Source organism: Vidua macroura, chromosome 9, assembly GCF_024509145.1.
Source record: "Vidua macroura isolate BioBank_ID:100142 chromosome 9, ASM2450914v1, whole genome shotgun sequence".
In the NCBI taxonomy this organism is placed as follows: domain Eukaryota; kingdom Metazoa; phylum Chordata; class Aves; order Passeriformes; family Viduidae; genus Vidua; species Vidua macroura.
This window is the reverse complement of record NC_071579.1, coordinates 32,083,854-32,225,062: the sequence shown is the minus strand read 5'-3', so window position 1 is coordinate 32,225,062 and position 141,209 is coordinate 32,083,854. Positions and strand designations below refer to the sequence as shown.

Below are 141,209 nucleotides of genomic sequence, written 5' to 3'. Positions count from 1 at the left end.
CCCTCTGCAGGGCCGTGGCTCCCTCCCCCTTGGTGCTCCCTCCCCAGCACCTTTGCTAATGCAGAGCTGGAAGAGCAGCCAAGGATGGAAGTCCTAATTATTGCAAGTGCCAGGAATCAAATTCAGTGCATTTTCAAGGCAGTTGTAGTCTCTAATTGGAGTTTTTGGGAAAACCACTTGGAATATTCAAAACTGCCTCTGTTTGCGGCACATTCTCTTCTCTTTCTTGCTCACATTTCTGCACAAAGATGTTCAAGGGTCTTGTGTGCCCAGAGTTACTTCTGGGTTTATTTCTTTTGTGTTGGGGGTGATGGAGCTGGACTCTGCTGATCCTTGTGGATCCCTTCCCACTTGGAATACTCAGTGATTCTGTGCTGTGGGGATGAAGGGAACAGCATTTCCCTGGAAAACAGCTCATTGATCCTCGTGGATCCCTTCCCACTCGGGATACTCAGTGATTCTGTGCTGTGGGGATGAAGGGAACAGCATTTCCCTGGAAAACAGCTCATTGATCCTCGTGGATCCCTTCCCACTCGGGATACTCAGTGATTCTGTGCTGTGGGGATGGAGGGAGCAGCCTTTTCCCTGGAAAACAGCTCATTGATCCTTGTGGATCCCTTCCCACTTGGGATATTCTGTGGCTCTGTGCTGTGGGGATGGAGGGAGCAGCCTTTTCCCTGGAAAACAGCTCATTGATCCTCGTGGATCCCTTCCCACTCGGGATACTCAGTGATTCTGTGCTGTGGGGATGGAGGGAGCAGCCTTTTCCCTGGAAAACAGCTCATTGATCCTCGTGGATCCCTTCCCACTTGGGATATTCTGTGGCTCTGTGCTGTGGGGATGGAGGGAGCAGCCTTTTCCCTGGAACACAGCTCATTGATCCTTGTGGATCCCTTCCCACTTGGGATATTCTGTGGCTCTGTGCTGTGGGGATGGAGGGAGCAGCCTTTTCCCTGGAAAACAGCTCATTGATCCTCGTGGATCCCTTCCCACTTGGGATATTCTGTGGCTCTGTGCTGTGGGGATGGAGGGAGCAGCCTTTTCCCTGGAACACAGCTCATTGATCCTTGTGGATCCCTTCCCACTTGGGATATTCTGTGGCTCTGTGCTGTGGGGATGGAGGGAACAGCCTTTTCCCTGGAAAACAGCTCGCTGGGGCTGCAGGACTGAGCTCTGAGCAGCAGGTTGGATGAGAGTAAATCACTTAAGAGAGCCTTGCTAATATCCATAAATCATGTGGAGAGTCCCGGAATTTCACTGATCTCATCCATTGTGGCTTGTCACAGATGCTGTAATACATCCCTGAGTAGCAGGAAATAACTCCAGGAACCAGAGGCAGGACACATCTGGCATGTCTAGACTCAAAAATAGGTTAGGCTGGGAGATGTCAGCTCTTCCCCAGAGTCACTCACCAGCAGTTAACAGATTTGTGAAAGGATTTGATTTCATTTGCACCAGCAGCAAGGTCATGTTTAAATTGCTCTTAACTAAGCGTGGCCTATTTTTGCTCCTCCAGAAGTGGCTGCTCTGAGCTGAGCTGTCACCAGCAGGAGAGGGCACGTGGGACATGTGGAGAGGGAGGAAAAGTTAAAGGAGGATTTTTTTTTTTTTTTTTTTCTTATCCCTAGGATTTGACTGGGGTTTGTTTCAACTTCAGGTTCCTGTAACTCATTTTTCTGAAAGCTTCCAAATCCTCTGCGTGGCGTCAGCGGTGGCCAAGGACCATCCCCTGGCAGGGCAGGGATCCAGTACTGCTGGAAGCCGCGAGGAAGGGATTCTGGGTGTGTTTAACCATCCCTGGTGAGGCGTGGCTGCGGCTGCAGCAGTTTTTGGCTGGGCTGAGGAGTGAGTGAGAAGTGGCAGCACCTTCTGCAGCCCTGCAGGGAGGAGTCTCTGGGACACAGCCGGTGACAGGGACAAGCCACGGTGCTCACAGCTCCCCGCTCCCAGCTGCCAGCTGTGCTGGGGGACGCTCCAGCCCCAGCAGGTGTTGGAACCCTGCTTACTGAGGATTTCAGACTGTCTGTGCTGACAGGCTGCTGCCCTGATTTTTAAACGTGTTAAGTTTTCTTTTATAGTTCTTTTGAAAGTGTTAAAGTTCTCATAGTGAAGCGATATGAGGAATAAACAAACAGACTCCACACCCTGGGGTAGTTATGCAGTGGGTCTGTATGTCAGCGCCCGGCACAGGTGAGATATCTCTCCAAAACTTGTGCCCCGAGCCTCGGTCTGACCCACCCCTTTATTCCCAAAGCTGTTCCATATGGAACACATTGCACAACTTTCTCATGCATATTCAACCCCTGGCCCCGCCTGTCCTCGCCTCTCATGCTGAATGAGTCCACGCCCTTCTGGGCACGCCTGGTTTGCTGTGGTGGTCGTACGGGGGTCTCTTGGTGGTCCTGAGGCTGAAGATTGTGGTCTTCCTCATGATTGAACTTTTGAACTTTTCCTCTCTGCGCGTGCGCTTTTGGTCCTTTGGTGCTTATCTGAGTACGTCTGTCAGTCTTGATAGGCTTGGAGACAGAGGAGCTTCTTTATCTGGGTTCTTTGCTTCTTCTGGTATTGCTCTTTATGCAAGAAGCTTCAGAAATTTGCATTTTCCTATGCCCTTTGTACCAGGCAGAGGTTTCTTAAGTAAAAGGTTAAAATTCAATACATACTTCTACAAGCTACATTATAAATATTTAATTCATTTTGTTAATTTAACTCTAAAAATCTCTGTTTCAATAGAACTTCTTTAGCCTTCTGATAATGTTTACATGTTTGAGAGTCAGAGTTCCCACACAATTTCATGTGTAAATAGAATAGTTTGTGTATTTCCCTGTGGGTGGAGAGAAATGATTGATTGATCTTTGGACCAGTGTGGTTGGAGAGGTGGTCATTCCATCCTCCAATCCACGGTCACCTTTGGAATTCTGTAAACTCCAGATGTTCGAATAAAATGGGGTCTTTTTCTCTTTTGAACTTCCCAAACTTCTGTGTTCTCATTTCGTGTCCAATAGCGACAACAGGCACTGACCCCCAAGAGAACACTGCATTTAACCTGAGGCCATAGAGAAAACTTCCAAAATTAAATGATACAACTAAGGTTATAAGTGTGTAATTTAAACAGAAGTGTGTAGTATCACATAGTAGAAATCTTAAAGTTTTATAATAAAGTAAATAATAAATAAATAAAAATAAAATATAGTAATATATATATATATAAAACAAAATAGAAATTTTAGAACAAAAGCTAATCCTTCTTCTTCACCTTCTTCTTCATGAATTTAAGTAGCACTGTGTAATTAGATAATGAAGTCCACATTACAAACCATGAGTAGTTAGTCATTAAGTTAAAAATAAAAATAATCTAAGTATCATTTCTTAATTAGACAGTTTATCCTTAAAAAAACTTTATAGATAAATAAAACTCCTTTTTTTAGTTTGTTAGTGTGAGGTGCTGTAAAAGTCACTGTAATATAAATAAAAACTAATAAACACCTAAGTCCAAACAAAAAATACCATCTCACATATTTATTCCTAACCTTAAAAAAATTAAAAGAAAATAATATCCACAAGCAGGGATCTTCTGTCCAGCCAGGATCTGCTGGGTGTGCAGGACACAGCTGCTGGGAACACCAAGGGGAGCCTTTGCTCTGGGTTTTGTCCCAAACATCAGCAAATCCAGCTGGAATCGATGGGCTTGGAGCCCTTTTCCCACCTCAAGGGTTCCATGGGATGTGCACCTGGGGTGCTGCAGCCTCCCGGGGCAGGCAGGGCACAGCGGGGGGATGGATCCAGTGATCCCAGTGCTCCCCAGTCCTCACCTTACCTGGCACTGCTTCTCCAGGGAAAACAGCAGAAACACCTCTGCACGTCCAGACTGGCGACCTTCAAGCCTTCAGAATCCAATAACTGTGGATTCCCCCCTCCTCCCTGAAATGCCACTTTCCCAGGTCCCAGTCAGTTGATTACGTTTAACTGGATTTGATTCTTTTTGCTGTCGATTCGATTCTTTCGGGTCGATAGGCCCAGAAGGCAAATAAATATTTCTGCAACATGAATATGAACTTGTGAGGCAAAATGCCAGTGAAGTCATCGCCGGCTCCTTTTTTAGCTCCTTTATTCCCTGTTCCATGTTGTGACAGCGCCGCTCCTTCCCTGGGCTAAGAATAGCCCCAAGTCTCCCAGGAGCAGCCTCAGCCGAGCGCTTCCCGGGCTTCACGGGCAGAGCCAGCTCTGCAGGAGTGTGGGAAGGGGAAAAGCCCCTCCAGCACCTTGGGTTTGTGTCTGAACTGCCCAGGAGGGATTTTTGTCCACTGCCCTGTCTGCTGGAACAGAAGTGTGGAATTCAGCTGCAGCGAGGGGAAGAACTGAGGCTAAACCCAAAGTTTTCTGTGCCTGCTGCAGAGATGCCTTGTACCAGTCTGGATGATTTTAATGCAGGAATGGACAAGTGCTATGCCCAGGGGAGCTTTCCTGGTGTTCCCTTCTCCCTGCACGCTTCTGGGAGCAGAGGGGCAGGTGGAGGGGTCCCTGTCCCTGTTCCTGTCCCTGTTCCTGTCCCTGTCCCTGTTCCTGTCCCTGTCCCTGTCCCTGTCCCTGTTCCTGTCCCTGTCCCTGTCCCTGTTCCTGTCCCTGTCCCTGTCCCTGTTCCTGTCCCTGTCCCTGTCCCTGTCCCTGTCCCTGTTCCTGTTCCTGTCCCTGTCCCTGTCCCTGTCCCTGTCCCTGGCTCAGGGGCAGGGGCTGCCTGCAGGCTGGAGCCTGTTTTTCCAAGGCAAAGTCATGGATTCACAGCATAACCCGTAGGCCATGGCAGGGGAAGCAGTGGCACGGATGGGGACATCTGTACAACACGCCACGCACAGAATCCCACATCACTGAGGTTAGAGAAGAGCTCCAGGATCAGCAGGGCCAAGCTGTGCCTGATGCCCAGCCCAGAGCACTGAGTGCCACCTCCAGGCCTTGCTTGGACACCTCCAGGGATGGGGACGCCACCCCCTCCTCCCTTTCCAATACCTGAGCACCCTTTCCATGAAGAAATTCTCCCTGAGACGTGTCCCAGATGGAGACTGAGGCACAGCTCGCCCCAGGTGGGAGTTGAGTCCCTGGTGAGGTGTCCCACCAACCAAACCATGCCAAGTTCCCCACCTCCGTGTTGGACCCTGGAGCTCATCCCTGGATTTGGGACCCAGGGAGCTGCTCCTGTCCCCATGACCCCAGATAACCCCCAGGCCAGATCAGAAAATTCCTCTTATTCTTCTATCTGCATCCAGCCCTCCCCCGGGCAAGGATTTGCCTTTCCTCCTGAGGGCTTTGCCACCATCAGCAGCATCTGCACCCCACACATTCCAGAGAGCTTGGGAAAGCAGCCTGTTTCTTTCCAGGGAATTCAAGTCCTCCTTGACACAGCCATTCTCTTGATGAGCTGCAGTCGTTTCGCAGGAGTGCGGTGGCAGCAAATGGCATCTCACACCAGAGAGGTTAAAATAAGGGGATGGCTTTATTCCCAGTGCTTTATTTTGGATGGAATTTGCAAAGGTGCCACCCTGTGCTCGCACCAGCCCTGCATTTCACCACGGAGCTCCCCAGTTGGGAATTAATTATCCCTGAGTGCCCAGCCATGGGAAACAATGGATAGCAGCAGCTCCAAACCCACTTTTATGCCTTTGTGAGTATTTGTGAACCAAAGTGCAGAAAAGTCCCTCATACCAATTTTCTGGCAGCTTTTAGAGCTTAGAATTATCTCATTAAGCACTGAAGGAGAGATGAACTCACAGTGAGAAACCTCAGCTCTAAACTTGCAAACAATTGCTGAGAGCAAGGTGAATATTCCTGATGTTTTCCAAGGGCTTAATGTGCCCAACTTGGTTCCAAAGGCATTTTCCCCCTGAGCTGTTTTTATTGTAACTTGTCCTGGCTCAGGTTTTTGTTCCTTTTTTTTAGAATGTCAGCTTTTCTTTCAAATCTTTACATTTTAATAATTGGTTTTGTGCCTTTGAATGTCTTTTGCTCCCGGCCACTGCTGCCAGTGCTCCTCCAGCTGCCTGGCTCCACGCTGGGATGCATCCAGCTGTTCCACACATCCTGGCATTCCCGTGTCCCTGTGCTACTGGCAGGAGGAGCTGCAATCCTTCCCATTCCCCAGGTCATTCCACCAGGAGCTGGAGCTCTTCTGTCAGGAGCTCGTTCTGCCACCGCCGCTCCCCCCGCTCCACCATCCCTCGTTAAATCCGGGAACACTTGACATAATTGGATCCCAGTCCAGAGCTGGAGCTTGGAGTGCCACAGCAGCACAAATAAACATCTTCACCACAGCTGTGGGGATAAAAATGCTCTCAGCTCCCGAGAAAATCACAAAGTCACGGAATCATGAGTTTGGAAAAGCCCTCGAAGGCCATCCAGCCATTCCCACAGCACTGCCAGCTCCTCCAGGTGCTCAGCAAGGGTTGGAGTCAACCTTCCATGGGTCTATGGAAGTAAAACTGTCACCCTGCTATTTTAAAAGTTTTAAAGTTCTTTTAGAAGTTTTCTGTGCCTTCTGATGTTTACGTGTTTCTACTGGAGTTCTCACACTGTTCATGTAAACAATGATTGTTTTGCATTCTTCTTTGTGGGAGGAGAGAATTGATGGGCTGTTGGTTTGACCAGTGTGGTTGGAGAGGTGGCGACTCCATCCTCCAATCCACGGCCACTTTTGGAATTCCATATATTGTGAGGTCAGAAACAAAAGTTACTTCCTTTTGCTCTTTTGGTCGTAGTGTGAGCGCGTGAGTTATTTTGTGTCACAGTGTGACATAATACATCCACAGTGATGTGCAAAGGAGCCCTGGAAAGCTCCTGAAAGGTTTTGGACGTGCTGCTCCTCACGTTAACCCTGACACAGCTGCCTGAAGGTTGTTGGGAAGAGGGGATCTGTGATTTTCCTGAAATCGGGTTTTGTGGTTCATCGTTCCTTCAGCGTATTACTGCAATTACCATTTACCTAACGAACCCTTCCAATTTAATTAGCATAAGTGGGGCCGATTTTGTGCTGTAGCATCCATCCTGCTGCAAGGAACGTTCCTCTGGAATTCACCCATCCCTGCAGAGGCCCGGGCTGGAAAATCCTCCTGGGAATGCTCCCCAGAGCCAGGGGATGCTCTGCACTGGCTTCTCCCTTCCCATCTCCTGTGGTTTGCTGGGACAGCAATCCAGGACTGGGGGTGCTCCAGCCAAACCAGACATGGGGTCCAGCCCAGCTGAGTCCAGCCCAGCTGAGTCCAGGTCTAAGCATCGTGTTGGTGTGGTCAGTGGCACTGCAAATATGGGTGAGAACAGGTTGGGAACAGAAATATCCGTGTGGAGAGAGGCCTGGATCAGCCAAGAGCTCACATCCATCCCTGGGTGACAGATGGGAAAGGGGTGGGAGCTGATCCTGCTCGGAGCCAGTCTGGAATGCAAAACCTCTTCTTTCCATCCCTGTCCTGCCCACAGGATTCATCCTCCATTCGGCCCCTGGGAGAATTCACAGTAATTTAGGATTTAAGCCCTTCCCAAAAGCGGTGGAATGCCACGGAATCATTAAGGTTGGAAAATTTCTCCAAGATAATCAAGTGCAACCTTCAACCAAACCCCCCATACCCACTACAATATATCCCAAAGTGCCACATCCAGCTGGTTTTTGGACACTTCCAGGGATGGTGACTCCAGCGCCTCCCTGAGAAGCCCTTCCAAGGCTGAATCACTCAGGGAGGAAATTTATCCCAATATCCCACCAATACCTACTTGGAAAAACCTGGAGGTTGTGGCCAACATCCAGGGGGAGATATTTGCTGGGTGACAAACATCCTTTACATCTGGCACAGGACAGCTGGCAAGGATTTCCAGCTGGACTGGACAGAAAAAATGGAAAAGTGCAGGGTGAGAGGCTGCTCAGGAGGAGCAAGGTCGGGTTTTGGAGAATCCCAGAATTCCTGACTGTTTTGGGTTGGGAAGGGCCTTAAAGTCCATCTTGTTCCATGGGCAGGGATATCTTCCATAGGCCAGATCTTTTCCAGCAGGAACTTGGGATGCAAAGCTGCCTCCTTGGAGTCCTCCCAGGCACCAAAATGGATTAACCCACCCAGGTGTTTTTCCCAGCAGTGCCCAGAGTTGGGGCAGTTTTGCTGGAGCAGATTCCCGCCCACAGCGATCCCATTTTAATGGGAAAAGCTGTTCCACAGCCAAGTCCTCAGGACAAAGCGCCAGTATTCCTGATTATTCCTCCTAAATGAACCTGACTTTGTTAATTCCCAGATACAAGAAGCGCAGAGGAACATATGTTCTGCCAAACAAGCTCTGTCCCTCAGGGCTCCCGTCGGAGCCGTGCCGCTCCACGTTCCACCACGGCGCAGGAGCCCTTCTCCTTGGATAAATCCTGACTGGAATTTGCTCCAGCAGTCACAGTAGTGCTGAAGGAATCATTGGTTCCACGGGACTGGGGAGGGCCTGGCTGTGGAGCCTGGGGGACATGTGGGAGAGTCAGGCCACGATTTGTTCCGTGTGGGAATAGCGAGGATCTGTTGGGCCGGGTCTGTTTGTCCTCTCCCTTCCCAGCTGAAGTGATGGCTGGAGTCTGGTTTCAAAGTGGAGCTGAATTAAAAATTGGGGTTTATTTGCTGCAGCTCCACACCTTCTGTCATTCCAGTGGGCCCTCCTGAGCTGCATGGCCTCCCCTCACGTCTCTGCGCCAGGCAGCAAAGCAGGAAAATGGGGGATTGCAGCCTGGTCCCAGTCCTGTTCATGCAGCAGGAGGGCTGGCACCCTCACGCTGCTCCAGGAACACCTGGGCATTCATCAGCCTCTTCCCTTGGGAGCCACCACCTCAGAAGTGCCTTTCCTGAAGGAATGATGCCCAAGGGCTCGTTCTGGAATGGTTTCACTCGGTCCCCCCCTGCAGTGCCAGCCCTGTCTCATTCCCAGCCTGGCAGTGCCAGGCTCCTGTGGGCTCCATCCCCTCTCCTTGGTGACCACAGCAGCCTGGTTTTCCAGGGAGAAGAGCTCCTTCCTGCTGATCCATGTGGATTCCCCAAATTCTCCAGCATCCCCGGATGCTGCAGCTCCCACGTGGCTCAAGGAGAGGGTGGCAGGAGGGAAAGCAGCTGGGAATGTCCTTGGAGCTGCAGATCTTGGTCTGCCCAGTCCCAGCCCGGGAGCTGCTGCTGCTCAACGTCCTGGGATTGGGCTGTGTGGAAATTATCATGGAAGCCAGAAGAGCTGGAGTGTTAAACATGCAAGGAGCAGGCTGTTGACACAGCTGCAGCCCACAAGTAGCAGCCTTTGTTAGCCCAGAGCTGCTGGGAGCTGCAATCCCTGTGCTTAATCACACAGGAAGAGCATTCCAGACTTTTTCCAGTGTAGGTAATGCTGAATTTGCCCTCTTTGCCTCCCTGATGAGGTTTTATTTGTGTTTATGGGTATCAGAGGTGAGGGGAGGCTGCTCTGGGCACAGCAGCAGCTCCGAGGTCGTGCCTGTGCTGGGAGAATCCCACCTCCAGTGCCTCCAGTTTCTGTGGAAACAGCACGTCTCCACGGCTCCCACTTCCACATGCTCCAGAAGTTATTAATAACGCTGGAATTGCTTCCCTGGGAGCTCTCACTCCAGGGATACCAGGCTGGGGTCCGTGCCCTGTGTGGCCTGCCCTGGATCCCAGCTGGAGCTCGGGTTGGCTGAGGTTGGGAATGGGAAGCGCTCCCAGAGCAGCTCCCAGGCTCTGCAGCCAGGCCCTTCCCTTGCTGTGATTCCCGGTGTTGGGAATTGCAGCCATGGATCAGGGTCTCAGGCTGCCCAGCAGGTGTTTCATGGGAATATTGGGGAGTCTGGGGGCTCTCCTGGATTTCTGTCTCTGCCTGCAGAGCTGGGGCTGTCTGTGCCAACCTCAGATCCCGCTCTCCACCATCCCAAGCTTGAAAGAAAAACAACAAAATTATTCATCCCTCCCAGTATCCTTAATTGTGTGGCCCGGATACAGCCAGAAAAGCGTGATGTGATTTTTCCATGATTAATTTTATTTCTGCCGGTTTGAGTTGGTTAATGAGCAGCTTTGCTTTGCCCAGCACGTGTGGGTGGAGAGTTCTGGGGGGCATTTGCTGCTCCACTCGCTCCACTTGTCCCGCATTAAGGAGAAAATCCATCCCTGGAGCAGGGAATTCCCGTGGGCTGGGCCAGCTGGGACGGGAACACAGCGGTCACACTCCAGCTCCTGGTCTGGAGCATCCCCAGCCCTGCTCAGCCACCCCTTCCATGGAGATGGTTTATTGGGCTTGCAGGGAAAACCCTGAGAAGCTTCGCTGCCCAAGCAGGTGATGGTGATGGAATGTTGGGAGCAGGAGCCTGGGAAGGGGGGGGATGGAGCTGGAGCTCCCCAGGAGCTGCCACTGCTCAGGAAATGGGCTACTGCAAGGCTAGGGGGAAAGGGAAGGGGGATTTTTCCCTGGAGCAATAATTCCTTTAAGATTCCTTTCGTATTTCTCGGAGTGCCTGTGTCCCACGAGCAGCTGGCTCACGCTCCTGGCTTTTTGTGGGTTTGCTCCTTTGTTCCTGGTCTCAGGGATGCAAACACCCTGAGCTCACCCTGAACACTCCGTGTCCATCACGTGGCTTCAGGCTGGACCTGGATCCAGCTTGTCTTGTCCATGGGATGCTCAGCTTCCAACAGGAATTTCAGATTTTTGGGATTCTCCTGGTTTTTTTTTCCCATGGGAGAGCACAGGGCAGCAGGATAAGGTGCTCAGTTTAGGTCATCCTTGAATTTGGAGAGATCCCAATACAATTTTTAGGAATACAGACCTTTCTAGGATGGATCCATAAAGGGTTTTGCCGCAGCCTCATCCGTTCCAATTGATTTCAAGTGAAACTCACATAATTCGGTTTCTGCTTAATGAAGTTATGAAGCCTTATTGCAAATTAATTAAAAAACACATTTATTCTGCTTTGGAGTCTGCCAGGAAAAAGCAGCTGGAGTGGAAGGGCAGCAGGACTGAGGGACCAAATTTCCAGGGCATCCCAGGGAAAGCACAAGAATTCTTTTAAAAGTGAAAATAACTTAGAATGTCCTTTGTTGCAGCCTTGTAGCTTGGAAGATCTCCTTTGAAATGCAAGAGTTTTAGGGAATAATATTCCCTTCTTCTTCTTTTTATTTTCTTTATTTTTTTTTTTTTTAATAAGGAAAATATGGTTAGCTCAAAGTTTGTGTTTTCTGCTGCTCAAAAATGTGTTAAAAATAAGGAGTAAACCTGCCAGTGGCCTTTAGAAGGTGCTAAATTTGCTCATGAGAGAAAGCCAGGAGTGTTTCCCACCTCCAGAAGCTTTTTGGGATACTTCCATATCCCGATTATGGGAGAGAGGCCAAAGTCTGTCTCTATAAATGTCATCCAAAGGCTGCCTAATGGAATTAGCAGGAATGAGGCAGTGGAACTCCACTGGAGTCAATTGAGTTGCTCCCACTTAATTGGTGAATTTGTCATCAAATTCTTCGTTTGCTCTCGGAGGGATGGAAAGATGCCATAAATTCTGGATGCTAAAACAGTCCCCACGTTGGGCTCGGTGAATAAAACCCAAACAAGGAATTGTGTGCGGCAGGAAAGAGCCAGGAGAGTTAATGAGCATTAATTGGTGACGAAGTTTGGTTCTGAGGGAGGCTGGGGACCTGCAGGTGGCTCCAGGGAAACCAGGTGGCCCTCATTCCCTCTGCCTGGAGAGCTTCTTCCTTTATTTATTTGGATTTGTGGTTTTACTCTTGGAAACACCAGTGATGGGAACAAACTGGGACCAGTTTGATGCTGAAGTTTTTTTTTTTTCCTTTTTGCAGATTCCAAAGACTGGAGGGATCAGGAATGTTGAGGACATGGAGCTGCAGGCATCGAGGTGGTGTGGACACCTTGGAGAGACCTGATTGTTGTGTGAGGAGCTCCTTCTGTTCCCACAGCCAGGGAAAAGGCTGGAGCCTGAGGAGAGGGCAAGATCCAAAGGAGGAGCTGGAAGATCCTGGGAGCAGAGCTGACCCCTGGAGCCTGCTGAGGCCACCCAGAAACTCCCAACGAGGAGGAAATCAGGGCAAAAAAACCTGGGACATAATTAAAAATTAGGAGCTGGCCCTCAGCAAAGCAGATTAAGGAATTAGACTGAGGCCAAAGCCCCAGGGACTGCAGGCCAGGATAATTTCCCACTCTCAGGGCCGGCTGAACTCCTGCCTGGCGGCTGTTGTGGTTTGATGGTTTTGGGGAGGTTGAGTTTGCTCCAAAGCTCTGCTCCCATCCCCTGCCCAGCCTGGGACCACCCTCACATTCCCCAGCAGACACAATGAATACGTGGGGTTCTTACAAACACCGATATTTCCATGGGTTAAACTGGCAGCTCCCTTCTCCTGCAGGAAGAACGTCAATATTTCCGAGCCTGACTCGTCCCCCTTCGCCCTGGATGGGTGAGAATGGAGTTTTTGATCATTCCTGAGAAAAACTGAGTGAAGGAACTGTGTCTTTCCTTGGAAAGCTGGAATTTGAGCTGATGGGTCATGAGGAGAAGGCTTCACTTGGGTAATGAACTTAAGGCATCCAATGGAAGGGCTGAGTCTGTGGCTGAGGGACACAGAGCTTCTCCAGGCTGGATGCTGAGGGTCTCCATCCAACCATCCATCCATCATCCATCCATCCATCCATCCATCCATCCATCCATCATCCATCCATCCATCCATCATCCATCCATCCATCCATCATCCATCATCCATCCATCCATCCATCCATCCATCCATCATCCATCATCCATCATCCATCCATCCATCCATCCATCATCCATCCATCCATCCATCCATCATCCATCATCCATCCATCATCCATCCATCCATCCATCATCCATCCATCATCCATCCATCCATCCATCCATCATCCATCATCCATCCATCATCCATCCATCATCCATCATCCATCCATCATCCATCCATCATCCATCATCCATCCATCATCCATCCATCCATCCATCCATCATCCATCATCCATCCATCATCCATCCATCATCCATCCATGATCCATCCATCCATCATCCATCCATCATCCATCCATCCATCCATCCATCCATCATCCATCATCCATCATCCATCCATCCATCATCCATCCATCCATCCATCCAGGTGGGACTGGAGCAGGCTCCCAGCTCCCCGACACGCAGCTGCAGGTGGGTCACAGCTCTTTGGAGCTCCCTGCAAGTTTTGCAGAGCGTTGAGCTCTCTCTATTCGGAGCTGGCAGCAGCACCTGGCACTTCTGGTGTCCGGAGCTGTTCCCCGACGTGCCCTGAGCGCAGAGCGGGCTCCGCAGGGCAGCCCTGCAGGGCCACGTCTGCCCCACAGGACTGCAGCCCACGTTTGGTGGTTCCTCAGTGCAGAAGGCTTTTAATTCCTGCTGCCAGCCATGGAAACTCCTGTGGCAGCCTGGAAAATGCCAGCTGACTCATGCTCCGTGGCAGGCGCTGCCTCGCTCCTGCTTTCCCATCCCCTCGCCCCCAGCCTGTGCCGGGCTGTGCTGTGGGACTGCACTGGGAGCCCTTGGCGAGCTGTGACCCACCACAGGTTTGCCCAGCGCCGTGTCCTCCAGCCCCGAGCTCGGGTGATGGGGTTGGATGTTGGCTGATGGTGGGACCTGATATCTTAAAGATCTTTCCCAACCTTCCGTGACGCGCCAATCCATGAGTTCAAAGCTGTCACTTGGGCATTGCCTTTTTTGCTGGTGCTGTAAAATTCCAAAGTTACAGCCAGGAATGCTGACACCAGCAAGGGGAGCTGGATGTTCCCATCCTTGGGAGACACGAGGAGCCCTCGGAGCTCCAAAACTTGTGGAAGTGCCAGCAGCCTGTGCTGCTTCATCCTCTTCTTCCTGTCCCTGCTACAACACGAAATACTTGGAGATTTCATCTGTTAATCACCCCCTCTGTCCCATGTCCCCAAGTCCTCTGCTCAGGGGCTGTTTTAAACGTTGTTTGGAGGGTTTAGAGCCAGATCTGGTGAGCAAAGTGTGGCTTTGTAGGGGTTGGTTTATTTATGAGGTTGGGAAGAGGAAATGGTTTGTCCTGAGGAAGCTGAGGGAGCTGGGAAGGGGCTGGAGAATCCCTGAGGGAGCTGGGAAGGGGCTCAGCCTGGAGAAAAGGAGGCTCAGGGGGCCCTTGTGGCTCTGCACAGCTCCTGACAGGAGGGGACAGCCGGGGGGGTCGGGCTCTGCTCCAGGGAACAGGGACAGGAGGAGAGGGAACGGCCCCAGGCTGGGCCAGGGCAGGATCAGGGTGGATTTTGGGAAAATTCCTCCTGGAAAGGTTCTCCAGCCCTGGCACAGCTGCCTGGGGCAGGGTGGATTCCCCATCCCTGGAGGGATTTCAAAGCTGTGTGGATGTGGCACCTGGGGACACGGGCAGGGGTGGCCTTGGCAGTGCTGGGGATGGCTGGACCCTCTCTTTGAGCTGTTTCCCTCAATTCCAGCTGGTTTCTGCCAGCAGGGTTGGTGACCAAAGCTGCTAAAGGGCACTGACAATTTGGGTTTGCAGCATCTGCTGTTTCTCACTTCCTCCAGCCTCTGCTTTTCCCAAATTGGCTGCAAAGATTTCCTGACACGTTTTCAGCCTGTGTGAATTGCTGCAGCTCCCCTGAAGCCTGGTGAGGTTTCTGACCCCATGGCAGCCAATAATTGGGCCCCTGGTTGTCAAAAAATACTCAAGGCTCATGTCCATGACGGGGAAAAGTTATTAGGAGGTGAAAATCGCTTCCTTGACTTTTCCTGCTTCTTGTAGTGACAGTAAATAGCACAGGAACCCTCTGGTAAAAGCACAGAAAGAAACAGCCAGAAATCCAGCTGCAAGGGGGAGGCCCCAGGGTGGGCCAGGATTTCCTCTCCCTCTGCCAGGGCCGTGGCCCTGGGTGCCAGGGGGGCTGCAGGGGCTGCACCCAGCTGGAGGAAAGAATAAATGCAATTGCACTGCTCAGGCCCTGCCCAAGAGCTCCAGGGTGGAGCTTTTCTTTCGGCAGGTTGGCTCTCAGGATCCTCCCCTGGCCTGGGCTTATCCCGAGAGAAAGCAGAACTGTGCTGGGACACGGGGATCCCCCTCTGCTGAATCTGACCTTGCCTTTCATCCCAAGACATGGATCAGTCCCTGTGGTCGGAGGGGGAAAAGCCTCGATGGCAACCCCAGAGGGACCCCTCGGGTGCAGTGGCTGCTGCCAAGGCCCCAGCACCCCGGCACAAACTGGGCCCTGGGCTCGCCAAGGTGCTCAGATATCCTGCGGGATGCGCTGGTTCCAGGAGTGGGATAACTGGAGCTGGCACCGCCGGGAGCTTCCATCGCTGGGAATTGCACGGATGGGCTCAGGCTGCTCAGAGCAGCTGTGGCTGCCCCCGCATCCCTGGGAGCGTCCAAGGATGGGGCTGGGAGCACGCTGGGATAGGGGAAGGTGTCCCTGCCCACCCAAACCATTCCAGGATCCTCCCCCAAACCCTGTGATTCTCCTGGGAGCCAGGGAAGCCCTCTGCAGGTGGGGCTGTGCAGCCCAAAACCCAACGGGATTTCACTTCCAGGAATCCTCAGAGCTGTGTGGGCTGCCCTGACCCCATCCCACTGCCCCTGCAGGCCCTGGATCCATGTCCAGGGATGGGAAGGAGCTTTCTGCTGCCCTTGGCAGCCCCTCCAGCTGAGGGGAGCTGGGGCAGCTCCCACTGAAGCACAGCAAAGGCTGCGGCTGACGTCAACGCGATGAAATCGAACCCCTGAAAAGGAGCCGGGGGAAAGGCAGGGAATATTTCCCAACCAATAATTTATGCAGGCTATGGGGCTTCTTTCCCTACTCCAGGCTCGCCTGAGAAATGGAAAAGACGACTCGAGCTGGGTTCTTGTCTGGATTGGTTCAATTAAGCTGAGCGAGGCTTTGAAGCTCAGGTTTATTTGATGGAATTACTGTATGGAATTTATAAATGTGATACTTTAACCCCCGGAGAGCCTCTCCTGCTCGGGTGAGGGCTGAAGAAGCTGAGCTGTGCCCTGTTCCCTGGGCTCTGATGGAATGAGTGTAATTCTTGCAGGCCTTGACCCAAATCTCTTTTTCATCTCTTGCTCCTGGATTAAGCCCCTGATCGAGGAGAGGCTTGAAGAAATTCTTGTCAGAGATGCTTAAGTCGCTCAGGAAAAGGATGAGACAAAAAGAGCTGGGAGATTTTAGTAAACACTGAATGTTTTTTTGCATCATTTCAGAGGCATTTGTGAACCCCACAGAATGGAATAGAAATGGGGTCTGGGAGGATGAGGAGCTTCAGGGGGTGTCCAGCCCCTCCTGGGCTCCAGCATCCTTTAATTAAAGAGGGAAAAACCAACGAGAGCCTCCACAATCTGAGGGCAGCCTTGCACCTGTAGTAACGTCTTACTAATTTTGGGTAGGCAAATAAATAAAGGGTCTGGGTCTGTTGGGACAGCTCAGCATCCTCAAAGCAGGGCACGGGACACCCTGAGGAACGGGGAGTTAGTTAAAGCAGGCCAGGAGTAATTAGAGATGGGAGACTGGAATAATTAGAGATGGGAGGCTTGAAACCACTCTGAAGAAATCATAATTATTCCTGATACATTTTAATAAATGAGTTATTTAAAAATAAAAGAGGGAAAACTGGCTTGGAGTAAGAAAAAATTGCTGATTTAGGGAGCAGCCTCGTGCACAAGGGGAGGGAAGGAGCTGGGACTGCTCCAACCAGAGCGGGAAGCAGCAGCTGGAATCCTCCATAGGACCCTCTCCAAGGAATTTCTCCCTTTCTTTGGTGTTTCAGGAACGTGGCAGATTGAAAAACTCCCCCCTGGCAGCATCTGTGGGTCCCTGAGAAGGGATTCCTGGAAAAGGGAGGATTTCTTTGGGACATTCCCGTTTTTATGCCGAGTTATCTGTTTCAGCCCATCCAGGAAGGAATGAGGAGCTGATGTTTGGGGCAGCGCTGGTGCTGATCCACTCCCAATTCCTCCCGAGTTCGGGAGTGCCACATTCCAGCTGGGAATGAGGCTCCAGACACCCCGGGACTGGAACAGGAATAACTCCAAGGACAAAGTGGCTCCCCATTGTTATTTTTCCAATCCGTGCTTTTGTCTGTAAATTCAAGAGCACTATCCAACTAAAAAAAAAAAAAAAAAACAAAAAAAAATACAGGGAAAGATTCCTAAAGATTCCTATCAAAGAGTGTTCCCTGGTAGCTTTTTAAATGGAAATGTTTGCAGAGGGTTCAATATTTCACAGCAATTAAAGAAAATCCATCTTGTTCCCGGAATGCTCCGTAGCATCCTAAGGAGGGAAGCAGGGAAAAATACTGCCTGGGAAGTGCTAATAGATCAAGGCTTCCGTGCTCGTTATCAGCAGAAGAGACATCATATACATAAAATGTGGGTCAGAGCATCGCATTTACCGCCGGGTTTATCCCTGGCGGGAGGCACTGCGCTCCCGCAGAACAACACACGCTCCGATAAGGAATTCCGACGGCAAAGAGCCTCCTTATCTCGCAGATAAGCAAATGTGCTCGCTGTCCCCAGGGATGCTCTTACACCTTGTCAGCTCCTCCCCTGCCGCCGCCGGGGCCTGTCCCGGCCGGGGAATGTCCCGCTGGAAGGTTTGGGAGTGCAGGGGCTGAGGAACCGCGGGGCATCTCCGGGGGCACCTGGGCAGGAGGGAGGGTCGGGCCTGGGGAGGGCAGGGCTGGCCGGGAGAGCAGCCCGGAGTGTCCTTCCCGGGCAGGAATGTGGGATGGAGCAGCCACAGGGAATCCCAGAGCTGGGAGGGACCTTAGAAACCACCCAGTGCCACCCCTGCCCTGGCAGGGACACATCCCACTGTCCCAGGCTGCTCCAAACCCATCCAGCCTGGCCTTGGGCACTGCCAGGGATCCAGGGGCAGCCACAGCTGCTCTGGGAATTCCATCCCAGCCCCTCCCCACATCCCAGGGAACAATTCCCAATTCCCAATGTCCCATCCATCCCTGCCCTCTGGCACTGGGAGCCATTCCCTGTGTCCTGTCCCTCCCTGCCTTGTCCCCAGTCCCTCTGCAGCTCTCCTGGAGCCCCTTCAGGCCCTGCCAGGGGCTCTGAGCTCTCCCTGGATCCTTCTCCTCTCCAGGTGAGCCCCCCAGCTCTCCCTGGATCCTTCTCCTCTCCAGGTGAGCACCCCCAGCTCTCCCTGGATCCTTCTCCTCTCCAGGTGAGCACCCCCAGCTCTCCCTGGAGCTTCTCCTCTCCAGGTGAGCACCCCCAGCTCTCCCTGGATCCTTCTCCTCTCCAGGTGAGCACCCCCAGCTCTCCCTGGATCCTTCTCCTCTCCAGGTGAGCACCCCCAGCTCTCCCTGGATCCTTCTCCTCTCCAGGTGAGCCCCCCCAGCTCTCCCAGCCTGGCTCCAGAGGGGCTCCAGCCCTGCAGCAGCTCCGTGGGTTCCTCTGGGCTCTCTCCAGGTCCCTCCCGTGCTGGGATCCCGGGGCAGCTCTGCAGGTGGGGCCGCACCTGAGCAGGGCACAGGGACAGAATTCCCTCTCCAGCCTGCCCGGGACTCCTCCCTTCCCTCCGTTCCGTGGGAATCCTTAACGGGCCGCAGATCCAAGGAAAGACGCCCGCTTGGGAAGGCAGGCTCAGCACCAGGCAGCTCCAGCTCAGGGAGGCAAAAAGAACCCAAAATACCAATTACTGAGAGGAGAGCAGCTTGGAGCTGGATTAAAACCAGCACACGGAGTGTGTGTGCAGCAAATTCCAGACAAACACACGAAATTCCCGATCCCTGTGTGGATCCCATACAGGAAATATTCCTGCAGAAGCTCTCTGGAGTGTTCATAAAATTTGAAATGTCTGCTCAGTTTTACACCAGCAAAACCTCAGCCTCGTGTTTGCACCACTCGTGGCTGTATAAATATAGAAGCTTCACTCCTCCAAATTTTTTCCAGCTTAATTTAATTTTCCTTGGATCGAGTAAGGAACTAGGTTCATTCCCTGTCATGGGGAATGTGGTTCATGGAATGAGTTCAAGGGGGGCTTTCCAGATGGAAAGGGGGAAAAAAATACATAAGTATATGTGTATATAAAAATATGTGTATAAAAATATATTTTTATATTTATATATAATTCTATGCTTAATATAGAATTATATATAACAGATAAAATATAAAAATACTATTTTATATATATATATATTTAAATTCAGGTTATGTGGGTTCCACAGGTTTAAAAATAAAGCCTGACAAATAATTCAGTGTTTAAAAAAAAAAAAAAAAAAAAAAAAAAGGAGGAAAATGTCAGAATCTGTCAATGAAAATGATCTCCAGCAGGAGGGACTCAAGGGTGGGATGTATTTGATTTGCTGGGGAGGCCTGGTTGGTTCCTTGCTCCAGGAAAAAGCAGGAACGGCGTGGCAGAGGATGGGCTGCTGGACCCTTTGGCATCACCTCCCAGGGCTGCCTTGCCCTCCTGAGCTCCCAGGCTCTGCCCTGCCCAGCTGAATTTTGGGAATGATCCTCTGGAACGACTTCCCTGCCTCGTCAGGGGCAGCTTCATCACTCCCAGCTCAGGTGCCCCTGGAAACGCTGCGATCTTGCCCCAACGCTCAGTTTTGGGGCAAGGAAGAGCCTGCAAAGCTGTGCAGATCCAGAGCCACACCTTCCTCATGCCTGATAAACCCTGGGAAACCCGGGCTTTATCTGCTCCAGCTGACTTTTCACTGCTCAAGGGAAGTTTTGACTTTTGCTCCTTTTCCAGCAGCCTGGGCTGGGCCCGGGTCATGGCTCGCTCCTGCTCACCTGGGCATGGCTTTATTTGATGTCTTGCTCTACTATGCAGAACTTCCACACATCTAAAGTTCAGCCAAAGCACCCGAAACTTCCAGGGTCCCTCCTTCCCTGCATCCCTTTGCTCTTGGAACACCCTGGACTTGTCCCCAGGGGGGTTGGTGACACGGTGGCCTTTGCTCTCTTTTACTCTCCTTTTGCTCTCCTTTACTTGCTCCCAGTTTTTATACTTCCCATGCTCTATAAAGTTATTTTTTCCCTCTAAATTCTTTCCCTGTTCCTGTCCTTAACCTCACGTTTTGATCCGGGTCCCTGTTCCCATTTTACACCATTCACAGATTTTTTAATAACTTTTTTCCTGACCTCTGCCACCACTGCTGCTCTTCCCGAGGAAGGATTTAATTCCCCAGCTCCTCCCCAGTGCCCATGGGGAAGAAATGCAGATTTGTTGGCAAGCTTGGCTTTAAGTCCCTTTTGAGTTCCAAGCAATTTGGTGGAGCAGGGGGAAGGGCAGGCAGTGCTTTCCCGGTGTCCTGAGGGCTGTGGGGAGGGATGGAGGCACTGGAGCAGGATGCCAGGGAAGCTGGACACCCGGGAAATGTCCCTGCCTGTCCGAGTCCAGGACACCCCTCTGGCTGCCCTGGCTGGCTCCAGACCCTGGCAGGGGGCTCAGGGACCCTGGCACAAAGTCAAAAACACCTGTGGCTTCCATTTCAAAAAGCTGACAACTTTGTGTGAGGAATTACAAGCCACAAGGGTTTGAGTAGTGTGATACCTGAATTGACACAGGGTGGAAAAGTAGAATTTTGGGATTTTTAGAATATAATTCAAGGGGTCAAGATGGAGGGATTTGGGCATGTCCTGACCTCCTTCTCCTTCTCCTTGCCCTCCATGTCTTGCTGTGCTGGTGACACTTTTCTGTTGGTTTAAGGCACAGACACACTGCCCAACATCAATGACAGACATTGGCACGTTACTGTAAACAGACCATAGGTAACTTTTGATATAAAAGGTAAACACCGCCCTGAGGGCAGGCAGAATGCCACGGCCTCCTTGCTAGGCAGAGCTCAGCAGGTCAGAGAGAGAATGTTCTAGATAAGGGAAAATAAACAACCTTGAAAACTCGACCTCACGCCCTCCAGACTCCTTCTTCGGCTGCACGGGCTGGGGCACAAGGACTTCTACAGTCTTGGGGACATTCCAAAGCAAAGCAGACCCCGGCACCTGCCCGTGGGGCAGAGAGAGCTGGAAGGGCCTTTCCAACCAAAGCATTCCAGGATTCCCTGGGGCTGCGGATGGGACTCCCCAGTAACCCCCAGCTCGGACAGCTCTGGCCACCCGCCCCTGACTGCAGCTGCCCTGGCTCTGGAGCTCCCTGTGGATTGTTTTTGGGGTGGGGGGGGTGGTTCCAGGATCCAGTCCTCCTGCTGAAACAGCCAGGATTTCGGGCTATTCCCGTTTTCTGAGTTGCATCAATCTTCATCCACCCACTCCTCCCTCCTCGCGGGGTGTCTCCATCCCAGCACTTGGGTGCCTCACTCCTCGGTGCCTCAGACACATTCCAGCCTCCCCATGACCCATGGCTGCACTCCTGATCCCCCGGGGCAGGGGAGGGCAAGCAGCACCTTCCTTGCCCGATTATTTCATCCTTCCAATGGTTTTTCCCCCTCCTCTTCCTCCTCCTCCTCCTCCTCCTCCTCCTCCTCCTCCTCCTCCTCCTCGCATTCCCCAGTTTGTCATTTCTGGTGATGCTTCACCTGCAGCAATTCCCGAGGATGGATCAGCAGCTCCTGCCCACTCCTGTGCTGCTCCTCACCCTGAATTATTTTGGAGATCCCTCCTGGTGGCAGCTCTTGTCTCTGATTTTCCCATTGTTATGCAGAACTCCCGAGCCAGCTCATCCCAGAAATGCCGAGGGCACGGGCTGGGCACGGATTGCTTCTCTGTGCTCCTGCTTGCTCTGGTTCCCAGGGAGTCATTCCCAAAAAGTCCCAAAGCAGGGCTGCTCCCACAGCTCCCCGACAGCGGCGTGGGGATGGGCTCTGCCCCAGGGAATGAGGGAGGAGGAAAAACCCTGGGGAGGTTTAGCTGGATCTTTGGGAAAAGGTGAAGCCATCAAAGCATCAAAGGCTTCCTTATCATCATGTGGAACGTTGTCCACGGCTTTTCCCCTCATTGCCATCCCAGCATGGCTCCTGGAGTCCCGAAACTCCCTGGGTTTCTCCTGCTGCTCCCTCCATCCCTCAGATCGCTGGAACTGCAGCTGTTCGGGTCCTGCTGGTGGGAAAAGCTTCCAGGCAGAGCTCAGAGCCCCTGGCAGGGCCTGAAGGGGCTCCAGGAGAGCTGCAGAGGGACTGGGGACAAGGCAGGGAGGGACAGGACACAGGGAATGGCTCCCAGTGCCAGAGGGCAGGGATGGATGGGACATTGGGAATTGGGAATTGTTCCCTGTGAATTCAGCCTGTCCAGTGGAAGGTGTCCCTGCCCATGGCATGGAGCTGGAATGACTTCAAGGGATTCAACCCATCCCATCCCAGAGCTCTTTGGTAGGAACAGGCTGTGCTCCTGCAGCCCCACTGGAGCAGGAGCAGGGCTTTCCAGGATGAGGGAGCCCAGCTCCCGCTGCCGAATGGATTTCCATGCTTTTATTCCAATGGGCTGGCAGGAAAGTAAACAGAGCAGAGGTGCTCACATGAACAATCCAGTTCCATTTTAATGGAATGTTTATTCACAGCCAGTTTAATATTAATGGTAAATTGATCTCTGGAATTTTTTCCCATCAAAAATTAATGTGATACACTCTTTGCTTCTGTGCATGGAAAGCATCTCCCAATTAATTGGGAGATAACCACTGGAAATCCAACACTGCCACTCAGCCAGTCCCAGGCCATTCATTTCCTTAAGTGCACAAGCACTCCATGAATAATTAATAATGATTAATAGTGGTATTAAACTATTACTGGTGGATCAGGGGAGTGGAGCAGGTACCAATTTGTGATTTATAGCCGGGAAGCCGTGAGGAATTGGGGAAGGAATGAATCCCTCTTTGAGCTGGGTACTGCACACCCTGTGGGTGGATGCATTTCAAATGTGACTTCACACCTACGTGGCCACGCAGGTGCCACCTCTGGGGCTTGGAGGATTCCCAGACTTTTCCAGGGAGTTGAACAAACTCTCCCCAGCTTGGTCTAAGGTGGGAGTTGGACGCTCTGGATTCTCCCCCATGAGGGAGGGGGCAGAGGTGTCCCAGTGCCACGGGGGGTGTGACACAATTATTGTGGGGTCGAGGGAAGGGGAAAAGGAGCTTTTTCCATGGCAGTGAGCTAAGGAACAGCCCCACGGCCTCCATCCACGGCAGGATCCACGCTGCAGAACAGCTCCGTGCTGGGCTGCTCTGCACAAGGCAGGAACGTGCCTGGGCTGACAACATTAATATTGATTAAAGGGTTTATGACTAAGTGTGAGGAGGAAGCAGAAGCCTGTGCAGAGCTTGGAATAATTTGGAGCGGTTATTTTTGGGCCAGGATGAGATAATGGATTTACACCGAGCCAAGGGCCGGGTGCTTCATCCCATTCCCAGCCTTTATGGCTTCGGGTTCCAGAGTATCCCTGGGCACGTCACCCCTGGGCCACCCTCCATCCTCCTTCCCTCAGGAGCAAACAGCACCTTGTGCAAACTCCACTGCTCCTTTCCCGGTGCTTTCTGCCTCATCAGCACCTCTTGAATCCGTAAGGAAACCAGAGAAGCTGGAAAGAAATTAGTAAATGTAATTAATCAGGAAAAACTTCTCCACGCCCTTCTTTCCATATGTTTGTTTGCTAAGCCATGGATTTTCCTTGGATGTTCTCACACAACCAACCCACTGAGATTAAATAATTGTTCAAATGTTCAACACGGAAAATGTGAAACATTCCAGCCTTCAAAACAACGGTCTTGGGAAGCGCTGTTTGCACCGCTGGGATCCCAGAATGGGCTGGAGCTGGGAAGGGACCATGGGCAGGGACACCTTCCACTGTCCCAGGGTGCTGCAAGATCCATCAAGCTGGCCTTGGACATTCCAGGGATGTGGACAGGGCAGGGACACACCTTTATCTCTGTGCACTCCGTCCTTCCCACCATGGACCATCCCATCCATCCCATCCATGGTCTCCTGGAGGGAATTGCTGCTCCAACTCCTTCCGTGGGGTTTGGAGCCAAACCCCTGCCCTTGGCCTCTCCAAGCACGGAAACGGGAGGAATTCCATCCAGCCACCTCCTTCAGTGGGACTGCGGAGGGAAAAGGCAGGAATTCACACCTTCCCCTGCTGTGACATTCATCAGAGGAGTGGCTGTGATTTTCCCTGTCCCTTCCCCGCTCCTTCCAGGGGAAGGAGTCTCTCCTGCAGGAGAGCCGGATGATTCAGCGGCGTGGAGCTCTCCCAGCCTCCCCTGTCTCCCTCGGTTGTCAGGGAGGATGGGCTGAGCTGAATTTTAACAAACCCACTTCCCTGCAGCTCCTTCAGCACCAGCGGCGAAAAACAAACGGAGGCTTGGAGACATCCTGGGCACGGATCACATCCCACTGCAGGAGCTGTGTCCCGTGGAGATCCTGCTGGGAATCTCCTGCTCTTCAGCCCGCAGAGATCCTCTGCACTGGGCGACTCCTGCTCTCTCCATGCAAAAGGAAAGGGATAGAAAAGGCATTTTACGCACTTTCATGTGTTTGGAAACAAATCCTCCTCTTCCAAATGTGTCCTGGATCCCTTCGCTTTGGAGTTTTTGAGATTCAGCCCCTGAAGGGGCTCCAGGAGAGCTGGAGAGGGGCTGGGGACAAGGCAGGGAGGGACAGGACACAGGGAATGGCTCCCACTGCCAGAGGGCAGGGATGGATGGGACATTGGGAATTGGGAATTGTTCCCTGGGATGGAATTCCCAGAGCAGCTGTGGCTGCCCCTGGATCCCTGGCAGTGCCCAAGGCCAGGCTGGAGCAGGCTGGGACAGTGGGAGGTGTCCCTGCCATGGCAGGGGTGGGAATGGGATGTCCCACCAGAAATCCATCCAGGATTCTATGATTCAGTCACATGGAAATGGAATTTTGGGAAATTCCCCGTGGGAAGGTTCTGCCCTGCCCAGGCTGGATCCCCCTCATTCCCTGCAGGATGGGGGAAGCCTCGCTGGAGCCCCACGGGATTCACCCCCTAACTGAGGGGTTCCCTCCCTAGCAGAGGTTGCAGAGCCCAGGATGGAATTCTCTGGAAGGGCTGGATAAACAGAAAAGGAGGTGGAAGTGCAGGCTCCCACTCCTCGAGCTCCCCAGCCCCATCCCCTGCCTTGGCTCGGAGCATCCCCCGTGCCAGCTTGGGAGCAGGGAGCAGCTGATGCAGGCACCGGCTCCTTCCACAGCCACTTGCTATTTTTTCCTGCAGAAACTAAATTTTTTAGGTTTTTTTTGCAGTGCCTGTCCTAGAGCACGGACAAGAAAGGTTGGCTATAAATTATGGAGGGCTGAGTCCTCTGTGGAGGGGGGAGGAAAATCCAGGGAGCCTCAGGAAGGGGAGCACTGCATGGATGAGGATGAGCCAAGGGAGATGGGGATGCCACCAAAGCCTTCTCCTGGCTGGGGGAAGAGCTCCTGGAGCTCTCTGGCCAGGCAGGGAACAGCCACATTCCACAATCCAACCCCGACCCTGCCAGCGGCTCCGGAGCCTTGCCAGGGCAGTGAAAAATTCAGCAAAGGCAGTCGGAGAGAAAGGCAGGATCAGGGAATTCTTCAGGGTGGAAAAGACCTCCGGGATCACCGAGTTTGAGCCTTGAAGCAGCATCTGAGCCCAGAAACTTTAACTGGGCACTGCTCGGGGAAGAGGAGGCAGCGTCCTCCTCCCTGCTCCTTCATCAGCTCCGCTGCTGGACTCGGGATGTGAAGGACGTTGGGGGCATCAGTGGAGGGAAATGTGTTGTAGTCACTTTGTGGGGGAATTAAACAGGTTTTGCTTTGGCCAAATAGGGGAAGAGCAGAGCTGGGCAGAACCCACAGCTCGGAGCAGCCCCTGAGCCCCAGGGGAGAGGGAGCTCCTGGCTGCTGGGATTGCCGGGGAATGCGGGAGATCCGTGTTCTGGGACAGAGCAGGACTCCAGCACTGGGACAAATGGACCCTGGGCTGGGGAGGAGGAACTTGTGCTGTGTAGGGATGTGAAATCCAGCATGGATCCAGCTGGCGGATCCAGCAGCAAACCTCCATGGGAGTGTGGAATCCTTTCCTCGCTGTTTTCCCACCTCCCCTGTGAGGAGCAGCTCCATCCCGGCTTTTCCAGCCACAAAGCCCCCCCGGCTCCTGTTCCACCCTTGGGCTCTGGCTCGTCCCTCAGCAGTTTCTTGGGAAGCAACATGGTTTGGACAAAGAGCTCACCCCTTCCGTGTCTTCCTGCCATTCCCTATTCCCAAATTTTGGAGCCCTTTGGAGCAAACAGAAGGGTTAGGAACATTCACCCTCCCCTCTAAGTTGCAGCCTCCAAGCTGAACCCAGGGACTTCCCAGAAAAAAAGCCCCGACCCTGCGTGGCTGGCAAAATAGGAGATGGAGGAATTGGCCTGGGGAATGATTTTTTCATCCCAGTTTTCCTCACCTTTCTCCATTTAGTAATTCCAGGAGCCAGTCCAAGGGGAGCTGCTCCCGGAGCACACAGAGCCATCACACCTCGCTGGCTCCTGAAGTTCCCTAATTCCAGCCTCAAATCCCAAATCCTCCACTTCAGGGAGGGCCAGAGATCCTGAAATCCCTCTGCTAAAAACGAGATTCCCAAAGAACTGTTGGGATGGGCTGAGCCTCCCCCTCCCACACGGCCACGGCTGCACGTGGGGAAAGCCAAGCTCTGCCTCTCCACCGCTGCATTCCCAATTATTTTGACACAGAAGAGCCTGGAGTAGGGACAAATCCATCATTTCTTTGGTTAATTTCAATGTATGAGTGGGATTTTTAATACCCAGTCTTCTCCAGCTGCATCTTCCCATTTTTTATGACATTTTCCCCATTTTCTGGAGCAGGACTATCGATTCTCTGCAGCTCTCTTTCTCTTGTTTAATTGAAAATGTCAGTTCTTGTATTTAATGAGAATTTCTGCCCTATTCTAACCCTGTCAGAAGAGACTTTATCCCAAATCCAGTCCTAAGAACCCACTGCAAAAATTTCTGCTGCCATAAATCCATAAGGGATTCGGGACAGCTACTGGGGCTAACAGGGATTTGAACCCATGTAGGAAAATTGCAGCTATTTTTCCAATTTCTGTCCATCTTTTTATTAATTCCATAAATTTCCCTTGGCTTTGTCCAGGGAGATGGAGCCCCAGGAAGGGAAGGGAGCTGGAGAAGCAGTGGGTGTGTGGAGCCCTCATCCCTGGAGGGATTCCAAAGCCCTGTGGAGGTGGCACTTGGGGACACAGGGGAGGGGTGGCCTTGGCAGTGCTTGGACTCTTTGCCCCCATGGTTCCCCCACCCCGTGAGAATATCATCCCACTTATTTTCTCTCTTTTTTTTTTTTTTTTTTTGGAAAGATGTGTGGAAAATCTGGAAAACCTGGCCTGCAAACCAGGGCAGAGTGAAAACAAACAGCTGCTGGTGTTGCTGCCGCTGGTTTTGGGGGTGATGGGAGAGCAGCAGTGGGGAGGGGAGGGGAGGGAGGGGAGGCTCTGATTCACACTTCCCCATCCCACAGTGTTTACAGCACTTGGGCTGGGAAAAATACCTGTTCCCAGGAATGCTCCTCAATAGGCTTGGCTTTCTCCTCGCTGCCATTGCTTAGTAACAGCTCTATTTTTAAATGCTAAGAGGGTAATAGACCAAAAAAATGGGAGTTTGCTCAGTTTCTGATCCAACAGGCCCTAAACCCAGCGGGATGGGGGCCTTGGGATCGCGGGAGCAGGGCTGGGAGCTGTGGGACCAGGGCCAGGAGCTGCCCATGCCAACCTTCAACGCTTCCAGCTGGGTGAGGAGAACCCCAAACTGGGAAACCTGTGCAGCCCTCGGCTCGTGGAGATCTCCTGGAGAGGGGATCCTGGCCCTGTGAGGGATGGGATGTTCCTGGGGCAGCCACGGGTGGGCTCCTGGGGAAGGAAGGATGCAGGGAGCTGAGCGTGGGCAGCAGGAACAGGGCATCTTCAGGGGGAACCTCCTTCCTCAGGGCATCTGCTTCTACCCCAGCACCACTTCGGAAAGAAATCCCAAAATCCCAGACTGGGCTGGGTCAGGAGAGAACTCAAACCCACCCAGTGCCACCCCTGCCACGGCAGGGACACCTCCCCCTATCCCAGGCTGCTCCAGCCTGGCCTTGGGCACTGCCAGGGATCCAGGGACAGCCACAGCTGCTCTGGGAATTCTGTTCCAGGGCCTCCCCACCCTGCCAGGGAATAATTCCTTCCCAAAATCCCATCCCTTCCTGCCCTCTTTCAGCTTGAAGCAAATCTCCAACAGTTTCTGCTGAAAAGCATCTCCAGGAGTATCCAAACTTGCTAAAATCTGATTTGGGAGGCAGCCTGTGCAAGCCCCGTGGGTTGGGGAGCACCCCCTGTTCTCCCACTGCCCGGATCCCACACGGCTGCGCCGGGATGGCTGATGACCTCCTGCCCATGGGACCTTCCCTCGTGGAAAATATCAGGATAAAAATGAATGGGATCATTTATCCTGTGCCACATCCACTGAAGGTCATGGAATTTTATTCATTTCCCTGGGCTCTGCAGAATTCCCTCTGTCCAGGCCTGGCGTTGGTGATTCCTTTCCTTTCTCAGGGATAAACTCCTGGAAATCCCTCGGGAACACAAGGAGGGAACAACGGAGGGCCCAGGGCTAGCAAAGAGCTGAAGACAACTCCCTGAAGCCCTGTGCCACCACCACCCATCTCTGTGGGTTTCATCCATTCCTGTGAGGAACGTGGCACCAAATTTGTGCCCAAACCCCTGGTTTGGTGAAGAGGTGCCAAACCAAGGCTCGGGGGTTTGGGGGCAGCAAAGCCCTCGCTGCGTGCACCCCCCAGTGCCCCCAGTCCCCCTCCTGTTGCAAAGTGCCCGTCAGAAGGAGATGCTGCCTTGTTTTTGAGATCTCCCAGTGATGCCGCCACAGGAGCCCTGCCAGGCTGCAGCTGCCTCTGCTCGGCTCCCGTGCCCTGCCCACGGAGGCACCTGGGCACGGCAGCTCCCCCAAAACCACCCCCAGAGGGGAAACCCGCTGAGGCGCCAGCACCCACGGGGCCAGGGATGATCCGGAGCTGTTAATTAATTACCGGAGCACGGCAGGGAAACAGGCGCTGCAGGGGAAATGACGGCGGGCGTGTTGTGGACAGAGTGCTGGGGGTGGAAATGGCATTTCCCAGGGAATTTAAAGCCGGAGCCACCACGGCAGTGAAGCCCGACGGAGGGGAAGCCTGGATCAGCTGCCGGGGCTGCGGCTGCGAGGGGAAGTTCGCTGCGGGACGTTCCTGGAGCTGCCCTGGAGCTGTCCCTGGTGCCGCTCCCGTTTCCCAGCTCCTCCCCGCGCACTCGGGCTCCTCGCACACCAGCGCGGAGCCCTGGAACGCCTCGGCTGGGAAGGGACCTTAAAGATGTTCCAGACCCTTAAAAACCCATGGAGCCACATGGCCAGGCACAAAGCCCAGCAGAGCCGGCACCGCCTCCGCCCGCAGCAGCCCACATCTGGCACGGGGGGATTGTTCATCCCTGGTTTCCCTTTCCCCTTGGGATTGACGGTGCTCCGGGGCTGGGAGCTGCCCGGGGCCGCTCCCGCTGCCTCCCAGCTCAGCCCCACGCCCGCGTTTCCATTTCAGAGGCACAGAAAGCTGCCGTCTCTCAAAGAAGGGTGTGAGAGAGGGACTGGAGAGAGCCCGCTCCAGCGTGGGTCCAACAGAGGCTCCGCTCCTGCTGCAGTGCCTGCAGCGTGTCTTTGCCACACGCTGCTGCAGAGTGCAGCCCACTGCAGCAGGGGAGGGAGGCGAACTCCCTTCCCTGGGCTCGGAGCTCCGAGGAGAGGCTCTGCACACACTCTGGAGCAGCCCCCAGCTCTGGCAGCTCCGGCAGCTCTGGCTGCTGGGGAGCCGCTGCATCCCAGCAATCCCGGTTCCCCCACGCTGGCAGAGCAGCTGGCAGTGACCTTCAGCTGCTCTTCAGACCCAGCCCCGGCTGGGAGAGCCGTGCCTGGATCGTGGGGAGCTGAGAGGGAATTGTGTGCCTGAGAGGCAGCTGCGGGGAGGCTGGGAGCAGAGATTTAAATACTTTTTGTAGACCTGGAGAGCTCAGCTGCTCCAGGGAGGAACTGAAATAGGAGGGGAGGGTTTTGGGCGCCACCTGATCGCCGTACCCCGGGAACTCGAACATGGAAATTGGATCAGGGATTCTTCTGACAACGTTCCTCACCCCTGTGGCCAGCACTGGACATCCCAGTGGCTCCCAGGATACCCATGGAATCACGGAATCCCAGACTGGTTTGGTGAGAAGGACCTTAAAGCTCACCTCATTCCAGCAGGGACACCTCCCGCTGTCCCAGGGCACATCCCAGAGCAGGAGCTGGATGGTCCCAGCTTCTCTCCTCAATTCCTTTGTCCTTTTGTGAGAGAGGGAAGAGGGAGCAGTTTAATGTCCCCGGCTGTTACATTTTTAAACAGGTTTTTAAGGTGCTTCCAGATTATAGAAATGGAATAATTTCAGTGTTAAAAGAAGAAATGAGTTGTTCCAGTTTTAAGAGTTATCTTTTTTTCAGGTCCAGCCTGATGATGTCATCACTCCAAAAAAAAAAAGAGCTTTTTCCCAAATTACCTTTAGTACAGGGATGCAAATATCCCAAGTTATTCCAGTGTCATCCTGATGGAACAGCTCCAGCAATTCCTCATGGACAGTGACAATTATCCATCGGCTGCACGCTGGGGCTGAGGGGGGAGGGCAGCACCCGGCTGCTTTTTGGGTTTCCATGAAGATTTTCCTTCCTTTTCCAACCCCGTTTTTCATCTCCTAAATTCTGCCTCAATCAAAATTCCCAAACCCCTTTGGCCATTTTGGGCAGGGCCTGCCAGGTCCCTCCTGGCCCAGCACTGTCACCCTCTCCCAGCTCCCAGCTGGACTCTCTGTCACCATCCACAGAGGATGACCTGAACCCCCCCTTGTGCCTGTGGCACCAGGGCTGTGCCTCACCCCCTCCTCTCAATCCCACAATGAAAGGCTCCAGAAATGGAGATCGGCTCTGTCCAGGAATACTTCAAGAAGTACTTGAGTGAACTTGGTGAAAAAAAAAATATATTGGGAGTTCTAAAGGGAAAATGTTCAGATCTGTGCAGCTCCACCATTTATTGAACAGAAGGAGCTGAGTCCTTAAAACTGTTCCTTTTCTCTATAGCCCAGGCTTTTAAAAAATGGGGAATAAAAATATCTTTATTTCAGGGTTATCTGTGTGCTGCTTTGATTTACCCCCCTTCTTCCCAGCTGGACTTGACCAGACCCTTCTGAGCCCAAACCTGCAGAACGCTTCTAGGGAACACATCCAGCTTTCCTGGGAAATTTGCTGAAAGAATTTCATTATTCTAAACCTTGCCTTAGCCAGGCCCACAGCAGGAAAGAGTTTTTTTTTTTTTAATAGGAGCTTAGCAGGGGAAATGCATGGAAGAGCAGTGGCAAAGCCCAGCTTAAGGGCTTGTTTCACTGACCAGCTGGAGTTCTGCCTCAGCAGAGCTCAGGGTGTGCTGGAACCCACATTTCTCACTATTCTGGCCTGCTCTTTGCTGGCCTTGCATTTCCTGTCTCCTCTGGACTCGGTGGAACCCCTGTGGAACTGGTGTGAGATGATGGGAATTGAGGATTTTCACAGCTCCAGCCTTGGCCTTCCCAGCTCCTGGCTTGGGGGGTTTGGTTCCCACCTCGCCCTGGCACATCCCTGTGTTCCTCCCTCTCCACACCTGCCTTTTCAGAGAAGAAAAGTCTCTATTTTCTCAATAAGAACTCGACTCTTCCAGGGGTTTTCCAGTTCCTTTGTGCCCTTCAGAATCTTGGTGTTTTCCAGGAACATCAGGGAAGGGAAGAACTCTCAGCTGTAACAAAAGATTCCTATCTTGTGCTACTGTGGATCTCCCGGGAGACAAATTTCCATCTCCTGCCTCCCAGAAGCTGTCCCTGTCCCAGCTAACACTGGACACCCCCCGTGGCACCCCTGAGATCAGAATCACTGGGTTGGGTGGGAAGAGACCTTAAATCCCATCCCACCCCTGCCTTGGCAGGGATGCCTCCCACTGTCCCAGGCTGCTCCAAGCCCTTTCCAGCCTGGCCTTGGGCACTGCCAGGGATCCAGGGGCAGCTGCTCTGGGCAACATCAATCCAGGGGATGTGCACTTTGAGCACTGCAAAAATGTTGGTGGAGCAAAACCTTTCCCACTCGGAAAGCTGAGAGAGCGGGAGAGACTGGGAGCATCCCCAGAGCAGGAATTCCTCCACCAGCAACAGGCAGAGCAGGGATGATCCCCGTGGAACAGGGCTGGGGAGCTCGCTGCTGTGAGCCTCCTGCAGCTCCCTGCTGCCGGGCACATTCCACAGAGCGGGGAGAGCGAGGTGCTGGCCTCGCACAGAGCTGCGGAGTCACCGTGTCCCTGCGGCCACCCGTGTCACTGCCAGGCCTGCCAGCACCCGTGGGTGGCACCGGCTGCCCCAGAACCCCGGAATGGGACACGGCGGGAGCAGGGCTTTGCCTTTGGGAACAAAGAACGGAGCTGAGCAGCTCCAGGACTTGCTGCTGCCACAGCGGCTCCGAGGAGCACCAGGAGAGGCTGCAGGAGCGCAGCCCGTGGGCAGTGATGTGGTGGGAGGTGTCCCTGCCATGGCAGGGCTGGAACGAGGTGAGCTTTAAGCTCCCTCCCAACCCAACGCGTTCTGTGTCTCCCCGGCGGGCTCCCGGGATCGCTCCAGGTCACACACCTGGGCAGGGTGGGACAGGGTGGGACAGCCACGGGTGTGTCCTGCTCCGTGCCGCGGTGGGTGATGCTGCCGGGGGTGGAGGACAGCCAGGACAGCCTCAGCCCCTGCCGGGTGTTCCCTATGACCCCGCAGTTTTAGCCCGTGGCCTGTGACACCGCAGCCCGCGGGGGACACCGAGCTGTCCCCACCACTGCCCGCGCAGCTCCCGGGGGGCTGCGAGCCCCTTCCCGCACCTTGGCCCGGGTGAGGAAACGGCTCCCGCCGTGGGAAAGCAGCGGTGCGGCGGCCGGGGGCTGTCCGAGCGCGGCCCCGGGGCCGTGGCTGGGGGCCGGGGGATGCTCCGGGGATGCTCCGCTCGCGGGGCGCCCCGTCGGGACGGGGACGGGCGGCACCGCCTGCGCGCACCGCTGCGCATCACACCTGCCCGCACCCCGCATCCCCCGCACATCCCGCACGACATCCCCCGCTCCGCACCGCTCCGCACCGCCCCGCGGTGGGGGGGGGGGGGGGGGGGGCGCGGCCGCGTCCCGCCCCCCCCCGCACCGCCCCTGCGCCGCCGCGGAGCGCAGCGCGGGCGCGCAGCGGGACCGGACCCGCCCCGCCGCCGCCGCCGCCGCCGCCGCCGCTTTGTGTCTGGGCGCCGCCCGCGGAGGCGGAGCGGGCCCGGCCCTGGGCTCCGCGGCGCGGCGGGGCGGGCGGCGGGACAGCCGCGGGCAGCCCCCGGCGGCGCCCGCGCAGCCCCCGCACCGCGGCTCGGCCGCGCATGGACGCGCGCTCCCGCCTGCACCGTGAGTACGCGGGGCCGGGGCCGGGAGGGGCGCGCAGCCCCCGGGGATGCCCGGGCCGCCCCCGCCCCCGGGCGCGGGGAGGGAGCGCGGCGCGGCTCCGCCGAGGACAAAGGAGCGCGGGGAGCGCTCGGTGCGCGCAGCCCGGGCGCGCTCCGCGCCGCCGCCCCCGCGCAGCCCCCGCGGCGCGGTGACGGCTCGGGCGCGATTCCACAGAACCTGCCTGCGGCGGGGGTCGGGCTCGGCGCAGCTTCCTGGAAAATTCTGCGCCCTTCGCAGCGCCGGTGGAGGCGCGGGGAGGTGCGGAGGAGGCTCCCTCCCTCCCTCCATCCCTCCATCCCTCCCTCCATCCCTCCCTCCGCGCAGGGACATCGCCGCCTCCCGCGGTCCCGCGTGGCGCTGCCGCTGCGTCCCCCGGCCCTTTTTGTGTCCGGCCCGTTTGCCCGGCCCGGCCGCCCTGCTGAAGGCCGCCGGGTGCCCCAGCTGGGTGCCCGGGGTCTGGGGGCAGCGGGGCGATGGGCACCGGCTCCCCCCGCGCTGGGGGATCTGGGGGAGGCCGGGCAGGGGCCCGCGTGTCCCGGCCCCGTGTCCGTGTCGCTGCCGAGGGACGGCGTGTGCCGAGGGCACCGAGCCGGCTTTGCTCGTTTTCTCTGGGAGGCCGGGCCAGGGAGGGTCACGGACAGGAGAGAGCCCTGTTGAAAGTTCCTTGGGTTTTGGGAAACAGAAACGGTCCGATGGATATTTTTGCCGTGCCCCTCACTCCATCTAAATCCCTTCCTTTCGCTCCTGTCCATCCGTGATTTCCAGCTAAAAACTCCGGCCACGTGCCGTTGGTTGGTGCCTTTAACCTCAGGTGTTTGAGTGGGAATAATCCTTAGGAACAGCTGAAATCCAAAGCGTTTCCCTCCGCGCTCCACGAGCAGAGGAGTGACTTAATCCGGTGGGCTCTGCTGTTCCGCATCTGCTCGCTCAGCTCCTCACGGAGGAGGAGGAGGAGGGAGGGAGGGAGGGATGCTCGCCATGGCAACCTCGCGGCGCAGATTGCAGCCACTCCGGGGAAGTAGCAGGACTTGGGAAAGAAGCAGGAACAGCTGAGCTCGGAAGCGGCACGACCGGGGACGAACGGCGCCTCTCGGAAAGCGTGACCTGCTCTGGGGAGCGTTCCTGGCGCTCCCGGCCCGGAGCTGTGGGTGTGGAGGGGGAAGGGGCCTTCGGGGAGGTCACGGAGCTTCCTCTGCCTGCAGCCGCAGTGAGAGGAGGGCTCTTCATTCTCCAAACGCCGTTAATTGCTGTGATTATTCCGAAATCCAGCGGTTTTATCATCCCAGTGCCTTGCTGTGCCGTTTTACCTCGGTGTCCCCGTGAACTTTAACCTTGGCCTGTATTCCACCTGTAAAACTTTCCCTTGGATAAAGCAGCGGTTTTCATTTTTTAATTACCTCACAGAGGAGGAGCTTTGCTCTGTGCTTCTGTTGCACAGCTGATGTGAAATCCCTAAAAAAGGGGGGGGTTAGATTCCACTGATTTTAGCAGTTGCTGGAGTAACAAAACCATTCCTGGGTGCCTGGTGGATCTGAGGAGCTGCAGCTCGGGAGCAAACGCTGCAGAGAGCTGGGCTGGAATCCCTGGGAAGGTGCTGCCTGCCCAGCAGCAAATTCCCACTCCCTGCACCTGCAGGAATTCCTCAGTGCTTCCCACAACGCATTCAAAATTGGTTAAAGTTTAAAATCCCACAAAAAGGATTTTAAAAGGAAGCTTGGCCGCTGTCCCTGGAATATTTCAAGGCAGCAGCACCATTAGAGCCCCCAGAATTCAGATTAATCACCTCTGAGGTGTTTGCATCTGGACGAGGCTTTGCTGGGAGCGTTGATCCTAAAGCAGAGACTCCAGGGACCCCAAACACAGCAGGACATGGCAATCCATGCCAGGACAGGCTGGCGCTGTGTGGTGGCAGCCCCGGAGTCCCCCCAGAGCCCCGTGGCCACTGAGCCACCCCCGGCTCTGTCCCCTGGGCCAGCACCATCCCCTGGGGCTGCCGGGGCCTGGGCAAACCTGGGAGAGGCCTGGGATCGGGGATGGGAGACTGATGGACAGCAGGGCTTCAGAAATGGTGAATTTTATCCTCCTGGGCATTCAGGGAATTTCATCCCCCTGGAATTCAGCACACACCCCCTCCCCTGCCCGGCGGGGGAGCAGAGGCTCCATCCCCGGGGCTGCTCAGGGCCGTGCTCCAGGGCTGCCCATCCCGGCTGTCCCCGCCTGGGAACGGGCTGGGGACGTTCTGTCAGCAGGTGGAGGAGGAGCTGCTCCCCTGCAGGGTGTGGATCCATCGGGCCGATCATCGGCACCGGGAAGATCCGCTGGGACACAGCTGGGGGCGGGAAGCCACCCCCAGCACCCCGAGAGGCGTCCCAGGAACATCCAGGGCCACTTGAGAATCCCAATTAAGCATTTCGGTGGATGCGAGCCCAGCGCAGCCCGAGCTCCTCGAGGTGGTACCAAGCCCTATTTAAAGATTTCTAAGAGCCACGATGTGTCCTTGGTTTTCATCTCAGCTCCCTCTAATTTTAGCGTGGTTTCCGTAGGCTCTCATTTGCAGATTGCATCAAATCCTAGGACGAGGCTTGCAGAACTCGGGGCTGGGTTTTTTCTTCTTTTTTTTTTTTTTTTTTTTTTTTTTTTTTTTTTTTTTCCTCGGGAATGCAGCAATTTGTCGAGAGCAGAGAAATCCTCCGTGTTTGACTGGGCAGAGCCGCCCCTCCTGGTGTGAGCTGCGGAGAAGTTGGGGAAGGGAGGAAGGTGGAGGGATGAGGAGGGATGGCTGGAAGCAGCTGGGAATGAGGCTGGAGAGCCCTGACAGCCCCCGGGAGAAGCTGCTGCTGCCAGGGCTGGAGCCAAATGCAAAATTAGGGGAAGAAAGGAGCCTTAAATCCCCGCGCTCTGGGAAAGGGGGAGCAAATACCGTGTTAATGGATCAGGTTCTGGTGAATAAAGAAGAAAAGAAGCTGTAAGATCAGGAAGGCTCTTTTTTATTATAAGGAGGAGAACATTCCTCATCCTTTAGTTCCCTTGGATCCGGAGTGAATGACTTTAGAGCTACAGGAGTTTAAGCTCATCGGAGGAAAACGGTGCTTCTTTTTAATTTTTTTTTCTTTTTTTTTTTTTTTTTTTTCCCTTCTCGAATATTTTGCTGGGGAAAAGATTTGGAAATGAGAGTCGGAGCCAAGAGAATCTGTGGAGAGCAAATTTAACCTTTTCTAGGCTAGGAAGCAGTGGCCAGTGGGCAGAAATAATCAGAATTTGTCGGAGCCGGGTGAAGGAGAGCACAGAGTCGGTCCAGCCCCGGCGGTCGGGATGTAGGGAGCAGCGGTGGGACTGGGAGTGCCGAGCACATTCCCATGGCCGGGAATCCAGCGCTCGGCTCCGCGTCACGTGAATTGCCGGGCGCCGCTCCTGCTCCAGGCGTGCTGGAGATGTGAAGACGTCCTTGGGAGATCTCGGGTGCTCGGCAGCTCGGATTGACATAAAGCAGTCGGCCGAGGGATCCGCCGGGAATAAAATCCGGGATTGAGGAGCCTTTGGAGTGCCGCGGGAGCTCGGGAACCGTCCCCGTGGGACGGGGGGACAGCGGGGCAGGGAGAGCATCCCTCTGCTCCTGCCAGCGGAGCCTCGCCGGCGGCTCAGGCGCCCAGCCCGGCCCGGAGCTGCCCCGGAGCGCTGGATCCAGCGGGATTTAAAGCTCGGCTCTGGGGGATCGGCTGGGCCCTGGATTGTTCCACAGCACCGCTTCGCTGCGCGCTGCTCCCGCCGCTCGGACACTCCTGAGGGCAGCCCGCGAAGGAAGGGATGGCATGGCACGGGCACGGGCACGGGCACGGCGGCATTCCCGAATTCCCTCCGCGAGGAACGCGCCGAGGCAGCGGATTCACCCCTCCCCTGAGCTACGGCAGGAGCCGGGAGCGGGGCCGGCGCCGGCGCTTGGTGTCCCTGCTGCAGAACCCATCCCTGCTCTGCAGAGGTGCTGGGGACAGGCAGGGGGGGACACGGCTGGGGGGACACCTGGGGGGCTTCGGGGGACACACCCTGGTGGCTTTAGGGGGACAGACCCCGTGGAGCTCAGAGCTGCTGCCACGAGGGGACACGGCTGGGGGGGGGGGGGGACAGACCTTGGTGGCTTTAGGAGGGACAGTGATGGCTCTGGCAGGGGACAAAACCCTGCGGGGGTGGAGGAGGGGGACACGCCTTGGTGGCTCTGTGGGGACAGACAATGATGGCTTTGTGGGGGACAAACCCCTGCTGGGGGTTGAGGAGGTGCTGGCAGGAGGGGACAGAGCTCTGGGCAGGGGGACTTTGGTGGCTCTGGGAGAGACAAACCCCACTGGGGGTTGAGGAGCTGCTGTCCAGAAGGGGACACAGCTCTGGGGGGACACACCTTGGTGGCTTTGGGGGGGGACAAACCCTGCTGGGGGTTGAGGAGGTGCTGGCAGGAGGGGACACAGCCCTGGGTGGGGGGACTTTGGTGGCTCTGGGGGCCAAGGAGCTGAGCTGTGGCTGCCAGGAGCTCTGTCTCCAGCTCTTCCCAGGTCAAACCCCAGCAATCTCTGCTTCTCTTGCCTTTTTTTTTCCCAAATATATAAAAAATCAGCCCCATCCAGACACCTCCACAAGTTCTGCTTCCAGCAGCACCTTCCATCTTCCCTTCGCTGCTGCCCTTCCCAGTGCTGACCTTTGAAGAGTGTTTGGGGCAGAGTTTGGGACACGTTTGGGAGCTGGTTTTGGCCCTCTGCTCCTGCCAGAAGGACAGCCTGGACCAGAGGGACAGGTTGGGATGGTGGTGGAGCCATGCTGGGAATGGAGGGATGAGGCTGGGGAGGGGGCACTCCCTTCATAACCAGCATTAAAATCAGGACCTGGACTCTGATGGTCCTCCCAGCTGGGAATGTCCTGGTTCCATCCTCTGCAGGGCTTGGAATCTCGGTGCACTTTGATTTTGCCCCAGGTATTTGCTGTGTGTGCGGCGTGGAGGCAGCTCTGCCTGTTGTTCCAAGAAATATTCCTACATTTTCCAGCCTGAGCACTAAATTGGTGGCTTTCAGCAGTTCCCTAATTATGTGAGACATTTTTTGTACTTAACAAATGGTTCTGATTCCTGCCAGCACTTCAGCCTGGTGTTCCAGGCCCGTGGGTGTCGGGGAACAGAACATATTTCTGTGTCTGTGAATATGATCCCACACGTTGTCTTAAGTGGGAAAATGTTCACAGCCCTTATATGGAGAGGGATTTTTTTTTTTTTCCCCACCTCTAAATCCATCAGTGCTTTCTCCTGCAGTACTAACGCAGTTTGATCCTCCTGGTGCTCTCCAGGCTGGGTTAGGAACCAGAAATCCGCAATGGGCTTTCTTCTCTTCCTGGCAGGAGCGCGGCTCTGCCCTCAAAGCCTCCAGGAGCTGGGCCTGGAAGTGGGGAATGCTCTCCCCACCTGCAGAGCGGCCAGGTGAAGGCACCTGGGAGCAGCAGGAGCTGTTTCTCCTGGAATTTGTGCCTCCCTCCCTTATCCCGCCTGGGAGCTCCCACCCCCAGCCGTGCTGGTGGCATTGCTGCAGCCAGGAGTTGTGGGAAAGGCTGGGAATTGTAGGGAACGGCTGGGAATTGTAAGGAAAGCTGGGAATTGTAAGGAAAGCTGGGAATTGTAGGGAAAGGCTGGGAATTGTAGGAAAAGCTGGGAATTGTAGGGAAAAGCTGGGAATTGTAGGGAAAAGCTGGGAATTGTAGGGAAAGGCTGGGAATTGTAAGGAAAGGCTGGGAATTGTAGGGAAATGCTGGGAATTGTAGGGAAAGGCTGGGAATTGTAGGGAAAGGCTGGGAATTGTAGGAAAAGCTGGGAATTGTAGGGAAAACCTGGGAATTGTAGGGAAAGGCTGGGAATTGTAAGGAAAGGCTGGGAATTGTAGGGAAAGGCTGGGAATTGTAAGGAAAGCTGGGAATTGTAGGGAAAGGCTGGGAATTGTAGGGAAATGCTGGGAATTGTAGGGAAAGCTGGGAATTGTAGGGAAAGGCTGGGAATTGTAAGGAAAGGCTGGGAATTGTAGGGAAAGGCTGGGAATTGTAGGAAAAGCTGGGAATTGTAGGGAAAGCTGAGAATTGTAGGGAAAGGCTGGGAATTGTAGGAAAAGCTGGGAATTGTAAGGAAAGCTGGGAATTGTAGGGAAAGCTGAGAATTGTAGGGAAAGGCTGGGAATTGTAAGGAAAGCTGGGAATTGTAGGGAAAGGCTGGGAATTGTAGGGAAAGGCTGGGAATTGTAAGAAAAGCTGGGAATTGTAGGGAAAGGCTGGGAATTGTAGGGAAAAGCTGGGAATTGTAGGGAAAGGCTGGGAATTGTAGGAAAAGCTGGGAATTGTAGGGAAAGCTGAGAATTGTAGGGAAAGGCTGGGAATTGTAAGGAAAGCTGGGAATTGTAGGGAAAGGCTGGGAATTGTAGGAAAAGCTGGGAATTGTAGGGAAAGGCTGGGAATTGTAGGGAAAAGCTGGGAATTGTAAGGAAAGCTGGGAATTGTAGGGAAAAGCTGGGAATTGTAGGGAAAGGCTGGGAATTGTAGGGAAAGCTGGGAATTGTAGGGAAAAGCTGGGAATTGTAAGGAAAGCTGGGAATTGTAGGGAAAAGCTGGGAATTGTAGGAAAGGCTGGGAATTGTAGGGAAAAGCTGGGAATTGTAGGGAAAGGCTGGGAATTGTAGGGAAAGCTGGGAATTGTAGGGAAAGGCTGGGAATTGTAAGGAAAGCTGGGAATTGTAGGGAAAGGCTGGGAATTGTAGGAAAGGCTGGGAATTGTAGGGAAATGCTGGGAATTGTAGGGAAAGGCTGGGAATTGTAGGGAAAGGCTGGGAATTGTAAGAAAAGCTGGGAATTGTAGGGAAAGGCTGGGAATTGTAGGGAAAGCTGGGAATTGTAGGGAAAGCTGGGATGTGTCGCAGCAGAGTGACGGGACCCTGCTCCCCACTGCTGTGCCAGGGGGATTTGCCGTGTCACACAGGGAAATTCAGGGAGCACAGCAGGTCTGGGAGCACTTGGCATTGTCCCGAGGGAACGCTGGGGAGAGGCTGGGACAGGCTGCTGGAACAGAGCCTTGGGAGGAGCTCCTTGGGCTGACGGAGGGGTGGAATTGCCTTCCAACGGATTTTGCCCGGGAACATCCATGGCTGCCCAGGAGCATCACTCCCGAATCCTCTGGGGCTCCGTGGAGGAGCAGGAGTGGAGCGAGGCCTCCTCCGTGCTGGTTCCTGAGGGGAAGGGCAGGATGGCCAGGCTGGAGCGGCCGTGGCCACTCAGGGTGTGGATGGGACCAACCAGGGCTGGGCACAGGGGCAGGATCACCCCTGAGCTGCTGGGAATGCTCTTCCCAGTGCACCCCAGGATCCCACCAGGCACTGCTGGTCAGGGACAGCTCGTTGTCCCTCAGGATCCCACCAGGCACTGCTGGTCAGGGACAGCTCGTTGTCCCTCAGGATCCCACCAGGCACTGCTGGTCAGGGACAGCTCGTTGTCCCTCAGGATCCCACCGGGCACCACTGGCCAGGGACATTTTATTGTCCCTCAGGATCCCACTGGGCACTGCTGGTCAGGGACATTTTATTGTCCCTCAGGATCCCACCAGGCACTGCTGGCCAGGGACATTTTATTGTCCCTCAGGATCCCACCGGGCACTGCTGGCCAGGACAGCTCCTTGTCCCCAGGTCCTTGTCCAGGCACTCCTGCAGGATGTGCCATTTTGGGAATGAGGTTCTGCACGAGCCTTGAGCACCGGCTCAGTGAATGGACCTGTATTTGTAGGAATTTTTCTTGGGATCACAGGACAGGGTTTTCTGTGTTTGTGGATCCATGGCTGAAGGTGCTGCAGTGTTTTTCGCAGGATTATTTTTTTTTTTTTTCCGCAGCAAAGCCACTTCTCAGAGTTTCTGCAGAAATACCTGGGAAAGAGGCCACACTGAAAACTGGGAGCAGCATCAGCTTTCCAGCCTGGGCACAGAAAATCCTGAGAACACGGAATTCTGTGCATTTCCCAGGGCTGTCCTTATCTCCACCTGCCAGGAAAAGGCACTCTTTTAACGGGATGTCATTCTCACTCTGCTGGATGAACATTTCCAGTTGTGATGACAACCATGTGGGAACTTGGACAAGTGGAGAAGGGAGCTCCAGGCGCTGCCAGGCACAGGCCTTTCATCAGAGCTGCTATTTTGGGGGGGCTGGTTCAGCATCAGTAGGTGTGAGGCAAAGTGTCAGCCTGGATTTAATCCCTGCCCAAGACATCTTGGGTTGGGAGTGGTGACTTTGGATAAATCTCATCCCCAAGGTCACTCTGCGTCCATGGGGAGGGCTGGGAAAATCCAGCCACAAAGCAGCTGTCTGATTTGTTTCCTTCTTCAGTTTTTCTTTAATCCAACTGATTTTGGGGGAAATACAAACCAGGGCAGGAGTTGGGAGGCAGGAGAGTGGCATTCCAGGGAATTCTGGAGTCCCCTTCCCTGGAGGTGTCTGAGGAAGGGCTGGAGGTGACACTCAGTGCTCTGGGATTGGGCACAGCTGGGACTCGGTGACCTTGGAGGGCTTTTCCTCAGGAATTCTGGGATTCTGTTTCCCGGGATTTGCTGGAATCTCATCCATAGGGTTGGTGAAGGCAGGAGAACCTCATTGGTGTGAGCCCTCAGATTAACCTGGGGTTGGGCAAATGTGAATTCCTGCTGCTGGATTTGATCCTGCCTGGCCTCCTGAGCTCAGCATCCCTGTGGCTCCAGCCAGGAGCACAAAGAGTGCCTGAAACTGCGGGGTGGGACAAGCTTTTGGTGTCAGGGCACTTGTTGTCAGCTGTGAGCTGTGATTTCCAGTGGCCAGTTGTTTCCCAGGGCAGCTCGTCCCCACGTCCAAGCACATTTGCTTTTTACTCAGCCTAATTTAATTCCTCTCTGCCCAGGATTTTTGATGGGATGCAGCAGATCTGACTCTGAGCTATCCCCCAGCTTTTTCTTGCTCTCTGGAGCACCCAGAGGGTCAAATCCCATCCTCTGTGTCCTCATAATTTAACTGGAGGCAGGAGAGCTCCACGGGTGCATTCCTTGGGTCCCAGTGCAGGGCAGGAGGGCGCTGGACCTGTGGGAGCTCTTGGGTGAATCAGCTGCTCTGTTGAGAGACTCATCCATGTTCATCCTAAAAAAAGCTTCCCAAATTTCCTCTGGAGCAGCTACAACCCAGCTAATTAAAACAGGGATCAAAACGGGAGTTTGAAATGGAAGTGAAAATGAAATTAAGAGCAAATAAAGCAAATAAATATTGAAATAGAAATAAAACACAGAGCGGTGGCTGCTGCCACCATTTAACTGCAGATACAACATGAACGCTTCTTCTTAATTAAGGAGTGGAAAAAGCTAATTAGCAAACTGCATCATGGCATTGTTGTGGAGATGAGGGCTTTGTGATTAAAGTTGCTTTGAGGAAGCAGGCCAGGAAAGAAATCCAGGTTTCCTGGAAGATCTGTAATCATTTTGTAATTGATTTCCTGGAGCAGGATTCTTAATTTTATGGGATTTCAGCTGCTCGTGTGTTTGTGATTTATTTGTCAACAAGAGGAGCAAAAGCCAGGTTTGTCTGGAGCAGTTCTGAGAGCCCTGGGACAAGGCTGAGTGGGTGAAGTGCAGTGCATGGAAAGGAACTTGAGCTGTGGTTTATTCTGCACGGGTAAAGTGGGAATTTGGGATGGCATTAGAGGAGCTTCGGGGGCTGGAATTAAATGATCTTTCATAGAACCCCAGAATATGCTGAATTGGAAGGGACCCTCAGCATTTTTGAGCCCAACTCCTGTCCCTGTGCAGGACATCCCAAGTGGATGGATGGTCAGGGAATCCCAAAAAGGGGGAAAACACCCCAAAAAAATCTGTGGTATCCAACCCACAATCCTGTGACTCGGAACAGAAGTCCTGCAACGCATGCAAAAGTTTCAAAACCTTAATTTCAAACAAGTTCAGACAATTCCAGGGCGTGTGGAGAAGCTGGGAAGGAAAGGCACCCTTTCCCACAGGAACCCTTGGACAGGGCAGTGTCCCTAAGAGCCAGGAATGAGCTGGACCTGCCCTGGTTTGGAGCAGCCCCTCCAGGAGCCCACCCCACACCCCACACTCCCCTCAGGGTGACCCTGGAGCGAGCTGGGAGATGTTTGGTGGCCTCGGGGCAGGAGGGGACCTGTCCCCTGCAGGTGCTGTCCCTTTCCCCACTGCTTGGGAAGCAGATTGTTCCCAGTTCCCCGAGCCAGGCTCCCGCTGCTCGCGTTTGCAGCCTCATTTCACCTGGGACAGTGCCTGGAGCAGCCCCGTGGGATCCTGGAGCAGCAGAGCTGCGTGGATGAGATAATCAGCAGCTCCTGAAAGTGATTAAATAAAGGTGGCATCTCCAGGCAGCGTCCCGGGGTGGTTTTGCCAGGTTTTGATGGATTATTTGAGTGTTTTCAGGAGACTTTCCATACTGGGAGCAGCAGGCAGAGCATTAAATCCAGGAATCCCAGGGCCTGCTGAAGGTCAGCATTCCCTGTGCCAGGTGCAGGGCTGTGCATCCAGCACAAACATTGCAGTTTTTACATTCAGGGGTGGGGGGTTGTGCCTGTTCCTTCAGTTTGATTGATGCAGTGTTCTATGAAATAAATGGGGGGAGAAGTTGTGGCAGAGCACAAGCGCTGGGATTTCTCTGCCATGTGTTCCCCGTCCCCTGTGAAGCTGCACTGCTTCCTTTGGCCTTTTGCTAGAGCAGCTTTTCATGGAATCCCAGGGTGGTTTGGGTTGGAGGGGACCTTAAAGCTCATCCCATGCCACCCCTGCCATGGCAGGGACACCTCCATGTCCCAACCCGGCCTGGGGCACTGCCAGGGATCCACAGCTGCTCTGGGCACCCTGGGCCAGTGGGAGACCTTAAAATCCAGATTTTAAACTGAACATCAGCAGCAAAGTTCTCCAAGGACTCCTCTGACCATTTGCCCTCAGCTTGGTGGCTCCTGAGAGGACAAAAATTTGTCATCCTTTAGAAACACTGAGCTCTTAAAAACCGCATTCCTTTAGAGGTTGATGGTAATTAGGAGGGTTAATTAGCCGGGGTTTCCTGGCGGGTTATGGCAGCACAGGAAGGTGAATGTCCCAGCCTGATTGGAGCTGCATGCAAGGACCCTCGGCAGAGCGGAGGCAGAGCTGTCCCTGCCGTGGGTGGCGCTGGCAGGAGGTGACAGCTGCCACCTTGCCCACGCTGTGCGGCTCCCGTCCCTTCCCCGAGCTCCTCCTGCAGCAGGAGGAGCCTGGAATTTGTGGGAAGCCCCGGAGGCTTTGCCAGGGACTGGTTCAGGGGTTTAAAGGCTGTGTTGGAGCAGCAGCTCAGCAGCTCTCCAGCCTGATCCCAGCTCAATTCCACCCCAGCCTAGGTGAATTCATACCTGCCCACCCTATCCTTGATCCCAGCTCAATCCCACCCCAGCCTGGGCTGCCATTCCTGCCCAGATCAGCCTGATCCCAGCTCAATTCCACCCCGGCCTAGGTGAATTCCTTCCTGCCTGCCCCAGCCTCAGAGCAGCACTCACCACCATTCCAAAGCTCATCTGAAGCCCTCGCATCAACCAGAGTTTATTTCAAGTCTGGGAGTGCAAGCACTGAATATTTTAGATATTTTAGGAACTGGAGGCTGCGCGCTTCGGCAGCCGGGGTTTGGGTTTGGGGTTTGGTGGGGACTGGTTTGGGTATTTTGGTGGGGTTTTTTTTGGTTGGTTTTTTTTTTTTTTTTGTTTGTTTATTTTATTTTATTTTTTCCTTTCCAGTTTGGTCAGAATGACCTTTGTTTGTTGGGAGCTGAACAAGTGTCTGTGCTTGATGGCTGGGTGAGGGTTTTCTTACCCTGTGAAGGGGATGATGCTGCAGGGGGAGGATTAAACCCAAGGCTGGTTGTTTTACGTATCCTGAGACTTTGCTCCTAAAATGGAGCTTGTACTTCCCACCCTTAGCCTGGAGAAAAGGAGGAATTTCTCCATGGAAAAGGTGGCCAGGCCTTGGAGCTGCCTGGGGAAGTGGTGGAGTGCCCATTCCTGGAGGGATTTCACAGCACCAGTGGAATAAAGGTCCCTGTCCATCCTCCACACTGGATTTGGGATGAGCTCCAGCGTTTGGTGATGTAAGAATTCCAGCAATTGCAGAAAAAGCTCTCAGGCACTCTGTCCCTGAAAGGCTTTGTTCCTTGTGATGGTTTCCAACATTGCTTCCAGTTTCACAGGTTTTAAAAATACCCTTCCCAGGTTTGGTAGGAGGAAGTTTTCCTGCAGGAAAAGCGAAATCGCCATAAAAGGCTTGTTATTAAATCTTACGAGCTCAGTGTTTTTAATTTAACTTGTTACATCACAGGAGTGTGAATTCATTAAACTTCCTATTCTTATATGTGGGATCTATTTTAGCTGATGAATCTCTAAGAAAAAGGTTGGAGATGCGTCAGCAGCTCCTGTGGCTCTCTGGGAGGAAAATATATGGGATTAAAAAGGACTGTAAGGAAGGGAGGGGAGCAGTGAGTGTGTCCCTCATCCTGCTGGATGAAGAGGAGGGATCAGACCCTGATCAGAGCCTGGGGGGACAGTCTGGAATGTTCTCACCTCCCTTTCCACTCCCTGGATGTGCTGGGCTTGATGAGGAGCCCCCGCCCAGCTCCTGGTGACAGCAGCTGGTGGCAGCCAGGCTGCCTGTCCTGTGTCCCTGCCCTGTGGGCGTGTGTTCTTCTGCCAGCATCTCACATTCCAGCCTCTCCTGCAGCTTTACTGGGAACAAGTTCACTTTGCAAGAGCTGGGCTGTGCAACATGGGGCTTTGATGGGTTTTATGCCAGCGCAGGAGAACGTTGCTGTGGGGCTGGCGCTTCCAAGTGGGCTCTGGTAAATCCCCTGTCCCCTTCCCAGGGGACGTGGCACTGCTGGGACAGGGCCAGCTCTGGGGGTGCCCTTTGCTTTTTGTTCTGTTTTTATTCCACGTGTTGGAACAGCCCAGGCAGATATTGCTTCCTGCTGTCCCAAATCCCTCTGCAGCTCAGCATTCCCAAGGGCAGCTGGGGCTCCTCCCTTTGGCTTTCCCTGAGGGCTTGAACTTAAATTTAAACTTTGTTTGGGTTGGGAGGGACCTCAAAGCCCACCCAGTGCCACCCCTGCCATGGCAGGGACACCTCCCCCTGTCCCAGGCTGCTCCAGCCCCAGTGTCCAGCCTGGCCTTGGGCATTCCAGGGATCCAGGGGCAGCCCCAGCTGCTCTGGGAATTCCATCCCAGTCCCACATCACCCTCACAAGGAGGAATTCCTTCCCAATATCCCATCCATCCCTTCCCTTGGGCAGTGGGAAGCCACTCTCTGTGTCCTGTCCCTGATTTTAAATCACTTTATATCACTTCTAAGTCACTCTGGGGGAGAGCTGAAGTGTCCAAAGGCTCGGAGCTGTTCCCTGGATGATCCCGCTCTGGCTGTGGAGATTCCCACTCACAATTTGGCTTCTCCCCTAAACCCTTCCTGTGGGAACCCCAGGGTGCAGCGCCCCGACTGCAGCACCCCGAGCTCCCCGTGCAGCTGGAAATGCATTTCTGGGCTCCCTCATCCCACTGATCCCAGCAGCAGGAATGCTGAGGCCGGCCTGGCGCTGCAGGGTGAGAGGCACACGTGGACTGGCATTAATTTTATTAAGCTGCTGTAATTCTCCCTAAATGATGTTGTGTGCTGCTGGCTGCGTTGCACTGTGCAGGATCAGTGTCAGGCTGCCAGGCCCGTGACTATTCCCCTGATCCCATTTTCTCCTGTAATTCCCTGCATCAGCTGCCTGCTCCCTCCTAATTCCCTTTGCCAAGGAAGAGCAGTTTGTCACAAAAAAAAAAGTGTTATTTTATAGTTTAGTCCTTGTCTCAGAACACAAAGGCTCCAGGGAGTTACAGACACAATCCCAACGATTTTTGGAGAGGAAGCACCATGGAAAGCAGGAATCTGAAGGGAACATTGGCCTGGACTAGTTCTTGCTGAAATAAACCCCCAGAAATTCCCAGAAATTCTCATTAATCCAGTGTTAGAACCATCACGGAGGCATCAATATATTCACTGCTCCAATAAGTGATCAGTTAATCTTATTTCTAGATTTCTTCCCCAAATCCTGGCAGTGATCAGCAGGGCACCCCTTTGGCCTGAGCTCTCCCAGATCCTGTTTGGGAAGCAGGGAAATTCCTGCAAAACGTGGCAAACTGCTCTTACCTGGTGTGTAATCCCAGCCAGGGTGGCTTTTGTGTGCTGGAAACCACTGCAGGCCACCCCCTGCTTTTCCAGGGATGATTTAACACTCCATCAATCAGGACACACACCCGAGCAGTAAAAAGGGACAATATCTCAAGGTGCCGTGGAGAAAAGTAACATTAGTTACAAATTTAGGCAGTCAGTGTCACCCTGTTTGCTCATTTACAAGAGGAATAATTCACCCAAACTCGGCAGTGAGGAGAGGGAGCTGCCATCTGAGGCCGGGGATTTTTGGCAGTTTAGTTGTCAGGAAAACACTGCTGGAAAATACAATTTTTTGGACTCTCAGCACCTGTGGAATAAGGTGAATTTTGGGGCTGATGGAGCACCTTGCACCGGGGGAACTCACCCTTCCCCAGCTGCTGCTGGCTCTTCCTTATCTCCGGAGCCAGATCTGCAGAATAAGGAAATCTATTTTAAGAGAGGCAGAGAAATCCCCAGTGCTGCTCGGGGACTCTGGAAAAGTCTCCCTGTGGACGTGGACTGTGCTGAGGTGCTCCTGAGACACCGGGACAGGATTTGCTGCCTTTCCTCAGAAGTCTGGAGAAAATCTGAAGGAAAACGATGTAAAGCTGCAGCCCGGGGTTAATTTAACTCGATTTCTGTCACTCCTGGCCAGGAACACCTCTCAGGCAGTTGGAGGGGCAGGGCAGAAACCCCTGGGAATTCCAAGCTGTCCCTTGCTGATCCCCTGGGAGGTGCCTTTGGAGGAGCAGGGGCTGGGAGTTTGTTCAGCTCCGTGGCCAGGGCTGGTTCTGGGGGCATTTTGGTGCTCCGAGAGCCTCGTGGTGCTGAGGGCAGCAGGACCCGGCTCAAACCACAGAGCAGTTTGCAAATTAAGGGCTGTGCTCGGAATGGAACCTCGGGGAAGCTCCAGGGGAAGGGACATGTGGTCGTTTTACCTTTGCATTTGTGACTGCACAGCTGAGAGCCAGGAGAGAGGGAGAGGCTCCAGCTCAGGCTCACAGGAGAGAAGTGAGTCCCTTCCACTGAAACCAGGCTGATTGCTGGGATTTCTTGGGGTAAAGGAGAGGGGAGATTCCTCCAGGAAGCAAAGCAAGAGGGAAAAGAAAGGCTTATTTATTTATTCCTTTGCCCGAAGAGGAGCCAATCCTGGAGTAAGGGCTGGACCCCTTATTTCCAAACCCTCAGTGGAGATAATTGGATAACTAAAGAGAAATATTGTGGTTAAATTCAACGCAAATTTGTCCGGTTTATTTTAATCTTTTTAGGCTTGGGTTCAAGTTTTGCTGTTCAGCTGTGCTTTAATAATAAAGGTTATTCCAGCTGACCGTGCAACCTGAGCTTGGGGTGGGATCCTGAGGGATCAGCTCGGTCTGGGATCCTCAGGTGCTGCCTTTGTGCTGGGCACTGAGGTGTGAGAGGAGCTGAGAACTGGCAAATCCCTCTTGGATGGCCTCTGGCAGAAGGCCCAGCTGGGGAGGGCTGCAAAAGGCAAACCTTTGACATCTCTGTTTTAAACCATGGAATTCCCAGCTCTTCTGAAACTCACCTTTATTTGCTGTCGTTTCTGCCGCTGTGTTACTGATTTTGAAACACTCGGGGAGTCGCAACCCTTTGGATTTCCTTAATGAAGCCCTGGGGGTTATTTGTTGCACAGGGATTTGAGAGTGGTGGATCCGGGGGAACAGCAGGAGGAAAGGGAATTGCACAGGACTGACACGGGTCAGGGGTTGTGTCTCCACGAGGAGCTCAGCTGGGAGTGCCACAGCCTCCTTTTCCTGTGCTCTGTACCCACCTGCTGCTGGCAGGGGGACGGGTGATCCTCACACCTGTAACTCCTGCCTGGGAGTGCTCCCCAAAGCCGGGAATCACGGAGTCACTGGGATGGAAAAACCCTCTGAGCCCATCGAGCCCCCGCGTCCCCAAGTGCCACATCCACAGGGATTTAAATCCCTGCAGGAATGGGGACTCCACCCCTGCCCCGGGCAGCTGTGCCAAGGCCTGTGCCCGTTCCATGAGGGAATTCCTCCTGCTGTCCTGCCTGACCCTCCCCTGGCACAGCTCGAGGCCGTTCCCTTCTGTCCCGTCCCTTTTTCCTTGGGAAGGGAGCAGCAGGAGCTCCCAGGTGAGCCCAGAGTGACCAAATCTGTGTTTAAGGATGTGCTGCGGGAGGGAACCCCCTCTCAGGAGAGCCTGGGGAGCAGCAGGATGGCTCCCGTGGGAGCTGGCATTCCCAAAATGCCCAGTGGCAGCTGTGCTGGGTGGGATGCAGGCAGAGCTCTCTGCGTGGCCTCGGAGGGAAGCTGGGATGAGCTCCTTCCATGGAATCCTGGTTCTTGGAGTGACTGAGGCCAGCCAGCCCCAGTCTGGTCAGCCATCCCTTCCTCCATCTCCATTTCATTCCCTGTCCTCCTTTCCAAACCAGGGACATCCCTCAGACACCCCTGAGTGTCCTGTGTTGCTGTGGAGGGACAGGACACCCCAAGCTCTGCTGGGAGAGCAAAGCAATTCCCCTCTTGGATCTGACCCAAAAATCCCAGGCAGCGCCTTGTGCTGTGCGTAAGGAGAACCTTGGGAGGTGGGAGTGAAATCCCTTGTGAGAGGAACACGTGCACATCCCAACCTTGGAACATTTCCAGTTCCAGAGAGCTCGGAACCAGTCCTGTAATGGAAACAAAGCAGGATTTTAGCGTTTGACCTGGAGCTCCATCTTTTCTTTCCTGGCTGGGAAAGGGAAAGTTGTGTTGGGTTCTCTTTGTTGGGGAAAATTGGTCAGTGACAAAGAAATCGGGATTTGTTTGGGATGGAGGGAGAAGGGAGAAGGCGAGGAAGGAATTCCATTATTCCAAGGCAGGAATTCCATTATTCTGAGGAAAGAATTCCATTTTTCCCTGTGTAGGAGCTGAATGGAGCGGCAGGCAGGAGTAGCCCTGGGCACTGAGTGATGTTTTGCATCTCTGAGTAAAAATGGGTTTGGCAGGGTTGATACAATTCCAGTCATTCCCTCCAAAATCTGGAGTCCCCCTGGAATTCTCTGCTGGAAGTGCCGGGGATGGACAGGGCCCCAGGGACAGGGTGGGATTGCTGGGCTCTGGGCAGGCCAGGAGTTGCTTCCCTGATCCTTGTGGGTGCCTTCCCACCACCCTGTGCTTCTCTGACTTGTTCCCAAGTGGAATTGACCCCTCTGGAATCCCACTCCTGGAAAAGCTCCCTGGGAGGATCCAGCCTGGATGAGAGGCAGCCAGGCCTCACAGGGAGCTGGGGCTGCCTCATCCCAAAAATAAAAAAAAAAATCAAATTCCTCCTGGTATCCCTAAATGAAATCCCCCCTGGTATCCCTAAAATCAAATCCCTCCTGGTATCCCTAAAATCAAATTCCTCCTGGTATCCCTAAATGAAATCCCTCCTGGTATCCCTAAAATCAAATCTGTCCTGATATCCCTAAAATCAAATCCCTCCTGGTATCCCTAAATGAAATCAAATCTCTCCTGGTATCCCTAAAATCAAATTCCTCCTGGTATCCCTAAAATTAAATCTCTCCTGGTCTCCCTAAAATCAAATTCCTCCTGGTATCCCTAAAATCAAATCTGTCCTGGTATCCCTAAATGAAATCCCCCCTGGTATCCCTAAAATCAAATCCCTCCTGGTATCCCTAAAATCAAGTTCCTCCTGGTATCCCTAAATCAAATCCCTCCTGGTCTCCCTAAATGAAATCAAATTCCTCCTGGTATCCCTAAATGAAATCAAATTCCTCCTGGTATCCCTAAAATCAAATCTCTCCTGGTATCATTCCTCCTGGTATCCCTAAATGAAATCAAATCCCTCCTGGTATCCCTAAATGAAATCCCCCCTGGTATCCCTAAAATCAAATTCCCCCTGGTATCCCTAAAATCAAATCTCTCCTGGTATCCCTAAAATCAAATCTCTCCTGATATCCCTAAATGAAATCAAATCCCTCCTGGTATCCCTAAAATCAAATCCCTCCTGGTATCCCTAAATGAAATCAAATCTCTCCTGGTATCCCTAAAATCAAATCCCCCCTGGTATCCCTAAATGAAATCCCTCCTGGTATCCCTAAATCAAATCCCCCCTGGTATCCCTAAAATCAAATCCCCCCTGGTTTCCCTCAGATCCAGCCCTCCCGGTGCCAGGGGGCCCTGCCATCCATTTTTAATGGAATTTCAGGGGATGACAGGGAAAGTGCATCTGGAACTGGCCTGGTGTTTCTCACATGGAAATATCCCTGGGTGCTGGAACAGCCACAGGGTGGTGAATTTATATCCCAGAAAATTCCCAGCATTTCTGTCGCTGCAAATCACTAACGTGGAAGGAGATGGGGGGAAAAAAAATCCAGCAGTTTTTGGGACAAATTTCTTTCCCTGCATTTTGTAGGATATAAATCTCCTTTGTGACAAGAGAGCTGTTATCACCAGGGGCTAAAAACCCACCAAATAAAGCAATTAAAAGGTTCATTCTGCTCCTAAAAAAGAGCTCCTATCCTTCCCATTACTGTCATTCCGAGTTAAGTATGGAGGATGCACAGGAAAGAAATTTCAGACCTTTAAAATAACATTTTTACTATGAAAATGAATATAAAATTATCAAATTTATATTTTAAAATATATTTATTTAAAATATATCCCCTTTCAATTCTGAAGGGGCTCAGTTACATAAAATATTTTCCCAATGTTTCTTTAGTTAAAAGGTGAATTTAAGAAAATATTTATAAATCAACAGCTGTAATTATGTAATGTGCATTTATATAAATATAAACAGACATTTATAAATGTCTCATGTACAAATAGATAAATACATACATTTATTAATACAAATACGGACATGTAAATACATAAATACCCAAACCACACAGAAATTTAAATATGTAAACAACCAAATATAGCTTAATATACCAAACCCAGGGCTATTTCCATATGCAAACACACGAACATAAATAAATATAGAAAATATAAATAGAGACATTTCAGGATGGAAACAAACCATGATAAATGCAGGTATTTGGCTCAGATTCTGCAGTCTGCTTCCTCGTTAAGCACTTCCCAGTTTTGGGCAGGACCCCGGGACATGGATGGCATTCCAGAAGGGATCTGTCCTGTGGGATTGCCTCTGGTGTGAGGAAGGTGAAAAGTCCTTCAGCTCCCCCTGGAAGTGTGGAAGGAGCGGAACTGGGCGGTCTTTAAGGTCCTTCCCAAAGCAAACCAGTCTGGGATTCTGGGATCCCTTTTCTTGGGGAATTTAGAGGTAGGAGGGAGGCGCTGGGAAGGGAACGAGGAATGCTGGGGGTGTCAGACTCTGCAGCCCCTGCTGCCGAGGGGGGCGGCTTGAAGGGAGGATCCACAAGGAAAATGTTCAACCTGAACAGAAAGAAAGTGGAATCGTCACAGAATCCTGGGATGGTTTGGGCTGGGAGGGACCTCAAATCCCACCCAGTGCCACCCCTGCCATGGCAGGGACACCTCCCACTGTCCCAGGCTGCTCCAAACCCATCCAGCCTGGCCTTGGGCACTGCCAGGGATCCAGGGGCAGCCACAGCTGCTCTGGGAATTCCATCCCAACCCCTCATCACCGTCCCAGGTGATGTGAGGTGAGGCGATGTGAGGTGAGGTGCTATTCCTTCCCAACCTCCCATCCATCCCTGCCCTCTGGCAGTGGGAGCCATTCCCTGTGTCCTGTCACTGGGGCAAATGAAATTCTCTGTTCCCTGGCACTTTCTCAGAATCCAGGTGGGTGTGAGGGTGAATCCACTCACCCCACGCGAGGGGAGCCTGGCATTCCTGGAGAGTCCCAGGGGAGCTGTCCCTGAGGGTCCCTGAGGTCCCACATTCCCAGCTCCCTGTGTCCCATGCCATTCCCAGCACCCACAGCCCGGCAGGGGACACAGGGAGCTGGGAATGTGGGCAAGGCACGAGTCCTTTCCTGTGGAATTCATGGGAATGGGGCAGGAAAGCAGCCTGGCTCCAAATGCCACGTGCATACACAAACAGGCAATGAACATGCACGGCTTTCACCGGGGCTCCAGCAGCAGGAGCTGGGCACGGAGGGTATCCTGGATGTTGGATGAAGTGCTTCCCTTGGGGTTAACAGCTGGAGCTGGGCCTGGGGGGGTTAGGCTGGATTTTGGGACAGGTTCTTCCCCCAGAGGTGCTGGCACTGCCCAGATCCCCAGGGAATGGGCACGGCCCCGAGGCTGCCGGAGCTCCAGGAGGGTTTGGATGCTGCCAGGGGTGCCCAGGGTGGGATTTGGGGATTGTCCTGTGCAGGGCCAGGATCTAGACTCCATGATCCCTGTGAGTCCCTCCCAGCCCAGGATGTTCCATGATTCTGTGATCTGTGCATGCCAGGAATGGGACTCAGCATCCCGAGAGCCCCAGGTGCAGCTCCAAACCCAATTCCCATCTCCAGGAGCTCTCCTGGGGGGCTTCATTGGCCCAGGGAAGGGTTTGGGGGAAGGAATTGTTGGACTGGGAGTGGTGACCCCAAAATGGATCACCTGTGTCAGTGGGAACATCTGTGCTCTGGGAAGGGGATGGGATGGGATGGGATGGGATGGGATGGGATGGGATGGGATGGGATGGGATGGGATGGGATGGGATGGGATGGGATGGGATGAGCAGGGTGGAGCAGGAGCAGTTCCAGGGGGAGCCACATCCACGTCTGCAGGGAGAAGTGCCCAGGAAGGAGCTGGGGGAGCAGGGATTCCTCGTTCCTGCTGGACTGCAGGATGGGAGCAGCACTGGGATAATGAATGGAGCTGGAGCAGGGGGGGCTCTTCCTTGCTGTCTAAGAAGAAATTTAAAAAAAAAAAATTAACAATAGAGGAGAAAAAAGAGCAAAGGAATTTCTAGGAATGGCTCCAGGTCTGTGTTCCCTCTCCTTCAGGGAGATGGGGTTTCCCACAGACAAGTGAACTTCCAGGTTTTTTATGAGGTCACTGAACACAGAAGAACCCCTGAGAGGATCTGGGGGTGAAAACAGGGAGAAGCCTCGTGTGCAGATCCAGTGGTGTGAAATATCCTGTGAAACAGCTGGGGTGTGGATGTGCAGTGATTTGGGATTCCTTCCCAAAGCACTGAGCACAGCTGAGCTCATTCTTGGCTTTCTAAGGAGCACAAAAGGTAAAACCACGGCTGAAGTCTTGTCGCAGCTGCAGAATTCCCTGAGAATTCCTCTGTGCCTCTTTGCTGCAGCCAGTCCAGCAGCAGGCAGAATTCCTGCCCCTGGATCCCTGCAGTGCCCAAGGCCAGGCTGGAGCAGCCTGGGACAGTGGAAATGTCCCTGCCCATGGCAGGGGTGGCACTGGAGGGGTTTTGGGGTCCCTCCCAACCCAACCATTCCATAATTCCAGCATCCTCTGACAGAAAACTCCAAACAGGAAAATCCTTTCTTAAAATTCCTTTTAGGAGAGACGCCACGATGTAATTAAAACTCAGAGTATAATTGCATTTACACATTTAAAACACAGCATTCAAGGGATTTTAATTGGCATGTAGCCAGTGCCTCTCCCAGGAGCAGAGATCCTGGGTTTCCCTGGCTGCTGGCAGGGGAATTCTGCCTCCCTTTCTGCGAGCAGAGGCCTGGTGCACCTCAGTGGGGATCCAGAGGGAGGCCCTGGTGTTATTTAAGGGTGTCTGTGCACTTTCCCCAATTTTTAGCAGCTTGGTAGCTCCTGAATGGACACCCGGGGACTGATTTCCAAACTGGGCTTTAACCTCCACCCATAAAAGGCACCTTTAGTTCTCCTGAAAGACATTTTTACGTGCAAGTTGGGTAATTAGGAATTTAATCACCCCGCCTCCAGTGAGGAGAATGCTTTTTGCACAGAAAGAAAGCAAAGTTTAAAGGCTTTATTCCAGAGAGCAATTTGAAAGATCGATAGCCTGAAATGACTTGTTTGCCTTAGAAATAACTGGATGGGAAATGCCTTGGAAGTCACTGAGCTATCCAGGAGGGAAGGCAGGAAATGCAGGAATGGCGTTGTTTCACCCCAAAACACAAACCTCTGTCTGAGATCTGATAGGCCCAGCTCACCCAGCGCTGGTTTTAAACCTTCAGAATTCTCTCAACTGTTGGAACCAGCACTGAGATTCCAGTGCCTTGCTGGGGTTAAGAGCATGGAATTGTTTAGGTTGGAAAAGCCCTCCCAGATCATCGAGTTCACCATTCCTCCAGCACTGCCCATGGCCCCAGGTGCCCTAAATTCTGCACATTCCTCCCAGGTTTTGAGTGTTCCTGTGGGAAATGAAGTGGGATTTTGCTTTTCCAGTAGGTTGTGTTTGATTCAGTAGGAGATCCACGCTGTTGCAGAGAGTTTAGTGCCCTTTATTCCAGAGGGCAGCTGTCCCAAAGCTGGTTTTCCAGAATGGGAGGGAGGCAGGATAGGGAAAAGGAAAAGGGCACTGCTGGGAGCAGGAAGAAGGAATGGGAATATTCCACAGGGGATGTGTGGCAGTCAGGTCCTCACCTGGGACTGGGGAGCTGCAGCTCCTGGGGCACAAATGCAAATCCAGGCTGTTCTCCAGTTTCATGGATCATTAGGATAATGTGGAGTGGCCATTTGCTGTGTAGGTGTGAGCTCCTGGCAGATCCTTAGGGCTCAGCATGGGAATTTAGTCAGGAATATCCCTTGCCTTGATGCTCTTCGTTCCCAAAAAGCGATTTTATCCCGAGGTTTTTGGGTCAGGCTGTTCTGTGCTGGATCCATCCATGGGCACCAGGCTGTCCCTGGATTTCTCCAGCTCTGGTGGAGAAAGGATTTGCAAAGTGTGAGTAAGGCACCCAAAAAGTGGGGGGAAGAGATTCCCTGTTATTAGGGATGAGTTACATAAGGAATCCTTGGTGATGAAAGGATGGGACCCTGCCACATTTAGAGATGTGCTGCAATCCCTGGTGCTCTCCAGCGAATCCCACCTGTGCTGCTCACTCCATCCACGCTCCTGCAGCAAAAACATTCCCTGAGTGCTTTGGGAATGTGCAACCTGGAAGTGAGCCCTGCCCTGCGCCGAGCCTGCCCTGTGCTTGTCCCAAAAGGCTGCCAGTCAGGGGTAGGAATTAAAAAGTTCATTCTGGAAAGGAAATGTTTTGCCTTTGGCCCTTTGGAATATCTTTTCCAGCAAAATCCGTGTTCGGTGTAAGGGCTGGAGGGTGACATTCCTCGTTAGAGGCTGGATGTGCCTGCAGGCGTTTGGTGTCCTGAGGAGGAGAAAAGCTGTCCTCGGGATGCCTTGGAACGGTGCCCTCCAAACTGGCACTTGGGATATCCAGAGGATGGATTTCACCTCAGTAATTGTTTCCTTAAGAAGTTTTTAAGTGGAAATCAGCAAAGTCCTTATGGGTTAATTAGGTGCTGACTGAAGGTGCTGGGTAAGAAGGATAAAAAAAACAAGGAATAAATATTCCTTAGGCCATGTTCAGGGGTATTTATAGCCAAGAATGGCCATAACTCAGGATTTTATGTTTAAATATAACTGCTGGCTGCAGCAAGAGCTCCTCATCATTTATCCCACCTTTAGTGGACAAATTGATTGTGCTGTTTGCTTGGTTTGTCCCTTTCCTCATAAAAACGTCAGGAAAAGCTGGAACTGCTCTGCTGCTGCCCCAGAACTGGGGGTCACTCCTGTGAGGCTGAATTCCTGCTGCTGCATCTCTTCCCCTCTGCTTTACTGACACAGCAGCAGCAATACCCAGAATTAAGCAGGCTGAATAATTTCCAGGATATCAACACACTTTTAATTGTTTATAAATTGGCTGCATGAAGCGTTTGATTGATTTTTCTTTTTTTTGTTTTTTTCCCTAGGCTTGGTTCTGGGTAATTTGTTTTGTTGTTGATTTGTGTTGGGGTTTTTTTTGAAGTTTGGAGTTTTTGCAGCTGAAGACCAAGGGGGAAAAAAAAAATCACCTTTTGTTATTAGGTGTTGTCAGAGGAGTTTTGAACATTCTGGGATCTGGTGCAGGACAGGGAGCTGCGGCTGTGAATAGTCCTGAGGTTAAATTGTTCCTCTTTCCACATTTATGAGGGAGAATTCTGGACCGTGCCATGCACAGATCTTTTGTATCCTTGGTGGACTTTATTTCTTGCTCAGTTCGATTTTCAGAGCGCTCTGGGCTCATGTCAAACTGATCATTAAAGCCTGGGTCACATTGTGCTCATAAAAATGGGTAAAAGCGGGGTTGGGAGGGCAGCTTATTTCGGGCACTTCTCACCTGTGAAGTGCTGATTTCCCAGCCATTCTCCAGCCCCTCTGGGAGCCGTTTTTTGTGGGACACGGAGGAGCACAATGCGAGCGGGGCCGAGCAGCCCAGCCCTGAGCTCCCGGGCTGGTTTTCAAATGCTTTCAAATATCATTGTCCCCGGCCCTATAAATATTATTTAAAAGCCTTTCTGAGAGCGCTTTTGCCCCGGGGCTGCCGCACAAAGCTCCAGTGTTCTGGGGGATAATGCAGACAGGGCTTTTCGATAGCGCTGCTTTCCCTGCTGGCTTTCTTCTCCAGCGCTGAATAAAACCATTGCTGCCATGTGCTTTTTGTGTGCCTCCTCTGAGACACGGCCTTGTCCTGGCTCCTGTCTGACCGGGGCTCCGGGGGGCTGGTGCTGCCTGCCTCGGGCAGCTGCCAAGAGCCGAGCTTCCATCCCGCAAAGCAGCACATGAACAGGAGCCGTTGTTGGGCGAGCTCAGCCGGGGGAGATTTCTGCCTTTTTCTCTCAGACCCATCTGCATTTTCAGGGTGGCAGCTGGCCACGCTGCTCGTGGCACTGTCTGCTTCCCACATCCCTGCTTTTCCCCTCGTGCTTGTGGCTACTCCTGGCAGAACCCTCTGCCTTTCTCTGGGGAAGGTGCCGAAGCCACAGCCCGAACATCCTCCTTGGAGGAGAGATTTGGTTGCCTGGAAACTACAGCTGAGCCAACTGGAATTTCAGTTCCAAAGGAAATTCTGGGGGTTCTTTCTTATTTTCCTTCTTTTAGGCTGGAACAAAGGCTGCAGAATTCCTTCCAAACTGCCCTGGAAGTGCTCAGTGCAGGCATTTCAGAGCCATCTGATGCAGATGCTGGGTGTAGAGGCCGCCGGAGGATACAGAACATTTGCATGAGGAAGGGTTTTGGTGTTCTGTCCTAGAAAGGTTAAAATGGATTTTCTGGAGCTGATTGAAAACTTTGACACCTCCCACTTGAGAACCAAAACTCTCAGAGGAAAATATTTGTATGGCAAGTTGTATTTTTGGCAAAACATTGTCCTCACTTTGGAACTCCATGGCTGGGAAATTTTAGGGGATTCAAGTTGTTTCTCCAAGCCCAGCTTTGGGTTTTCTGTTCATCCTGAAGCCAGTCCTGTGATTATTATTTTTAAATCCTAGCCTGCTTTATTTCCAGCTGAGGAGCACAGCCTGTTTCTCCCCTGGGTTTTAATGTGTGAAATTTGGGACATTCCCTGTCAGCTGGAGAGGACAGGAGGAAAAGCGCTGGCGCAGCAGTGGCCGGGAGGGCTCCTCCTGTCCCTCCCTTCCCCTGGGTGCTGGGGGGATCTCGGGGGGGATCCGGGCACACTGGCAGGTGCAGGGCTGTGGCAGCAGCTGCCAGGGCTGTCACCTCACGGGGACGCTGTGATCTGCTGTGGCACGGCGCAGATTTCCCGGCTGGCTCCGGGAACAGGGCGGGGATGGGAATCAGGATGGGTCAGGGCACCAGGAATCAGCTCTGCTCCCACAGCATGGACCCGAGGCAAAGGAAATCTGCTTCTCTGTGCCGAGCCCCCCGAGCTGCTTCTCCTACCTGCTCCCAGTCGGAGGGAAGGGATGGAGGCTGGTGCTTGGCATTTCTTTGACATTGTGCTGGAGCTAATATTCATTTGTGGTGAAGAGTGGAGAGAGAGTTCCTAAAAATAAATTACTGGAGAACTTCTCCTAAGATGCACAGTGACTCCTTCCCCCTCTCCCTCTGGCATTTTGTTCCACCCTAATTCGCGGCATTGACAAATTTAGGGGTGGCAGGGTTTTATTGCTGTATTTCTGTATCAGCACTAAAAGGAAATCAATGACATTTATCTTGGGTCTCAGATGCTCAAGGGGCAATGGCTTCCCCCTGCCAGAGGTGGGATACTGAGAGGGAATTCCTGGCTGGGAGGGTGGGGAGGGGCTGGAATAGAATTCCCAGAGGAGCTGTGGCTGCCCCTGGATCCCATGGCAGGGGTGGCACTGGATGGGCTTTAAGGTCCCTTCCAACCCAAACCAGCCTGGGATTCTGGGATGGGATTCTATGAAATCTTTGCTGTAAGAATTCCCTGTTGTGTTCATGAACTCACCTGCTGGCAAGTAAAATTCTTATTTATTATTATCAACCTTTCCTAAAGGGCATGACTGGGTCGGCTCAGGGACAGCACAAAGCTCCCATTTTTTGAAGACACAGTGTAGCCCTTCTTTTTTTATTTTGTCAATTTTAGGTTCTTTTCCTTTGCTTCCTGCATTTTCAAGGGAGCTGCTCAGGCTGGGCCTGCGCTCAGGGTAGAAAGTGCAAATGAAAAGCTCCCAGCTCCAGCACTGCTGCAGTGACTTCATTCAGAGCAGCCTTTTCAAAGCAGGTGCTGACCTACTTGCTTTAAATTGGGCCCTTTTTAACTGTACTTAATTAAAATCTATTCCTTTCCTAACGCACGCCATGAAAGCCCTTTGTGCATCCCAAGGGTCACTACCTAGACATGGGAGCTCCGGGAATGGTGTCCCGGGAGCCATTCCACTTTTCCCCTAATAAATTGTCCTGTCCTGGGACCCGGAGCTGCTCAGTCCGTGCACATGGAAGCCTTTGTGATCCTGGAGGGAGCTCGGCGGCGCTCACTGGGTTTTCCCTCCCCACAAAGAGGAGGGAAGCGCCGGGAATGGTCGGGATGAGCTCCCTGACAGCGCAGCCCTCGGAGCTGAGAGCAGCGCCTGGAGAGCGCTGAATTCCCGGCGCTTTCAGGGCTTCCCCATTCCCTGGGAAACAAATGTCACTCCGGGTTATGTCAGAGCGGATCTGCCGCGGCAAATCATTGCCGATTTGCACTTGACAGCAGGGTCTGACCACCCAACAATTATCATTTAATAGCTCATTTATCCCGAGGCAGCTCTGGCGATGAGAGGGAAATCCCTGGGTCTCCAAGGTCACACGTGGCCTGGATCAGCCTGGAATTGTTAATGAAACCTCGCCTTCGTTGAAGGGTTCCCATCTCCAAAAGGAAGCTTTTGTCTTGTTTATTGGGCTATAAATCTGCTGGAAAAGGTCGGATTGCAGTTAATTAAAATGCAAGCAAACAATGAGCAGGATCTGCATCTGTCACCGGGTTTGTTTTGGGGTTGTTATTGTGGCATTTGGGAAGGGAGCAGATGAGTTTGTTTGTTCCAAAGCCAATTAGGAAGGGACAAAATGATCAGTCAGCAGCAGGTACCGGTGTGGGAGCAACCTTTCCAGAGCCTCTGGTGCTGGGAAGGAATGCTTTTCCTTGGAAATAAAATCTGTGCGCTGGGGGGGAGTTGTATCAGTCAAAACCTGGGGGGTTTTGGAGCTTTTTTGAACTTAGTTTTGTAAGGTTTTCTTAATCACTGAATGGGATGGGTTGGGAGGGACCTTAAAGCCCATCCAGTTCCTCTCCCCTCCACCTCCCACTGTCCCAGGCTGCTCCAAACCCATCCAGCCTGGCCTTGGGCACTGCCAGGGATCCAGGGGCAGCCACAGCTGCTCTGGGAATTCCATCCCAGGGCCTCAAACCCTCACAAGGAGGAATTCCTTCCCAAAATCCCACCTATCCCTGCCCTCTGGCAGCGGCAGGAGCACAGGACCTCACCTCCTGCTCTCTCCCTTCCACGGCTCCACCTCTCAGGGAAGATCCTGCCTTGGCTTCCAGCTCCTTTATTCTTGATAATTGTGGGGTCACAAAAGACAATCCTCCTGGAACAAGGAGGATTTGTCACCCCAGAAATTGATGTGCAGGTGATGAAGGTTACCCAAGCAGCCAGGGCTGCTTCAAAATGCTCATCCCTGTTTCTGGAGAGTGCTCCATGATTTCAGCTCCTCGCCTTTGGATCAACAGGCACAAAATCCAGGAATAAAAGCACTTCCAGCGTAGGAAGTGACCTAATGAACCCCATCTTTACTGTCTCAGAATTTTCAGGGCTTGGGACTTCCTGAGCAGCACCTCCCAGTCTGTTTTAAAGGGAGTAGAACTGCACAAACAATACTTTAAAAATTCCTGAACTTGTCAAAATTTGAGGTTGGACAGCAAATTCCTAAATGAAGATGTCCCATTGGGAAACGTCAGAATTGAGTTTCATTTCTTTTTCTGTGAAATAGATTGATTTTTGCTCTAATTAGCCCATTACTTGTCACTAGAAGGTCCCAATAACATCTGAGAATATTTGACACGACATACGGATGGCATTGATCTCAAAATCAAAATATTGTCTTTATTTCATTTCCTTTCTAAGCAGCACAAATTGTTACATCTTTTTCTGGTCAGAATTCCTCCTGTTTTGTTCTAATGGAACATCTTGACAGTTTGAATCAGAAAATATGGGACACCTTGGGAGTAAAAGGGAGGAAGAGCTGTTTTCATTAGTGTAAAAATGTTATCACAGTCTCACACATGGGTGTTAAAAACATCTGCTCCTCTAATTAGTTCACTGAGTATTTCATTTTTCTACATGGATTGTAAGGCTCAGACACGTCGTGCTGGGCTCCCTTACAACTGAAACAACAGAAAATCAACTCAGCCGAGGCCTAGACAAAGGCTCTGTTCTGATATTGCTCTCAAAACACTGAAATTCTGCTTTGAAACAGCAATTCTGGGGTTCACGGCCTCAAACAAAGCCTTGAAAGCGTTAAAGCAAAAAGGGTTTGAGCAGGGATGGCTCCAGTGTTCTGTGTGGTGACTTTCACAGCACTTAATGGCATCTGAGGGAATAATTAGTGCTTAATTTGGGCCTGGTTTTGTGTGCAGTGTTTGGGGAACACGGATACGTCCACATCACTGTTTAATGTAAAGTACAGCAGGTTTCCTTGGTGGGATGTTGGTTCAGAGCCGATCATGGGAAGTTTCACTTCCCTTTTTTTCCTCCCTAGGGAATGCCCAGTTGCCGGTGATCCAAACTGGAGCCTGCTGGGATGGGGGCTTTGGGTTGATCCATCTCTTCTTTCCCTCTGGCTTTGTGTGACTTCTCACTTCTGTGCCTTTAGGGATGGCAGGGAGCCCGCATGCCCTGAGGCTGGAAATTCACATGGGGCGTGTGGGAAATTCACGTAAAACTTTGGAAATTCACACGGAACATGCGGCAAATTCACATGGAACATTGGAAATTCACATGGAATATGTAGGAAATTATTCACATGGAACATGTGGCACATTCACATGAAGCGTGCAGGAAATTCACATAAAACATTAGAAATTCACAGGGAATATGTAGGAAATTATTCACATGGAACATGTGGCACATTCACATGGAACATTGGAAATTCACATGGAATATGTAGCAAATTATTTACATGGAACATGTGGCAAATTCACATGGGCCATGAGGGAAATTCACATAAAACATTGGAAATTCACAGGGAATATGTAGGAAATTATTCACATGGAACATGTGGCACATTCACATGAAGCATGCGGGAAATTTGCGTAAAACATTGGAAATTCACAAAAAACCATTGGAAATTCACATAAAACATTGGAAATTCACAAAAAAACATTGGAAATTCACAAAAAACATTGGAAATTCGCATAAAACATTGGGAATTTACGTGGAACATGTAGGAAATTATTCACATGGAACATGCGGCAAATTCACATGGAACATTGGAAATTCACATGGAATATGTAGCAAATTATTTACATGGAACATGTGGCAAATTCACATGGAACATGCAGGAAATTCACATGGAACATACAGGAAATTCACATGGAATATGTAGCAAATTATTTACATGGAACATGTGGCAAATTCACATGGAACATGTGGCAAATTCACATGGAACATGCGGGAAATTCACATGGAACACACAGGAAATTCACATAAAACATTGGAAATTCACATGGAGCATGTAGGAAGTCATTCACATGGAACACTGGGAAATTCACATGGAGCATGCAGGAAATTCACAAAAAACATTGGAAATTCACGTGGAACATGTAGGAAATGATTCACATGGAACATGTAGAAAGTTATTCACATGGAACATGTGGGAAATTATTCACACGGAACGTGTGGGGAATTCACACGGAACACGTGGAAAATTCACACGGAATACGTAGGAAATTCACCCACAACAGGTTTCAAAGACAGCAGCAGAAGTCCCGGGGGTGTAGAACTGCCAGGCAGCTGATGTTGGCTCCTGCGGCCACTGGGGTCACCTGCAGCAGGTTGGCCAGGCCCGTGTCCAGCGGGGCGTGGGTTTCCCCGTGGCTGGAGTCCCCGTGGTCTCCTGGGATAACCTGTGCCAGGGCTCCGTTAGAGCCACCCCAAAGGAGTGTTTTCCCAGGCTCGGGTGGAATTCCATCCGTGCTGTGCCAGTGCTGGCCCTCCCTGGGCCCGTTCCAGGCCTGTGCTCTACTGGGAGCCTGGAACTGGGCCCAGCTCTCCAAGGCCTCACCTCCCATGGCACACGGAAAAACTGGGAGCGACCAGTCATACAAATTAGGGCAGCAAACCAATGAAACCTGGCTAAATACGAGGGGGAGACGGTTTGGAACGCTGGTGCTTGGCTGCTGCACGTTAATATGGAAGTGGGCTTTTAGGAGGATACGTGTAGTGCTGCAAGGAGATTTTCCGTGTCAAACTCCAGCCCTGATTTCATCCCAGTGCTCAGAGCTGGGATTTTGGGTGTGACTCATCTTTAGTCACAGCAGAGCCTGACATTCCCATTTGGAAAGGGCAAAATCTGCACTCCAAGGCGGGGAGCTGGGCTGGTTTGGATTTTGTACTGGAATATTTCAGCACTGGAGGAGAAGGAGGGAATATTCTGCTTGCCTCCCCCCTAATCTCTGATAAAATCCCAGTCTCATGAAGGCCTGAGTTGTGCCAGGCTGCCATGGTTTTTCTAGGATTAAAAGCCAGGCCAGACTATTTTATAGGCACATCAACATCCCTTGAAAAGCAACTTGGTGTGCCAAGGCGAGGAATCTGTGGGATACAGTTGGGCTGCTGCCCATGGGCATAAACCAGGAAAAATATTCAGTGCCCTTTGTGAAAACACAAGGGGAATTGTGGGATCATGGGATGGAAGGGACCTTAGAGCCCATCCAGCTCCACCCCTGCTGTGGGCAGGGACACCTTCCACTCCAAACCCTGTCCAGGCTGGCCTTAAGGACATTTTTGTGCCTCACTGCAGCCCTTGCAGAGCTCCCAGGCTTTGGCTTTGTCTCTAAACTGATGGCTCTTCTTAAAAAATATTCCCTAAAAGCAAAGAATTAAGTCAGGAAAATGTCACGAAAAGAACTTGTTCTAAACCAGGAGGAACTTCTTTCTCTGGCAGACTGACATCTCCTATAATCATCTTCTAAATCCAGAAGACAGGTTCTTTGTCATCTAAATAATCGCTTTTTTGCTCTCATGGGAAGTGACAAAGTGAAATCCTCCCCTCAGAATTCCGTCTGTTCCAAGTGGATGCTCACACACCTCGCAGCCCTGCTTCAGCAGCTCCCATCTCATCTCAGGCATTGCCAGACTTCAGCTTCTCTCTCTCTCAGTGAGTGTTTATTTGTATTTTTGACTCCGTGCAAGTCCCCAGAAATTAAAATTTAATAGTCCTGGCTTAGCACTGGCAGCTCTAATTCCACCACCAAGAGCTTCCACGGATTAAATTCCATCCCAGCTCTGCTCTGCGCAGCTGAGGGGTGCTGAAGGCCAGGCTGGACGGAGTTTGGAGCACCCTGGGATGGTGGAAGGGCGTAGGACTGGATGAGCTGGGGATCCCTTCCATCCCAAAGCACTCCCTGACTCCAGGAGAGCTGTTGGGTTCCTTTGCCAGGCACAAGGTTTCCTTCCACGGGGATAAACACGGCTTGAAAGGCTGGGGGCGAGGAGCTGGGCTGGGATTCCACGCCCAGGCTCTGTTCCCCGCTGCCACGGGAGCATTTCCCTGCATCCCCATGGACACGCAGCTGGCACGGGGTAACCCCTGCTGTGCCATTGCTCCCCTCATCTCTGCCCAAAGCCTTCCCACTCCTCTGTATTCCCAGCAAGCCGCCAGCTTGGCCGGTGTAAATAATTCAGGGAGTTCTGTTCACACCTCCCAAAGAGCTGAGGGGTCAGGAGGGAACTGCTGGGCGTTCTTCCTGCTGGGAATAAACCCAGCAGAGTGTGCCCGGGATATCTTGTCCCTTCCTACTTGGGCTGTGCTGTGCCAGGAGACGATCAAGGGAAAGGACCTGTGGAATTTTATTGTTCATCTCTTCCTGAATATGGGACTAATCCACGGCTGGAGAGGATTAAGCCAGGAGAAATGTGCTGGAAATGACTTGGATCAAAAATAATTGAAGTGAAACATTCTGGCCTTACTTTGAATTTTATTTGAATTTTACTGAATTAATTTTTTCTGACTGTGTGAGATCAGCGTTCCACCAAACACATTCCCCCTTTTCAGAAGATTTCTCCAGTTTAAAAAGTTTTCAAGCAAAGGCACTTCCAGCCTGGTTTTGGCAGCTGTCAATAACCAACGGTTGGAATCTCAAAGTATTTCCTTAAAATAATTCACCTGCTGGTTGAGCAGGATGAAACCTGTGAGCCTCTGAACCACCAATTTTGTGACTAATGGGATTAAATTTCATAACAACAGCACTGAATTTCACAGCTAGGAAGGCAGCAAATGTAAAATATGCACAGAGCTGTAATTTATTTTTTCCTTTTTTTGTTTCAAACTTGAATTTGGAGAGTGAGATCTCCAGAATGTGCTGTAAATAAATATTAAAAACAGGGTTTGAACCAAGCAAACATTCAAGGCTGGAAGTTGTCAGGTTTCTGAGCAGGGAACAAGCTGGTTAAAATACAGTTTTTATCTCTTTTTATAGATTCAGTATTCTAAAAGACTCTGTAACTATGTTTGCTGCTGTCTTTCTGTTCCATTTGTGCTGAGCAGAAGAATGGGGATATTTTTTGCACCTTTTGGGAAAGGGGAATGTTTTTACTCCAGGGAAACTTGCTGCGATGAAAGGATGGAAAGGAGAGCTCAACGTGAACTCTGCCCTGCCTTAAATCTATTTCCAGTGGGCAGCACCTGGAGAGGGAAAGCTGTGGATAGCCCAGATCCTTGGGAAGGTGAGGAGCAGCAGAGGTTGTGCTCCAGCTGGGGTTTAAAGCCAGCCTTTGATGCTCATCCTGCAGAAGGTCTCAGCTTCCTCACACTCTGCCACCAGCCACTGGAAAATGAGGGGTTTTTCCTGATGTTTAGTCAGAATTCCCAGTGCTGCTCCTTGTGCCTGTTCCCTTGGCTTTTTCCTGTGCCTGCTGGGGAGGGTCGAGGTGTGTCCTCTCTCACCCTCTCAAATGGGGTGACAACGCTTTGCTGACAGAAAAGCCAAATCCTGCCTCTCTTTATTGCTGTTTTCCCCTTTTCCTTAGGGTTAAACCCCCATAATCATCAGTGAAATAACGGGATTTTAGAACATTTGCTTTGCCTATACCTTAAACAGCAGGAGAGGAAAGATCCTGCAAGGCTGAGGAAAGACCCTACAAGGTTCTGGTTTTGGTGACTTTGTGACAGTTTTTAGTTCTCCCTCTGAATTCCCACATCTTGCTGGACTTGTGTCCATTCCATGCAGCCCATCCCTACAACTGAGCCCGCTGGCAGAGGAAAAGGAGGAATAAATAAAAATCCTCTGGATGGATCCAGGCCGGTTATTGATAGCAGGGGGCTCCAAAGAAGTGGAGAACATTCCAGGAGGAGCAGCCAGGAGCAGGAGCCCTGGAGCTGGGGCTGGGAGAGCTCAGGTGAGGGGAGAGGGGGGTGGGAGCCGTGGAGGGGCCCCAGAGAAGTCCCTGGCCGTGCCCTGCTGCTCCCTGCGTTCATTCCCTCGGAGCAGCCGCGCTCGGGAGCGTTGGGCTCTTGTTCATCTTCCTGATGCCATCTGCTTTCCTGGGTGGGAGGGAGGAGCGGGATCCACTCCAAGCTGCTCCAAATGTTTTTCCCTGGTTGAGGCTGAGGTTCAGATGTTCATGTGCAGCTCCTGACGCCGTTCAGCGGCGCTGGCAGGGCTGGGCTCGGGGCAGCCCTGATCCAGGTGGATCCAATGGAGCTGGGTCACCTCTGGATGGGGCTGGAAAGCTCTGGGGTCGCTGCTGCATCCAGAGGCAGTGGAGCTGTCCCTGAATTCCTGTGCTGCATGCCCAGTGTGTTCTGTCTGTATGGACTGAATGCTCCCTCCTCAGCTTTTTTCCCAGCCCTACCCCACCTCTCTCTGTTCCCACATCTCCGTGACCATCTTGACTGCTGCTGATTTTTCATTCCTTTTTGGATTCTCTCACGTCCCACCCCAAATTCTCTTTACTTTCCCTCCACTCAAACAGTGGCCAGAGCCCTGATCTTATTCTTCCTCTTTTTCTGATCCCTGTCCTCATTTTCTGATCCCTGTATTTTTTTTTCCATAGGCATCTGACACTGAGCACAGTGAGATTCCTTTTTGATTTTCTTTCCCAGTTTGCAGTTTTCTGCCTTTAAATCAGTGAATCTCACCACAAAGCTGAGCCTGGGAAACTGAGAGGAGCTTCTGGATGCTTTTTCCTGGTTTTTTTTTTTTTTGGTTTTTTGCAGTGGCTCCTGCAGGAGAGTTTTCTGCAAGTGCCTCCCTTGAGTGACAACACTGGAAAACTGTCAAAGGCTGGGAGGTGGGAATTGTGGGGATTGAAATCCCTGCAGCACTTACAGCTCGATCCCAAAATCCTGCAATGCTTTGGGACCTTAAATCCCATCCCATTCCATGGGCAGGGACACCTCCCACTGTCCCAGGCTGCTCCGAGCCCAGTGTCCAGCCTGGCCTGGGGCACTGCCAGGGATGGAGCAGCCACGTTCCTCTCAGGGATCCTGACTCCCCGCTCAATGGGTGGCTGTAAAACAATTCTGTTCTTAGGAAAATCCTTTTCTTTCTCCTAAATTAAGTCCCGATAGGATGAGTTTGTCTTTTTCAAGGCTGTGGAGGGATTGAATTTTTATTTTGCCACCGGAGAACTCAGAGAAAGGATGTGTTTAATTAAATATTAACAAAATCCTCTCTGAGTTGTAAGAGCTCAGTACCTGCAGTAAATCAGTAAATTGCCTTGGAGTCACCCAGCTCCGAGGACTTTAATGGACATAATTCAGTGTATTTTGGGTTGGTTTTACTGGTTTTGGAGGTGACATCCCCATCCCCACAGGAGCTCTTTCCACTGCCTCCTCCAGGTCTCCCAGAGAGAATCCACATGGACTGAAAAGTGACAGAGTGTCTCAAAACTGAGAAATTACCAATCTGTTAGAAATGTTTCAATAGAAATGAGCATAAAATAGAATAAAAACATTGATAATATAATCTAAGAATAAATAAAGTGTTTTGGCAATAGCCAGAGAAAATTGTCAGATGCCAAGGAGTACTGGAGGAGGAACTGGGGACCTCGTGCTGCTGTGGGGACACCGATCCACATTTTTATTTTTCAACATTATCAGTAGAAAGGTGGCTGGGATAATTTAAATGGAAATAAATTGATGGAATAGTCAGCTGTCCAATGAATTTAGAAAAGCTTCAGGAAAAGCCTCAGTTCCTCTGCTGGCACTGTGGGAATGACAAACAGGAATTGTTCAGTTTGGCTCTGGGGGAAGATCTGGGAAATATTTGGTTGGTGCAGTTCAAAAAACCGAGTTAAATCTTTATAAAATGCACCCATTTGAAGGCTTTGCTCTGGAACAGGTGAAATCCTAATATTGGCAATTCCTGTCAGAACTGACCTGAGTTTTGTAAACTGGGATTTGGAGAATATTGTAACAACATTCCAGGTGTTGCTGGGAATGTTGTGGCTGCAATTCCAGGCAGACCTGGGCAGAACCCTCCGGATTTATTTGGATGAGTGGTGGCTTTGCTTTGGTTTGTAGTTGTCCAAACAATTCAATATTTGGTACCTGCTGCAGAAAATGTCCATAAAATCCTCATTCAGCCCAGGATGGGAAATTCCCTGTTTCCCTTCCCCCTGGATTACAGCTCCTTGCCTTTGGGCCAGGCTTGAGCTCCTTTTCTGGAGTCACCAGAGCAGGTTGTAAATGGAAATTTGGTGGTTATTTATAAGCTGCTGCCGAAAAGCAAAAGCCCAGAGGCTCTCAGTGCCTGTACCCAGCTAAGGCTGAATCCAGCAGGTGGGTGGATGGTAAATTTATCCAAGGGTTTTGTCCGTGTTCTTTTAATCTGGCTCCAGGCTGTGGCTCTGGACATCCAGCACTTGTTGGGATTGCTCTGGGGAGGAATCTCAGCCTAAACTAAATGAGCTGAGACAAGGAAAATCCTTCTGTTTTGTCAGAGTGCTTAGGATAAACAGGGGAAATAATGAAAAAAACCCCACAGCACATCATTGTGGCTGAATGAAAAGGATGTGCCAAAGCCTTCCTGAGCTGTTCTGTCCACAGCTGCAATTCCCAAAGCTCTGCTGTTCCCTTCCCTTAGGAATCCAGCCCTCCTATTCCCAGAGTGGAACAATTTGGTGCAGTTCTGGTGGCTGAGCCCAGTCTACAACGTGCACGATAAAATTCTCTTGAGAAAGTCATTGCTAAGATTGCATAATTGGGCATTAAAGTTCTGATTATACTTTCCAAACTCTGGGACTTTGTTAAAAACCTGACATTCCAAAGCACTGAATTTCAGTGTTTGACAGCTCAGCTGTGAGAGTTTTTTACAGAACATTTGTACCAGAAGAACAGCATGTTAATTGCCTAAAAAAAAAACTGGGACAGATTAATCATGGAGCAGGATAGTTGGGAGAATGTAGTTCTAGAGCCCTCTGCTGATGGATTTCCTCATGGAAAGGGTGGCCAGGCTTTGGAAGGGGCTGGAGTGGCCATCTCTGGAGGTGGCACTCAGTGACAAGGTGGGGATCGGGCACAGCTTGGACTCGATGATCCTGGAGGGCTTTTCCACCCTCACTGAGATTCTCCTGGGATTCTCCAACCATCCAAGCAGACATCCTTCCTTCCTCCCGCGGTTCTGTGGTCAAGATGACCCCGAGATCATAAAAAGTCTTTTTCTCCCAGCCCCGCAGCCAAAGAAGTCCAGATGTGTCGGTTTTGCTTCTCAAGGTTGTTTATTTTATCTGTAACATTCTCTCTCTGCCCTGCCGAGCTCTGTCCAGCAGCTCGGCCATGGCATTCTGTCTGCCCTCTAGGGATGTGTTCACATTTTATACCAAAAACTACATGCACTTTATTTACTATTAATTCCCAATACCTATTGCCTATGTTGGACAGTGTGTCTCTGCTTAAACCAATAAAAAGTGTCACCATCACAGTGAAAGGTGGAGGGCAAGAAGAAGGAGAAGAACAAAACACGTCCAAATCCCTCCATCTTGCCTCCTGAACCCCATTCTAAAAAACCCCAAAATTCTACTTTTTCACCCTGTGTTACATTAACTCAAACCCTTGTGACCTGTAAATCTTCACACAGAGTTGGCAGCTTTTCCCACGGGCTAAAATGGAAGCCACAGGTGTTTTTGACTTGGTGCCAAGGTCTCTGAGCCCCCTGCCAGGGTCTGGAGCCAGCCAGGGCAGCCAGAGGGATGTGCTGGGTTCCCACACCTTTCCATGATGTCCTTGAACATTCTTGCCATTATCCTGCTCCTGAAACACTCTGGAGGTGTTCCAGCTGAAATATTGGAGGGAGCTCTGCGTGCAGCATTTGGAGAGTGACCAGCCCGAGCTGGTAATTTGGAGAAGGAGTTTACAGCCACAAACTGCTCATTGTTTTATTCTTTATTTTTGATACGTTGTTGTTAGAAGTGGAAGCTGGGTGTGTGTCACACAAAAAAATCATGGAATCGATCTCCTGAGTGGGAAGGCACCCACAGGGATCATCCAAGTCCAACTCCTGGCCCTGCACAGGTCTCGTTTATTGTTCCTGAGATATTTGAAGCAGAGAGAGCTCTGGTAGGGCTTTGTTTTCTCAGATCTATGAAGGCAAGGCTTCCGGGCACAATCATTTCCTTGGGAAAGGGAGGAGCTGTCCTGGAGCTGCCCTGGGATCTCCCATTTTCCTGTACGAGGGCAGCTGCTCTGGGGGTGACTCTGACAACACCAGGGCAAGGGTTGGGAGCCTCCCGTTTCCAGAGCCAGGCAAGGAGGGGATTTAACTTCAGCCAGAGAGGCTGAGCTGAGTTCTGAGTTCTGAATTCTGAGTTCTGAAAATTCCAAATTCAACCCCCTTTGATGGGGGACCTGGCCCTGACAAAACTTGTTTAAACCACAAAAGAGCAGGAGGCATTGGAGCATTAGAACCCAGGGTATGGGAAGGAAGTGAGGATGTGCCAGCCACAGGTTTCCTCAGGGAAGGGAAATTTCAAGGAACCACTTGTCAGTGAGGCATTTTATGAGGGAATATTCGCTGGGCAACCTGGGGCTGCCCCTGGATCCCTGGCAGTGTCCCAGGCCAGGCTGGATGGGGCTTGGAGCAGCCTGGGACAGTGGGAGGTGTCCCTGCCATGGCAGGGGTGGCACTGGGTGGGATTTAGGGTCCCTCCCATTCCAGGATTCCACGCTATGCACTGAAATACAGAGGAGACAGGCTCAGGAGTCCCTGGATAATGGGGTGTTTATGGAGATAAATGTCAGGTTTAATGTAAAATCATTTTCTCATATTTGAGCAACCAATTTTCATGACTGCTTGTGGGAATTGTGCCTTTGAGATTTCCCTGGTGCTGACATTCCCTGTACAGCCTCAGGCTTTGGCGTTCCCAGAATCCCATTTACAAGCAGCCATGGAAGCATCTTCCAGCACTGCAGCCACAGCCAGGGAAGGGAAGGACAAAGGACAAAGAGGAAGGGTGGACAGCACAATGGTTTGTGCTTTTTTTTTGCCAAAATATAAAGAGCAGAGTGAGCAGGGAAAAGTTTTTAGTTGGGAATGAGCAAGGGGAAGAACTAAATCGATGTTTGTGCAGGTCAGTGGAATGTTTCTGTAGGAATTCCTAGAAGAGAGGGTAATTCCACAGTAAAGAAAGGATAATTCCATAGGACAGAAAGGCAGGAAATAATTGTGAGGGTGCAGAACTTTAAACCCAGCTGTAGAGAGTTTGGGGAGATCAGGGAAGAGGGTGGGAGCCAGAGGAGGGGTCTGGGGGTGGGACCTGTGCTTGGAATGGGAAGGGGATGTGTGGAGGGAGGGAATCCAGGAGCATTGGGATGGGAAGGAAGGAGAGGATGGCCCAGGTGAGAAGTTGTTGCTGGGGAATAACGAAGAGCAAAGAAGGTAAATGAAAGCTGGGAAATAGTGGGAATATCCATAAAATGTCCATAAGAATGGGCACCTCATGGGATAGAAACTCTCAAGGTACAGTTGGGGGGGGGGGTGGCAGAAAATCGGGCAGAGGATCAGAACTGGAATTTTAATGGTTCAAAAATCCCTGCTTTGTTCAGAAAGGAAAAGGTTCTGGGACTGGATGGGAACATTTCCCACGCTGAGGGAGCCACACATTTTCCAGGCGGTTTGCTGCGTGCATTCCAGAGATTTGGGAAATACAGAAATGAGCTTGAATCTCCAGTTTGGAACTTCAGTAATACCTGCTCCAGTGGGAATGTCCCATCCCATGGGAGAGAGGCAGGGAAAGGTCCCTCATCCCTCAGGACAAGAGGGACCCTGAGGGGCTGGAGCGTGTCCAGGGCAGGGAATGGAGCTGGGAAGGGTCTGGAGCCCCAGGAGAGGCTGAGGGAGCTGGGAAGGGGCTGGAGAATCCCTGAGGGAGCTGGGAAGGGGCTCAGCCTGGAGAAAAGGAGGCTCAGGGGGCCCTTGTGGCTCTGCACAGCTCCTGACAGGAGGGGACAGCCGGGGGGGTCGGGCTCTGCTCCAGGGAACAGGGACAGGAGGAGAGGGAACGGCCCCAGGCTGGGCCAGGGCAGGCTCAGGGTGGAGATCAGCAGGAATTTCCCCATGGAAAAGGGGGTCAGGGATTGGGAGGAGCTGCCCAGGGAGGTTTGGAGTGCCCATCCCTGGAGGTGCTCAAGGAACGTGTGGATGTGGCACTTGGGGACCTGGCCAGGGCTGCTGGGTAACAGCAGAACTCGCAGATCTCAGAGATCTTTTCCAGCCTTAGCAACTCCAGGGTTCTGTGATTCCACGCCTGTGCAGAGGGTGAGCTCTCACTGCAGTCAGAGCTGGCACTTTTAGTTAAAACTCCCTGTCCTGGCTGCAGTCTGTGGTTCCCATTCCCCTCCCTGGCACTGCCAGCCCAGCAGAGTGCCCCCCCTTTTCCTGCTGCAGTCCTGCTAAGCTGATCCGTGTGTCAGGAATAATGCAGCTGGATTGTGATGGGAACCACTGGGGATTCTGTAGGAACCTGTGAGGAAGAAACCCAGAAGTTTTGTTGTTCCTACTTAAATCCCAATTTGTTTCCGTGGTGCCTTCAGCAGGTAAACGATGTTTTCTCTGCTGTTCCTTTGGAGAGCACTTCCAGCCATTGCTCCCTAAAGCATCAAATAAAGCCCATTTCATCCCAAATTTCACAGCACATCTTCTCCTAAACGGAAGGATTACTTCACATAAAAGCTGTGACACATCAAAGATCCAAGCAGAAATGTAAATTCCCTGATTTCCAGACAGCACACTTCCCCAAGAAATGTCTCTTGTTTATTGGGATTCTCTCCTGCTGAAATGTCTGCAGGCTGAGCTGTCAGAGTGATTGGAATTTCTAGCAATTAACGGCATAATGATTAATTTTCAACATGTGCCACTAATGTGCAACAAATTACTGGAATTCTGTCACTTTTATAAAAAGAATCCGGGGTTTTCCTTGAGGTTGTGCAAGAAGTGTCTGTAGGGAGAACAGGACACAGATCATTGATAATCAAACCAACCCCAACAGCTGCTTTTGCTGTCACTAAAATGCCTTTGCAATTGGAGTCATCATCATCTAGGATTATCCAAAACCATTTACTCAGAAAAGCTCCTTCAGGTAGGAATTTCAAGGAAGGAATTTGGGAATTTCGAGGCAAGGCCAATAGTAACCTTTGGAATCAATGAATATCTTATCAGAAAAGATAAAGGTTTGCCTTTTTATCCCAAAGGTGTAAGGTCTGGGCATTCAAAACTGACACTTGGTAGAAAGAATTACTCAATTTTACTTCACCCCTTTTCTGCACCTTTCCCAGATCTCAAGGTGTTCATGTCTCCAGGGACCTCCCAGGACTTGCAGCAAAGCCAGGGAAACTTCCCCTCATTAATATTCCCGGGAGACAAAAGCTGAAATCTGATTTTTCATGCTTGGTTATTTTATTTTAGGATTAGCCAAATCTGAATGTGAACCTGAATGCAGACCATTGTAATGGGGACATAATGAAGAGCATTCAATTACCAGCATTAAATGGCATTTCTGGAGGAGATATGCTGCTTATCTGGGAATTTCTGAGCAGGAAAACAATTCAGATAATATTGCACACCCCTCTCTTTGATAAGACCTATTCCCCTTTGGAAGCTCCCTAATCATTCTGTTATTGTGACTTTAGAGCCAGGGTTCCTTAATCTTTTAGGAAGGTTAATGAAGACTGTTACCAATGGCTTCTACAACCAGAATAAATCCCTAATTTTGCATTTCCAATCAGGAGCAGAACAGGGACATTCCCTCCTGCCTCACCTGGCTCAGGGGGGGAGTTTGGGACAAAATGCTTCTTGTTTCTAAACAGGGTGTGGAAAAGTGGAACTTGGATAAAGTGGAGAGACTTCTAGTGGAGAATCCCAGGATTCCTGAGGCTGGAAAAGCTTTCCAAGGTCTCTGAGCCCAACCTGTGACCAATCCCCTCCGATGTTTTTTTGGGACATCGAAGATTCCACCCTCCCTGCCATGGCAGGGACACCTCCCACTGTCCCAGGCTGCTCCCAGCCCTGTCCAGCCTGGCCTTGGGCACTGCCAGGGTTCCACAGCTGCTCTGTGCACCTGTGCCACCCTCCCAGCCAGGAATTCCTTCCCATTATCCCACCTATCCCTGCCCTCTGGCAGTGGAAAGCCTTTCCCTGCGTCCTGTCCTCCTTGCTCCATCCCTCTGCTCATCCCGGGCTCTCTGCAGCAGCTCCAGCTCCTCCCTGTGCTGGGACAGGGCTGGGGCACTCTGCAGGTGGGCTCTCACCTGGGCACAGGGGCAGCACCCAGGCTGGGGGTGCTCCTTCCCCTCGGGATGTCTCCTGGGGAAATCAAGATTGCTCAGGAGGAGCGACGCTGCTTTTCAGGCAGAGAAAAAGCAGATTGCACCTCATCAGGGGCCTCTTCTGAATGGGAAAATGGGGAGGAAATGCCAAACAGCAGCAAGGACTGATGTCAGAGCTTACATAAGCACAATTCCCGTGTCACAAGTACGGGATTACAGCTGGAGACAAAAGTTTGGGATGAAGAACACAAAGTAGAGGTAGTGAGAGTTACACAACTCCCAGAGCAAAGAAACAAAGTGCTGAGAACTCCCGGCGTTCCTGCAAAGCCAGTGCCCACAAAGCTGCAGCTCACAGAAAGGTGAGCAGCAAATTTCAAACCCAAAATCTGGATGAGGAGGTGGCAGAGCTGTAGAAAGGTTCCACGTGGTTGTTAGTGCAGAGAGAACCTTCCTCCGTTCCTTCAAGGCTCTGAATTATTAACAGGGTTGTGTTTCTAATTGAAACGTGGTGCTGGAAATGAAGATGGCTCCGAGGGCTTTGAAGTTCCCTAATTATTGCAGTGACCCAGACTGCAACTGGACACTGGAAATCAGCCAGGCAGCCCACAGAATTAATTAAAGGGAAGAAAGGAAACATAAGTGGATTTCTGGCCAGTGGCAGGAGAATATCTGTGGGGGAAAGGCTTTGGACTGAAGGAAATTTGAGGGTTGTTTTCTTTTTTAATTCCAACCTTAAGCTCAGCTTTGTTCCATTTCTTATGTGTAGTCCCCGTTATCAAATCTCTTTTGGCAGAGAAAATGTAAATTCTGGGGTGTTGGAACAAACTGGGAAATTCCCAGTGCCTTCCTTAGGTCAGAGGAGGGAGCAGCTGCCCTGGAATCCCCCAGGAATCCTGGTTAATGCTCCAGAAAGGGCTCCTGCTTTCCAAACAAGTCTTTTACAGGACTTGGAGAAAAGAGGGATGTGCTTTAAAGAAGGGGAGGTTTAGATTGGCTTCTTTGTTGGAGACTTAGATGGGACACTGGGAAGGAATTCCATATTAATGGTGTTGATTGTGCTGCTAAAAGAGAAAGAAAACAGGAGCAGAAAAACCATCCCTTGTGTGAGATGTGTGACAAAGGAGGCACTGAGGAGAATTCCCTGCTGCTCTGGAAATAATCCCTATTTTCTGAACCCTCTGGCAAATGTTTTACTGCTCATCCCAGCCCTGCCACGCTCCCATCCACACTTCCAGGTTCTTGGTTTTCAGCATTTCTCAGTAAGTTTCTAGCTCTGCCAGATCCCCACGACTGGGATTTCTTGGAGTTTTCTGAGTGAAATGGGAAGGGCAGGAGGGGTTTGATGTTTGCTGCCCGGTCAGACAGCTCAGGCTGGCCCCTGAGAGCCCAGAACCTGCTGCCTTTGGACCTGGTTGGATTTTGGCTCTGCTTTTTCTGGTTATTTGTTGAATTTTGGCTCTGGCTGTGGCACTGCAACAACTCCCTGAGGTACCAGCACTTCTGTGAAGCGTTCCGTGCAAAACTTGTTTGGGAGAAAAATTAAATCCATCATTAATGTATCCTGCAAAACAGCAAATTAAGAATTGATTTATCCTGCCAATCACACAGAGGCCACTTCTGGAGATCTTTGTAGCAGCATTTTCACCACCTCTGCTCTGCAGCCCCTGCTGGACTCTTCAGGAGATCCCAGAATTCCAGAATGGCTGGGCTTGGAAGGGATCTTAAATTTCATCCCATCCCACCCCTGCCGTGGCAGGGACACCTTCCACTGTCCCAGGCTGCTCCTGGGACACTTTTAGGGATCCAGGGGCAGCCACAGCTTCTCTGGGAATTCCATCCCAGCCAGGAATTCCTTCCCAAGACATTTGGAATGTTGGAATTTGTTGAGCTGTTTCATCCCTTCCTTAATTCAGCCCGGTGAACCTGCAGCAGTTTTCTCAGACTTTCCAGCAGGTGAGGGAAATGTCTTCTCCTGTGACTCCTGATAAACAGGGATTAGTGTTTTCCTGCACAAAAGGTGCATGAATTGAGAAGGGATTGTAATTTATTGTAATTGATTTCCATAAAGCTCCTGTTTTCCTCAGATGAAGGAGTTTCTTTATAAGACAATAAACTGCAGGAACTGCTAATGAGCTGCTTGCTGGAGCTGAAAAGGAGCAGGTTATTTTATGCTGCTTTCCTCATTTATCTGTCTTTATTCCAGAAATAATCTGATTTTTGAGCTCTTTTGGAGGCTCTGATCTTCCTGTGTAATGTGTGACGTGGGGCAATGACCTCAGGACTCGGCTGTGGGGAATTTTAGTTCTTAAATGGGGAAAAGCACCGAGCTCTGGTGCTTCCAGGGGGAGTGGAAGAGGGATGAGGAACCCCTGGCAGGGATCAAGGAATGGATTGAGCTGCTGTGTCCCTGACTCAGCTCAGTCAGGGGGTGGCTCCTGGGCTGAGCCTTTTCCCCCAGCAAGCACCAGCCCCAAGGAAAGGATCTCTGAACATCAGGACAGAGCAAAATGTAGGGAAGGAAAGTGTAATTACCAAAGCTGGAATTAGTCCAGGGTAGGAATTAATAATGCTGAAATTAATAAAATGTTTAATTACCACGAGCCCACAGGGTGTGAAATTCTACTCCTTTCAACCGTGGCCCAGGTCCTGCCATTCCATACTGGTGCTTGCTGCAAAAAACTTACTTTGCTTCTTTGGACTAATTTAGTGCATTTTTTTTTCCTAACTATAACTCAAAATCTTGGAAGTGGTTTGGAAAATGGGAGTTGAAGGTTGAGCCCTCCTCGCCTTTGTGGTAAATACGTTTCAGGACAGCCTGGTTTATCCAGAATGTTGAAGTAACTGCTAAAGGTGTCCAGGATGGATTTAGGGACTGCTTGACGTGCTCCAAATCCACTTTTGGAGCATTCCCTCCATCCTGAAGTGGTTTTGTTCCACAAGGAGTAGGGCACTGTGTAAAGTTACTCACTGAGTTAGGGGTGCCCACGCACGCTGGGGGTGAGGGAGGGTCTGCACTACTGGGATTGAGGGTGGGAGAAGTTTGGGAAAACTTCCTGGATGTGTATTTTAGTGCAGGAAAGGGAATTGGTTTTGCTAAATCCCCTCTTGGAGCTTCCAGCAGAGCCTGGTGGCACAGGAGGAGCAGGAATGGTTTGGGATCGCTCTGTAGCCAAGGGTTCCATCCCTGCTTTCCTCAGCTGCTGCAGGAGCCCGTGGGAGCAGCTGTGGGAGCTCTGCTGCTGTGGGGGATCTGGGGATAATGCCCATTTCCCATGGGAATCACACCCAGGTGCCAGGACTGGGCCAGGGACCGGCCTTGGCTCTGAGCTTCCATGGATGGCTTTGGATTCTGTGCCTTCCCATTTTCCCGTGGAAGCCAGGCTTGTGGCTGGGCTTGGTGTGTTCCCTTCCACCGCAGAGCAGGGAACAGCTGCAGGGTCCAGGGTTTCCCATTGCACTCCAAATCCCACCTTCCCTTTCCAGCAAGGTGCCGCAGACGCACGCTCCGGATATCCCTGGGGAGAGCTGCTTTTAACGAGCTGAAATCCTGAGGGTAATTCCCAAGAACATTCCCCCGAAACGCTGCTGAAATCCCGTTTTTCCTCCCTTTTCCCCTCAGTATGCTGCTTGGAGATGACAAGCAAAAGGAAGCTCATCGGCCGCCTGGTGCCGTGCCGGTGTTTCCGCGGGGAGGAGGAGATCGTCTCCGTGCTGGATTATTCCCACTGTGGCCTGCAGCAGGTGCCAAAGGAGGTCTTCAACTTCGAGAGGACCCTGGAGGAGCTTTACCTCGATGCCAACCAGATTGAGGAGCTTCCCAAGGTAATCCATGTCCTGCTGGGGTGCCAGGGCAAAGCCTGGGATGTGCGCCCGGCTCTGGGGCTGCTGGAGCTCCTGGGGACAGGTGGAGATGGGGGCTCCAGGGATGTTCCTTGGAATCAGGAGGAGATTGGGACTGGGAGGAGAAGGGCCTCCTGCTCCTTCTTCACAGCACAGGAATGGGGTAGCTTGGAACCTGAAACTGGGAAAAACATTTCTCCAAAAGAAACGGTTTTGGCCCTGGAAATTCCTCTGGTATCCAGTACGTGGATCAGGAGCCACCACTGGCTTTGGATCCTCTCCATCCCTGCTTTTCCTTCAGGATCAGCCCTTTATCCCTGTGGAATATTCTTGGGAATGCCAGGGCTGTCCTCCCTTGTCAGGACCAGCCCTTTATCCCTGTGGGACATTCCTGGGAATTCCAGGGCTGTCCTCCCTGTCAGGACCAGCCCTTTATCCCTGTGGGACATTCCTGGGAATTCCAGGGCTGCTCTCCCTGTCAGGACCAGCCCTTTATCCCTGTGGCACATTCCTGGGAATTCCAGAGCTGCTCTCTCTGTCAGGACCAGCCCTTTATCCCTGTGGCACATTCCTGGGAAATGCCAGCTCTCCAAGCAGGAGTTTCATAACTGCCCTGAGATCATCCAAGCCATCCTTCCCGTGTAAAACTCCCCTTCTGGAACCTTCCAATCCCTTCTCCTGCTGATCAGTGTTTGCTATAAGGAATTAAAAGTTACTGCAACCAAAATGTTCTGGAAACAAAGGAGGGAAAGGTGGAGAAACCAATTAATGGCAGGTGCAGGCTCCATAATGAAGCATGAAGGAATGGGATCCAGGCCATAATGGAATTTTTCTCCACAGTGATGAAAGATGCTTACAAATCTTTAATTAAACACTGCTTCATTCTCCGTCATCTCACAGCAAATTTCCCGTTTCTGCTGCGCAGAGACTTTGTCAAAATTCCATTTACAAAAGTACAAAATGGGCTTTTTCCAAGCCATGGGGTTGCTTTGCTGGGATGTGATGGTTCATTGCTTGAGAGGTCTCACTCCATGGAGGAATTCTGCACAGATGGTGGGGCAGGGCCACCAAAATCCCTTTATTTTCATGGAAAAATGCTGTGGAGAGCTGCCTGAGCTCTCCTGGAGACACAGCACAGAGCCAGCTGGGTTCTATCCCCAGAAATCCCAAATGGATCCTGGGGAGAACCTGCTCAGGAAACCCTGAGGTCCCATCTTCTCCTCTTCTTCCTTTTCTTTCTGCTTCTTCCTTTTCTTTCTTCTTCTTCCTTTTCTTTCTTCTTCTTCCTTTTCTTCCTTTTCTTCTTCCTTTTCTTTCTTCTTCTTCCTTTTCTTCCTTTTCTTCTTCCTTTTCTTTCTTCTTCTTCCTTTTCTTCCTTTTCTTCTTCTTCCTCTAATAGTGATAATAATAATAAATTCCCTTCTTTTCCTTCTGCTACTGAGGAATATTTGAAGTGTCTCATTTAGGGAGGGATTTTTGGGGTATTTGGGCTGGGCCTCTTGGAATGATCGAAGTGTTTCAGAAAGCAAAAATATCAGAGCAAGGTGCCAGAATCCTGTATGGAAAAAATGCAGACCAAAGGGAAGAGGTCCAAAAATGCTGAAACTGGGATGAAGGTGATAATTTTAATTTAGAGTACATCGAGTTTAACATGATCTTGGCCATGTGGAAGGGAAGATTAATGGCAGTGTTAATAACCTTCATCAGTTTTTGTCTTAAGCCTTTATTAATTGTTACCAGGAATTCAACAGCTGAAATAATTCCTTTATCAAATTTTCTGCTCGAGGTGTTTTTGCTGCAGAGCTCAAGGCTTTTTTTTTTCATCACTGAATTAGTATTCCAGGAGAGAAAATGCCTTTTTTCCCCCATGAAACTGGCACTGTATTACTTAACATGAACTTTTGTGTTATACATTAAATTCTACCATTCTCTCCTCCCTCTGTAAATGTATTTTCAAATAATTTACTCCAGAGGAAATTTTTGGTCATTTTCTGTTCTTTGCCAAATATTCTGTGACCCTGATATTACAAAATTCTTTTGAATCAAAACTCTTGATCATTTTTTTTTTATTTAATGAGGAAACAACTTAGTTAAGTCCAGCTCTACTTTAATTTCATGTGATGCTCTAGAGTCCAGTAAATTATTTTACATTGATGCCTTAAACTCGTTCTGCCTGATTTTATTTTTACTTTCCATTTTAGGTATCATAATGATGATTCTTTTCCTGCTGATTTTTAGTACTTCATTTCTTGTATTTCTCTGGTTTATTAAGGATTTACAAGATGTTTTTATACTTCTAACTCTCTTTTCTGGCTAAATCCAGCAAAGTCTTTTTATTCTCTTTGCCTTTGACTTCATTCTCCTGCTGCAAAAAAACCTTTATTTGTATGAGTCAAGTGAATTGATGACTAATAAAGGGAAAATTGATCTGGATGAGAGTGGAGTCATTGGAATCAGCATCCAGAAAAACATGAGTGGGCTGGAATTCTCCCCAGAGGTGCAGAATAAAACCCTGATTTCATAACTCAGAGCTTGGTAACATCACCTGGATTTGGTCTGAGAGGAATTAGAGTTGTTCATGGGCAGAGGGAATGATGATTCCAACAAAATCCTGATGGCCAGGGAGCTCTGGAAACTGGGAAAAACATCTGTTAAGCACCCAGTGGGTGAAAAAAAGGCAATTTTGGGACCTCATTCCCACATTCCATGTCTCATATTCCTTCTGGTGCAACAGCACTTCATGAAATCATTCCAGAGGGAAGATTTTTTATTGGGCTTCTCCCTCCAGCACTTCCAAAGTCTTGAGTGTGTCCAGGTGGGGTCAGAACTCTGAGTTCCCAGCTCTCCTCAGCTCCCAAAGGAATTCCTGGTGAAAACTGGGAATCCACTTCTATAAAATTGGAATTTGATGGAAAAATTAGAATTGAGTCCTGAATTTTGGGCAGGGATTTCAAGGAAGTATCCTTTGAATAATGCCAAAGCATTTTTTTGGATCTTGAGGATAATTACTTAATCTGAATACAGTCACAGTAATTTAAAATCTGCCATGAAATTTAATTATGAAATGAAATATTTTAATTTACCGGGAGGCACAAAAATTGGAATTTCTATGACAAATATGGAATGCACCAATAAATATAGATTATATGCAGTGATATCAGAATCACAAGATATTGATTGCAATGAATTTACAGCTTTTGGGTGTCCTTGAACATCCCTGCTCCCCATGACCTGCTCGTCCTATCCCTGCCAACCGTGGGAACGCCATCCCAAAAACCCCACTGGGAGGGTTGAACTCTGCTGTGGCCAACGGGGGTTTGTGCTGTTTGTGTGTCAGTAGCTGTGGGAGTCCAGCACATCCCTCTGGCTGCCCTGGCTGGCTCCAGACCCTGGCAGGGGGCTCGGGGACATTGGCACAAAGTCAAAACCACCTGTGGCTTCCATTTCAGCCCGTGGAAAAAGCTGCCAACTCTGTGTGAGGAATTACAAGCCACAAGGGTTTGAGCAGTGTGGTAGTTGAACTAACACAGGGTGGAAAAGTAGAATTTTGGGGTTTTTAGAATATAATTCAGGGGGTCAAGATGGAGGAATTTGGGCATGTCCTGGCCTTCTTCTCCTTCATCTTGCCCTCCATGTCTTGCTGTGCTGGTGACACTTTTCTGTTGGTTTAAGGCAGAGATTCCCAGTCTAACAGAGGTGATGGGAATTGGTAATAAATTGTAAACACACACACATAGTTTTGAGTGTATAAGGTGGGAGCCACCCAAGGCTCGAGGTCAGACTGCCATGGCCTCCTTGCTAGGCAGAGCTGGGCAGGTCAGAGAAAGAATGCTCAGATAAGAAGAAATAAACAACCTTGAAAGTGCAATCGGAGCATTCCAGGCTCCTTCTTTGGCTGCACGATTTAGGGAAAGGACTTCCACACTGCTGGGGTCCCAACAAGCTGACCCTGACAAGTAACGATCCCAAATGGATTTTTTTTTTGTCTCCCCATGGAACCCCCGGAACAGCAACTGTTCAACTGCCAAGCCCTGCGGAAGCTGAGCATCCCCGACAACGACCTGTCCAGCCTCCCGACGTCCATCGCCAGCCTGGTCAACCTCCGCGAGCTCGACATCAGCAAGAACGGTGAGGGCTCGACGCTGTTGAGCCAGGGACGGGCGAAACAACTCACATGATTTCAGAAGGCAAAATGAGTGTTTATTCAAAAGCATTTCTCTCTTTTATAGAGAACATCGTGAACGTTAATTCCATTGGTCTTACAGTAAAAACATTTCACCTGATCGGTACGCTGGGCTTAGGTCAGTGTGGCAGAACAGATCTATAAACAATACGAACAGAAAACTGTTGTGATGCACTAAATAGTTATTTAGTTGTTGTTTTGCACTGGGTGATTGGGAATTTGCACGGAGTAGTTTTTATATTGCACTGTGTCACATTGGTCTATCCCACACACCTTTCCCCTACCCCCCCAAGCCTCAGGTGTGACGGGCTCTGCCTGACCTGCTCCTCCCTCCCCTTCTCCTCACCTGTGTCCCATTGGATGTGGCTTCCCGGTTCTGCCCCACCCCACTTTTCCCTGGGCTCAAAACCCCCTGGGACAAGACATTCACTCTCTCTCTTCCGGACACCACCAGACACCTCGGCCTCTGTTACCCCCTGAGGTGTCACCTGGATCTGAGGTGGCTCCTTCAGAATAAACAGGATTTAGTCCCGAGGAGAAGAGCACCTTTTGTCTTTTATCCATGTAGGATTCCCACCCCGTGCTCAGAGGGGACCAAAGGGAATTCCTGCAGCTGGCGCCCAACGTGCGGCTTGAGCCCACGACCCTGGGATTATTTAGTGCATCACAACAGAAAGCAAGATAATAGATTTTTTACATTCCTCTCGGATTTTTTCCCAGGCTTAGCCTGGCAGAAATCTTTCTCTTTTTTTCTCTGACTGAACTGAGAACATCCACAAGGGCTCCCAATCCCCAGGATCCCCCCCAAAAAACTGGGAGCTGAGATGAAGCTTTTCCTCCTCGCGGTGCAGAAATTCGTGCTCTGTCTCGGGTTTCTCGCCCGGTGCTTTGGGGGAGGCTCTGTGCAAGTCCAGCTCTGGTTTTTCCTTTAAAAAATCAAGTTTTCTTCAGTATCCTGTGCTCTGGGGGCTTCTGCCCAGCTGGGAACAGGAATGTGAGGCCAGTTTTCCATGCATTTAGGAGCATTCCACTTCCAAAGGGGTTCAGAGCTCGCTGGGCTCTTGTGTGAGGGATTTGAGCAATTCCCAGGATTTATCTAGACTGGTTTGCTGCTGTGCATTCCCAATTCTGCATTTTCATATCGATAGGCCTAAAAACCTTTGCTGTCTGAGCTCGAGGGTCTTAGTTTTTAAAAAATGAGGCTTAGGAATTCCTGGAAGTGTTGGGAAATTTCCTGTCAGGGGAGGTCTGGAGACTATGAGGATTCTGTGAGAGAAAAGCAGTTTGGGAAGGGATGAAGGCACAAATCTCAGCACAAGTTATGTCACTGTTAATCCTGGAACATTATATAAATCAAGCAGTAGCTGAAGACTTATAATTTTGTATTTTTATGTATTTATTTAGAGCATCACCTTTTGGATGATAATTCCAAACTCTGTTTCCCTCCTGCTCGAGCTGAAGTCTGAGCTGGAAATCCCAGTTAAGCATTTATGAACAGGCCAAACAGTTTTTGTGTAGATAATATTTGTCCATGTCTAATAAATATTTTTGTGTATCTAATACTCTTTCCATGTTTTTCTTTAGGAATCCAAGATTTCCCAGAAAACATTAAGTGTTGTAAGTGTTTAACAATAATTGAAGCCAGCGTCAACCCCGTGTCCAAGTGAGTACCAGGAGCTCGTTTTGCTCATTCCAAGGGCACCAAATGAGCTCAGAGCTTTTTACCCAGTCCTTTTGCAGGGTTAATCTGAATGTCTTTCTAATTGTTTAAATTGAAACAATTTAAATAGTCTCTAATTTAAACCCAAAGTGGGTTTGTCTGAGATCTGAGTACTCTGTTAGTGCCAGTCAGGCTGGGCAGTCTCTGATCACAGGGGTGAGGATTCATCTGGACACTTGGCCAACCCTTATTCCTTATTCCTCCCAAAATCTTGCAAAAATAGCAACAAAAAAAAAAAAAAGAGTTGTAAATCCAGGATTTACAAAGTGGAGTGAAGGGGAGAAAGGGTGAAATGTTGATGTTTCAGTTTAAGAAAAATAGAGAGAAAGGAAGAGGGAGAGGGACAAAGAATGAGAGGAAAAGAGAGAAAGAGAAGAGAAGAGAAGAGAAGAGAAGAGAAGAGAAGAGAAGAGAAGAGAAGAGAAGAGGAAGAGAAGAGGAAGAGAAGAGGAAGAGAAGAGGAAGAGAAGAGGAAGAGAAGAGGAAGAGAAGAGGAAGAGAAGAGGAAGAGAAGAGGAAGAGAAGAGGAAGAGAAGAGGAAGAGAAGAGGAAGAGAAGAGGAAGAGAAGAGGAAGAGAAGAGGAAGAGAAGAGGAAGAGAAGAGGAAGAGAAGAGGAAGAGAAGAGGAAGAGAAGAGGAAGAGAAGAGAAGAGAAGAGAAGAGAAGAGAAGAGAAGAGAAGAGAAGAGAAGAGAAGAGAAGAGAAGAGAAGAGAAGAGAAGAGAAGAGAAGAGAAGAGAAGAGAAGAAGCAACTTTGGTGTAAATCCCTCAAGCAGGAAGGGAGAAAAGGCTGCTGTCCCCTGAATGTGCCAGGCCTTTGCATTTCCTGTTTGTAGCAATGCAGTGAAGATGGGAACGGGCAAAAATGTCTGTTAAAAGTGAGTTCTTCAGGAGAATTTGGGTAGAAGAAGTAGGTGAGAGAGAAAGTCACCTTTCTGCTTCTAAATATACATTGTTATTATCTCCATGGCAACTCGGGGTGAGCATTAAGGTTTGCTCTGTTTTTTTAGGCTGCCAGATGGCTTCACACAACTTCTAAATTTGACCCAGCTCTATCTAAACGATGCCTTTTTGGAGTTTCTTCCAGCTAACTTTGGAAGGTAAGGATGAGTCACCACAGCACATTCCTGTGCTTGAACCCGGCTCAGGCTCCGAGGGACCGGCTCAAAGCTGGCTCCCCTTGGAAAACCGAGCACAAAACCCAGAGATTTTGCCTTTTCTGCCCTGTTCTCATGAGTGAGTGTTGTGTCAGCAGGAACGGGGTGGCGAGCTGGTGGAGTCTGGGGGGAGGTGAGGGCCAGCAGGGCTTGCAGAGGCTCATCCCTCTGCAGTGACTCAGCTGTGGCAGGGCCAGGGGCAGCAGATTTCTTCTCAGGTCCCCTCCTGGTGACAAAGGGACAGGAGGGTGAGGAGCTGTGGCTCCGAAGGGCAGGAAGAAGTGGCTGAGGGTGGTGGAACAAGCAAAAGTGAAATGTGGAAGCAGAACGAGGGAGAGGAGTCCAGAGACAGCAGAGCAGGAGGGGTGGGGAGCGAGGGCAAAAATAAACCCAGCGAGAGCAGAGCCAAAAAGGTTGGGTAAGGACAGAGCAGAGGTGGTGGGGGATCAGGGTGTGGTGGGTTTGGCTGGCCAATTAGAGGTTTCAGCAGGTTAGAGATTTCACCAATTAGAGATTTCACCAGGTTTTTAGGTCTCCCAGCCCCTGCACCAACTGGTGTGGTGGGTTCAGTGCTGGCCACTCACCAGTGCACTCACCTCCTGATGGGAGACAGGAGTAGGAGAAAGGCAAAGCAGGCTCAAAACCTTAAAGGGGTATAAAGAAAATTTTGTTAACAGTAATAAAAGGAAAAAAAAAGTAGTAAGAATCAAACCGAACCCTTCAGAGCACTTCTCCTCTCCCTACAATCTCTTCTTTTCCCAGTGGACACAGAGTCAACCCAATTCCCACAGGAGCTGGGGGGTCCCCACCCTGCACAGCCCTGGCAGAAATGGGGAGTTTATCCCACTGGGAACTGCTGGAATGTCTGCCCTTGGATTGTCCCCCTGGGCGAGGAGCTCAGGAGACAAAAGATCAGCAGAGCAAAGCTGTGGTGTTGTCACAGAACCCACCCAAGCCCAGCTTTAGGCTGATCCCTGCACCCACTTGGGTGAAAGTTTTAAAATTTTAATTAATTATTTATTTATTATTAATTATTTTATTATTAATTTTTTAAATTAATTATTTTATTTATTTATTATGTATGGGAACATCAGCTCAGCTCTCCAAACCAAATGACAAAATGTGACAAAATCCTGCTGGGAGTGATGCTGGGCTGCTCAAGCCTGGCGAGATAAAAATGCTGGGGATGATTATGATGATGATGATGATTATTATTATTTTTGTTATTAACTATATATTATTGTAATAATTATTACTTTAATAATTATTATTATAATCACATCCCCTGGTGTCAGATCTCAATCCAAATATCCAGGAGAAGGGATGGATGGAACCCTCAGTGTGGTGTTTGTACCCATCCTGCTCTGGCAGAGCCCTGCTGGGGCTTGGGCTGATGATTTTGGGATTAAGGGCAGGTTTAGGAGCCCAAATCTTTTAGCAGAAAACATTTTATTCCACAAGTGCTGATTTTATATGAACTAAGTGACTCTAATTCCTTTATTATTGCTGTTATGTCCCTCCTGCCTGATCTATTTGACCTTAAACTTACAAACCCTGCTCTTTTTTTCTTGCTGGTTTTTTGTTTGTTTATTCCTTCCAAACTTCCCAACTTTTCCTGTGTTTGCCTTGCTGGAGTCATGAATAAAATGAATTTAAAATTGCTGGGAACACCTGATAAATGCCAGAGCTTTTCATGAGAGTTCAGGTCAGGGCAGACATTACATTACAGAAATTATTTGGCTCTGATTTTTTGTCCCACAAGAATTGGACGTTGGATTATTTTGCATAAAACACATTTCTTAAAATTAAAATAATAACTTCAAATGGTTCTGATAGATTCTTTGAATGCATTAATTATTTTCTCTCCTATTTCCAGACTTGTCAAATTGCGAATTTTGGAGTTAAGAGAAAACCACTTGAAAACTCTACCAAAGTAAGTGCTGGGGTATTCACATTTATTCACCTGGAATTTCCAAAAGTGCCAAAAATTTGGATTGGTAGCAATGCAATGGTGATGTTTCTGTGAGTTTTTGGGGTGGGGTTTTTTTTTGCATTTATAAAAGAAATTCTACTGAAGGTTTTTAGCAAAAAAAAAACCAAACCCAATTAATGATTCCATGATATAAGGGAAGATGGACAATGGTTGATCAGCTGAGTGTAACTCAAAAGGATTTTTTGGGAGCAGGAGTTCTTTTCCTGCAGAAAAGTGCCATCCAAAGGAGCGAGTCCTGATGTAGAGGGAAAAAAAAAATAAACCAGGATTTCTCCTGGACTTCAGGATGAATTTGCTTCTTGAGGAGGAAAAGTTGCAGTCCCCAAAAAATGGGCAGGAGTCTGAGGGCAGAACAGTCAAAATCTGGGATTTAATGTGCAAAGGCACGTCCTAAGGGACCAGAGGGAATCTGGGGATAAATCAGGAGCTCTCCAGGTGGGAATGAGGGATGGGAGAGGGGTTGGGAGCCGTGGATCCAAATGGACCTGTCAGGGAATTCTCACCCCAGCCAAAGGGATGTTTGTGCCACGGGGCAGATTCCAGATCCCTCCTGAGGTAAAAGAAAAAAAAAAAAACCAGAATAAAATCAGAATATTCCTGATTGCTCTCAGGAGTCCAACAGGATGTTCAAATCCCCCAAAAAAATCAGTTTAGGGATGAAAAAAGGGGGAGAGCTCATCTGGGAAATGGGAAAGGCTGGAGCAGGTCCTGGTAGGAAAAATAGGGATTGCACAGTGAATGGTATGGCAGGGCCTAAAAATAATGATATTTATCTAAAAAACCAGAATTGAGGGGAGGTATTTCAGTGTTTGTGTGCGCTCACAGGGAATGTGTTCACTGGGGAAACTGGGAACTGGGGAAATGGGCTGAAAGCAGCCAGAAATGGGAAATTCCACCAGGGATGCCACCGTGGATCTCCTCTGCCCTCCTTTGCTTGGGTTGCTCTGTCCCGCCGGGATTTCGGGCTGGAATTCCTGAAATAATCAGATTTTCCAGCTCTCTCCTTGCAATCTTCCATCCTTGTCCTTCTCCTCCTGCTTGGAGTCAGGAATTAAACAACTTTATGGACAAGAAGATGGTAATGATGGGGTGGGGGTTTTATTTTCCTTTTTCCTTCACTTTCCTTTGTTAAAATCACCCATTTTATCTCGCTCAGTTTTCAGCCTTAAACTCAAAACCAGTGTTTTGAATTCTGGTTTTAATTCCTGATTCTTTCAGGCTCTGACTGTACCAAAAGAGAGCCATGTGAAAATAGAGGGTTGATTTCAGCCCCCCGGTTTTATTCCTGGGAATTCCCGCTCGTTCTTTTTGCTGTCAAAATTCAGATTTTTCCATGGAAAGTCGTCGTTTGGCTTTGCCTGTTGTGGGCAGTGGAATGTAGGAATTCTCTGCTTGGCCTTTTTCTCCAAATCCCTCAAGCTGGGCTGAATTTCTGGGGTTTTTAGCTGCCACAATTTAAGTTACAAAATGATTTCTGTGCATTCAATTCTATAAAAATTAAATTTTACAATTTTGTGTCATGTTTTCCTATCGAAGCTCCAATATTTTCCTTGATAAAGGGAAAATTGGATAAATTTTCTTCTCATAATCTAAAACCAAGGGCAGCCTGGTTAAAATTTTCCATTAAATTATTGGAAGGAGAAATGGACACAAGAAGGATCTTCCTCAATTAAGATTTTCATTCTGGGGAATGAATGAAGGGGTGAAAATGAGAATTTGGTGCAGTTATAACTGAAAATATCTGGTTTGGCTTCCCAATTATATATTGGGAAAAAAAAGCCTGGGGGGAAAACACATTTTTCACCCACAAGAATTTCCTCTTAGGAATTTCCATAAAATGGATTTTTCTCTGTCCTTTGAATTCCAAGTGTACTTTGATTTTTTTCTGCAAATACGGTGTGAAAAAAAATGATGTTTTTCTGACATTGATTCCATTTTTTTCCCCAGGCCTTCCCACTTTTTTCCATTTCTCTCTTTTCCCCCTGGATTTAGAGATAGACCCAAAGTTATAATTTTAATTAATCCCACCAAATGAATGTGCCAGGTACCCACAGCTCCCCAAAATGTAGGAAAAAATCATTAGGGAACAAGGCAGAGGGGGAAAGTTTTCCTGTTCTTGATAAAATTCAGATTTATTGGGATGATTTGTAACTCTTATTTATGGTTATTTCTTAAAGGGTTGGGACTGTATATAAGGAGGTTAAACACATTCAGGTTTTTAAGCAGCATCATAAAAACCGTGTGAAAAGCAGATTTTTCTTTTGTTTTTAAAAGGGAATCAAGTGAATTAAACAAGATTCTTCCTATTATCAATAACAGTGGCTGTTTTGCAGAGGTTAAATTTGCAAATTTGAAATTTCAAACCCCGTGGAGTGACAATTTTTGTGCCTTCTGCAGCCAAGACTTTGCTCCAGAGGGAGAAATGAAGTGAATAATCCAGAAATTCCAGAAAAAAACATTCTGAGATTACAGATCTGCCAATCCTTTGCCTCCCTTCTGGCAGGAATTCGCTGGATAAAAGTGATTTTTACTTCCAGGAACCCGATAGCAGAACGGCCCGAAGCGACTCACAAACATCCCTGCCATAAAATTCACATTCCTCAGCACTTCCCAAACCCCACTTCAGGAGGCTGCTTGGCGAAAATCACAGGGTTTTTTTTTTTTTTGAAGTGTGTTGAAGTCAGTGGAAGAGACAATTTAAAATCAGCTGAGAACCTGTCCGGGGAGAGGGGGGGGGGATAAATTTAGGGAAAAGCTTCTCCTGCTCCTGCTATTTTCTGAGCTGTTGCTCCACTTTCTCCCGATGAGGATGGGAAGTGTTTGCCACCTTTGGGGTTACGGAGATTTGCAGCATCCCTGGCGCCCTGTTTTCCTCAAGTAGCAGCCCTGGCTGACCTGGGGAGCTCCCACCCCCTGCCCTCACTGCCTTATTAAAATATTGGCAATATTTTCATCAGCAGCTGCTACTGCGAGGTTTCCCTCGAGGCTTTTCCAAGCTGGATCCGTTTGCTGCTCGGGGAAGAGGCTGGGAAATGCATCCCATTGTTTTGCTCTGGGGGAAAAAAGGCTTTTCCCGTTGTTTTGCTTTGGAAATAAACGCAAATTTCCCATTGTTTTGCTTTAGGGAAAAAGGCTTTTCCTATTTTTAAAGTGAAGCTGTTGGAAAATTTATTATTAATTTTTATTTTTAAATTATTTTATTGATTTCCTTTCTTTTATTATTTTAATTTATTTTATTAATTTCTTTTCTTTTATTAATTTCTTTTCTTTTCTTAATTTATTCTATCAATTTATTTTATTTTTAAATAGATTTTTTTTATTTTATTAATTGATTATTAATTATTCCTCACAGAATCCCAGATTATTAATTATTCTTCATAGAGTCCAGGCTCGTTTGGGTTGGGAGGGAGCTTAAATCTCATCCAGTTGCAGGACAGGGACACCTTCCTTGGGCCAGGTGAGCTTTAAGGTCTTTTCCACGGGATTCTGGTGTTCTTTTCAAGAGGAAAAGAGAAAAGATTCTTTTCCATCTCCTTTGGAATGCTGAATTCCAGAGGAAAACCTGCTGGCCCCGAGTGGTGGGAGGGGAGATCATGGATAACCCTGGAGAATCCCCCAGCCCCACCCTCCCGTTCTTGATCCCCGTGCCTCCGTAGCCTTTCAAAAACCACATTCCACATTTAAAAACAATTTTAAAGATGAAATCACTTTTATTCTGAACCTCGTGGGAATCCCAGCCTCGTAGCCCAAAGTCTCCACTCACTGCTGAGTGGAAGGAGAGCTCCAGTTGGGATCCCCATAAAGGTTTGTGGGAGATCTTTGTGGCGTGAGCACGTTCCTTCTCCCCACGCCATCGTTCAGGCTATGAGTGATTAATGAGCATTACTCATCATTGCTCCTTTCCTCACCCACCTCTATAAAGTGACCCCACGCAGAAGCTGTAACGAAGCTTTCCATAAGAGGAATGTAAGTAATTATATGGAAGAGATAAAAATAGCAGCAGCGAATGGGAAAAATCTAATTTTCCACTGGGAGCATCAGCAGAGCTTCATTTTCTGATGGGGCCCCAACTCCCTGAAATTAATCTGCCCCCACATCAATTTTAGCCTCTGGAATTGTTTATTTGACTGTAGAAATGGCACAAATAATGGTCAAAAGTTGCATTTGAAGCTGAATTTACAGTGGAAAACCCAAAGCTGTTAAAGTTGTGTTCAAAAGAATTCGGGATGAAAGACAAAGGTTTTACCACTTTGAGTGTATTTAAACTCTGAAGGGTTCCAGGATTTCATCATTGAAAAGATGTAATAGAGATATCTAAAATATTAAAATATAGATCATATAGGTATTATATAATGTGTGTAATAATCCAAGTATTAATTAATAATAATAAATGGTGATACATTTCAGTGGAGTTTGTTTCCCTGGTTTTATTTCCCTGTTTCTGTGGGGTTTATTTTCCTGTCCCTATGTAGTTTATTTCCTATTTCTGTGCAGTTGATTTTCCTGTTTCTGTGGAGTTTATTTTCAGGTTCCTGTGGAGTTTATTTCCTGGGTTCGTGGGGTTTCTTTCCTGTTTCTCTGGAATTTATTTCCCTGTTCCCGTGGGGTTTATTTCCTGTTTTTATGAAGTTTATTTCCTGTTTCTGAGGAGTTTATTTCCCTATTTCCATGGAATTTATTCCCTGTTCCTCTGGGGTTTATTTCCTGTTCCCGTGGAGTTTAATTCCTGGTGTTTTGGAGTTTGTTTCCCTGCTTTAACAAAGGAGAAATGACATTTTTTGGCAATAAAACAGCAGCAGTGCTCTCGGCACCAGGGCTCTGTTTCTCAGCCACAGCCTTTCAACAACCATCACTTTTACCTCTGGTACAAATTGCAGAGGTAAAATGGTTGGTATTTTAGATCACAGCAATTAAGGCAATGCTAATTTTTTGATTAGGATCTGATTACCTCGGGAGGCCTCTGAACTGCCTGTTGCAGTTCATGTTAAATGATTTAATTATTTTTATCCTCTTTTTTTTTCACTGCACCCCCCCAAACCCAGCGTGGTGCTTGGTTCACTTTGGTCTATCTGGGCTTAAGGAGAAATTCTGCACTTGGGATAAAGCCCTGCTCCAGTTTTGTTCACGGAAACAAAGGCAAAAATTGATTTATTAACTTTGAACTTGATTAAATCTGAACCTCAGAGCAGGGGACCTGGCTCAAGAGTCCAAACGCTTTCTAGTGGTTTATAAAAAAAACACAACAAATGCACAAACCTCTCTCAAAAAGCCACAATTTCTGTTATATTTCATTTCAATCACTTATTGATATAACATGTTGCATTTTCCCTGAGCAAATACGGCAAAAACCTGCCAAGATTTTGTTTATTTTTATATGAAAATAACTCTTGCTGGCTTTTGAGTTCAGTGACCTCGGTCAACGTCTCAAGGATGGGATATATTGTTGAAATTTGCATTGGCATCAAACTGGTGCAATTCTTTCTTGCCATCACAGGGTCAGTGCAGCTTTATTTTCATCCCACCAAAACCTGACCGACGTTTTGCCAGTTAAAATCTCGTTTTTGAGTCTTTGCTCCTCTGTTCCAGGTCAATGCACAAACTGACTCAGCTGGAGAGGCTCGATCTGGGCAATAATGAGTTCTCTGAGCTGGTAAGAAATGCTCCAGTTTTTGAGGGGAAACCTGGGGGGTTTGGGTGCTCTGTCCGTGGGGAATTAAACTTTTACTGGAGAGGCTTTGTGGGATCATGGCCTCGGGCAAGGGACACATTTCCCTCCAGCCCAAACCAGTCTGGCATTCTGCAGTTCCAGCAGAGGTCAGTTCTGAACCTCATCAGGAGTTTCTGCCCCTAACTCACCCCCAAAATCCAAATTAATTTCCCCGAAATTGAAATCTTTTGGGAATTTTCCCTGCTGTCAGCACAGGAAGTGAGAGATGCTCTTCCTTGGGAGCCATGGAAAAACGGGATCAGGGATTGCAGTCCTGCAAGGGAATAGCTCCTGTAGCTTTAGATAAAACTGAGATAATTCCACTTCAAACAAACCCTGAAATGTCAGCTGGTGCTACGAAGCTGTAGCAAAGTCTCTACATCTGTTTTATGGAGCAACTCCCGCCCTGTTCCAGGCTGCTCATTTATTCCATGCAGGAGGAAAGAGAGGATTTAACTCCCATTTTTAATTAAAATCTTCAGCGTGGATAAACACAGCAAAATTTTCAGAAGAGCTGCTTGGAATTTTAATTGTAGGAATTAAATCCTGCCCGAGTTCAGAGCCTCTCTTCTGGGGGTGCCTTGGGTTTGTGGTGTTTGAAAGGAATTGGACAATATTCCATATATTTCCATGCCATGGCAGCCCGGTGATCAGTCAGGAGAGGGGTGGTCCCATCCTCCTGTAAGGGCCAGAATTCCCAAGTTTCATCATTTTTTGGCCAAAATGTAGGAGCTGGAATCAAGTGCCAGGAGCCAAATGGGCCAAGAGGCCAAGGAACAGTGGGAATGTGCAGGAATGTCACAGGAAAAGTGGTACTAGCTTAACTCACACCTGGAAAAAAAGGGATTAAGTGGTCCTGTTTTCATGGATTCTGAAACTCTGACTTGGGTTTCCATGGGAATTTCCCTTTTATTGGAGAAAGGTGAGTTGGTGGTGTGGGAGAGCCTCGTTTCTTTGGTGTCCTGGGACACCAAAGGCGTCCTCATTTCTTTGCTGTCCTTCCCCTGGGGCTGGAGAGCTCCGTGCCCTCCCGGATGGAGCCACAGGCACGGGGCTGCCACGGCCAAAAGGAGCTCGCTCTGCTCCCCCACTCTGCTGGGATCAGGGGTTCCCAGACCCAGGGACACCTGTGCACTCCTGGAATGCCACTTTGGCTCCCTGAAGAGCAGCTGTACCCAGACTGTCACCGAGGAGTGGAAAAGGCAGCTCCTGTCACTCCAGGAGCAGCAAATCCCAAGGCTTGGCACCTCCCTGGTTTATTTTGGGGAGTCAAACCTGGGGGAGGAGGAGGAGCAGCAGCTGGAGCAGGGCAAGGCTGCTCCCAGCAAGGAGCAGGCAGCAGCTTTGCCAGGTTTGGCTTCTCTCCAGGCAGCTCCAGAGGTCCAGGAGTCTGCAGGCAGCAGCAAGGCTTCGGGAGAAATTCAGGAAGGGAAAAGGGAGGGAAGGAAAAGGAAAGAGGATGAAATAGAATTCAGCTTTCTCATGAATTCCTGTGAGTCTTCCATTCAGCCTCGATCCCAGGAAGTTTTTCTGTATGGAGAGGGTGGTCAGACCCTGGGACAGGCTCCTGGAAGGGGGGATTAAGGGACATTTGGACAATTCCCTGAATAATATCCTTTAAGGTTTGGTCAGAGTGAATTGGTCAGGGAGCTGGACTGGGTGGTCAAAGTAAAACCCTTCCAGCTGGTTCCCTTCTGTGCCTGTTCCTATCCCTGTTCCTATCCCCATTTTAGTCCTGTTGCTATTCTATTCTGTTCTATTATATTTTATTCCTTTTCCTTTTCTCTCCTATTCCTATTCCCATTCTACTCTATTCCAGTTGTAGCAACCTGTGTGGAAAATGGGAATATTCCCCAAACAGGCCCAAACCAAAGCATTTCTAACAGAGACAAACAAGGTTTTAATGTCACTTTTAACTTTTAATGGCACTTTGATACCAACCCATCCACGAGATCCCATCTGGATCATGGTGTGCCATAATGTGGAATATTCCATGGTGCTCCACAAGAATGGGAAATTCCATCATCCTGGGAATTTCTAATCCAAGAAATTCCCCATCAAATTGTGCTCTGTACAGCCCAGGAACGGGCCTTGAAGAAAGGTGTCTGTTAATGAGAGGGATTGAAAAGCAAATTAAAGTTGAGAGGGGAAATTATGATTATCCATAATGACCTCAGCCTGTGAACACTCCAGAGGGATAAAGAAACATTAATCAGCACAGGAACAAATAGTATCAAATGACCATTAATCAATTCAGCCTGGAAATGAGAAGTGGTTTTAATCATCGAAGGACAGCAGAATTTCAATGGAATTAACAGAGGCAAAATAAATCATCTTTAAAATGCTCACCACTAGCTCTTAACAGGAGCTCATTATGTGGAGATGTGGAAAACAAGGAGTTCTCCTGTTCATCAGCTTTGTTCTTATCTGCTGGGGCATCAGGAGCTTCTCCCACCATTCCCTGGGCAAGTGGAAAATCAGATTTTCTTCTGGGAATGGCAACATTCCAAACCAGACCACTCCAGGTCCCTCTTGGGGTCTGGAGCTCCGTTTGCTTCTGCCTGTGCTGGAATCATTCCAGGGCAGTTGAGCTGCTTCCAAAGGCTGATTTGGAATGGAACATTTCATAGAGCATTTAATACCAGGTTCTGACAGGCTTTGGGGAAAAAATCTCTGCAAGCTGGGAGGGCAAAGGCAAATTCCAAGTGTTGGTTTGCTGAGGAAGGTGTTTAGTGGGAAAGGAAAACGCTGCTGAGGAAACCTGGGAATATTTGTGGCCTGGATTTGTAATTCTGGGATTTCACAGCTGTAAGGAGTGAGGAGTGATTTGGGGAATTGCCTTTTTTTAGCTCCTCTCGCTGATACCCTGAAAAGAATAAAACAGATGAAAGTTTGATTCTGCAATTCCAGGTTTTATCAGGGCCCATTATCTCCTGTGCATTCAGCACTCCTGGCTGTGCCAACTGCAGATATTAAATCTCCCCAGGATGTGTCCTTTGGGCTCCTTTCTTTTGCAAAAGGTTCTTAAATTTTACAAGTTTTGATAAAGAGCAGCACTGGTTAAATCACACAAAGGGAATGTTCTCTTCTTGCCCTTAAACACCTGGAAGGCTGAGATGGGGTACAAAAAAAACCTAAGGGAAGTGAAGAGGGAAGCTTTATTTTTTTAAGAAAATGTTGATTTTTATTTAACTAAAGACACATTGCTTTACTTAGCTGCCCATAATTACTTATTCTTTTCCTCAGCCTGAGGTTCTTGAGCAAATCCAGAATCTGAAGGAGCTGTGGATGGACAATAATTCCTTGCAAGTGCTACCTGGGGTATGGACATTTATTTTAGGGACTTATTGGGTGATTTGGCGATTCCCCTGTTTGCCTGGCAGGGAACTCCTGCCTGTGCCTTTCCTTGGGTGGGTGCAGAGAGCCATTAGTTAATTAATTAATATAAAAGGTTTTGGGATGGTTCAACACAGAAAAGCTCCACCTGCCAGGTGGAAGGTGGAAATTGGGAATATCCCTTGGATCTGTGTCCAGATGGAGAAACACCTCAGCTGCATGCCCAGGAATGCCAAATCCCAGCAGACTTAATGAATTTGGATCTCATTAATTAACCTGGGGGGGGGTTAATTTTGTTCCTTTGAGGCTGAGCCCACCCCGGCCCTGCCGCGGGGAGAGCAGCGATCCGAAGGGTGCTGAGATAACTCCACATCAGCTGGATTTGTGTGTTTGTCTCTAATTAACGTTCTAATTAACAGCTCTGTCTGCTCAAGTAACTCTGTCTCACGTGCTATTAAGTCTATAGGGAAGTTAAAACAGCTCGTGTACCTGGATGTGTCCAAAAACAGGATCGAGACGGTCGACCTGGACATCTCAGGCTGTGAGGGGCTGGAGGATCTCCTCCTCTCCTCCAACATGCTGCAGCAGCTGCCAGATTCCATAGGTGAGGGAAGATCTGGCATTCCTCTCCATTTGATAGATTTTTGTTGTTGTTGTTGTTTTGGTGGGTTTTTTGTGTTTGGTTTTTTGGTTTTTTTTTTTTTTGGTTTTACGGGATTTTCTAATCACGGAGCAAGGCCTGCCATCAAATCCCAAAGGAGGCAGAAAATGGTGGCTGGGCAGTCCCATTTTGTAAAGTCAGGAGCACAATTCCCAGGTTGGAAGGAATTGGTCCACCTGGTTTGCTGTTTTAAGGAAAAGAAGCCAAGAAGGACAGAATTAATTTCATTTAAATGTAAAAATCTGTCTGAGAGCGATGATGGGGTTGCTGCTCATTCACAGTGGAAAAAGGAAATAAAAAGGAAACAATTCAAACTATGAATTTTCCTTTTATTTTGACTGTTTTACATGCATGGAATTCCTGGGTTATTTAGGATCTGTGGAAGTTCTGGGAGCTGAGTGGCTGTAGGGCTGTAGAATATTTCCTTTCAGTCCTGAGCCCTTTTCCCTTTCCCTTTGAACACGGAACTGTAAGATTCCTCAATTTTAAATCAATTTGCTCAGATTCCAACATGGATTGCTAATTAATGCTGCTAATTATTGACACTCTTACTGGGTGTCTTCTCCTCCTATTTTCCACCTTGTTCTTCTACATCTCCCCATCAATCCCAGGACTTTTGTCCCGTGGTTTTCTGCCCAGATTGGTTTTTAGAGGGCATTTAGCAGCAATAAACCCATTTGGAATGATTCTCCCTAAAATCCAGAGCAGAGCTGTTCAGGGTTACAAACCATTGCTCATGGGATTCCAGGGGATCCCCATGGGAGCTGTTTATCCATCATTTCTCCCTGCAGGATTGTTGAAGAGACTGACAACTCTGAAAGTGGATGACAACCAGCTCACCATCCTGCCCAATGCCATTGGGAAGTGAGTCCAAGTTTCATCCTTTCTCATTAAAATTCCTCTTCCCTTCTGCTCAAGGAGCATGGGTTTTCAAATAGAAAATAAGACAAATACACTGAATTGTGAAATCATTTCCAGCCCCCAGGTTGTGACATTTAACTCTGGAGCACCACTTTTAATCCTGGCGATTTTTCGGTGCAAGGGGGAAGAAGGTAAAATATATCCAGTTTTCCAGGAGGAAAACCAAAGATTTGGGTGTGAATCAATTTGGATGAGCAGAGCAGCGAAAGCAGAAGAATTTTGGGGAAAATCCATCTGTTGTCATGGCAACAGCCAGGGCTTGGAGCTCACAAGGATGTGGCTGTGGCCTCACAGGGATGGAGAATTCCTAAAATATGACAGAAACCTCTGTGGGCAAGCCAGGGGGATTCCAGGGGCTGGGATCATGGGAAGCACTCAGGAATCTCTGCAGCTCTGGTGTGGGGGTCTCACATGTCTCTGCCTCCTTCTGCTGAGGGGCTACAGCTTGGTGGCTTCCAAAATCCTCCAGAATGATCCCATTCCACCCCCTTGCCAGGGCAGGGACACTTCCCACCACCCCAGGCTGCTCCAAGCCCTGGCCCTGGCCTGTTTCGAGAAGAATTTAGCTGTTGTGATGCCATTTGGGAAAAATAATCCATATTTGTGACCTGTTCCAGCTGCAGCCACTGAAAGCCCAGGTTGGCTCATCCTTGGAGTGTTTTACATTTATGGGATTTTCGTGGAGAGCGTTTAAAAGGTGGTGATGGAAATCAGTGAAGGACAAACCTTTGCTCCCCAAATCTCTGTGGAGCAGCAAATTCTCATCTCAAGTGAAAGCTCAGAAGGCTCCAAGGTCTCCTGGATGCTGCAAAAAGATGGATTTAAATCCAGCTGCAGCAATTTTGGGAGTCGGGTTCTGAAACCTTTTAAACCTTTTTTTGCTTATTGCTGAAGGGAAATCTCCTTTTTTGACCCAGCACCTCTTCAGAGTGTGTCACGGAGCCTTGATTACATTTCCAAAGGCGCAGCCGCTGCTCCGATGTGGGATTGCAGAGCAGCTGGGATCACCCGGGATCTCCACCTTGTGCTGGAGCCTCTGGCTGTGCTTTTCCAGTGAAAAATTCCCTCTCCTCTAACGAGGCAGAGTGTCCCACATCACAGTGAGCTTGGCTCTCTGACTCATCCCTTTGGATGGATTCCTGCTGGGTCTCTTTCTCCGAAATTCCAGCGGTGGAACCCCCGCCCAGAGGCTGTCACTGTCACGCAGGGATGGGCAATGCGGAGGAGGGAACATTCCCTCTGGGATTCCTCCATGGGAGCACTCCATGCTGGCTCCACGCTCTGCTGGGCAGTTCCACCCTCATTTTTGGGATTTCTCTTCAAAGGACCAGCCCGTGGTGGCTCTCAATAGGCCCGGCTGAATCAATCATTCCACACAAAGCCAGGGATTCCCGTGAATTCCCTGACGCAGCCAAAGGCTGGAGATGCTCCCTGTGGGATCTGGGTGGGTGGGAAGGTGCCAGGGGGAATCCAGGGCCCCCAGCTGGGCCTGGGGTGGTGTTTGGAGCACAGGTCTGTGCCAGAGTAAATTTGTATTCCCAGGTTTCAGCAGGATCTGGAATGCAAGAACCAGAGGGAATGGAACTGGAAGAGCTGAGCAATTAGGAGGAGGAGGAGGACAGGGAGGGCACAGCTGAAGCTGTGGCTGCCCCATCCCTGGAAGTGTCCAAGGCTTGGAGCACCCTGGGACAGTGGGAGGTGTCCCTGCCCGTGGCCCTGGATCAGCTTTAGGGTCCCTCCCAACCCAAACCAGTCTGGGATCCTGTTGAGAGTGAGAGGTGGAACGTGAGGAGCAAGGGGCACAGAGCAGCTGGGTGGTGGCACTTGTGGTGCTCACACAACTTGCACTTGAAGGATTTTAATTTGCAGTCTTGTTTTAGAAGAAAATTAGGAAAAATTTCTTCAGAATATTTTAATGTATGCCTATAACCCATATATTTAATATTTATATATTTGTATAACTCACTCTGTAATGTGTAGTACATCCATATTTTCCCACTGAACATTTTCCCTCTCCCCCTCAGTGGTGTGTGGTGACCCAGATCCCTGACCTTCAACCCTTAAACCTGTTACTTGGGTTAACACACATTAAATTCTTGGTCCCATGACCTCGGTTGCCCTGATCTCTGTCTGAAGCCCTTGGAATTCTTCCCCATGTTCTTCAATATCCCCAATATCCCAGAAAATCTGAACGATAGCACGGGCAAACCAAGCGGCCTTAAAGTGGGTTCCGAAAATCCCGTTGTTATAGACTTCTGCCAGGGAAATCATGGAATGATTTGGGTTGGGATGGACCTCAAAGCCACCCAGTGCCACCAGGGACACCTTCCACTGTCACAGGGTGCTCCAGCCTGACCTGGGACACTTCCAGGGATCCAGGGGCAGCCCCAGCAGATCTCCCCTGGACGTTCCCTCTCCGGGCTGGTGGCGCCTGGAGCTGCTGAAGCTCCCAGAGGTTTGGGGCTGTTCCTTTGGAGGTGCAGTCCCTGCACGGCCACTAACCAGGGGTTTCCCATTCCAGCTTGTCCCTGCTGGAGGAATTCGACTGCAGCTGCAACGAGTTGGAGTCGCTGCCCTCCACCATCGGGTACCTGCACAACCTGCGCACCCTGGCCGTGGACGAGAACTTCCTCCCGGAGCTGCCCAGAGAAGTGAGCGGCTCCCCGTGCCCCATTCCAGGCTGGCATGTCCTGTGGGATTCAGCATCCCATCCCATCCCATCCAATCCTATCCCATCCCATCCCATCCCATCCCATCCCATCCTTGGGATGTCCCCTGGGAGCCAGCATCCCATCCCATCCTATCCCATCCCATCCCATCCCTGGGATGTCCCATGGGAACCAGCATCCCCTCCTCTCCCTGGAATGTCCTGTGGGATCCAGCATCCCATCCCATCCTTGGGGATGTCAGCAATCCCATCCTTGCCCTGGGATGTCCTGTGGGAACGAGCATTATATCCCTGGGATGTCCTGTGGGAGTCAGCATCCCATCCCTGCCCTGGGATTTCCAGTGGGATCTAGGATCCCATCCCTGGGATGTCCTGTGGGATCCAGCATCCCATCCCATCCCTGGGATGTCCTGTGGGATCCAGCATCCCATCCCATCCTTGGGATGTCCTGTGGGAGCCAGCATCCCATCCCTGCCCTGGGATGTCCTGTGGGATCTAGGATCCTATCCTTGGGATGTCCCCTGGGATCCAGGATCCCATCCCATCCCATCCCATCCCATCCCTGGGATGTCCCGTGGGATCCAGGATCCCATCCCATCCCATCCCTGGATCCCATCCCTGGATCCCATCCCTGGATCCCATCCCATCCCATCCCTGGGATGTCCCGTGGGATCCAGGATCCCATCCCATCCCATCCCTGGATCCCATCCCATCCCTGGATCCCATCCCTGGATCCCATCCCTGGATCCCATCCCATCCCATCCCTGGGATGTCCCGTGGGATCCAGGATCCCATCCCTGCCCCACAGACAGATCACAGCTGCTCGTGGAATCGTCTGGGCGTGCAAGAGCAAACACTGCCTCGCTGCTGGGTGGTAAAGCTGAGCAGTCCATGGGAATCCATGGGATTCTGAGCAATCCATGGGAAGTTGGGAATATCCCTGTGAGGGGCAGCGTGAGGAACCCCAGGCGTTCGCAGGAAAATGTGGTTTTTTTGGTTGAATTTTGGATTTTCTGCCTTTTGTGGCTTCCAGTAAAACCCAATTTAGGCACCTCCCGACATGAGAAGTGATAATGAGCATTCCCAAATTTGGGATTCCATCATTTGGGCTTTTCCATTCCCGCAGATTGGGAGCTGTAAGAACGTGACTGTGATGTCCCTGCGCTCCAACAAACTGGAATTTCTGCCTGATGAGATTGGCCAGATGCAGAAGCTGAGGGTGTTAAATCTGAGTGATAACAGGTACAGTTCACAGCTTTTTTTTTTTTTTTTTTTTTTTAGCCAATTTAAGATTTTTATTTAATTTAAACTTTTCCTTTGAGGTCTTTATAAAGATAATTTCTCTGAAATGTATTTTAAAATTAAAAAATATCATTAGAATTCTAGTTTTACAATAGCATCATTATGATTTAATTTATTTAAAGTGTAAGGAAAGAATCTTGGTTGTTTTTTCTTGATGCTCATGGTTTGGTCTCAGCTCCTTTGACATCCAAGGGAAAACTTCAAGGAAACTGAATAAGGCAAAAATCTGGATCTTGATGTATTTTAATAGCTTCAAATCCATTTCCTTATTTTATCTCCTGCTATTTCCATGCAAAAAAAAAAAAAAAAAAGAGATATTGTGTATAGACTTGTAATATTTAATGATTAAAAAGCTGATACCCAGGGAACCAGGAAACAGGAATTATCCTGCATCCACGGAACCCAAGGAACACTTTTCATTTCCTTCAGCAGATTTTTTTTTTTTTTTTTTTTTTGTCAAACCCCAGATTCATTTGCCCTTATGCACAGGACTGTGCTTAGATGAGAAACAAAATGCTCCCAATGAGCTGTCCTTGATCCTGTGCTGCCACAGGCACATGGAAAATCTGAATTTCCTTGGGCTTCATCCCTGTGGGTGTGCCGGGAGTGTGGTGATTTGCAGTTTCAGCACGGGTTTGCTGGGTAGTGCAGGATGTGGGGGGTGAGTTCCTTTTTCTCTCCTGGAGTTGCCATCCACACTCGGCAAAAATTAGGGAAGGATTTCCCAGCCCAGTTTCGTTGCTGAGATCCGGGTTGAACATAAAAATATAAGTTACATAAAGGCATGGAGAACCCCCTGGAATATTGTTTAAATTCCTTCATTCAGTTCCATTCGGTCCTGCATTGCAATTCCGTGGCACAAATTCCGTCCTGTCCCAAACCCAGTGGGTTTCCAGCTGGATGTCCCCAGGGCTGGTCCCTCCCCTGCCCTGTGGGGACACAAAGGAGGGGACACGGGGCAGAGGACAGTGCTGATCCAGGATTTCTTGGGAGTTAGGAATGCAGGGAGCCTTCCCTGGCACGTTAAACCACCCTGAGCAGGGTCACTGCCCCCTTTTCCAACCCGGAATTGTGCCAGGAGTTTGAGCTGGGGAAGCAGGAAGCTGTTGGGATGTATTTGGGGTCTTTCCCATTTTTTTTCCCCAGTGATTTTCCTGCTGGTTCCATCACTGGTGTGTAGGGACTGACTGGGATGCTGAGGTGGGACAGGGGCAGGCAGGGCTCCCCACCTTGCTGGGTTCCAGCAGAATTCCAGCCCCCTGCCCAGCTGGGAGAGGATTGGGATTTCCGCTGGAGAGGAAGGGGATTATGGGACCAGTATCCCAGTGATGTGGGGTGGGATGTGCTGTTTCGTGGGGTGGGATGTGGTGTTTGTTCCATGAGGTGGGATGTAGTGTTCCACAGGGTGTTCCATGGGATGGAATGTGGTGTTCCATGGGGTGGGATGTGCTCTTCCATGGGGTGGGATGTGGTGTTTGTTCCATGGGGTGGGATGTGATGTTCCATGGGGTGGGATGTGGTGTTTGTTCCATGGGTGGAATGTGATGTTCCACAGGGTGTTCCATGGGATGGAATGTAGTGTTTGTTCCATGGGATGGAATGTGATGTTCCATGGGTGGGATTTGATGTTCCATGGGGTGGAATGTGATGTTCCATGGGGTGGGATGTGATGTTCCATGGGTGGAATGTGATGTTCCATGGGGTGGAATGTGATGTTCCATGGGTGGGATGTGGTGTTCCATGGGTGGGATGTGGTGTTCCATGGGGTGGGATTTGATGTTCCATGGGGTGGAATGTGATGTTCCATGGGGTGGAATGTGATGTTCCATGGGGTGGGATGTGATGTTCCATGGGGTGGGATGTGGTGTTTGTTCCATGGGATGGAATGTGATGTTCCATGGGTGGGATGTGGTCTTCCATGGGTGGAATGTGATGTTCCACAGGGTGTTCCATGGGATGGAATGTAGTGTTTGTTCCATGGGATGGAATGTGATGTTCCATGGGTGGGATTTGATGTTCCATGGGTGGAATGTGGTGTTCCATGGGGTGGGATGTGATGTTCCATGGATGGAATGTGATGTTCCATGGGTGGGGAATGTGATGTTCCATGGGGTGGGATGTGGTGTTCCATGGGGTGGGATGTGGTGTTCCATGGGGTGGGATTTGATGTTCCATGGGGTGGAATGTGATGTTCCATGGGGTGGAATGTGATGTTCCATGGGGTGGGATCTGCTCTTCCATGGATGTGGTGTTTGTTCCGTGGGGTGGGATGTGGCAGCTGTGCCCTTCCCACTCCCCCTCAGTGGTGTCTGGTGACCCAGATCCCAGACCTTCAACCCTCAAACCTGACTGAATTGTCTATAAACCTGGTGGAACCATCTCCTCTACTTTTCTGGAGTGGTTTGGGAAGTGAATCTTTCCAAACCTTTCCTCCTCTGTTGCTCCCAGCTCCGGCTGAGTTTGAACATTGCCCTGATGAGATGTTGGGATAATTCTTTTGCCATGGAACTTCCCACCTCAGTGAAAACTACAAAGTTCTGACATTCTGCACCAAAGAGTTTGGATTAAGTCCAGACACCTTCTTAATATTGGATTCTTAGTGATGTTTTTTTACTTTCTGTGGTCCCAGCTTCACGTTCATCACCATTCCAGCAATCCCTGTTGTTCCTTTGGATGAGCCCACGTGTTCACACCAAAGAGAGCTGGGGCTCCATTTCCTGCTGGAACATTCCTGTTCCCACAGCAGCTCTGGCCCTCTGCTGTTCCCTGGACCTGGCAGAGGAGGGAGATCCCAGGAGCTCTTTCCCTGGAGCCCTTGGAAGAAGGGACACGTTTTGCTCAGGGGGAATCGGTGTTTGAGCCTCTCTCCGGAGCATTTTGGATCAGGAATCCCAGATTCCATTCTGCTCAGGGGAATCAGTGTCTGAGTCCCTTCAAGATCACTGGATCTCTGATCTTTGCCACTACAGACCTTCACTCTGTTCCGTGTCTTCTCCTCGTCCCTGGATGCTGGCACTTGCTGATCTTTGAATTTCAGGATTTCCTTCAAACTCCCATGTTGGAATTCCACTTAACCCGAGGCAATGCCTCCAGCTTTCCTCCCCCATGCCATGCCACACCCTCTAAGCTGTGTCCAAACTTCTCATCTCCACACCTGGGAGTCCTCTCTCCCTTTATCTTCCCAGCTCCAAACCTTTCCAAAGGGAACACAGGATTCTCTCAGCTCTGCCCAGCAGAGCCAGCAGGGGCTGGATCTGGATCCAGGAGGTGCCCGTGGTGAGGAGGTTGTGCAGGAGCAGCTCTGTGGAAGCTCTGGGAGCTCCAGCTCATCCCGAATTTCTCCCAGGGGTGGCTGCTCAGCCTCAGGCACTCGTGGGAGTCCGGAAATCCCAAATTCCTTACCAGTAACCGGTGTCCCTGCCCATGGGTACCACAAACACCTTGTCTCCCAACTGCTTCTCCTCTCTCCTCAGAGTCCTTCCAGGTCTGAGCCCTGTGATTGAGAGGTAGAATTGTTAGAAAAGTCCATTTGGGCTACACTTCCCACAGAGCCTCGGTTACTGGTAAGTGACCTTTCTTTTAGTTCCAGATTGTTCTTAAAGAGCTGAGAGAGCCCCCGCTTCCTGCTCTTGAAAGGACTGAGAGAACCCCCTCTTTTAGTTCCTAAAGAGCTGAGAGAAACACCCCTTTCTGTTCCTAAAAGGACTGAGAGAACCCCCTCTTTCTGTTCCTACAGAGCTGAGAGAACCCCCTCTTTCTGTTCCTAAAGAGCTGAGAGAAACACCCCTTTCTGTTCCTAAAGGGGCTGAGAGAAACCCCTCTTTCTGTTCCTAAAGAGCTGAGAGAAACCCCTCTTTCTGTTCCTAAAGGGGCTGAGAGAAACCCCTCTTTCTGTTCCTAAAAGGACTGAGAGAATCCCCCCATTCTATTCCTAAAGGGAGTGAGAGAATCTCCCTCTTTCTATTCTTAAAGAGCTGAGAGAACCCCCCATTTCTGTTCCTAAAGAGCTGAGAGAACCCCCCATTCCTCTTCCTAAAAGGACTGAGAGAACCCCCTCTTTCTGTCCTAAAAGAGCTGAAAGAATCCCCCCCTTTCTGATCCTAAAGGGCTGAGTGAATTCCCCTTTCCTGTTCCTAAAAGAGCCAAGAGAATCCCCCTCTTTCTGTTCCTAAAAGGGCTGAGAGAACCCCCCTGCTCCCAGTTCCTAAAACAGCTGAGTGAATTCCCCATTCCCATTCTTAAAGAGCTGAGTGATTTCCCCTCTTCTGTCCTAAAAGAGCTGAGAGAATCCCCCCTTTCTGTCTGCGCTTCTGGGGTCCCTCCCACAGAAGTCAGAAAAGCTCCTCAGACCTCACCATCCATCCCCACAAACTCCATTCCCTGGGTCCTTTCCCCCTCCTGGTCAGGAATTAGGATTTAGTCAGGGGGTTTGCACGTGTGTTGCTACAGATGAAGAATTTTTCCTGCACTGCAGGAATTGTGCACTGCACAATTTAAAAGCAAAAAAAAAATGTGTTATAAAAAGAGGTTGGGGCTTGGCTTGGCTGAAAATGTTCAAAGCCCAGCAATGATTTTGGGTGCTCCCCGTCCTTGAGCTCAAATTTGAGGTTTTTGCTTTCAAAACCTTTGAAATCAGGCCTTGTTTGACGTTTAAAAGTTGTACCCAGGGGTCTTGGCAAAGCAAATGAAGAATGCAGAGTTCTGTGATTGGTTGGGAATGGAACTGGAAAATCAGCATGGAATGGTCTTGTCCCACATCGTTCCAAGGGGTGTGGCCAGTTCTTCTCCCTCTGATTCCCAGCTCTCCTCCCGAGTACCCTGGAGCATCCCAGTGCCCTCCCAGAGGCACCTTTCCATCTAGTCCTGACTTTTGTGTTCCGTTCTGAGGTGCCCAGAAACGTGGGAGTCACTTCCGTGGGATGCGGGGTCAGATGCTGGCACAAAAGGGCTTTTCCTCCTGATTTTTCCCAAGTCCCATTTAGGATTTGGTTTTTCCAATGCTCCTTCAACTCCCAGGAGCTGGGAGAGCCTCAGTCCATGGCTGGGCCAGGCCAAGTGTTGGGAAGGAGCAGGGTTAGGTGGGAAATGGGGAAGGAATTCTTGGATGTGAGGGTGGGGAGACCCTGGAATGGAATTCCCAGATTTGCCGTGGCTGCTCCATCCCTGGGAGTGTCCAAGGCCAGGCTGGAGCATCCTGGGATCGTGGAAGGTGTCCCTGCCCATGGAACAGTGGGATGGGATGGGATGGGATGGGATGGGATGGGATGGGATGGGATGGGATGGGATGATGGGATTTGAGGTCTCTCCCAACCCAAACCATCCTGGATTCCATGTTCTATAAAACGCCCTGTTCAGAAGGAGTTATGGCAAAAGCTTCAATAAAGATTCCACAAATATCCTGCCATCCATTCCCATTCCCACTCCCAGATCCCTTTTAGGAAATAGCTTTTAAATGTCTCGTTAAAATGCTGATTTTTTTTTCTCCTGCTCCATTTAATTTTGTCATTTAGGTTCACTATGAACATTTATATTATTTTAATATTTGGTCTGGCATTCCAGCAAAAATGAATTTTCCATCATCTTGGAATATTTCTGTTCCAAATCTCCAGTGTCCAATAAAGGGAGCTCTGTGAGTGACACTGAGGTTCCTCTAAACCTCCCTGGGACCAAGATTTTTTTTTCTTTTTTTCTGTCTTATAGGTGTAATTTTATTACACTATAACCAAGGGAAAATAATCAGTTTCTCCTCAATATTAAAGGATGTGGTGTCAGCACTTCTACTTTCCAAATAGAACTCTTAATGTGGAATATTAATCAAATATATAATAATAATAATAGGAATAACAATAACAGTAACATTGATAAAATATTGCATTTTGGTAAAACTGATTTTAAAAATCAGTGAAATTTTAGCTATTTCAGTGTGATAACCATGCTGCATACAAATCTTTAAATAAATTACTTTGGAAATGAAGGATTCACCTTGTCCCAATATTCTCCTTTACAGACTGAAGAATTTGCCCTTCACTTTTACCAAACTCAAAGAACTGGCAGCCTTGTGGCTTTCTGACAACCAGGTAATGCCTTGCAGTATTCCCATTTTCCTTAGGAAAGGGGCTGTCAATGAACCCTGTCACTCAATACAAGATTTAGAAGAATTTTGGAAGGGTTTGCTCCCAGCCCAGCTGTAGATTTCCATATCCAGCCATAAATCCTGCTGGGTGTCACTTTTTAACATGGAAAAATCACTTTTGCAGGATTTATTTCACCAGGATCAGCTTCTGCCTCCTCACCAAAGTAGTAAATAAGGGGCAAAAGTAGCACGGGAATATTTTTGAAGTAGAAATTCAAGATGTTTATTCCCAAACTCGTTATTATCCTGTCCCCACCCTTTGCTCCATCTGCTCCTCTCTCCTTGGCTCCTTCTTCCCTTTTCCCACCCGTTCTCCCATCCCTGCACATTTTAAACTCCACAGCAGTCAGGGAGAGTTCAAACAAGTCAGAGCTGCACAAGGACTCTGGGTCTTGCTTTGGAGAAAACTCATTTCTGTGCCTTTGAAATCTGAGGGGGCCTTTCTTTGTTCCAGGACTCTGGTTTATAGCAGATATTCTTTGGGATTCTATTTTAAATTGAATTATGCAACAGGAACCCTGAGAAATGCAACGGTTCCAGCAGCAGCTGAGCCCTAAAATAAGTCTGAAATGTACATTTAGTTTTAGAGCCGAGCCAAAAATGTGAAAGCTGAAAGGTGTGTGTGTGGGGGGGGGGGGGGTAATAGAAAAATATTATTAAATTTTAATGTGTTAAATGAGGAATCTTGGGGGGTTTTCCCCCTCTGATTTACATTTTTAAAAAATAACATTGCCTGGCTGTGCAGCCCAGGCACAGAACACCCCCAGCCCTTTAAATACACAACATTTTCCAGCATTTTGGCTTTCCTATGGCGTAGCAAGGATTGATTTCCACTCTCTGGGCTGTGACAGTCGCTCCTGGACCAGAGCGACTTTGGGTGATCAAACATCCCCAGCTGCAGTCAAACACAGCAGGAATTCCCAGGGAATGCTCCTTGGGAATTCTGCTGTGCCCTGCACCACGTTGACTCCCCGGGGAGCTGCCAGCCACCAGGAATTTACTCCTCATCGTTCATTAACTCTTCGTTAGGCCTGGCTTAAAACGCATCCCAAGGGGTGTTTAAGTGTGCAGTGCCAGGTCTGCTCCCTGCTCCTTTTCCCTCGGAGCACCAGGCAGGGTTCCCCGTGCCCCGTTCTGCTGGGAATGCCAGGAATTGCAGGAGTCAGGGGAGGCACGGGGGGGCTGCGCGCTCCTGCAGCCCCCCGGGAGTTTGTGCTGCTGCACAGCTGCAGCCAGCCTGGTGCTCCCTGCGCAGGGAAAGCTGGATCCTGCCCAGCTGCCAGGATGTGGAGATTCTCAGTTCAGGCAGAGAGAAAAGGAGAGAGATTTCTACCAGGCTAAGCCTGAGAAAAAGTCTGAGAGGAATGTAAATTATCTATTACTTCTCTTTCCATTCACATTGTTTATAGATGTGTTCTACCACACTGACCTGAGCCCAGTGTGCCAATCAGTGAAATGTTTTTACTTTAAGACCAATGGAATTAATGCTCACGATGTTCTCTATAAAGGAGAGAAGTGCTTTTGAATAAACGGATCATTCTTTGCCTTCTGAACTTGGGGTCATTTTATCCCCATCCCTGCCTCAGCAGCGACACCTGGAATGAATGGACGTGTTCCCATTCTATTGTCTATTATTATTATTATTATTATTATTATTATTTTATTATTTTATTTTATTTTATTTTATTTTATTTTATTTTATTTTATTTATTTGTTGTTGTTATCCCATTCCCCGCAGTCCAAGGCTCTGATCCCGCTGCAGACCGAGGCGCACCCCGAGACCAAGCAGCGCGTGCTCACCAACTACATGTTCCCCCAGCAGCCCCGCAGCGATGAAGGTACAGCCCAGCAGCTCCTTCTCGGGGAGGGCAGGGCCAGGAGGGCTCAGCCCTGCCCCACTGCATCCCAAGGCCGCGGGGACGTCCCTGGTTTGGCCCACGTGGAGGAACCCTGGGATCCCCAGGCTGTCAGACTGACGTTCTCTGATTTACGCTTCCAGTCTGACATTTTCACATTGACATTTTCTGTTTCACAATTTCAGACTGACATTCTCTGATTCACATTTTCACATTGACATTTTCTGATTTACAATTTCAGACTGACATTTTCTGATTTACCATTTTCACGTTGACATTTTCTGTTTTACAATTTCAGACTGACGTTTTCTGATTCATATTTTCACATTGACATTTTCTGATTCACAATTTCAGACTGACATTCTCTGATTCACAATTTCAGACTGACATTCTCTGATTTACAATTTCACACTGACATCTTCTGATTGACACTTTCAGACTGACATTTTCACATTGACTTTTTCTGAGTTACACTTTCAGATTTACACTTTCAGACTGACATGTGCTGATTCACATTTTCACACTGACATTTTCTGAGTTACACTTTCAGATTTACTGATTTATGTTTTCACAATGACATTTTCTGATTTACAATTTCAGACTGACATTTTCACATTGACATTTTCTCAGTTACACTTTCAGGCTGACATTTTCTGATTCACATTTTCAGACTGACGTTTTGTGATTTACAATTTCAGATTTATACTTTCAGACTGACATTTTCTGATTGACACTTTCAGATTGACATTTTCTGATTTACAATTTCCCACTGACATTTTCTGAGTTACACTTTCAGATTTACACTTCCAGTCTGACATTTTCAGACTGACGTTTTGTGATTTATGCTTTCAGACTGACGTTTTCTGATTCACATTTTCACATTGACATTTTCTGTTTCACAATTTCAGACTGACATTCTCTGATTTACGTTTTCACATTGACATTTTCTGATTCACATTTTCAGACTGACAGATTTTCTGATCTACAATTTCGGACTGCATTTTCTGATTTACCATTTTCACATTGACATTTCCTGTTTTAAAATTTCAGACTGACATTTTCACATTGACATTTTCTCAGTTACACTTTCAGATTTACACTTTCAGGCTGACATTTTCTGATCTACAATTTCGGACTGCATTTTCTGATTTACCATTTTCACATTGACATTTTCTGTTTCACAATTTCAGACTGACGTTTTCTGATTCACATTTTCACATTGACATTTTCTGTTTTACAATTTCAGACTGACATTTTCTGATTTACCATTTTCACACTGACATTTCCTGTTTTACAATTTCAGGCTGACATTCTCTGATTGACACTTTCACCCTGACATTTCCTGAACCCCTTTTATTTTCAGAGAGGCTTTGCAGGAGCAGTGTGAGCCCAGCTCTGGGTGTGCACACCGGGAATTGCTGGGGATGTGCAGTTCCATGGCGTGGGGGCTCGGGGCTCCCAAACTTGGCTGGATTGAGGCTTTCCTCCACTAAATTCACATTTTCACACTGCCCCTCTCTCCAGAGCTGCCCCAAGCCCTGGTGGTGCTTCCCACCACTCTCATCCCACTTTTATTCACAAGCCTGGAGTGGTTTCTCAGTTCCCCCGGGAGTTTTCAAACAATCACCCAGGTGACCAACAAGGAAAATCCGTTTGGGTCATTCCCACCTCCCTTTCCAACCCCTGCAGATTTCCAGTCTGACAGTGACAGCTTTAACCCCACGCTGTGGGAGGAGCAGAGGCAGCAGAGAATGACTGTGGCCTTTGAATTCGAGGACAAGAAGGAAGAGGAGGAGAATCCAGGGAAAGTCAAGGTGAGTACTGCTGGATTTATTCTGGGATTCACGTGTTGTGGGCAGGGTTCAACATGTGGGTCTTGGATTGAGCTGGGTTTGTGTTTGAATGTCAGATTCCTGCTCTGTCCCAAAGGGAACTGAGACAGAATTGCTGTCCAACTTTTTTATTTACAGATTGTAGATAATAAATCATATCATTAATTATATATTAGTTATTAGTTATTAGTTATTAATTATTTTACTATATAATTAATTGTGTTCATATATAATTATATGTGAATTAATTATAATTATATGTTAATTATATATAACTTGTATGTTAAATATAAGATATATGTTAATTATATAAAAATTATATATATAATTTACAGATATTATATTATATTATATTATATTATATTATATTATATTATATTATATTATAGTATAGTATAGTATAGTATATTATAGTATATTATAGTATATTATAGTATATTATAGTATATTATATTGTATTAATTATATTATAGTATATTTATTATATTATAGTATATTAATTTCTACAGAATTACTGTCCAACCACTGCTTTTTCAGGAATATTTGAATCCCACAGGGGATCCCATATTCCTCTCAAAGCAGAAGGCAGCAAGGGCTTTGCAGCCTCATGGAAAGGGCATCACCTGTGAAAAATCAAGTTCAAAGCACGAACTTCCTCCCCCAGTTCCATGGAATTAATGTCATTGCAGAGATCTCCACCAATCCCTCAATCAGCTGCGCTGTCAGGAGGATATTCTGAAACCTGTCAGCCTTTACATGGCATGGAAATGTCTCTTTTTTGGATAATAGCAAGGAATTATCCCACACTTAACCCTGCAGACTTCTAACCGTGGTAGAAAACCCAGGGTAAAATGTAGGGTCAGAGATAAAATCATCTGAGGAGGTTTAAATCGGATTTTACTTCTCAAATTAACAGTTCTCTCGTCAATAGCGTTTTAACACCCCATTGAAAACTTGGTGGAAATTCTTGATTTTTCTTTCCAATATTTTTCCCAGCTGGGAATTTCTCTCCAGCTCCTGTGCCCAGAGCTAATGGACTCTTCTGCTTTAGTGGAACAGAAAATGAAGCCAAAAGCAGCCTGCACCTCACAATAAATAAATTGAAGTGGAATTTTACCCTTGATGAATTGCAGGTTTATGGGTCATGCATAGAAAACAGCATCTGGGAAAGTTCTCTGTTGTTCCACAACTTTTATCAGAATTTTCCCTGGGGGTGACACGGCTGGAGGTTTCAACATGAACATTTTTAGCAGTTTCACCAGAGCTTTAAGGGATAAATTTAAATAAACATAAATTCCCAACAGGCAGTAACCACCAACACTGCAGCATTTCATAACAGCAGAAGAAGTTTTCACTTTTTATCTCTCATCAAACTGAACTTTCAGCCAGACAGATGCTAAAATAGATTTGATAATTGGGATTGTTCAATGGCTTTATTTCCATCAAGGATTTTGAACTTCTGAAAATTCTCTCTTCGGGGTCAGGCTGCTTTTGATGTAGCCCTGGAATGGGATTGGCAGGGAGTAGATTCCCTCTGGGATGGTGAATGTGGATCAGTGAGGGAAAGGTCTGCATCCCACTGCTGTCCCCCACCAGGGCTGCAGGAGTTTGGCTGTTTGATATTAATGAAAATTAATACTCCCAGGAAGGGGCAACTCCTCTGAAATCCCAGTTTGGGGTTGGGAGTCTCATCCCAGCCTCCAGTTCCCTCTCCCTGGCTGATTCCTGAGGATTTGCTCTGTGCCTTGCCCTCAAGCCTGAGCTCTGGGAGACACCAAGTGCCTCATTAGGCCCCTCCTGAGCACAATTTCATTCAACCATAATTGAAGCAGGGCTTTTAGTGCTGCTTTCCAGACTTGATCTGTCTTTTTCTGTTGGAATTCTTTATTAAAAGTGGCATCCCACTCGCAGATTTTAACATTTTCTGTTCTACCCCGTGACGTTTGCTCTCCCCTGGTTCGGATCTGGATGCCAGCACTTGACATGGTTTTATTTACCAAATCAATCATGCTTTTGCCTCTGAAATATTCCTGTGGACAGACCATTTTCAGCTAAATCTAAAAGTGTGTTTTTCCTACTCGCTGGGAATTTGAATGCAGGGAGCTAATCAAATCAGCTCACCTACACCACGAGGTAAAAGCTGCCGTGTGCTCAATTCCAGATCCTTTACCACCAGCAGGAATTTGAACTTTCCCAGCCTCATCACCCTGACACGCTCTGGGAAAGTTGGGAAGTTCAGATTAGTGGTGTTTTCCAGGAAATCTGTGGTTCTGACACTCAGCAAAAGCTCAGTCAGGGCTTGGGGGGTCCCTGGAGAGCTCTGGGTCTGTTCTCCTGTGCCAGAAAAGAGCCACAGACACCCGGCTGTGTGTGAGCATCATCCATCTCCAGGAGCCAGTGGCTCCCAGAGGATCAGATCCTGCTCTCAGCTGCCATCCATAATTCACATTAATTGAGTACACGGAGCGTGGCTGAATTAATTCTGCATTTGCAGCAGGATTGTTTGGGAAGGCGCGATGGGATGTGTCGGCAGAGCTACCAACACCCTCCCAAGGGGAGAGATGGGCTTGCAGGGAACCATTCCATCCTTTATTTTATGGCCCTGGGATGCTGACGAAGAGGGAATGATCAAATTTCAATCCTTAAACTCCTCAAACTCCCCAACCAGAGCACCCAAACCTCGAGGAAAGCGCCCTCAGCCCAGACCTGTAGCCGGGCTTTCCTCTGCGCTGTTTCCATCCCGTACTTCTGCTTCCATTCCTAACCGTACCTCCTCGTTTCCCGGCTGCTCAGGTTGAGATAAACCTCAAACGTTACCCCACGCCGTACCCCGAGGATCTGAAGAACATGGTGAAATCTGTGCAGAACCTGGTGAGCAAACCCAGCCTGGGCGTGCGGCCCGAGAACTCGGCCCCGGCCGCCAACACCGACCCCACGGGCAAGGACAAGTACGAGCACAAGTGGCCCCTGACCCCCAAGGAGATCTCCGTGGAGGTACTGTGAAGGACCCTTGCTCCTCCCCAGAATTCCAGACTCTTCTTTTTTTCAGGGTCTTGAAGCCCCAGAGGATGTTTTGATCCTCCGGGAACATCAGACCCGAGTGTTCCTCGTTCCTCCTGTGAAGTTTCATGTTGAGTTGCTGGGTTGCATTCAGGTTTAGACTGAGCTGCTGAGTTCTGTCCAGTTTTAGGCTGAGTTGCTGTTTTTTCCCAGTGCTGCTGGATTTTTGGGTTGAAATCTCCCTGGATGGGAGTTTTGCTGTGGATTTCTCCCAGCACTCTGTTCCATTTCAAGGGTGTGAGGTTGGCATGTGACAGGAGGATGGGCCCAGGCACCATTTCCATCCCATTTCATCTGTTCAGGACTCCTCGGGTCCGTGTGCCAGGAGGTTCTGCCCTTGGGATTGCTGCCAGGAGCAGGAATCCAATTAACCCTGCCCAGAGTTAATGAAGGCATCAGGAGAGCTCCTTCCAGTGCAGGGAGCAGCCCTGGATGCTGTGAGCTGCAGAATCCAGCTCTTCCTGGAGTGTTTGCCAAGCACAGGGACAAATCCTACCCCAGGATTAATCCCCAAAAGGTGAATTCCTAAATCCTGCAGTCCTGCTGGAGCTTGGTCTCATCTACCCCACCAAACGAGGGGAATCCCTTCCCATGGGAGCTGAGAAGCTTGGAGAGGTCTTGCAGGAATGCCAGCATTCCTGAAGGTCCTTGCAAAGCTTTAATGCTAAAAAGAAATAAATGAGGAGAAACATTTTCCTTCTTTTTCACTCCTTTGTTATCTGAACGTTGTAATAAACTCCTTGTCCTTGAAACAGGAATACCCTTGAAATACCCCCTGTCTGTGGTCAGTCCTGTGTGCAGGAATTGTTCTCCCTCAGATTTCCACGTCTTTGGCACAAATATTACACATTCAGCTGTAGCTGCTCTCTCAGTGCTGTGTCTTATTTGCAGTCAAACATTTTCATTCCTTAAAAAAATAACCCCCCAAAATTTTCTCCTCGAGCTGGCTTCAGAAAGACTTCAACTCTAGGCACGATTTCAATTAGGACTAAAATATTGAAGTTAAATATTTAATTTCAACTAAAATAGTTCAGTTAAATCACTCATGTTTCCATCTAAATCTGAAATCTTCAATTCCACCATTATTCCCTTTTACTCATTAAATTCTCACTGTGTAAATCTGGTCCTTGCACCAGCTGGTGACTCAGGCCACGAGTCTTGACATTCTGCTCTTGTTGCTGAATATACAGAATTTATTTTGTATTAGCTATCATTTGAACTTGAATATTCTCAACAGCTTTCTGTGGGTTTTTACTATCCCTACGTGTTTCCATCTGGGATTTGATCCACGTGGCCTGGCAGAGGTTTTAGGTGTTTGGTCCCGTGGCTGTGGCCGGTGATGTGGCCTCCAGAAATCGGTGGTTTGTTACTATTTGTTAAAATAATGTTCATTTTGTCAATGAAAACACGGCCATCCCAGTGAGCTGAGCCCCAGCAGGGCCCTGGGAGCTGGCAGAGCCAGGGAATGCACCTGAAGGGAGGAGGAGGTGGCAGTGACACCACAAACACGGGATGCTGCTGGGGAGACATCCCTGCGGGTGTGCGGATGCAGGAACCTCAGAGAGCTCTGCAGGGAGAGCTGAGCTGCTGCAGCCAGAGCCCGGGGTGACTCCTGAAGTGCCACTAAATAATGGGAGTGCAGCTCCCTCCCGCAGCAGAGCTGGGAGCTCCCCCTCTTCCCAAGTGCCAATAGATGAGGTTTCATCTCCTGTGCTGTCATGGTGGAGATGGGGGGACTTTTCCAGGTTTTCATTTCCCTGGAACGGAGTCAAGAGTGGTACTGCAACTATTCCAGCAGCTGAAGAGAAGGGAAGGGATGATCTTGTCCTTCCCAGGCATTAGGAGGGGTTTTTAGCTCTAATCAGGGGGGTGCAGATCCATTTCCCTCTCCTTGGCTTCCTGCACCAGGATAAAACACACGGGAAGTGTAGGCAGAGGGTGAATGGATTTGTGAACAATACTGGCCTGATTTCAGTTGTAACCCATTAAATAAAACATAATTAAGCTCCATTTGCTTTGCAGATAATTAGCAGACAAACTCAAGCCTCGAGTTAAAGTGCACTTTGAAATTGCAGGTGTGTTGTGATGCAGCTAAAGGCTGAAGGCACTTTCAGATCCCAGGTAATTGAATTTCAGGTGCAGTGCTCACTTTTCATCCTCAGATAAGCTGGTTTCTGATCTCTTTTGCCTTTTCCTGCAATTAATTTGCATGTTTCTCTTCAGAAACTGTTTCTAAATAATGAAAGGGAGCATCTGGAACGAGGAGCTGCATGTCAAATCCACTGCACCATCCTTCACCTCCATTCACAATAAGCAAACAATATCTTGATTAATCATCAATTAAAACAAACCTCTTCATCATTCTAATTCTTTCTGGAAGATGTGAGTTTTGGCCAAAGAGGAGTCTGGGATTATTCAGGGAGTTGTGCTGCCTTTCCATGAGAAACAAGGAGGAATATCAAGATCAGCAAGTCAGGTCTTTATAGTTCCTGTTCTTGATGGGTTTGCATTGAGAACATCCCACATTTCCTCTGCCTCATCCCTTCCCAGCGTCCTGGGCTGCTCCAGGCAGATTCCAGGAGTCCGGTCATTCCAAACATTCTGTCCCTCTGGATTATAATTTAATGTTCTTGTGTCCTCAGCCCGAATATTTGGTGATATTTCCCTTGCCAGTTGTTCTAATGGTTTGTACCAGGTATTTTCTCCTCACCACAGTTCTCTGCCCTCTTCCTGCATCCTTCCCCAGTTAATCCTGAGGAATAAATCCTGAGGAATAAATCCTGAGGAATAATCTCCAGGCACCCACTCAACACAACTGCATTTATCTCTTCCTTTTCTCCTTGCAATTTTCTTCCTATTACTGACCTTTCTGTTCTTCAGTTTGTAAGAAAAAGGTCCTCTTAAAGAGAGTGGGATTAAATGGAATATGATTTGGGGTTTTTACAGTGTATTTCACATATTCATGCCAGAGTGGTTCTTTCAAAAGTGCATTGGTTTTTGTTGGGTAGCTGGGCTGGGGGATGAAAAGAAAAGGAAAATACAATAAAATAGGGAACTTCATGCACCTGAAGTTCACCATCTTGTCAAAAATGGAACTGCTGGGTCTTCCTCTCTTCCAGCAAGGGGTGGGGGGAGCAGTTTAAGCTTCAAACTCCTGGAATCTTCATGGCACAATATTGGGATTCCAGGTCCAAGCTAAAGAATCCAAAGAACCCCCCGAGAGCCCCCAGGCTGACCCTGAGCACAGCCCGAAATCACCTCTGGAGGCCCCGGGCAGGGACCAAAGCTCCGAGGTACAGGCACACCTGGGCTGCTCAGGTGGAGAACTTCACCCTCTGCACCGCTCTGCACCCAGCACTGGGCCCCCACCAGTTTGTCCCAGTGCACTGGGAAAGGGCCGTGGGGGTCACTGGGCACCTGGGGAGCAGCAGGGAAATCCTCTGCATGGGGAAGGGAAGGCTGGGCTGGGTCACTCCATGTGGGAATCACCATGGAACTGCCTGAAGAATCACAGAATCACAGAGTCACAGAATCACAGAATCACAGAGTCACAGAATCACAGAGTCACAGAGTCACAGAATCACAGAATCACAGAGTCACAGAATCACAGAGTCACAGAGTCACAGAGTCACAGAATGATGAGGTTGGAAGAGACCTCCAAGATCATCAAGTCCAACCTGTGCCCCAACACCTCAACCAGACTACAGTACCCAGTGCCATGTCCAGTCTTTTTTTAAACACACCCAGAGATGGTGATCCCACCACCTCCCAGGGAAGACAATTCCAGTGCTTTATTATTCTTTCGGTGAATTTTTTTTTTCCCTAATACCCAACCTGTACCTTCCCTGCCGTAGCTCGAGGCTGTGACCTCTTGTTCTGTCAGTGCTGCCCGGTGGAAGAGACCGACCCCACCTGTCTGCACCTCCCTTCAGGGAGCTGTGGAGAGCAATGAGGTCACCCCTGAGCCTCCTCTTCTCCAGGCTGAGCACCCCCAGCTCCTTCAAATGTTCCTCACAGGGTTTGAGTTCCAGCCCCTCTCCAGCCTCGTTGCCTCCTCTGGATGCGCTCGAGCATCTCAACGTCCTTCCCAAACTGAGGGGCCAGAGCTGGGCACAGCCCTCGAGGTGTGCCCTCACCAGTGCTGAGCACAGGGGGAGAATGACCTCCCTGCTCCTGCTGGCCTCACCATTCCTGATCCAGGCCAGGAGCCGCTGGCCACCAGGGCACACTGCTGGCTCACGTCCAGCCGGCTGTCGAGCAGCACCCCCAGGTCCCTTTCTGCCTGGGCACTGTCCAGCCACACCATCCCCAGCCTGTAACGTTGTAGGGGATTTTTGTGGCCAAATTAGGCCTGAGGGCGTTGGTTAAACTGAGGATGGCTCTTCTGGGAAGGCCCTGCCTCCAGTAGAACATCAGATACAGAGGGTTTGAAATAGCTCTGGTGTAAACAGAATTAAATTCTCCGAGGATAAATCACACGGCAAATGCTTCTACAAATCTCTTTCACTACAAAAAGTGCTTAATGGCAGTAAACCTCTGAAAGTTTCCTCCTTGTAAGTGAAAGCAAGAAAACTTTTAAAACCTTGTAGCATTAAACATTCTAGCTATGCGGATTTGGTTTGGGTACTCCAGTTTAAATTGTTTCTCTAATTATTACATCTCTCCCTCTTGCCTTCCCTCTCCAAACTCACTGGAGAACCTTTACAACCAGTCAAGGTACAGAGACCCTCCCTGTCTCCCCAGGACACTCATCCTCCTCATCTCTGAGCTTTCTGCAGGGATGAGAAAAGCCCCAAAATTCCCGTTGGTGCCTTCATTCCCTCCTAGCCACCCTAGGGGCCTAACTGTCCTAATTTAAAATGTCTCTTTCTAAGAACGAGTCCCACTTTCCTCCCCCAGTTTAACTGGGGTTATTTTCAGCACATGTCCTGTTGCAGGGCCTATGTGAAGGTCAGGTGTGCTGAACCCTCAGGCAGAAGTTTATTAAATCCAAATAATTTTAATTTAGCCACAAACTCCTCAGAGGCAAAGCCATTTTAATTAAGTACAGCTCCAGGGACAGCTGAATCTCTGGAAGGACTCACCAGAAATAACTGAGCAAGGAGTCCTCCCTCCTGAAATACCAATTGTTTACACTCAATTTGTGTTTGTGTCTTTCTGCTGGCAGCATTTCTGGTGACCTTGACTTCCTCAGAAATGTTTACACGGCCCTGATGTATCTTGCAAGTTCCCTTTGGTTTGTCCACAATTCCATAAACGAGCACGTCACCCTAATTTTGAGGAGGATTTGTGCAGGATTAATTAGAACTTTCTGCTGACAAATTAGAACTTCCTGCACTGCCCGTGTGGTGGGTTTGGGGTGTTCGAATGGTCACGAGGAGAAGGCTGTGAGCTGTTTGTGTGCTGCAGTTTGAAGTGTTGCTGCTCCCTGTGCTCACTCTGCCTTGTTGTGTCCCTCAGGATGCCTTTGGACATCCTGGCAGCGAGATGAGGATAGGGGAGCTCCGTCCTTCCATGCCCGAGACGCCGCTCTACCCCCCAAAACTCGTCCTGCTGGGTAAAGACAAGAAAGGTACTGATGGATTTGATGAAACCTTGTGATGGGGATGTTCCCCCTGTGCTTGTAAACCATAGCCCGGGGACATTTGTGCACGTATCAGTACAACCCAATACAAGACAGCAATAGATTTAACTTTAAAATGTGTTTTTCTTTCTGGTGCTTCGTTCCCAAGTGCCGCCCCCTGAAAGCGTTTGCTGTGTTTTGTTTCAGAGTCGACAGATGAGTCTGAAGCAGATAAGATCCATTGTCTGAATAACAGCGTTTCCTCAGGCACTTACTCAGACTATTCCCCTTCCCAGGCTTCCTCAGGGTCCTCCAACGCGCACGTAAAAATGGGCTCCCTGCAGACCACGGCTAAAGAAGCAGTGAATAACTCTTTGTGGGGGAACAGGTGTGACATCTTTCCTGACGCAGCTTCTGCTTCCCTTTTGTCCTCTCTGGGCCCTCAGAGCGACCCTGTTGGGGCGTTTGGGTTTAAAAATCCACGTTTTTGTCCCATGCTGGCCGTGCAGAGCTGGCCGCCCTCCATATTCCATAATCCCACAGCCGGTGGTTCAGCTCTGTGCCATCTCCAGGCATTAAAGCTCCTGCAGGTGGAGCTGCAGCTGTCGGTGTCCCATTATTGCTGTCCCAGCTCCCTCTGCCCCGGACCTCCAAAAAGGTTCTTGGAAAGCCATAACCTGTGCTGGAAACATTCCAGGACCAGCCTGTCCTGTCTGTGCCTGCCCTAAATCCCCTCACATTGTTCCCTCCACAGCTCTGCTCCGTTAAAGAGCTGCATGGGAACAGGCAAAAACTGCCTCTGGTGTCTCTGGTTAGAAAGTGGGGGGAACCTTCTGCTGCACTCATCCCTTATTTTTACAGCAGGAAAATCTGTTCAGCGGGATTTCTGGGAACACAGCATGGAGCCAGCCAGGCCTTTGAGTGACTTCTTAGCTTCTCCGTGTGTGTCCTGGCAGAGTCTGTGCTCCGGGGCAGAAACCTGCTGCCACCATTCCCGTGCCAGTGGCACGACATCCACGGAGTTCCCAACAGCTTGAGAGTAGCTCAGTGTAGCTAAAAACACCGAGGGGGCAGGTTGGATTCCTGGACTCAGTGATCCTTGTGGGGGCCCTTCCAGCTGGGAATATTCCGTGCTAAGAATCCCCGAGGTCTCCCGGTGCGATCCCGAAGCCAGAGCGTAGATTGGGGAAGGCTGAGTTGCTTTCCGAGGACGATGAGCGCTGGCGTGCTGGGACAGAGGACATTTTATCTTGTTCCCCTCTCTTGTCCTTGCAGGCTGGCCCAGTCGTTCCCACAGCCCCTGGAGACCAAGCCATTGCTGAGCCAGCGGGAAGCGGCTCCGGCCGGGAACGTCCCGGCGCGCCCGGAGCGGCGCCCGCTGAGCGACGCCTTCGCCGACAGCTGGAACGACAGCTCCCACTACGACAACACGGGATTCGTGGCCGAGGAGAGCGCGGCAGAGAACGCCAGCACCAACCCCCTGCTGAGCACCAAATCCAGGAGCTCCTCCGCCCACGGGCGCCGGCCGCTGATCCGGCAGGACAGGATCGTGGGGATCCCCCTGGAGCTGGAGCAGCCCGCGCTCAGAAACACACACGACTCTGAAGTGCCTCCTCCCAATCCTTGGCAAAATTGGACCAGAACCCCCAGTCCTTTTGAAGACAGGACAGCTTTTCCTTCCAAACTGGAAAGCACCCCCAACACCAGCCCTTTGCCCGAGCGGAAAGATCACATCAAGGAGTCTCCCGAAATGACGAGCACTTTCACTCCAGGAATTCCGTGGGAATATCACGACGCCAACGCCAACAGGAGCCTCACAAATGTCTTTTCCCACATGCACTGTCGCCCAGACCCTTCCAAAAACGTCATCTCCATCAGCAAGAGCACGGAGCGGCTCTCCCCGATGATGAGGGATCTAAAAACGAACAAGTTTAAGAAGTCGCAGAGCATCGACGAGATCGACATCGGTGCGTACAAGGTGTACAACATCCCCCTGGAAAACTATGCATCCGGGAACGACACCGTGGGCCCCCACGAGAGGGTGGACAAGCTGCTGGGCCCGGAGCACGGCGTGCTGAGCATGTCCCGCAGCCAGTCCGTGCCCATGCTGGACGACGAGCTGCTGACCTACGGCAGCGTCAAGGTGCAGCCGCAGCACAAGGCGTCGGTCACCAAGAAGGTTTATCAGTTCGACCAAAGCTTCAACCCCCAGGGCGCCGTGGAGCTCCCGGCCGACAAGCGGCTCCTGCCGCCCTTCCAGCTCAACGCCGAGTACCTGCCCCAGCCGGCCAAGAGCCTGCCCCAGGAGCTGGTGAGCCCGCGGGGCTACCGCGGCTACGCGCCCGTGGAGCCCATGTTCTCCTTCTCGCAGCCCTCGGTGGGCGAGGAGCCGGCGGCCGCCCCGTTCCCCGGCCCGGCCGCGCGCCCCGGCTTCCTGCGCAGGGCGGATTCGCTGGTCAGCTCGGCGGAGATGTCGGTGTTCCGCAGGGTGGGCGAGCCCCAGGAGCTGCCCCCGGCGGACAGGTACGGCCGGGCCCCGTTCCGCGGCGCCCCGGAGCGCCAGGGCAGCATGGCCGTGCCCGAGGCCCAGTTCCTCAAGCGCAACGGGCGCTACGAAGACGAGCACCCTTCCTACCAGGAAGTGAAAGCCCAGACCGGGAGCTTCCCAGTTAAAAACCTCACGCAAAGGAGGCCCCTGTCGGCACGAAGCTACAGCACAGAGAGCTACGGCACGGCCCAAACGCGGCCGGTCTCAGCGAGGCCCACCATGGCAGCTCTGCTGGAAAAGATTCCGTCAGACTATAACTTGGGTAACTATGGCGACAAGCCTTCCGATAGCAGTGATATAAAGCCGAGGCCTCCCCCTGGGAAGGGAAATGAGAGCTGTGCTAAAATGCCCGCTGACTGGAGACAACAGCTACTTAGACATATAGAAGCTAGAAGGTTAGACAGGGTATGTTTGGCATTTCTCTGCAATTAATGCCTTTAGTTGTGTGTTTCGCTCTGTCAAACGATTTGCACGTGCAGTGGTGACCACCAGAATTCCCAGGGATGAAATTCCTGCCGTGGTGTCAGAGGGACCGGCCCGCCGAGGGCCCTGGGGGTGCTCAGCTGGAGTGAGGGATCCCAGAAAATCCAGAGGCTCCTCACTGATGATGCCCCTTGGGACAGTCACCGGGGTGGTGGCCCCGGGTCCTGGCTAAATCCAGAGGCTTCACGCTGGTGACGTTCCTTGGGGCAGTCACTGGGGTGGTGATTCTGAAACCTGGGTAAATCCAGAGGCTCTGCCCCAGTGCCCCAGTGTCGCTGGGGTGGTGACTCCTGCAGCTCTGCCCAAAATTAGGAAGAACCCTGAGGTTCTCCCCTGCCCACGGAAGCGCTGCTGGAGCCACCAGGTCAGTAACGACCGAGAGCTTGGAGAGGTGCTGGGCACGCCATGGCAGTAAAAGGGAATAAAGGAAAAAGAGAATAAGTAATAAAATGTATTTTAGCTCTGGTGTTGCTGTTAGTGCAGGGGGCTTAAAAGTGTCTACAGCTGAGAAATATCCCTGGGTATCCACTGCCACGGTTCTAATGGGAATGTGATCATAACTCCTTTTAGCTGTAGGAAGTTATGCTGATTTGCCTTCTATCCAAAGGGTACTTTAGTGCATGATTCAGTCATTACCTATTTAATGACCTAATCCATGAATCCGATTTACTCCTGAAGTGGTTGTGACAAATTCCTGTGGTGAAATGCATAAGGGGTCATTGCCAAATGTGTCCATATACTGCTTTATGCTAGAGCCTCCTGAGTTTGGTGTTAACAGTCTCCTTACCTTCCAGTTGCTGGGATGTGAGGATATTAAATTATCCTTAAGGATCAAATGGGGAAACTTCAAAAAGGCTGAAGCGTTTTCCTCCCTCAGCTCTTTTCCTTGTGCTGTGTAAACCCACTGGAAACTGCCTCCTACCCAGGGAAACCAGTGCACCCCGAGCAGGGCCCTTCCTGGTGCAAATAAACCCTTGCCAGGCGTGGTTGGCTTAAGGAACACCTTTACACTTGGTTTACAAAGTGTATGAAGGGCGCTTTAACCCTGCAAAGCCGACACTGGTGGCTGTCCCCAGCGCCTGGGAGGTGGTTCCTGCTGGGTGCACAGCTCCAAGGATCTGGGCTGGGCTGCCTGCTGGAGCACAGGGGAGCAGCCCCTGTCCCTGGCGTGGGCACAGCACCCCGTGTCCCTGCCCTGCCCAGCTCGTCCCACGTGGGGCAGCCAGGCTTTCATGGAGCAGGACTTCCCCAGGGGCTGCTCCTCCACGCCAGGCACAGCCCACCCCCAATTTGGCCGTTTTTCCGCAAAAGCAAGACTTGTACCAGGTGAACTCCAGATGCCACCTCCCCCCTTGTGCTGTCAGCGTGGAAGTCCTCTCTGGTGCCCATTTTCTGTACGAGGAGCAATGTACTCGCTTTGTGTGACCAGTGCATGCCTGGAGGAGCTATCGGTACCCGGTACTGTTTGTTGGCTTAAACTAAAACTCTGTGAACTTAACCATGTATGTGTGAGACTTAATTCTGAGCATGTGTGTTCATATGTGTCCCGTGGTTGTTTCCTCTACTCAGAGCGCTGCTTACAAACACCACACAGTTAGCCTTGGCATGCTGCACTCTGGAGGGGTTTCAGCCATGCATGCCGGCCGAAGCATGACTTTAAACTTGCAGCCTAAATCTAAATTTGAAAACCAAATGCTTCAAGAGCTACCTCTACCGAAAGTAAGTATGGGCTAGCCAGCATTCCCGGCATTCCCGGTTCATTAATGATCCTTGCTTCCTCCTGGTTTAGCTTCTGCCTCTTCCTCGTGCTTTTAGGAGGCCCAGTCCACAAAGCAAGGCTGGCAGGGACGCAGCTCTGCCCCTTGGTGGCCTTGCTTTTTGGATTGTGGAGCTCCCTGGCTGTCATTCCTGCTCTCCTGCTCTCCTCACACAGGCCAGCGCTGTCATTTGCTCAGTGGGGAATGTGGTTTGCTCTGGGACTGTTCGATCCTAGAAAAATGGGTGTGGAAATGTTAAACAGGCTCCAGGAGACAGGGGTTTTAATATCTGAGCTTTAATTGGGTGTCCTGTAATACCTGATGGGTTTTGAACACGTTACCACACCCAAACCCATTTTAAACTTTGAGAAACACCTAAAAAAGAGAATATTTTTCTCATTAATTTTCTGTTTATCTTACATTTATCATCAATATATTGTTGACTAGCACAGACATACAAAACTGTGTATTCCCAAGGAATATCTGAAGGGAGAGGCACACGGGACAAGGCAGAGAGGGCCATTCCTGCAGGATTCTCAGTGCCAGGGAGGGATGCTGAGACCTTTCCCTGCATCCCGAGGGACGGGCACGGCTCAGCCTCTGCCTTGCCCTGGCACAGGAGCTGAGGGGACAAATCAGCAGCAGCAGCTCTGTGAGTGATGGAAGGGCAGCAGAGCCCGGATCCCAGCGTTCCATCTGTGCTGGGGATTGCCAGGCCCTGTGGAACAGTTCCCAGAGGAGGCTTCCAAGGGTCCGGAGCTCACATCCAAGGATTTGAGGAGAGCAGGATGATGCAGCAGCAGCAGCAGGAGCTGGCCCTGCTCCGCTTGCCGACCCCACGCGTGCTCCAGCCGGAATTCCGGGCAACCCAGGGCAGGATGGCAGCACGCAGGGAGCAGTGCCAGGCCTTCCCCAGCATCCCCATCCCCTGTCACCTCCATGCCATGTCCCCCCGGGCTCCCGTGCTGCTCCGGGTCTGTGCTGCTCTGCGGTGGGGCGGGGGGCTCCGAGGGGATCCCACCTGGATGTGTGTGCTGGGCAGGGACGTCCCGGTGTTGTCTTTGCTTCCCAAGAACTTGTCTGTCTGCTCAGGCGCCTGTCACGAGTCCCTGCAAAAATCCACTGGGCATCAGCCCCAAAGAGTGGTGCTGGCTCCCCCCACACGTCAGGAATGAGGTGGTTTGTGGCACTGCCAGGGTTTGAGGCTGTAGGTGAATGTGGATATTAATGATGGATGTCTGGGGAAATCCAGGAATCTGCTCTGTGACCTGTTTTGGGGTGTGGTCTGATGTGGATTATTCTGCTTTTCTATCTCACCAGCATTCCATTGATCCATATCCATAGAAACTGTGATGCTGAACTGCACTGAGGGGTTGTTCTCTCGCTGTACTGTTTGGGAAAATTATTGTTGGGAAAGATCACTGCAGGGGGAAATGACTGTTGGGAAAAATGCCGTGTATATTTAGTGTTGTTTAATTTTATTGCTTCACGCCTTCCACAGAATTTGCATTTCCTAAAGAATCCAGGCCACAGCAGTTTAATCCTTGCCTCTTCTGCTCCCTCCTTCCCGTGGCCTGGATTCAAGAGAGTAATGAGTGAGCTCTGGATGTCAGGAAATCAACTTTAATTGATAAAACAGTGAATTCCCTTGAAAACGTTCATTACATCCATCTGCTCCCTGCAGAAAATGTGGGAAGTGCTGCTTTTCCTCTTTTCCCCAGATTTCACGGAAGTGGAGCTGGGTTGCAGCCTGTCCCAGCTCAGAAAACGGCCAAAATTTTGGGGACAAATTCCTTTTGCCGCAGCAAATGAAATCCCAGGATTTCCCTGTTTCTGGAGGAAGCTGAGAGCTCTCTCTGCATTTTCCCTTTTCCCTCTGGAGTGCAAACTCCCCTCTGCAGGGCAGGCCCAGCCCCCTCCAGAGGGATCCTCTCCACTTCTGGCTGCCAGTGAAAAGTTTTAAAAGTTCGTGGTTTGGTGCAGCCCATTCCCAGGATGGGAATTCCCACCTTCCCTGGGAACAGCAGTGAGGGGGGAGCAGAGGCTGAGCCTGGCGAGGGCACCCAGAGGGGTCCATAAATTGATCCCTCAGGATGTGAGTGGATTCCCAGGACAGCTCTGCAGGGAATTGCTCATTTTTCCATTTTAATGGGGGTCAAGAAATTTCTGCAAGGAGATCCTGGGCTTTAAACAGGGGGAATGTTTTTTTCTAGAGGTTTTTCATAGAAGGAAAATCACAAATTCCATGATTTTTCTGGAAGATCTCTTGAATGATGAAAGAATTATAATGGAAGTTTCCTCTCATTTTAAATAATCAGGGTTGGACTTTTTTCACCTCATCTCAGAGATGTGATTTAAATAATAATTTCCTTCTATTTACTTTTCAACTTCTGTTTAAAAACAGTTTTTAACAGAAAATTTCCCACATTTCAAAGCAAATCCATCTAGAGAAGTGTATCCTGATTTTTTGTTTTTACTCGAAGCTGGAGAAGAAATACCTGGAATGGCAGAGGGGAAGAATATTATTTTGTTCCTTTGCAGATTCCCATTAACCAATAAGCACTGGACTGTGCCAGGTGCTGTCAGTGGCAGGACAATGCTGGAATTTTGGGAAGTCTGACACCCAAAAGGTGTTAGGAAAACTCCCAGTGATGATCAAGAAATAGGGGGACAGATAATGGAAACTCAGGGTGAGGCAGGAAAAGTCCAAACCCCCTCCAAAGTCCTGAAAACAGGAATGAAACAACCAGGGGGGAAAGTGACAAGGAAGAAACATGGAACAGGAGAGAAAAGGGAATTATGAGCATTGTGGAAACTTTCCCTGTGTGTTGTGGCCATTCATGATGAGGCAAACGTTGAATTCCAGGTTAATATTGTACAAAAAATGTCCCTGGCACAAGCCAGGAGGTTCTGGGAGCTGCCCACGGAGCCAGCAGAGCCTCGGCACTGCCAGCAGGGGATGTTTGCTGCAGAAAACACAAACAGCTCCTTTTCCTTGGTGGCAAATCCTTCCTAAAAAAAGTTCCTGCTGCCGGAATGAGCAGTGAGAAAGTCCTAACGCCAGAATTAACGCCAGGCTGTATAAATACTGCAATTTTGCCAAAATCTGTTTCTCTGAAAGTAACGAGTCCCGTCCAATGAATTTTCTCTTCTCTCTCACCATTCATTATTCTCATCATTTCTGTCCTGAACCTCTCAAGCCCTCCTGCTTGCAGAGAGCCCCCGCAGCGATGCCGCGCTGGTGGAGCACCAGCAGCCTGGGCGTTGCGGCGGTAGCGCGTTGCTGGGTTGTCGTGGAGGGTTTGTTGTCACTCCACTGAGTGTGGAGGGTTTGTGCTGGTGACTAAAGGCTGCCCTGCCTTTGTGAACAGACCCCGTCGCAGCAGAGCAGCCTCCTGGACAACGGGCAGGACGAGGTGGCCGTGGGCAGCCCCTGGACCCCGTACCCGCTGGGCCGGCGGGACGTGCCCCCCGACACCGTCACCAAGAAGGTAAGAGGTGCCACCAGCCCGCCCTGGGGACAGCAGGACAGCTCTGGGCAGCGCCCGGGGCTGCCCCAAGGCTTGAAGCAGGAACTGCTGTGAGTTGAGGGCGGTGTTGTCATGGTGGCCCTGATGCCTTGTGCGGGCTGCCCTAGAGCAGAGGCTGGGCAGAGCCACAGAATAAAGCAGGGATTTATGGAAAGGATCTCCTCCATGGATCCACCTTGGGCAGCACCAGAGCCCAGCCAGGGCTGCACCCAAGAGGAACCAAAATGGTCCCAAAATGCACGAGCGCTCCCGGGGGCTCTCACTGGGATCAGCTCTGCTCCATTTGCACCTTGCAGTTCATTGTCCCATTCCAGCTTTAGCCCAGGCACTCCCATCCTGCTTGTTTTTCTCTCTCCAGCCCACGCTGTTTGTGCTCCTGGGCCTGAGATTTGGGTCATTTGTCCTTGGTGCCCAGCTGGAGCAGGAATTGTTTTGTGTCCCTGCTCTGTGCAGAGAGCTCAGCATCCCCTGATGTGAAGCCCAGACCCACACACTGAAGCAGCTCAGAATGTGAAAACAGAAAAGCCAAAACCTGAGGCATCACCCCTTTGTGTGCTCTGGCTCTGCTGTGGGCAGTGGGCATGGAGGGCTGGGCAGGGCTGCTCCTGCCCTGCTCCTGCAGGGTCTCATCCCCAGGTTTCACCCCAGAGAAGTTGTTCAGTCCACAAACAGCATGAGTGGTGGGGTGGCTGCAGCCCAGCCCTGCACAGGCACAGCCCTTTCCCTGATAAACTCCCTGGAAAAGGGTCTCCTTCTGGTGCTTCTGTGCTGGTGGATGTTGAATTCCAGTGGCTGCCCCTGCCAGCCCCAGCTCTGCTGGTGGGTTCAGGAGCTGCTGTGGCCATAAAGCTGGAGAATGGAGAATCCTCAGGAACCGTGTTGGAGGAGGAGCTGCAGGGATGAGCCAGGATAATCGCAGGGATCACTGTCAGGAGATCCATCCTGCCCAGCCCTGGAGCCGCAGCAGTGAGTGACACCTCGATGTGCACACCAGCACCTGCTGTGTGTGAGGATCCCGAGGAGCTCCTGCTGCTCCCACCTTCTGTCCTTGGCTTCACAGGGAGATGCAGCCAGGGATCCCTGAGTGCAGGAGGATTGCTGGGGGATGGAAGCAAACCCATCGCTCCCAGGATGCCTCCAGGCACGGGAGGAGGAGGAGGAGGAGGAGGGAAGCTGATGGTGTGGGATGGAGCTGGCCCTGGCAGCCGAGTTGTTTGTCCCTGATCTGCAAGAAATCGGGCTGAGCAACGTCCTGCATTCCCCAGCTCCAGAGGCCAGCAGGGGATGTTTATCCCAGTGTTTAAGTGAAAAACTTGGCCAGGGTGAACTTCTCACTCACAAATCTAAAAGGTTTTTTCCTCCTCGAAAAGAGAACATTAAAATCCGTGCAAAAACCTGAGAACCACAGGGAATGTTCTGGTCTCGCTGCCGCGTGGGAAAATGCCGCCAGTCCTTCCAGTTTATATATTTTATCATTTTTTAATATTTTTCTATTTTAGCAATATTCCAGTGGCTTTTCCCACTTGGTGGAGCGCAGGGGCTCAGCTCCTCCAGGGAAATGGGATGTGAGGGAAGGAGGTGCCTGCCCGGGGCAAGGTCCAGTGCTGGGGCAGGGCGGTGTGCGGGCTCTGGGAGCCGCGGGGCTCTGGGAGCCGCTGGGCCAGCTGTTCTAACGCGGTGGTTGCCCACAGGCAGGTAGCCACATCCAGACGCTGATGGGCTCGCAGAGCCTGCAGCACCGGAGCCGGGAGCAGCAGTACGAGGGCGGCATGAACAAGGTGACCATCCAGCAGTACCAGCCCCCCCTGCCCATCCAGATCCCGTCCTCGCAGGGCTCCCGGGCCCCCCAGCCCCAGCGGTGCCTCATCCAGACCAAGGGCCAGCGCAGCACCGACGCCTACCAGGAGCAGGTGAGGCACGGGGGCACCGGGCAGCTCGGGGCAGCAGCAGCCCCCGGGTGCCTTCCCCGGAGTGCCCCCAGGAGAGGGGAACCTCAGGTGGGAGTGGGGCAGATGGGCCGTGACGCCGTTGAGCAGGACGGGAACAGAGAACTCCAGATCAGAAGGCAAAGAAAATGAGCTCTCCCTTTATTTCAAATGTACCACTCTATATAGAGAACATCACGCAGACTAATTTCATTGGTCATAGAGTAAAAACATAGAGAACATCGTGCAGACTAATTTCATTGGTCTTAGAGTAAAAACATAGAGAACATCGTGCAGACTGATTTCATTGGTCTTAGAGTAAAAACATCCCACACCATTGGCATGCAGTGAATGATGCACAGAGGCAGAACATATCTATAAACAATGTGAATAACAAGGTAGATTAGAGAATTATTTACATTCTTTCCCAACTGTTTCCCAGGCTGTCTCCTGGTTAGAAAACCTTTCTCTTTCTCTCTGACTGAGCTGAGAATACCCACAGAGCTGGGCAGCCCAGGGGAGACTGGGGACTGGAGAGCTCTGGCTGGGCTGGAGGAGCTCTGGTTGGGCTGGAGAGCTCTGGCTGGGCTGGAGGAGCTCTGGTTGGGCTGGAGAGCTCTGGATGGACTGGAGAAGCTCTGGATGGACTGGAGGAGCTCTGGTTGGGCTGGAGAAGCTCTGGCTGGGCTGTAGGAGCTCTGGCTGGACTGGAGGAGCCCTGGTTGGGCTGGGAGAACTCTGGTTGGGCTGTAGGAGCTCTGGTTGGACTGGAGGAGCCCTGGTTGGGCTGGGAGAGCTCTGGATGGACTGAGAGAGCCCTGGTTGGGCTGGGAGAGCTCTGGATGGACTGGAGGAGCTCTGGTTGGATTGGAGGAGCTCTGGTTGGGCTGGGAGAGCTCTGGCTGGGCTGGAGGAGCTTTGGCTGGGCTGGGGACAGGCTAGGTCCATCCCTTCCCCAGCACCAGCCACCAATGCCCATTTTCTCCCAGACTGACCCAGTGACACCGTTTGGAACTGAGGTCCCTGAGCTGAGCTGGCACTCCTGGGTCAGACTGAATTAAATTTTCAGCTTCTGCCCTTTCCCCAGTGACCCGGTTCAGTGCCAGCAGGGCAGGGCTTTGGTGGGACCTTGCTCTGCTCAGATTTGTCCTTCAGCAGGGCTGCGAGAGGCCCCTGAGGAGCAGAAGGAGGTGCAGAGCCATCCCCAAGCCTCCCTCCTGTGGGGAGTGTCAGTGGAGCCCCGGAGCAGCTCCTGCCCCACGTCCCTGACGTTCAGAGCCTGCTGGGGGAAGATGTGCTCACACCAGCTCAGGGCACGGCCACGAAGCTCTCTGAGCTCATTTTTATTGTATGTCCAATTCCCCAGCGCTCTTTGGAGCCACCCTGACTAGAAGAGGAGGCTCAGCTCTGAGTCCTGTGGCCGTGCAGGCCCCCAGATCCCAGCAGAGCCCCAGAGATCCCAGAGGATTTTCTCCCTTGGCTTTGTCCCAGGGGTGCTGCACGTCTGGCTCCTCCTGGGAAAATAAAATCACACCAGATAAAGCCTCACTGATGGGTCTATCCCAGTCTTTAAGTGAAAAACTTGGCCAGGGTGAACTTCTCTTTCACAAATCTAAAGGGTTTTTTCCTCCTATAAAAGAGAACATTAAAATCCATGCAAAAAATCTGAGAACCACAGGGAATGTTCTGGTCTCGCTGCCCTGTGGGAAAATGCTGTGGGAATATTTTATCCTTTTTTAATATTTTTCTATTTTAGCAATATTCCAGTGGCTTTTCCCATTTGGTGGAGCGCAGGGGCCCAGGGAAATGGGATGTGAGGGAAGGAGGTGCCTGCCCGGGGCAAGGTTCAGTGCTGACATCCCTGTTTTTCCTACCTAGTTTTGTGTGAGGATAGAGAAGAATCCTGGCCTTGGGTTTAGTATCAGTGGTGGAATAAGTGGACAAGGAAATCCATTCAAACCTTCTGATAAGGTAAGTTTGAAATTCCCTGCTCCTTGTTTCAGAGTTCTCAGTGTGGAGGCAGAGAACAATGAGGGGGATGTTTGTGCCTCCCTGTTGGTGTAACTGAAAGGTTTTTTTCCCCCATATTTTGGTTTTGGGTGGGGTTTTTTTGGTGTTTTTTTTTTGGGGAGGGGGGGGTTTGGTTTTTTGTTTGTTTGTTTGTTTATTTTAGCAGAGTGTTGTTTGCTTGTTTTCCCAGTTAAATAAGATGAGGGAATCAAGCATCAATCCCATGAGTGTCTGGCCCGTATTCCCTGGGCAAGATAATTTTTTGGGCTGTTTTCTGGAGAACTGTCTCTCTCACTTTTTAAGAATTGCCTTAGACCCCAATTAAACTTTTAATCAATATATTATATTATATTATATTATATTATATTATATTATATTATATTATATTAGTATAAATTATATATATAATATATTTTTATATTTTATATATTATCTATTATTTTTATTTATATTATATTATATTATATTATATTATATTATATTATATTATATTAATTATACTAAAGCACAGTATCATCCCTGGAGGCTGAAATTCCAGGGTTTGTAGCTGCTGTGTCAAACAAAAGCAGCCTGGAAATCCCTGGATCCTTACAGGCCCCATGGCAGCAGAAGTCTCCTGTACTGGGAGTTAAAACTGACACCTGGTGGTGCTCAGGGACACTCAGGCTTCACTTTGGGAATTGCACATTTAAGATAAATCGATTTGCAATAGAAGGAGGCCACGGAAACTCCAACGTGTGCTGAGGCCCAGCTGCCAGGGCTGTAGGACTGGGACGTGGACTCGTAGCCCTGTGGATTTGTGTTTGGTGCCACGGAACTGACTGGAGGTTGTTGGAAAAGGAGGCCTTGAACACATTCCTGGAGCTGATGTGCTTGGATAATACTGGATTCATGTCGCAGGGACACTGAGAACTTCCATAAATATTTCAAATAATGAAACTGAAGCCGTGCTTCCTAGAGGAAGCAAAGATTGCTGTACTGATTATGATACACATTATTCCAGTAATTAACACTTGCTCCATTTTAATTACCCTCCTGACAAGCAGCCACTCTCACCCTGCTCACGCTGGACTTTCTTTGTGATGTGGGATTTTAGTTTAAAATGACCCACAATTACTGATAAGTGCTGAATGTCCCAGAGAGCTGCTCCACCCCCAGCCTGGTGTTTGATAACAAGCAGAATAAACCAGTTTGCTGTTACCCCATCTCCAGGGTATGCAGAGCCCCGGCTAGGGAGGGAGCCCCGTGTTTTTTGGGATGTAGTTCTTGGAGAAAGCATCCTAACCTGTGTTACTTCTGACTTATAGGGTATCTTTGTTACTAGGGTTCAGCCTGACGGCCCTGCCTCCAGCCTGCTCCAGCCCGGAGACAAAATCCTCCAGGTAGGGATCCTGGGGAGTGCTGGGCTCAGAGCTCAGCCTGGAAGCACAGTGGGTGGTGTTTGCAGCAGGACTGAGCTGCCTGTGGTGTTTTGGGGGGCTCCAATATTGATCTACAGCTGTTAACCCTAACCTCCACCCTGTGGCCACTTCTGGGCACCCCCAAACCAGAGCCTGAGGGGCTGGAGTGAGTCCAGGGCAGGGAACGAGGCTGGGAAGGGGCTGGAGAATCCCTGAGGGAGCTGGGAAGGGGCTGGAGAATCCCTGAGGGAGCTGGGAAGGGGCTCAGCCTGGAGCAAAGGAGGCTCAGGGGGGCCCTTGTGGCTCTGCACAGCTCCTGCCAGGAGGGGACAGCCGGGGGGGTCGGGCTGTGCTCCAGGGAACAGGGACAGGAGGAGAGGGAACGGCCCCAGGCTGGGCCAGGGCAGGCTCAGGGGGGAGGAATATTTCCCTCAAAGGGAGGTCAAACCATTTGGTTTGTTTGGGTATCAAATTTGTCCTGCTTTTCCTGCTGAGGTCTGACAGTGCCCTCCCAGTCATTCCCAGAGAAGCCCAGAACCACAGAACCCCAGAACCCCAGAATCCCAGAACCAGAGAATCTCAGAATCCCAGAATCTCAGAATCCCAGAATCCCAGAACCCCAGAATCACAGAATCCCAGAACCCCAGAATCACAGAATTCCAGAATCCCAGAATCACAGAACCCCAGAATCTCAGAATCCCAGAACCAGAGAATCTCAGAATCCCATAATCTCAGAATCCCAGATTCACAGAATCCCAGAACCCCAGAATCACAGAATTCCAGAATCCCAGAATCACAGAACCCCAGAATCACAGAATCCCAGAATCCCAGAATCCCAGAACCCCAGAATCACAGAATTCCAGAATCCCAGAATCACAGAATTCACAGAATCCCTGGGTTGGAAGAGACCTTCAAGACCACCGAGTCCAGCCCAGCCCCAGCACCTCAGCTAAACCCTGGCACCCAGTGCCACATCCAGGCTTTTTAAACACATCCAGGGATGGGGACTGCACCACCTCCCCGGGCAGCCATTCCAGAACTTTATCACCTTTCTGGAAAAGCTTTTTCCTAATTTCCAACCTGAATTTCCCTTGGTGCAGCTTAAGGCTGTGTCAGGACCCTGATCAGCCCCAGCCATTCCCCCTTTGTCCCCTTCAGCACCTCATTCCAGATTCTCCAGCCTGATCCTCCCTCTGGAGTCTGTCCCTGCCTGTGCCACCAGCTGGGGCTCGGGGGGAGGATCCATCTCCCCCCAGCCTTGGATAGCTCCCTCTGGAATGGGTGAACTCCTTCTGGAATGGGATAACTCCTTCTGGAATGGGATAACTCCCTCTGGAATGGGATAGCTCCCTCTGGAATGGGATAACTCCCTCTGGAATGGGATAGCTCCCTCTGGAGTGGGATAACTCCTGGAGTGGGATAACTCCTTCTGGAATGGGATAACTCCCTGTGGAATGGGATAACTCCCTCTGGAATGGGATAGCTCCCTCTGGAATGGGATAACTCCCTCTGGAATGGGATAGCTCCCTCTGGAATGGGATAACTCCCTCTGGAATGGGATAGCTCCCTCTGGAGTGGGATAACTCCTGGAGTGGGATAACTCCTTCTGGAATGGGATAACTCCCTCTGGAATGGGATAGCTCCCTCTGGAATGGGATAGCTCCCTCTGGAATGGGTGAACTCCCTCTGGAATGGGATAACTCCCTCTGGAATGGGTCGGCTTGGACAGGGCTTGGAGCAGCCTGGGACAGCAGAAGGTGTCCCTGCCATGGCACTGTCCTCACACTCTGCTCCATGATCTCCCTCTGGATCTTCCAAATCCCTGAGATCCTCCCACCCCACAGTGCAGAATTCTGGGATTCCACGAATGCCTCGTTTTGGCACCGTTGTCGGTGTATTTGGAACCTTCCCTGCCCGGAATTTGGATTCCTCTTTCCCAGGGGAAAGGTGTTTTATTGTGTTAAGGCTTTAAGCATGGTCAGAGCCCAGAGCCATCCCAGAGTCACGGCATGATTTCAGTGGGAATGAAATCATTCCTTGGAGCCCCCAGCCCAGCCCTGAAGCCATCCCACAAGAGGAGGACAGGAGAAATGCGTGCTTTGTGTTCTCGAGAAACCCCCGTGTGCTCATTATTTATTTCAGCCTTGCTTTTAATTGCCAAATAGCCCTTTTTTCCCCCAAAAACAAGCCACTAAAGCCTCTTCCCTTGTGTTTTCCCTGCTGCAGGCCAACGGACACAGCTTTGTACACCTGGAACACGAGAAGGCTGTGCTCCTACTGAAGAGTTTCCAGAACACAGTAGACTTAGTTATCCAACGTGAGCTTACTGTCTAAATATTTTTTTATAAATAGTAAATATGTCTAGCCAGATCTAATGTTCAAAAGGATTTATACATAGGAAACCAATTTTTTGCCAATTGCTGGACCAATGGCAAACAGTAGTGCCAAATGTATAATACTCTATGTTAGTACCAATCATCGGGAGAAAATATAAGAATTAACTCTATAAATATATTGTTCATGTGGCTCCGTATTAGTTTTACTTGTCAGCCTCTGGCTGTGCATTGGTGCGTTTTTTTAACCAAGTTCCTTCTTAAAAGTCAATTTCATATGATTTCAAAACACAGAAGCACATACAAATCCTTTAGGAATTCTGCTGTCCATCAGAAACACTGCCTCAAAGTTGTATATGCCTTTATAAAGATGAAATATATTAACCTGTACTTCCCATGAAATATTTCTATCATGTCGCATACGAAAGTATAGAGAAGAAAATATTTTCATAAACACCTCAAAGAAAGTATATATTAAATTAAATTTAATAATGTTCATTTATTTTCAATGCAAAGATATTCTATGCCTTATGAAAATACCTGTACATATGCCGTGTGTATAGCTGGCTCCGTAGGGATCAGGAACAATTCACTACACAGGGTGAGAGACTTCTCCAGCTGTAACTCTGGGACCTCGGGACAAGGAACCCACGTGGGAATGGGATGGCTCCCTCTGGAATGGGATAACTCCCTCTGGAATGGGATGGCTCCCTCTGGAATGGGATGGCTCCCTCTGGAATGGGTGAGCTCCCTCTGGAATGGAATCGTTCCCTCTGGAATGGGATGGCTCCCTCTGGAATGGGTGAACTCCCTCTGGAATGGGATGGCTCCCTCTGGAATGGGATGGCTCCCTCTGGAATGGAATCGTTCCCTCTGGAATGGGTGAACTCCCTCTGGAATGGGATAACTCCTTCTGGAATGGGGATAGCTCCCTCTGGAACGGGATAGATCCTTCTGGAATGGAGTAACTCCTTCTGGAATGGGTGAACTCCCTCTGGAATGGGATGGCTCCCTCTGGAACGGGATAGATCCTTCTGGAATGGGATGGCTCCCTCTGGAATGGGATAACTCCTTCTGGAATGGGATAACTCCCTCTGGAATGGGATAACTCCCTCTGGAATGGGATGACTCCTTCTGGAACGGGATAGATCCTTCTGGAATGGAGTAACTCCTTCTGGAATGGGATGGCTCCCTCTGGAATGGGATGGCTCCCTCTGGAATGGGTGAACTCCCTCTGGAATGGGTGAACTCCCTCTGGAACGGGTCAGGTTGGACGGGGCTTGGAGCAGCCTGGGACAGCGGAAGGTGTCTCTGCCATGGCAGGGGTTAAGCAAGGTGAGCTTCAAGGTCCCACCCAACCCATCCCATTCCATGGTTCTGCGATTCCAGCTCCCTCTGGAATGGGTGAGCTCCCTTCAGAACAGGTTAACTCCCTTTGCTTTGGCTCTTCCCTCGATTCCATGTGCACACACTACAGGAGAACACCGAGGACAGGCAGGTTTGGCTCACGGATGGAGGAAGGTTGTGATGGTGGCAGTAAAACTCCTTTTGTTGCTGCTAATTTAACTCGTTAATTTTTCATTTCAGACTCCCCATTGACATTGTTGCGTATTTTTCCCCCCTGCTCCAGGCCCTGGCGGGCCCTGCTCGGGATATTCCCATGGGTGAGGCAGAATTTCTGGGATCCTGGCCTGGAGTCCTGGAAAGGGATGGGCACAGACACATCCCAGGGAGCAGCAGGTGACCCCGAGCCAGCCCGGGAGGAGCATTCCCAGCACAGGGCCAGTGGGACAGCCCCTCGTGTCCTGGGGCTGTTCCCAAGGGAGAATCCCAAAGCCCAGACTGTGCCCAGCTGCTGCTGCTTCAGGGGTGCCAGGGTCCAGCCTGGTTATCCCTGACAGCAAAATGGGAAAGCCTCCTGCAGGCGTTTTCAGGGGATCCCAGTGCCCTCGAGCAACGGCCAGGGGCTGAGGGACAGCTGGCTCTGGGATCACCTGCACCATTCCCACCCAAAATCCCACAGCCAAGGGTGCAGCCACAGCCCACGGGGATGTTCCACTTCTCCAAGAATTCCCAAACCTTCTCTCTCTGGCTGTGGGCAGCTGCAGGCCCAGGGAAGCTTCCAGGACCCTCCACCCCTAATAATTTCCCATTTTCCCAGTGCCAGCTCACAGTTCCTACCCAGGTGATGGCAAACCAGGAAAGTTCTCAGCCAGTTGTTCCCAACAGCGACCATTTAACATCCTCAAATCCGGTTTCATGTTTTCCAGGGTATTTTTTAACACATCCACCTCTGCATCTGTGTTTGGTGGCAGTGCCAGCCCTGGGAGGGGACAGGGGGCCACACACAGGGAGCAGGCAGGACCAGACTGAGGGTGAATGGGGCAGCTGAGAGCAGAGCCAAGGAAATCCAGGAAAAACCTGAGTAGGAAACGTCCAGGAGGTTGGTTTGCTGTTGGTAGTGAGCACTTGGGAGTGTAAAGATGTTAAAACCCTTGGTTAAAGCCCTTTGCAGGGCCTGAAGGGGCTCCAGGAGAGCTGCAGAGGGACTGGGGACAAGGCAGGGAGGGACAGGACACAGGGAATGGCTCCCAGTGCCAGAGGGCAGGGATGGATGGGACATTGGGAATTGGGAATTGTTCCCTGGGAGGGTGGGCAGGGGCTGGGATGGAATTCCCAGAGCAGCTGTGGCTGCCCCTGGATCCCTGGCAGTGCCCAAGGCCAGGCTGGATGGGTTTGGAGAAGCCTGGGGCAGGGGGAGGTGTCCCTGCCAGGGCAGGGGTGGCACTGGGTGGGCTCTGAGGTCCCTTCCCCCCCAGCCCATTCTGGGATGCTGGGACCCCCCTGTGCTGTAATTCAGCACTGAGTTCCCTGATGCAATCAGAAATGCCTCTGCACAGAGCTCGGAGGGGGAATGCGAGGACAGGGAAAGCAAAACCAGGGAAATGACCCCCCCCAGTGGGATCAGCTGGGCAGGGCTCCGGGACAGGGGGGATCAGGGTGTTCATTCCCAGGCACTGCCCATGGATGAGGGATGTCCTGCTGGGACCCCCTGGCCAGGCAGAGCCTGTCCCACAGCAGCAGGGTTGGGGACAGGTCCCAGGATGGCTCAGGGGGTGACAGAGCTGCGGGGTCAGCACCCACCCTGGCAGGTTTTGGACATAAATAAACACAGCAGGTCCCACCTCAGCACGAGCAAGAACTTCTTTCCCTGGGGGTGGCAG

At 50.3% G+C, this 141,209-nt stretch overlaps 1 protein-coding gene and 1 long non-coding RNA gene across 5 annotated transcripts; one reads left to right on the top strand and one right to left on the bottom strand.

Moving 5' to 3' along the window:
- Positions 1 to 33,398: 33,398 nt before the first annotated feature.
- On the top strand, positions 33,399 to 138,689 carry LRRC7 (leucine rich repeat containing 7). Of its 4 annotated transcripts, XM_053985274.1 has the most exons (25): positions 33,399 to 33,466; positions 79,687 to 79,889; positions 83,918 to 84,035; positions 85,675 to 85,753; positions 86,821 to 86,910; positions 88,844 to 88,900; positions 94,547 to 94,610; positions 97,914 to 97,988; positions 98,463 to 98,607; positions 99,456 to 99,528; positions 102,107 to 102,236; positions 103,380 to 103,495; positions 109,563 to 109,632; positions 111,427 to 111,526; positions 113,234 to 113,358; positions 116,170 to 116,370; positions 121,897 to 122,008; positions 122,207 to 122,387; positions 123,275 to 124,952; positions 126,600 to 126,749; positions 130,159 to 130,278; positions 132,009 to 132,227; positions 134,121 to 134,213; positions 135,560 to 135,634; positions 137,879 to 138,689. In XM_053985274.1, exons 1-25 carry the CDS (start codon positions 33,442 to 33,444, stop codon positions 137,984 to 137,986), a joined length of 4,407 nt encoding a protein of 1,468 aa, XP_053841249.1. In that variant the 5' UTR covers positions 33,399 to 33,441; the 3' UTR covers positions 137,987 to 138,689. The 4 variants fall into 4 exon arrangements, with proteins under 4 accessions (XP_053841249.1, XP_053841251.1, XP_053841252.1 ...); XM_053985276.1 differs by lacking the exon at positions 126,600 to 126,749; XM_053985277.1 differs by lacking the exons at positions 126,600 to 126,749; positions 134,121 to 134,213; positions 135,560 to 135,634; positions 137,879 to 138,689 and having other exon boundaries at positions 123,275 to 124,809; positions 132,009 to 132,096.
- Positions 104,358 to 104,911, bottom strand: LOC128811567 (uncharacterized). Its single transcript, XR_008438385.1, has 2 exons — positions 104,785 to 104,911; positions 104,358 to 104,484 (listed from the first exon to the last, which is right to left on the bottom strand). It is a non-coding gene; the product is annotated as an uncharacterized LOC128811567 (long non-coding RNA).
- Positions 138,690 to 141,209: the final 2,520 nt, after the last annotated feature.

Excerpts from the sequence above, each read along its gene's own strand:
- LRRC7 (XM_053985274.1), top strand. The coding sequence starts at position 33,442 with ATGGACGCGCGCTCCCGCCTGCACC. Across the intron at positions 88,901-94,546 it reads CACTTGAAAACTCTACCAAA|GTCAATGCACAAACTGACTC; the intron begins GTAAGTGCTGGG and ends CCTCTGTTCCAG. Across the intron at positions 122,009-122,206 it reads GCTGGGTAAAGACAAGAAAG|AGTCGACAGATGAGTCTGAA; the intron begins GTACTGATGGAT and ends GTTTTGTTTCAG.